Source organism: Tiliqua scincoides, chromosome 6, assembly GCF_035046505.1.
Source record: "Tiliqua scincoides isolate rTilSci1 chromosome 6, rTilSci1.hap2, whole genome shotgun sequence".
NCBI classification, from domain to species: domain Eukaryota; kingdom Metazoa; phylum Chordata; class Lepidosauria; order Squamata; family Scincidae; genus Tiliqua; species Tiliqua scincoides.
Window position 1 is genome coordinate 38,141,763 of NC_089826.1, and position 144,179 is coordinate 38,285,941.

Here is a 144,179-nt window from a genome sequence, read left to right on the forward strand (position 1 = left end):
GGTCCCGATCCACAGTTTGAGAAACACTGCTTTACAGGCATAAGTCTATCCAAATACAGAGGAGGAACAAGATCTTGTCCATGTAACCACAGAACAGAGAACTCTTAGCTCACTCCTAGCAAATCTCAGAGCCGTCCCTAGAAGGGTGCAGGCAGATTGCAGGCCCCGGGGAACTCCCCACACGGGGAACTAGTGTGGGACTCCTTGTGAAAGTGCCACTGCCCCTACTGCCCTACCCAAGAGACAGCTCTTGTGGCAATTCCCATACTCCACTACACTCCGGAAGCACTACATCACTGGTTTCAGGAGCAATTCTTTGTGAGGAAACATCTATGCCACCATGAGCTTAAATTCTGCCTTCAAAAACACCCAGAACCCACTGTGGTAGAGGACAAAAAAGAAACTATTTAACCAGTCAGTTGAAATGATACTGAAGGTTTCTGACAGAAACAGCAACTGGAAACTGTACTGAAGATGTTAACCATTATCGGCTAGTAAACATGGATGTGAGGAAGGCCAGGGGAAAAAAAATGAAGAAATATTACTAGGTTCCCTGACCCATATCAGCTGAACATGAATTGTTGTTTGGAAAATCTATTAAATGTGGCACATAGTTATTTATAGCAAAACCAGTTCAAACGGAGTTGCAGTAATCAATTCCTACAATAGCAGACTCATAAATCAAAACAGCAGCCGACGCCATGATACAAATCAGGGCTATGTTTTGTTAATGAAGAGAATGGAGTTTCTACAAAATAGGATGTTAATGTAAAATCCATAATTAAGTTTACTTCCCAGACCACTGTTACTGGAATGAGAACCCTTGATCTTGTTCAAAGGATGCAAAAAATGGGACGCAATGCAACTCATCTTTATATTGGGTCTTATTCCCATGCATAGTGCCCTGTTTGGGTTTAATTCCAGACACGGCAGCAATGTTTAGATTCATTGGGGTGGGCCCAGTTTCCACAGCATGGATTCCAACCAGGAAAGAACTGACCGAGGGCCCAATCCTATCCAATTTTCCAGCACCGGTACAGCCACAGTGCAACCCTGAGGTAAGGGAACAAATATTCCCACATGTTAAGGAGGCCTCTGTGACTGCATCCCCAACACAGGATGCAGTGCATGCCCCACTGGCACAGCTGCACCGGCACTGAGAATTGGATAGGATTGGGCCCTAAATCTGTTTCCTGGTACTTCCCTAAGGTGGGGGGAGGGAGATTGCCATTGGGGGTTTCTGTGAAGCTTTGCTCTACCAACCAAGACTCTCTGAAGGTCTTCATAGCCAATTATTTTATCAACAACCTAACAAAGATATTTTTATAGCAGATTCAGAGTTCACTGCCTTTTAATTAGTTTGGGATAAATTGTTGTTGGTCTCTGATGCCTTTGTGCACATTCCTCTGCATGGTGTACTAGTGACAATACACAGAAGACTGGCGGTAGTCCATTATTTGGCATGGTAGTGCATTATTTGGTATCAGGGTGATGGGATCAGCACACAGAGATGCAACTGTAACATGCTTTGAGCTGTCAGAAGCATCTCTTATGTTTGAAAGCAGCTGAGAATATGGAGCTAAAAAAGGGGGTGTATTCACAGGAAAATGTAATCAGGAAACACACAATGTGGTGATTTTCAACATGTGAAAAATGATTACATAAACCTCTCTCCATATTGTCCACAACTGTGTTATAAAACAAGTTCCCATTGAAACAACGCAGCAGTGTCCTCAATGATCTTAAACCATCCCGTGCGATCTTGACAAAGCTGTGTGATGGCTGGTAAACCACATTTTGCAAATTTCAAGTTCTTTAGGATGTTATCAAGCCATCTTTTCTTTTGTCTTCCTCTTGGTCTTTTTCCAGTCACTTGTACATTAACTTCACGAGGAAACCATTTTCTCCCCTCCAACATATTCCGTTCTGCTATGGAAAGAAATTTTATAACACATTAGAGGATTTTGTTTTATTTTTGACGGTTGGCAGTTGTGCTTCTGAAATATCCATACAATCTAGAAGAAGAGGCACTTTAATGCAAAGACATATGTTAGGTTCCCTAATAGCATTTCTCCTTTCCCTACAGAAATTGTTTTTATTGATTCAGAATCTTTGCAAGCTTAGTATTCATAAAAGAGGCCAAATGGCTAGTCTTGAAGAGTAAAGATCTGCACTCAGGTGCATAACATATTTAGTGCAGGCTAGACAAGGTAATAATTCCCAGTACTATCCTCCCCCATGCACCTTAAACCTTTTCTTGTACAATAGGTAAGGAGCCAGTGAGATTTAACGCAAAATCACCGAAAGGTATTCTGAATGTTGCTCCAGGCTGCTCCCCACCCCCACAGTTGTTGAAATAATTTCTTAACAAATAAATTAGAAGAAATCTTTTCTTGTGCCATCTTGTTTGTTATAGGATATACCCACACTCAGGCCCATTTTGCTCTTGCCCATAGTTTCACTATGGTTGGCAACCTTCAGTCTCGAAAGACTATGGTATAAGCCTACAGCACCCAGTATTCCCAGGCGGTCTCCCATCCAAGTACTAACCAGGCCTGACCCTGCTTAGCTTCCAAGATCAGATGAGATCGGGCATGTGCAGGGTAACAGTTGCTGCTTCACTGATCTAATTCAGAGTGGACCTATGGCACTATGAGAGGAAGCTTCAACACACACACACACACACACACACACACACACAGGGCCTCTGAGAGGAATTTTATCAGGGGGTGCAAAGTTTCTTTTGGGCCTCTTCCCAAAGTGGGAGGGGGGAAAAACTGGGCAGGGAGAAGGTAGTGACAGCCAGAATAGGTCTACCAGGCCCAGGTCTTCGGAGCCCAGGTCTACCAGGCTTCCCAATGCAAACCCCAGGTCTACCTGCCTATGCAGGATTGGCAACTAGATACGATAATACAGAAAATGAAACACTAGTCCTAAGTCTCTCTAAAAAATTTTAAATATAGGAAATCATTGCAGAAAATTAGCGTCATCCTATTTAGGCTTGCAATAGAATGGAAAGCATCCTGTGTGCACCAATACTTACTTCTGCAGCAGCTGTAGTCCCACAGCTGTGTTCCTGAGCTCCTGTTCACTCCTTCATGGTAAGCAGATCCACAAGCCAAAGAGCTACTGTAGCAGGCCAATTTTCTTCCAATGTAACACCAGGAAGCTAGGCATTCCTGGGCCCCATGTGCATAGCTTGCAATAGTAGCTGCCACCTCATGCCTGCAGTAGCATCCTCAATATTCTGTGTGGTCAGCGAGTCTGGGTGACATGGAAAAATGAAAGATCCCAGGAAATTTCTGGGCCCCCTTTTTGACCTTGGGCCCTGGTACAAATTACCCCCTTTACCCCCCTCTCATGGGCCAAATAGTTAAATCTTACTGTATCTACTTTGGCCTTTGAATAGAGCTAAGAAAAGGAAGAAAACTGGTTATGGCCCAAATCCTAACCAACTTTCCAGCACTGGCATAGCGGTGCCAATGGGATGTGTGTGGCATCCTGCAGTTGGGTGGTACTCACAGAGGCCTCCTCGAAGTAAGGGAATGCTCGTTCCTTTACCTCGGAGCTGCAAGTGCTCCGTCAGCACAGACTGTCACAAACGTGCCGTAAAGCACACTGTGACAGTGTTGGAATTAGTAGCGCTGGTGGAAAGGCCTGCGCCTTCCCATCAGCACCAGTGCAGGACACAGTGCATGCCAGAGCAGGTAAGCTCAGTGCTGAGCAGTGGAGATATGGGGGAAGGGCAAGTGAGGGCAGGGAAGAGTGGAAGGTGGGGGAGGGGCACAGGTGGGCCGATTGGGTCCCAGGAGGGGATGGGATCAGTGGCACTGGTGTGCGCCATATCCTGTCCCGCTTTCTGGCCCACATCCACCAACACAGATCCACTCAAACATGCACCCACAATTTAGCACCCCCTATGCTATTTTAATGAGGGGGAAAAAGTTCAATTGAAAACAAATGGACATTTTTTGTCAATAAAAAATCATGGTGGGTGAACACAAGCAGGATTGGAACCACAGCAGGGACAAAGTCTTAACACCCCTTTACCATCTCCCCAGTTTTATGCCATTTTAGATGTCACCCCCAGTGCTATTTGTTTAAGACATTTCTGCACAATGTTGCATATACACAACAGGAAACAAATGTATCCACCTGTGGGTTGGGCAGAAATGGGTTAAAAAAAAAAAACAAACAAATGGACCAGCACACACTTTCAATGGTATGGGTGTTTAGGCATTAAGTATTTGAGGATTGAGTCTAGAAACTCCTATATATTACCTGTGTTAATCAGCTTCTGATTTTATTCATTTTAACTTGAACAATGAAAGGTAAAAAAATAAAATAAAACAAGCACCAGATGGTTGTTAGACACCATTTGGAAAAAAAAAAATCACAGGTTTTGTACAAATAAACCATCTGCAATTTGTCACAATACGAAACAATATTTTAAAAAAAGATTAATAGCATCTTATAAAGGATAAAATTCAGTTTATCCTTTGACATGTTCCATGTACCCATTTGTGTGAAGTGGAGGAGTGAGTAGTTATTCTTGAGATGGAATAATTAAGAAAGAAAGAAAAAAAAAACTTTTATTCCAAGCACAATAAAATATTGTGCAAGGGTATTTCAGAAAACAGCGATTTTTAGCATATGGCGTGGACAGACATTTTTCCATTACTTTCTGAAACGTCATATCTAGCGATGAAGCTTATAAGCGGCTCTGTATTCTCAGAGGAATCCACACAGATGAGGGAAAGAGGAAAATCATTTGCTCTTCCACGTTTATCATTCTGCATTTTCCCAAATGATCTGGAAGGTTTCAGGTGGTAGAATATCCAAAATACAATTGGCTTGGAAAACATTACCAGTTCCTCACCCATCCTTAATTACAGCTTTGCTGTTGCCTTTTTCCTTAATACAAAATGCAACATACTTTATGGATGGCTACATGGAGCTTGTGGTGGAGTAATCTGAATTTGATCGATAACATCACATTGCACCAGCTTCTCTTTTCTGTGTATGTAAATGCCTGTGCCTTCAGCAATTTCTCCAAATTCCAATTGGTCAAGTATCCAAAGACAAAGATGCAGAAAATGTCCAACACCATAATTCCTGTTCCAGCCACTCTATTAGAATTTATAGCCGCACAATGTTTCAAGTATTTAATTCTGGAGCAGGCATCAATGCCAGCAATCAAACAGCAATATAATAAATCCTAACTGCATATTTATTATACAGTTATATGTCTAGGAAATGGGTCTAGATAGGGTCAGAGAGAATGATTCATCCATCTGTATTATCCAGTCCATTCGTAGATTAGAAATTGCAAAGGCTATTACCACTGATAGAGCCAAGGTGGTGTAAACCCCTGCTAATTGGTTAAGAGGCACTTTTTCACGTGGGTGCTCCTTTTTTAGCAGGGGGAGAGTAACTGGCCCACCTCACCCCAGCACTGTCTGTTCTAGTGGCTGTCTGCTGGTATTCATTTGCATCTTTTTAGATTGTGAGCCCTTTTGGGACAGGGAGCCATTTAGTTATTTGATTTTTCTCTGTAAATCGCTTTGTGAACTTTTAGTTGAAAAGCAGTATATAAATACTGTTAATATATAAATACTGTTAATAATAGTGGTTTTGGAGGTGGACTTAGATCTGGAAGATTTAGGTTTGAATCCCCCCTCATGGACCGGTCACTTTCTCTCAGCCTCACCTACCTCACAGGGTTGTTGTGAGGACAAAAGGAGGGGAGCAGCTGTGTACACCGCCCTGAGTTCTTTGGAGAAACAGCAGTATAAAAATGTGAATAAATAAATAAAAATATTTCATTACAGTACCTATATGTACTTAAGATAAATGTTCACTATGTTCTTGTTCCCCTACAGAGGTCTCCATGCAGATTCCAATCAGTTGCTTATTAAGATAAATTCTTTTAAATATTCTTGTGTTATCTAAGGTTTGTAAACACATGTGCTCTAAATCACATGCACACACTTGTGAGGTATCACAAGCCATACTGTTTATTGGCACATAAGCAGTTAAAAAAGAGGCAGACATCAAGTGTAACTGAATTGAGGTTTATTGGGGATTAATTGCAGTATTAGAGGTGCGGAAACGCAATAGGAGTCCAAGTGAAAACAACAGAGAAAATGAATAGAGAAAACATTTAGAGAAAATAGAGAAAACATTTTCAATAGTACAGGCAGATGCTTTATAGAAAACCATGTTTTCATTACCAACTAGCACTGAGAGAAAAGAGGTGGGAAGGGGAGACATGCTTGCAGACATACTCTGCAAGGAGAGACAGAGAAGAGCACCATGCTCTGAAACTGACAAGACTGGCCTTGCTACTGAGAGGGGAAATACATGAAATCCCCCTTCTTCAACCCTGGAGAGAGGGAGGCAAATACTAAGGAGGAGAGTATCCGATGGAGATGAGTCTGTTCACATAGCATCCAAAGGAAGGATAAATTTCAGAGATTCTTAGGGAAGCCTTGGTGTGTAGTTGTGGTGACGGAAAGGGAGGCATAAATCAAAACCACAGAGACATGGTTGGGGGTAACTTCTGGAAGAATCATTAGGATATATGGGAAGAAAAAGCAAGATGACTTGCCTCTTTGGAAGACTCAATGGCTATCATCCATGGCTTGTTAACAAAGCTACTCTCTTGTGCAGGAGAAAATGCTTTCTTCAGTTTGGCCATCTTGTGCAAACTATCCATGCTACCTACCACTGCAGATTAATGCTATTCTCACATGAATCTGCAATTTGGGAAACATGAATCAGTAAACACAGCACACTGTCCCCACCACTAGTTTAATGTACACCATTCCGATACTGCTGCTGAAATCAGAAGCCCCAGTCTTGTTTATGTCAATTGAATTATCTCTGCCAAATTGACAATATCAGAACTTATTTATCTGGCAATTTTATGATGGAGGTGTAAAACCAAAGGCAGGCAGAGATCAGCTTCAGTTTTAAAAAATGCACTTATTTTATACATTTCTGAGCTGGAACATGTAACATAATCACTACATCAAACATATCCCATTTTACATTAAACAAATTTGGCACATGTTAGCATACAGAGGTATGACATATTTTACAGGAGTAAAATGTTTCTTATAAAGATTCATTCTTGCTTTATTTGCAAATGGCAAAAACCCAAGACTCGGTGTGGAATACCACACATGCACCAAGGCTGTGTAGGCCCTTTGCCACTGCAGCCCCAGCATACTTCAAAAAGCTATTCTTCAGACTCAGGCATCCTTCAGAGTAGTGTTTGATTGATGCAACATGAGGGATGCATCACTAATATACAGGTAGAAGGGGAAATTGGCAACTCATCTGTGCATACATGAAGTATCTTAGAAACGTGCAAAGAACAAAACTGGATTGTGGCCTATAATAGTAAGAACCGAGAAAGTTTAGCAGCAGTAAGAGTACTAAAAGATTAGGAAAAAGAAAAGGGGTTGATGGAAATTTTCCCCAAAACATTTTTCTAAAGGGAGAAGCAATGGGATCAAATCTTAAACAATGTCAAGAAACCTGATCTAGGTCCCAATCCTATTCAACTCTCCAGCACTGGTGCAGCCACAATGCACTCTAAGGTAAGGGAACAAATGTTTCCTTACCTTGAGGAGGCCTTTGTGACTGCCTCTCCACCAAATCATGCAGCACATGCCCAATTAGCCCCTGCAAACTGGGTAAGAGGCACTTTCTTCAAATGGGTGCTCCTCTTTTTAGCAGGGGGAGAGCAACTGGCCCACCTCACCCCTGCAGTGTCTATTCTAGTGGCTGTCTGCTGGTGTTCTTTTGCATCTTTTTAGATTGTGAGCCCTTTTGGGACAGGGAGCCATTAGTTTGATTTTTCTCTGTAAACTGTTTTGTGAACTTTTTTGTTGAAAAGCGGTATATAAACACTGTTAATAATAATTAATAATAATAATTGGCATGGCTACACTGGCACTGGAAAATTGGATACAATTGGGCCCCTAAGCATGTATATACGTGAACAAGGTTGAAAATGACAGTTTGTGTATACATCTAGGATGTTCAGCAAAAGGCTACGCATTGTTTGGTAATTGTTCACTTGTTCAATGGTTGTTCAATTGTTCGGAAACTCAAATGTGCATAGTATTTTACAGTCCCTATGTCACACACTCGCAGCAAACCTGCGAGAATGTTTACTTTTATTCCCATTTTATGGATTGATAACTCAGACAGAGTTGCAGTGATCTGCTCATGGGCCAGTTCAGTGCTCTGACAAATGAATCAGACACACTACTATGCTATGTGCAACTGTTAACATTAAAATATCCTGCAGCAGTTTTAATACTACCATGTGCAACAGCTCACAGATAGAAGGATGTATTAAAAAACAGTACCAGCATATTTATGAACCTCCCTGTCATATTCCTCTCCACCATGACCTCTTCTCTGCCAATGTCAGGCAGTAAACGGATTCTGCATGTAATACAGTGTTCATAAAGGCAACAGTAGTTCAGATGGGTCCACCCAGGGAGCCACTTTATAGGTAACCTTTATTATCTAGAGACAACTTTAAAATAGTCTCCATGTGATGACTTTGCATGTGGCATCTGTCTTCACCTTCTAGTAAGTCATTGTGTGCAGCTTCACATAGCAGCGCTAACATGGAAGTAGAGATCACCCACACAATGAGAAACTAGAATGTAACAGTAACACCTATTTAATAAAATAAGAAAAAAAAACTTCAACAGGGCCACTGCCCCCATTACCTTGCAATTTGCTGATCATATCCACTGCTCCAGTTCACCACTCCCCACTCCTCAACACCTCTTCTTCTTGTCTGTTCACCTTTTCAAATCCAGGGAATGGGAGGAAAAGGAGAAATGATGAAAGGAGAGTGGGTGGCCAGATGGAGGCAGGTGGCCTTCCCCTTGCCAATGCATCCCCCTGAGGCAACTTAACCAAGCCAGCCCTCAACAAAATGGTGCTAGACAGGCCAGCCTTGGACAAAATGACTCCTGAAATTCCCAAAGAGAATGTGAAAATCACAAACAAGGCCAACGACACTCAACTGAATTGGCAAACTCTCTGATATGACTACACACCTCCAGTGCATTGCTTTTAATAACTAGTGGATTAACCCCCAACTAAATACGTTACCCCTGTTTTCCCACAGAAACATAACGCATTCGTCTTACAGGTACAACACAGGCCATGCAATTCAGTCACAGTATATATTGAAACATCACATTGCAATACTGTCAGTTTGACACTTAATAAGAATTCTCTTTTCTCTGGAAATTGTTGTTTCCTTGAAACATTTAAAAGAGCATTTTTAGTGCTATTCCACTTATCTGCCTGTTTCAGAATTTATTGTTCTATACATATGCACTGTTTCAGCATGATATCATAATTAGCAAGCCAAGCTTGCTACTGGCAACTTTTCTGCAGTGTATTTTGGAATCCCATTAGACAATATAATGGCTGAGAGCAGGTAGTCATTGGTTGCTAAAGCTTCTTACCCGCACACCCCCATGAGCTCCCACTGAAGAAAAGAGCAGAAAAACAAAAACGATGTGAATTTCTAAAACACGACGTTTCCATCCCTGAGGTTATAATCTTTAAATCAGAAATGTGAGACAGGAATCTCACACTCGCATTTAACAGGAGAAGTTTTTAACTCAGCTTTCCAGAAAATTCCATCTTGGCCATTTGCTTCTCTAAACCCGAGGAGCCTACTGCAATTTTGCAAGGATGGGGTCTTAAGCACTATCCTGGACTATGTTTGACTGCTTTCAGATGAGCCTGTAATTATACCTGCATGTGGCAGGAGCCACATTAACTCATTAAGGCTGCAAGCCTAACCACTCTTTCCTGATAGTAAGCCCCATTAAACAAAATAGGACTTTGAGCAGACCTGGTTAGGATTGTGCCCTAAATTACTCTTTGTAGATCCGGCTTAATCCCTCTCAACAAAATTGGAAACTAACTGCCTGTCTGTTATAAAACTGTGCGGCTTTCCCCATGAGACAGAATACTTGTTACAGTGGTTCATCACAATGTAGTACACCAGCCATTCAAACACCTTTCAGCCATATCGTTCTATGTGTTACTAAAAATATGTGAAGCAAACAAGGCAATATCTGCTGGCTCTGTCCGCATCCCCTCATGGTTAGTGTCAGATCTGAAAAGAAAGCCAACATGCATAAAGCTGTATGCATTGTAGGCTATCCACAGACTCACCTATGTGCATACAGGTGTACATACATAGGTTCTTTTTTCCAGTGTACCGCTGAATACATGGTTGGTGAGTAGAGTCGGTGGACAGATCAGCATTATGGTAGGGCCATCATGTATGTATTTGCAATAATCATGGAGGAGCATGCATGAACAAGGCTTCAGAAGATAAAGAAACACTGCCTTTCAAGGAACTATATTGCATGACTCTTTAAGCAGAAGTTTCACTGTCAGGCTGTCTAGTTCGGAACAGCATGAAACTGACAAAGCCCTAACCATCTTAGTGACAGTAAATGGAAAGTCTTCATAAAGACAACCTTATCTTGCATCTACTTTGCTTGGTAAGTATGCAAATGCTCAAAGAGAACTCAGAACTCAATGCTATTGATCAGTATAGTCAAACCTATAACTCAGTTTTAAAAAAATAATTTTGCTTAAATCCCACTTGAATTCAATGGAATTATATACCCTAGTTTAATTAGTTTGTGAATTGTATTTATAGAGAGTAAATTACTTTTTAGTAACCAAAATTTAAAATAGTTTATGCTATTTTACGTTTATATCAACCACATTTGAAAACCACAATGTAGTTTTGAGGAGATGTGATCTACATTACCAAAAGCATTAATTGCTATGAACAAATAGTGGAAAAAATGCCTATAAAAATATTCTATATATTTACAGAAATATAGTGTGAAAGTTCTGCTCCATTTTTCTCTATTATAGTGTGTTATAATTCAAAATGTCTTCATTCAAATACTGTTTTATATTCATCTATATGAACACCAAGTACAGGTCGAGAATCCTTTATCCAGAATGCACCAGAAGTGTTTCAGATTTAATTTTTTTAAAATTTGGAATATTGTGTAAGGTTGTAGTTTTGCAGTGTGCATCTCCCTTGGAAGGAAGCTCTATTGATGTCCGCAAGGCTTACTGCTAAGAAGTGGCATCCAGGTATGTAACTCTTTACTATCCACCATCCACCTTTCAGCTGCCTTTTGAGTTCCTGAAGCACACTAGATCTCTCCCTTCCCCCTAGAACAGTGCATGCCACCCTTCTGCCTCTTCATTAGACTGACACCATGTCCTGAGGCACTGTTTTGCTCCTCCGGGTGCCAGAAAGTGAGCTCCACTTGGCCTGGGGGACACTGAAGTGAGAATGGCCCCAGCACGATGGTAAAGTTTCAGATTTTGGAAAAGGGATATTCAACCTGTATTTAGAATTGTTTTTTATTTGTTTTTCAACTCTATACTCAGCCTGTTTATTGCATTCAGGCATATTATGAATGTGGGTATGAGGAAGCAGAAAGAGAATTTGAATTAATCATATAGCATACCTGGAAAAATGTTTCTACACCTATAGCACCAGTTCAGATATTACAATGAGCAATGGTTTGTTATTACAAGAATGAGCCGTGGGGAGACTTGGGCCAACTCTCCTATCACTGATCACATGGAATATGCTTCGCTAGCATGTTTCACTCAACTTGTGAAAAGCCCCTCTGTGTAAGACCACAGTGAGTCATTACATTGGATGACAGAGACTGACCAAGCTTTGATTCATTAGTTCTTCCCATCCTGATTGATGTAAGCATTTGTAATAGACCGGGCAACATTAAGGCCTAAAAAATGTTACAAATATCTGCATTTTTCTTGAGCTACAGTCCTGCATGCAGAATTTAAACAGGTTTGTACTCATTAAGTCTTAATTAGAGGCATACATGTATTAGAAAATGGGCCTGTTATAAAGTAGGAGGCAATTTAAAATAGAAGATGATAAAGTGAACTTTACGTGCTGAATCCTAGTTCTGCTTAGCACCATTTGGGCTGTCTCAGAATCCTGCCACTCAGCTGTGTTTCTCCTGACCAGGCACTGAGACTGCAAGTAAGCCCATTTGGAAGACATATGGCTAGAGGGTAAAGCTCAGGGACAGAAGCAGTGGATGATCAAAGCATTTGTTATCACTTTCCACCCAACCAAATGAAATAACTTCTCCCAGTCCTGCTTTACATCTGTGTGGTCCAACTGACCTTCAAGCAGCCTAATCCTGTACGGGTCTACCCAGAACTAGTTTCCACTGTATCCCATGGGAACTTCTCCCAGGAAAGTGTGCAAAAGATTGTAGCTGCAGGGCCCAAACCTATTGAACATTCCAGTGTTCATGCAGCCGTGCCAATGGGACATGTGGTGGTGGGGGGGACATTCACAGAGGCCTCCTCAAGGTAAGGCCTCTTTCCCTACTTTACAGCTGCGTCAGCACTGGAATGTTGGATAGGATTGGGCCCTTCAGCTACAATCTTATAAGACATGAGTTCTGCCAACTTCACATCTAGTTAGGACTGTAGGAAATGCCAGAGCTGGCATCAGAATTTCACATCATCAGGCACCTGCTAAGGGCCCAGAGCTTTCGGATCACTGCTGATCCCTGTCTATGTAGCCTTTGTGCAGTGGTAGCAGAGTGACTCTCTCAACCATGAGAGTCAATCTGTCACTGCCTTCTAAACTACTCAGCCAAGATAAGCCACACCGCAAACCTTATAGAGGCTTACCCACATATGAAGATATCCATGCAGTTTGCCAATGCCTCCCAAACCAGGAGTTGACATTTCCAAAAGAGCAACTCACTTGAGATACTAAATCCATCATTATGGCTTCCATCATTTAAAAAAAAAAAATTAAAATAGCTGTTGAGGCAGTATAGGACAGATCATGACTGAGGCACACAGGAAGGGTGTTTTTAACCCTCTCCGTAGGAGCTGGAGTTCTCAAACAAATTTCTCCACTCTGAGGGCCCAATCCTATCCAATTTTCCAGCACCAGTGCAGCAGCAATGCAGCCCCAAGGTAAGAGAACAAATGGTCAAATACCTTAAGGGAATGTGACCACTGCCCCACCAAAAGATGAAGTGCGTGCCCCATTGGAACAGCTGCACTAGCACTGGAAAATTGGATAAGACTGGGCCCTGAATCTGCTATTAGACCTCGGGATGAAAGCTCTTCTTTGCATATTGTCTAGCACTATCCAAATTCAAGGTTTGTTTTACATGCAATGTTGTTTACTCCCTGGGCTTTGTGCAGCTCCACAAGCTCTTCTTGTTTAATAATACAGTAGGTGCCCCATTAATATAGCTTTGTATTATGAATATGATGATAGGAAATATTTCTGCAATGGAATTATTAATTAGAATAATAAGTCACCCAAGCACCTTTCTAAAAGTCACCCTCTTACTTTACGAATTATTCACCGCATGCAAATACACAAACATACAATTAATGAAGGAGGCAATTTCTCTAAAGAAACAGAGCCTGCAAAGGCTCCACTAATCCTAGTAAAAATGTAGCGATGCCTAAAACAGTTTCTCTTATTGTTGGGCTTCAAACTCCAAAAAACAATCAAACAAAAAACCTGGGATAAAAGAAGAAACTCAACGGAAGTCTGTCAACTTCATAAGTAGAGTGTCAAATTGAATAACTGCCAATTTCACATTAATATTAATATTACTATATGCAAAAAAGAGTTTAAAACAGTGTTTATTTTTCCCTGAACATCAAATCAGGAGAAAGGTAAACATATTAAATAGAAAACAGTTACGAAGGACCTGCTAGAAAACATGGAGAAGCCACTGGCTTTTGTCATCTGGAGAATGCATTTCTTAAATATGGTGGTCATAGAAGAAGCCATCTATCCCTTCACCGCAAACACATTCCAAGTATTTAACTATGTGCCAGTTAGACATGGTGGTGGTGGTGAACACCGATTTCTTTTTGCATGCCTGCCCCATTCAGATGTTAAGCAGAGACTGAAGATCTAAGTAACAGTAGGAGCACATGGGGGAAAGATGCTGAAATCTTCCATGTTCTCCACCATAGCTCCCCTTATCTGTGGTGGAAAGAGCTATCACAGGATGTTTTGCTCATACAACAGAAGGGTTAGGGGAATGGCAAGCAATGATCGGTTTGGACACAAAAGGGGGGAGGGTCCCAAACATAGAAATGAATATAGATATAGTACAGCTGAGCCCACAACTGGAAAGAATGAATTCCACTAACCCAGAGACTTTTCAGTCCACCAAAATGGCATAAGTGGTGGCCAACAATCCAGTTTCTCATAACAATCCAGTGTATCTGATGTAATCACAGGGCAGGCCCACTGCCAAGACCCCAGTGGTGCTGCCATTTCAGGTGGCAGGTAGGCAGCCAATCTACCACCTCTGCCAGCCTTTGCCACCTGCACCCACCTGCCTCAGACAGGATGCTACTGTAGTGATGTCAGGTTTGGTTACTCTCTGCGGTTCCTTAGCTATGTGCAAAGGTAAATGGAGTGCTCATGTTCTATTTAGAAGTGGTTGTCAATGCAACAGGATGGAAGAGGATGAAGTGAAGTCGTATTAGTGAATTGGCTACTCCTGCCTTTTTCCAGGTCTAGCAAAAAGAATACAAGTCTTCCCTTCTATTATTTCTAGCTAATTTGAACATTTTAAAAAACAAATAGTCTTATATACAGTACTACAATTTTTAAAAATCATCAATATCCAAAGCTGGATCCCTAGTTTGATACAATATCACAAAGAGAACCTCATATCACAAGGACTCTATTCTCATAAAAGCAGATGGACTTTGTTCCGCAAAGGTCATGTACCTTCCTTCAAGACCGTGGCCTGTTTCTTACAGGAGCAGATACCCATGCATACAAATGTTCGAAACCATAAAACAGTTCCATCTGCAGTTCGTTATTAGGTATAAATGTAAAATTTGTGTAATGACTCCTAGCTTCCTCCGATAGTAACCACTCTTTTCCTTGACTGATGAAGAATCTGGATGCTTGGTCCACACAGCTTTTTCCAGCTATCGAAGTTCATGTTCTGGAAGTCTCCTCTGCTGGAACAACTTCCAAGATTATTTGCAACATTAAAGTTGTCTTGTCTATAAAAGGAGAAACATATAACAGAGTTTTTGAAAACTTCTGTGAAGTGACCTCCTAGAAAAATAACTCAATATGCCCATAATAATTTGATAGAATGCAACACATATAAAATACAGTGTGGAGAAAGAACTGCTTGGAAATGTCAGGCCCTGGGGCACAGCTTTCAAATCAAATGCTGATTCACTAGCACCTGCAACATATTGTTGCCTAAATAGGTCTATGCACAGGAAGGATAACACTGTGACACAAAAATGGTTTATGCTGAATTTTAAATGTTACACAAATGAGGGACTGATCCCAACAACAATCTTAGACTTTTTGTATCATCAAAACTTTTTTTAGTTACCTTAAACTTTGTGTTTTTATCTATCCTATTGCCAAATGCATTGAACTATTGATGCTATGCCACAAATAGCAACATTTTTGAAATTCTCACACCAATATCAATAACGAAATATTGCAATTTCGGTTAAACAAGAAATTGTTCAAATTTTGTTACATGGTGACTATGGCTACGCCAATACAGTCCTGTCATTATCCATTGAAAATTATTAAATGGTCTCATGGACCGTAACAATTTTAACCTTTCTAAAAGCCCTGTCCTAACAGGGCCTTCTGCTGATGGAACTGAGTGGAAGGCCTGGGCTGCAGGTGCTGCAGCAACCGAAACAGCGCATGTCCCAGGGCCATCAGTGCAAATGGTTTCCAGCCTTGAGCATGCACCTATGGAGCACCTGGTCCCCACTGGAGCTGGTAAGTCAGCAGAGGGGTAAGTCAGCAGCAACCCAGACAGGGCAGGGTTCAGGGTCAGCCGGGGACATTCCAAGGGCAGGCTGGGGGCAGCAGCAGCAGCTCCACTGATATCCAATGACCCCATTCTAGGGGCCACTCAGACCTATACCAGCCAAAAGGTAGGCCCATTGGGGACCATGGTGCAGCTGAGTATTATTATTATTAACAGTATTTATATATCGCTTTTCAACAAAAAGTTCACAAAGCGGTTTACAGAGAAAAATCAAATAACTAATGGCAAGTAGGTAAGTGAAAAATTATTTTACTTACCTCTCTGCCATATTATGGTCCCCAGCCAGCCCACAGAATGTAGCAGAGCTCAGATCAATGCCACTGCATGCAATGTGTCAGCCAAGGATAGGATTGGACCACTTGTGAATGTATACCTCCTGCCATGCCCCAAATCTGGTGTATTGTGTCAAAATAAAATGGTGGCCACCACAAAGGAGCTGCCCACAGGACCTCCACTGCTCACCATTGCCATGGGTGGTAGCAGTTTTATAATTACAAACAGGGGAGGGAGGAAAGTTCCAAAGCAAATGAGAACAAAATGGGGGGGAAACAGGATTCAGTCTGCCCTTCATTGATCCGCTCACTCAAGCAGGAAGCAGGAAGCTCCTTACTGTGGTCCTCACACAGTTTTTGCAAACCTGGAAGTATGGCACTTTTAGTTTTACTTACATGAACAGCACACATGAAACAGCTTCCTTCATTTCATTAGATGAAACCCAAAGTGCTCCACTTTGGGGTTTGCAATAACTATGCACTGAACAGAATAAGAGCTTTTTTGCCCCAGGTGCCACAGCAGAGGTGGCAGGTGTTGCTGCCACTGTGCACTCCTCTACTGTTAAACCCAAAAAGCAGTACCTGTTAAGATTATCTAAGTTTGTAATGCACAACTGTCTCATTTATAAATACTTGGATTTTCTCCTGCCTGAGAATTTCCACAGGGTTTGAACAATCAGCTGCATTATCACAACCAGCAGAAATCAGGCCTCTCCAATAAGTGTCTAAAAGGGAGCATTTTCTTTCTGCTTGAGTAAAATGGTTCAATACTGGCATCCTGTGGCCACACAGAAACATGAAGCTATGATACAAACTCTTTGGAAATCCTCCTGACTGCCAAGTGAAAGATGGTGTCTTCTGCCTTTCTCCCAATATGAGAAAAAGACGTTACTACAGACATCAATTTTAATAGAAGGATTATTCCTACATTATGCGTTTTTATCTTTTCTTTATACCAGTGCTTTAAGAAAACTGTTACTCTGCAAAATAATAGAAAGATAGCAACCAACATTTCATTTTTGTCATGGTTATTAAAATCTTAAGGGGGATAGGCTCTTAACCTTGGTTTTGCACTGAGTAGCAAAACCATTCACAACTTGTAGTGCTCACTTCAGTAGGAACTATTTTGAAGCAGAGTATTATTCTGTACTACTATAATTGTGGAATTCTCTATCCTGTGAGCACTAATATGCTCTTTTATGTAATTAATGAATTTTTTAAAAGATTTTTTAAAGATGTTTTAAGTAGACCTGGAAGCAGAGAGATAGAAAAAAGCCCCATTTTAACTATTTTCTGCTCTTCCAAAACTATAGCTTCCCCATAACCTATTGCAAGACACTTCCACTACTTTTTGAGTAGGGAGAGGTGAATAGTCAGGAAAGGAAGGGGACCATCATTTATTTTAACGAACAGAAAAGTTAATACATTTAGGGTGCAAGCCATACCCCTTATGTCAGTGCTTTCCAGCAGTGACATAAGGGCAATGCAGCTCTGAGGTAAGGGAACAAACAATCTCTTTCTTGTGAGTGATACCCAACTGCAGGATGCACCACATGTCCCATTGGCACCGCTATGCCAGTGCTGGAAAGTACTAACATAAGGGGTTAGGATTGCGCCCTAAAAGAAAGACCTCTTGGCTTTCCGAATGGACCTACTATACAAATAAACTATACAAATAAACAAACAAAAGAAGCAACAACTCCCTATCAATGTTCACTTACCTTTGAGTCGTCTAAACCACCTTGGCTTCTTGTCCCATATGATAAAGAGGTAGTAGGCTGGAACCCCAGTCAGTGTTATTGCAAAGCCAATGCCTGTACTGACAGGATCAGCATAAAGTGACAGTGCAACCATGAAGAGGCAGGTGAAGGAAAACAGGGCAGGAATAAAGAGTGGCACCTGGAACATGCACAAAAAGACATTATTGCAACAGCCACTGGTATTTAATGTTCAATGACTACATGCAATTGGATAGTACATATCAGTATACTAAATGCAATCAAGGGAAGCAAATTAAGGCCCAAATCCTAACCAACTTTCCAGCACTGGCATAGCGGTGCCAATGGGACGTGTGCTGCATCCTGCAGTTGGGTAATACTCATGAAGGCCTCCTCAAAGTAAGGGAATGTTTGTTCCCTTACCTTGGAGCTGCATTGCCCTTATGTCAGTGCTGGAAAGTGGGTTAGGATTGTGCCCTAAATGCATTTATGCAACAGGTATCCCATGAGCTACTTCACTGCCCTCTCAAACAAACACTATACTGCTACAAAACAGCCTGTGGTAAAAATCCTTTAATAACTTTCCCTAGTTTTTGCTTATTTTTCTCTAGTTATGGGCACATCCAACCCCTCAGAAGCTTCTGAGATATCGCAGCATCTGCTGAGACATCTTTTCTGCAGTTCCTCTTGTCCATTTCAAATGCAGCATCGTTACAGAAAGGTCAGCTGCCCCAGGCAAGTTATGTGCTTAAATAAAGGGAAAATGCCCAGGTGGTCCTAACTCAGCCAATCAAATTACTCTGGGACATCAGCAACCTAGTTTAAGGTTGCATACATGTTGCCTCTGGTTCATCACTGATGTGCCATGCTTGGCCTATAATGAAGGACTCATACCAACTTCTCATAGGAATGCAGGACCCATATCTCCTATGTATCTCCTAGACTGTGTGAGTGAGAAAGGGACAGGGAATAACATCCAGTAATTTTAGTCCAGGGACTTTATTCATTATCCACATTTCTTTTAAGCTGTGCGGCAATCTTTTGCAAAGATGTTTTGGGCCTGCTTTATTTCTGATGTGAGTCTTGTTTTTTGATCTTCTGCACCCCGTCACCATACATTTTACTTTGTGTAGTTCATTAGTCCTTTTAATAAACTCACTTTCATTGTACTTGATTAACTGCTTCATCTTGGTTCCTAGGGAGTGGTGGTACATGCTTCCCCAGTTTGCTCAGTTCTTGCTGCTCTTGGTTTTTGAACAAGTGGGAATTTTCTGGATTTTTGGAATCCATTTTCAGTTCAAGGAAAGGTGGTTTCCAAGGTAGATTCTGTCTTTACTTCTCAGCCTCAATACTGGTAGCATAGATCTACCTAATCCCTAGATTCCACCAGACCAGTGTTTCTCAAACTGTGGGTTGGGACCCACTTGGTGGGTTGCAAGGCCATTTCAGGTGGACCCCCATTCATTTCAATATTTTATTTTTAATATATTAGACTTGATGCTACCATGAATGTGACTGCATTTGGAAAAAATGTTACAGATTTGTACTTTTAACAGGCTGCTATGGATATGCTTTTAACAATGATAGTAAATGGGGCTTACATTTGGGTAAATGTGGGTAAGATTGCAGCCTAGGATTGTTAAAAATTTTCCTGCTTGATGATGTCAGTTCCAGTAATGGCATCACTTCCAGTGGGTCCTAACAGATTCTCATTCTAAAAAGTGGGTCCTGGTGCTAGAGAGCCATTGCCCCAGACCAATCAGGGAGAGACAGAATGGGAAAGCAAGGGTAAAAGGACTGTGGCTAACCACTAAGTATTGTGATTGTTTTGCCTTTCACCCTCACTTCCCATGCATGTCTTCTTCCATAACAGAGCCTTTAAACCAAAAGCCCTGTAAAGGCATTCAATAATATTAAGTCCCTTTCCCAGGTCATTATTAAATTAGAAGATAGAAGCAACTGTGGCAAAGATAGTTTCTTTGATAATTGCCTATTGGAATCAATGTTACAATGGAGTAAGGCATCCAAGTTTCTGGTTACCTTCTAAAACAATTGAGTATGTATTGATTCCTGCACCCCCAGGTACAATAAATAATCTGACAGACTGCCAAATGAAACACCGTTTTGGTCATGGGTAGAGGTGCCTGATAGTATTATGTAACCATCATTTACTTGGATAAATTGATAGAAAACCAGCAATGTGGGATTAACAGTTTTTGCTTTCAGGAGGGATGTTTTGTTTATGTCACTTTTTAAGGAAAATCTATTGATGCTGCTAGGTGACTTAGGGCACAATCCTATCCAATTTTCCAGTGCCGGTGCAGCCATGCCAATGGGGCGTGCATTACATCCTTTGGTGGGGAGGCAGTCACAGAGGCCTCCTCAAGGTAAGGGAACATTTGTTCCCTTATCTCAGGGCTGCATTACGGCTGCACCAGTGCTCAAAAGTTGGATAGGATTGGGTCATTAATGAGTGCAGTAGAAAGATGGTTTGGAGCACTCCAAGGCTGCAATCCTATATGCACTTTCCTGGGAGTATGCAACAATGAATACATTGGAACTTCTAAATAGACATGCACAGGATTGTGCTGTAAATGTTATACTGACTATTGTTCTACTTTATTTGTCCAGGGCATAATCCTAAACTCATCCTTCCATTCAGGTAAGTGCTACTTAGATCAGTGGAGCTTGCTTGAATGGAAGGGTGGATCTAGGAACTTCTACAAAACAGTTGTGATTCAGAACAGTAATTAACTCACACAAATACCCTTCCTGCTGGGTTTAATCAGTAGCACTGCTCCCTGCAATAAGAACCACTTTTTCATTGTTGTAAGTTTTTAAAAGTGTCTGCTACAGGGGTATGCTGAATCTAGAAATTGCAGAAAATAAACTTGGGGTGCAGTCCTTTGGGCGATGCAAGTCCCTTGCACTGGCCCAAGAGTGTTGCAAAAGTGCTTTTGCACCACTCAAGCACTTTTGCACCACTCTGAGGGAAGATAGGCCAATACATGGAAGTGCGCTGGTCTCCCTGCACCAATGCGAGCCCCGGGCCCTGTAAGTATACATCGACCAAGCTCGACTGGCACAGGGGTCTAAGGGGAGTGCGGGGAGGGCAGGGGGAGACATTTTGGGGCAGGAGAAGGGAGAGCAGTGGGTGTTCCCAGGGGTGGGTGAGCAGGGAGTGAGAGGCGGGGCCAGGATCCGGCAGTTATGTTGGATCCTGACCCCATTTCCCAGGTAGCCCAAGGCAGTCCTGGGCTGCTCGGATTTGTGCCGCCTCCTGAGGTGGCGCAGATCCAAGTAGACCCATTTGGGCTGCTGTGGCTCTTCCCAGAGTTTCTCCTTGTATCAGGTTGACCCATGAGCAGCCTGAAACTTGTGCTAGATACAGCGCAGGCCCGCCAGCCTGCCTGTTCCAGGGCAAGTTAGGACTGTGCTGCCCATGTACTTGTGGGTCTAGTAAACATGGACTTGACTGTGGGTACTATAGCATATTTTGCCCACTTAGATCTACCTTATGTTGTAGGTTCCTTTTCAATGGATTTGCTTTTACATGGATACAAAGTTTTGTTGGTCTCTATAGACAAACAGGTATGTTTATAATTTGTTTTTAAATAGAGGTCTTCAAAAGGAATACATTAAAATACTCCAACCTATCAAATTTGTTGTACGGTTTTGATACATGAGGAACTATGAGAATGTAAATTTCCACTGGTGAAATACTGGTTTTAAAAAGTCAACATTATTATAGATATACCATTAAGCCCTTTGGAAATTTGCTTGGGCTACGTAAATCCAAAAAGGGGGGAGCACATGTAGACAACAGCTTGTACAGTTTTGGCATAAGAATCTGTTACATACTACAGAAGCATAATATAAATCCCCTCTCTTTGTGCTATCAAACAATCAAGGCCAATGTCAACAACAAACAATTAACAACAAAATCCAAGCAAACTACCAAAAACTCCAATACAGAACGTTCAAATTCTAAAAATTAGCAACAAAAAGGAAGAGCATAAAACCATCATTTATCAAATGCACAAGAGGGAAAAAAAGGTTTCAGCAGTGCCTGCAGGATAGTGGAGTTGGCAGTGAATTCCAGTGGCATGTGAACTAACGCGCCACAGGCGTTTGCCCTGCCCCCACACGAGGCACAGGAGGGGCCAGCCCCGCAGCCTATTGGCTGGGGGCTAATTGGATTGGGGCCACATGCAGGCTGCACGGGGGAGCCCGTTCAGTCAGGACAAGGCAGCGATCCTCCACCCGCCCACCCTTTGGCAATCCGAGACTAGCTGGTCGCCAACTGGGGCCGGGTAGGAATTTTTTGCCATCAGCCTAACTGGCACGTTGGTTGGTGGTTTTTTTGCCTACCCCAGACTGTGGAGTTGGGGCGGAGTTGGGGTTTCCATAGGTCTTGTTGATCACTTTAGGCAGGTGTTGTGCGGGTTTTGGGTAGGTAAGGTCATCTCGGTGTACACCGCAGGGTGGCAAGGGCCAGGTGCTCCACACTTGTTCATGCTGGCATTCCCGGCTGGGTGACACAGGCTGGATGAACCTTGGCCTGGTGGCAAAGGCGCATCACGGGTTTGCTCGGGTGGCCTGAGCTAGCCTGCTACCCTGGCCCTTCGGGGTGACAATGAAGGGGGCAGCAGGCTTGTACTGACGCTGCCCAGAATCGGGTGTGGTCGCCCAAATTGTTATAGGGGGAAGTAGACGGGCAGCTCCGTTTCCCCCATGTAGAACCCGCATGACTTATTTGTTAGGCCCTGTTGCAATCTTAAGTGTATTTAAATAGTTAGTAAAGTAGCCCTTTGTACCATATGCCCTTGCCTGTGTCTTTATTGGGGGGTACTGGGTAATGAATATTTCTGAGGAAGGTGCTCCACAAGGAAGACACCACCACTGAAAAAGCCTGATCACCACCCACTTAATTTCTTAGAACAAGACTAGAGAAGATGGTCCTACAGAATGAACAAGATTGCACGGGAGAAGGCTCCGTGGTGTTTGGGATGCCATGTAAGTGAATTAAATGATGTTCTAAATGGGATCTTCATGGGAAGGAACAAACCAAACAATGCTACACTACTTGATCAATGACAACCAAATGTACATGAGAATTTGAGCTAATGAAAATGCTCAACGAGAAGCATTACCAGTGGCAAAATTTTACTTCTATCAGTGAGGTTTCATTTATTACCTGTTTATTGCAATGCTTTTAAACTATCCTTAATACTGATATTAAATTTTTGCCAAAGGAATCCGTTTTCCATTACAAGGAAGCCAAAAGGTGCTCTTTTACCTTAAAAATATAGGGCAGGAAAGAGTGGAGGTGTAAACATTGGAGAAATGTATTTAATGTAATCAGTCACATTCTGAAGCTTACCTTGAAAGGACGAGGCATATCAGGGCGTTTATATCGGAGATAAATCATACCAGTGACTGCCAATCCTATAAAAAGCCACCTGGCAAAACTGAGGAAGTTCAAGAGGCTGTTGAGATTACCAATGAAGAGCATGACTATGGTCAGAGGATACTGCAAAAGAAATGAGCAGCATGATGATCTTATCATTTCAATTATTATTGCTTATTATACCGCCTTATATTTATCCCATGGCTTCTCTTGCCATAGCTCTTTAGCTACTGTATGAACATCATGTCTCTGGATTGCAGTTTTCACTGAATGCAGGAATGAAACTAGACCACGCTAGACCTTAATGTATATTAAGGAGAAATGATTTAGAACAGAGTGACCAACTAGCAGCTCACAGACACTGTCTGGTATGATTTTTCAAAATTAAAACAATAATCTTTGTCTAGTCTTCGGGGTAGTAGAGAAAAGCAAATTAGTCCTGATATTTTATTAATATTTAAGATGGTGAAACTTGCAAAAGACTTTAACAAACATGAAATCTGATTTCAAATTAAGCTTGAGAAGCTGGAAAGAAAGCTATTTAATTTCTAATCTCTTTCTGTCCCAGCCAACCTGAGATGTTTGATCTCCCCTATCCAATGGTTCTTTCTGCACATAGGTGTGCTATATGCATACTGGATCTTCCAAAGATTTATCTGTCTTTGGGGACACTGTGCAACTGTTAGCCTAAGAAATCTCACAGCAATACATAAATATCGTTCCTTGACATTTCTGAGGCTCAGACACCAAGGTCTTCCATTATTGCCAAGCTTTCTGCATGCAAGATTTTTTGTCTGCACTAAACAACATACAGAGAAACTTAAAAAATAGCTCTGCCTACTAAGGTACCAGTAGTAGGGGTATTTTTGTGGTGTGGGATAATAGAGCATTCTCAGACACAGTCCTGTAAACTGTATATGGATCACACTATAAAAGTTTGCTGGTGTCATTTCACTTCAACAGGACCGGAAGAAATATATGTTCCAAACCTAAACAGGTTTATTTGAGAGTAACAGCCAGTGCAATCCTACAAATGACTATTCAGGAGTAAGTATTGTTGTATTAAGTGGAACTTACTCTCAGATAAATGTGCATAGGATAGCTGTAGTCCAGTCCTGTGCTTCCCAGCACCCAAGGCTGCAGTGGCACCAAAAATATCTACCACTTCATCCCATGGGCCTGGGAAGCAGTGCTGGGGCAACTCGGGGTAAGGGAGCTTACACTTACGCTTATGCTCCCTTACCCGTGTAAAGGCCAGCGGCTCCGATGGGTTACCTCAGATCTGTGCCCACTATTGAGCGGGTGCAGATTCAAGGATACCCATATCGGGCCTCTTGGGCTGTGAGGGGGGTTAGGATACGGTAGCAGGGCCTGCCACCATCTCTGCCTCCCCTCCTGTTCCATGCCTTCTCCCTGCCATGCCCCTCCCCTGCCCCGGAATGCCTCCCCCACACCCAGACTTATCAGTCCGCCACCCAGTGATCATATAGAGCACTGGGCAGCAGTCATAGCTCCTCTGCCATGCACTAGCTCAGTGTGGGCTCACGCCGAGCCTGCACCAGCCTTATGGCACGTTTGCAATACTGCATGCAGGCACTGGGCTGGCGCGGGCCCATTAGGACTGGGCCCTAAATCACATTGATTCTAGCAGTACTTCCAAGTAAGTTTGTTGAGGGTTGTTGGCTTGGATTCTCCAAATCATAAATGAAGAAAATGAAGAAAAAGCAAAGAAATTCAAAAACAACAATTATTTTATAGTCCTATAATCATTGCCCTGAAGAGGGTGGTAATGCTCTATCATCTGTTACAGTTGTTTTCATTTTTCTCTGCCAGGCACTTGTAATGAGACTTTAGGGTCTTCTCAGATCACACACCAGTGTGTAGCCTTCATGAAGAATGTTATGACTTTGCATCCCTATCTAGGAAGATTCATTCCATTGAGAGGGACTTAACTAATCATTCTCTTTCAACCTTTCATAAAAGCGTAATGAGGTGTGATTTAGGTGCCAGCCTTGGAGAGTTAAACACCACTAACAGCGAGTCAGAGGAGGAGTCTCTAGAATAGATCACTGCTGTAATTGCTCCCCACCCCTTCTGCAAACACAGCCAACCCATGAAATGGAAATAAATAACTGAGATTTGAGAAGTATTTAAAGTTGTATCTGAATCCTCCAGTGGAGGCTGGTGCTATGCAGCCTTGCACAGGGACATTTGTTTGTATAATTTACCAAAACAATGACAGCTGGTAGAGGAGTGTGCTTGCGGACGTGAATCATGGAGAGAATTTCCGGAAGGTGACCCTCGCGGGATGCAACGTAGAACATCCTGGTGGGAAAATAAATTTGGACAGCTTGTAAAGACACTCATTACCAAGATGAATGGAAGCAACTCGCCAGAGATGTAGAACACATTCAAAGTTATCCTCAGCAGGACTGTTTGTTCCTATTTAAGACAAGCAGCAGAAGTTCTGATTGGAAGCAAGATGAGAAAACCAATACAGAAGCCAAGAAAACAAGACTTTTAATATGGGTCTTCAGCCTCCATCTTCCGTCTTCAGAAATAAGCAATGCTCAACATATGTTCTTTCATGTCTATGAAACAATCATAACTGAGGCATTGTACACAGTGGGAACAAGCCACCAAGAACTTCTGTTTAAGCCCCACAGGAAATGAACAAGACTTCTGCAACAACACAGCTCTGTCACTGTCCAGCTTCCATTTCATTTGCCACTGGATTATGTTAATTTTTATTTATAAGATATCAAAGTCAAGGGGACAGAATGTGCAAAACTCTCTGCCTATTTATGCCATTATTAACTAATCCCTGCACATGCCTGATCTTGTCTGATCTTGGAAGCTAAGCAGGGTCAGGCCTGGTTAGTACTTGGATGGGAGACCGCTTGGGAATACCAGGTGCTGTAGGCTTATACCATAGTCTTTCGAGACTGAAGGTTGCCAACCAGTGATTTGGCCCCTTTGAACAAATGAGTCTTCATTGGCTTTACCCTTATCCAGTGATTTATGATTACATTGACTCACTTATGGTTACACTGACTCACCTGGAGATAGCAAAGATGCCACCATTCATAGATCCAAAGCAGGAAAGTGCAACAAAAATTGGGACCGCTAAGGAAAAACTTCCCAGTAAACGTTCAGCGAAAGTCTGGTGAAAAAGAAGGAAACAGAATGGGTGGCAAGAATAACCATCTACATAATCATTATACTGGATACAATACTCTACATTACCCAGTAAGGAGATTTAATCTGTGAGCTGGTATCCCTTGCCACTTTTATATAACTGTGAATCATCACAAAAATTAATGTCTTTCATATTATAGAATCGTGTTCTATAGGATTTATTCTACACATTTATGGGATCAATCCTCTTTTCAACCATGATCAAGAAACTTTACTCTCCGGTATCATATATTCATGACTTACCACTGCCACTGCCTTGGAGCTGAGCAGATCCTCAGGGCTGATTGTTGTAAAATAGGCCACGTTTGTCAACACGTAGCCAACTGTGACAATAACCATTGAAGTGCAAATGGCAAGTGGAACATTTCTGAAAGACAGAATGAAATTTACTATTATCCATCTGCACTCTAAAACTGAAACAATCTGGATAGGAAAGACATTTGATTTATGTCACTGAGCTCCCATCATGAATGGCACTTTTGTATACTGAGAAAGTCTTGATACAAAACACTTTATTGTCTGCATATATCAAGCATTTTAAGGTGATCTGAGCTTATTTCTAACTGATAAAAGACATTTTAACTGTGTAAATCAAATAGGAGACAACTTCTGCTTCAACTATTCTTGCAAAGACAACAGCTAATACCAGCTGTTGCTCCCCCACCCCAATTGGATTAGGAATTTCAAGCAGTGGTCATACTGTTGTTGCTTTTTTTTAATACTAGGGAAGAACATGGACATCCAGATTTATTTTAAATACTTTTCCAACTACACTTTGTTTCTAACAGCCCATTCCTCACTAAATTCCTGTACATTAATGCAGTGGCGCTGGCATGGGCTATGCTGCATCCCATGGGAGAATTTCAGCTGCCAGAGGTTTCCTTGGAGCAAGGAGACATTCGTCTCCTTGTACCAGGGTAAGCCCCAGAAGCTGCTATTGGTCAGCATAGGATCTACAGATAACGTGCCTATGGAACATGACAAGTGTGCAGTATAAACTATTTTGAGAAGAGACCCAAAGGTCCAACCCAGCTAGTTTCAGATGGTACTCAAAAGTCCCATGTCAATAATATCTGAGATTCACATTTACATTTTGGTACTGGCTGAAAGCATTAATTTATGAGAACTCTGAAATAAAAAATCAGTCATGATTTCTGTACTAGGCAGCCCACCATGACAGCATGGAGAGACTGCTTAGACAATCCTATCAATTTTTAGTTCTAAGGCAGTGGTAGAGGAGGCAATGCTGCCCATTCCTCCACCAGTCCTTTTACCCACATTTCCCTCCCTCAACTTCCTACAGCAAGTAAAGCACTAGTTTTACCCAAGAGCAGAGAAGAAGAGAGAGTAAAGGGACAGGAAGAGGAACACGAAATGAAACACAGGATATCCTGTGGCCTCTCCAGTGCCTTGGCACCATGAAAGAGGTCAGGGTCATTTCTGAAATGAGGCCCTTCAGCCACAGCCAAGAGGATCTCAAACAGCAATCACAAAGACACAGAACTATTATAGAGTTCTTAAACCGTTTTTGGTGGGGGACAGTAACCACATGTTTACCAAGGAATCAAAGTTTTATGATGTCTGAGACTAATAAATTCACTAACAAAGTGGAGGTCACTGGCCTACGTACATCAGTCACCCCAAGCAAGAGCAAGAAAGATATCTTAACATCATCTTCAATGCAAATACTATCCCCTGACTCATTGTATTTGGGGGAAAAAAATCATGAGCTGAATGACCCTAAATTCAGAAAATCTCTTTCATTTGCTAGGTGGCATTTCATGTTTGGTCTCTCTTGACTTTAGGCAAGCCACATTCTCAGACCCTTGATCTAAGGCTCTCTGCTCTGCATTTACAGCACTGATCAACCTTTAGAGTAAGACACTACGGGGCACTACTGGTACATATCTTTATACTATTGCCTCTAAAAATAAAAGTGAAGTTCTAAACCAACCAAAGCGCTCACAGACCTGTGTGTATTTGGCACGCAGAGTCCTGGGCTCATTATGCTGAACAGTTCTAACCCCTGCTGACAGCACAAAAACATAACTAGTCAGCAAGTGCCATCCATTACTCTGCTGAAAGTCTGGGACTCTCCATGTTCCCAGAAGCCTTGAGCAGAATAAGAGGTTTTGTGACCGCTGAGGTCTGAATGCTTTAATGCAAAAGCAGTGCTTCATCTGCTTTTCCCCCCCTCCCAACACAATCAGACCCTTAGGGGGCTGCAGTCCATTAGCATGCACCACCAGCAAGTGTTACTTGTTAGCTGGCAGCTTGCAGTGACAAACTTAGACAAGAAAAAAAGAGAGAGAAACAAAGAACTCCAAGCTTCATGATTTAAAGGATGAACTATCCAATCCTTATTCATTTTCAGCTGAAGAACTACATGTTCTTTTCAATCACTGTGCAATGCATTATCTCGCATTTCAGCTTGTGTGCTAAAATGTCGTCCAGTACCTTTAAAAAAGATACCATTAAACTGCCTCTAAGCTGTATTGGGTCTTCTACAAGTAAAATACCATGGCACGTGTCCATCCTATATACCAGTTCCTACTGCCATATAAGCTGAATTGCCTACTAATTACTTACCATTACTAATTGCAGAAAATCTCATTAACCAATTACTGATAAATATCTTTCTGGAAATGGAAAAAGAACTGCACTTACAGGAGGAAGGACCCTACTCCTTTAGAGGATTGTGAATTTACTAACATGAAAAAGGCACACATTTTGTCTAAAACAACACAAAATCAAAAGTGGGGGGAGAGGGAGAAGAAAGCCAAAAAGCTTCAGGAATGTAAACGGCCTATTCTTGCAGAGGGTAGATAGTCGAGAAACACTGAAACAGCAGGAATTTCACAGTAAGCGCAAACCAGAGAAAGTTGAGTGTCATAGGTCCCATTGATCTTGGTAAGTAGCTATAACGTTCATTGATTTCAAATAGGGCTGAAGGAGGTTGAACTTTATCTGGATTGCACTGTGAGGCTATAGCCCAGGCTTGCTAATTCCACAGGGTGGAATGGTGGCAGTTCCACCAATAGACTTGGAAAGCCAAATAAGCAACAACAACAAAAATCACTGATATTCTCACAAAGCATCATATGAAAAGGTCATGGGAGCTGAGAATGGTAGGCAACCAAAACTGAATCGTATGGTCAATGCCTATGAAATTTCAACAAACGCTGTGCACTGGCTTTAGGGGTTTGCTGCACAACCTACCACCAGCATGTCAGATATTAATCAAAGAAATATGTTGCGGAGAAAGTAAGGAGAACAAGGAGATCAGGGGATGAGAAAATCAACTGCAGTAAAGTCAGGTTATGAACATCCCCAAAGGTCTGCAGTTCATATCCCAACCTAAGCAATCTTTACAGCCACACAAGGATTTGGAACAAAGGCGACTCAAGACTGGAAATTACACTTACACAGTTATCGTTTTCAATGGAGTTTACAAGGAACTGAGTATATTGCGTCCATATTCCTTAATGCTTTCATACGTCACATAGTAACAACAAGGACAAATAAAGTAAAATAAACTGAGCTTCCTACTCTTGTGTGGCTGCTGTAACATTCAAAATAAAACTGCAATGTGCGATGAGCAAGCTAGTACCATGCAGTAGCTTGCACACCTCCCTATTGCAGTTTGCTTCTCCAGTGTTACTGCAATGACATTACACAATGTTACAGCTAGTATGCCAAATCCTGCAGGGTTCTATTTAGTGCTCATTTTCACCAGGCCAGTCTAGCCAAAGGAACGATCTTTTCAAAAGCATTTCATAAAACCATGCAATAAATAGTCCGCTTCTTCCTTCTCCCCCCATAAATTTACTTGTCCAAGGTAAAATGCAGTGAATGAAAACAACAGGATGCTTTTTGCAACGTCGATTAAGTGCTGCAAAGCAGAAAATACTGAAAATACTAATTAAATATGCATAAAGCACTATTATTTGTTCAACTCCTCGTATGTAAATATGCTCTGAGCACACAGTATCTTTTACACTGACACCCCCCCCCCCCAAAGAACCATTTTATTTAAACTTATCTAGCAGGGAAAACTTATCTAGGGGGAAAACCCACACGTGCTGGCTGCTAATCACTTGAGGGTAACGGTGCTGGCCATCTACCACTCCCAGACCCCTTGGATATGGCATCCTGGCTCAAGCGACACCCAATCTGAGATAACTTATCCCAGAAAACCCTGAAGGGTTGAGGCCCATCACTGACCCACACAGGCAAAGCCTTGAGTTGAACTTTGCTTCAATCAGCCAGGGGTCTCATCAGCCAGTCTCACCAACCTGGAAAAGTGTTCTCAGAGTGGTCCTGGCTCACCCCCTGCCTAAACCAGAGATGTGTAAACCAAAGATACACCAACCCCATTCCTGACTGCCCTGCCAGCATGCCACCTGCCTAAACCAGAGATGTGTGGTAGGAGGCATCATCTTAGAAGAGGCGTTTCTTATGTGTAGAAGAAGGCAGAATATCTGTTTTAAGATGGTGCTTGGTTGACAATTCATATAACTATTTTGTATTTTGTATGCAGTTCATGTGCAGTTCATGTCATGCACATTGGGGCAAAAAATCAAAACTTCACATATAGGCTGATGGGTTCTGAGCTGTCTGTGACAGATCAGGAGAGAGATCTTGGGGTGGTGGTGGACAGGTCGATGAAAGTGTCGACCCAATGTGCGGCGGCAGTGAAGAAGGCCAATTCTATGCTTGGGATCATTAGGAAAGGTATTGAGAACAAAACGGCTAATATTATAATGCCGCTGTACAAATCTATGGTAAGGCCACACCTGGAGTATTGTGCCCAGTTCTGGTCGCCGCATCTCAAAAAAGACAGTGGAAATGGAAAAGGTGCAAAAGAGAGCGACTAAGATGATTATGGGGCTGGGGCACCTTCCTTATGAGGAAAGGCTATGGCATTTGGGCCTCTTCAGCCTAGAAAAGAGGCAACTCAGGGGGGACATGATTGAGACATGCAAAATTATTCAGGGGATGGACAGAGTGGATAGAGAGATGCTCTTTACACTCTCATATAACACCATAACCAGGGGACATCCGCTAAACTTGAGTGTTGGGACAGTTAGAAGAGACAAAAGAAAATATTTCTTTACTCAACGTGTGGTTGGTCTGTGGAACTCCTTGTCACAGGATGTGGTGATGGCGTCTGGCTTGGACGCCTGTAAAAGGGGATTGGACAAGTTTCTGGAGGAAAAATCCATTACGGGTTACAAGCCAAGATGTACATGTACAACCTCCTGATTTTAGAAATGGGCTATGTCAGAAGGCTGTGAGATACAGGAAGCTGGACTAGATGGGCATATGGCCTGATCCAGTGGGGCTGTTCTTATGTTCTTATGTTCATATAATTACTTGCATTAAAAACTTCTAAAAGTTCTGCTCCCTGATTAATTAGGTTATTCTTTACATCAATCCAATTTTCACTCATTGATCCGATTAATCAATTGATCCCTATTATTGATCCCCAAGTATGAACTGTGCAGTAAAATTAGATCTTATTGTTACCTTAGCAAATGAGGGCATATTCACATGATACTTTACCCTGAGTCAGTCCCAAGCAACAGTGCTAATGCTGAGCTTGCATCCTATCTCCTGTATTCTCTTCTGGATTAATTTCCCTAATCATGGGTGGGCAGGAGCATTCATCTGAATCACTCCTCCCACATAAAGGAGCCATTCAGACAAATTGTCCTCTCAAGTGATCAATCAAAGTAACAGGGAAGCAAGAGAAGGGCCAGGAGATGCATGCAGCCGGGGCTTGCACATCCATTATTGTATGGGGCTGGTTTGGGGATAATATACATTAAGACCTTGGTATCCACTGATTTGACTCACCACTGATACCAAGGTCCACCTTTAAATGCCTTGTAACAAGGAAAAAAAGCACCAAAATCCAATTTCCTACCTGTTAAACCACACTGGTTACAAGCTTCTCTGGGTTAAAGAATTTCATTCTTTATGAATGAATGAAAAGAATTTCATTCCATTATGAGATACATTATTCATTAGATTCAATTATTCACCCCATCTAGTGGCTGAATGCTGTATAGTATCTATACCAATGCATTCTGGGGCGACAACAGAAGAGGAAGAAACCTGGAAGTGGGTCATGAAAGCTATTTTTCCACTGATTTGGAATCCACTGATTTTTTTTATCCACTGTCGTTCTGGAAAGGAACCCCAGTGGATAAAGAGGCATAACCTGTATAATCCAGATCAACTCAGTATATAATTCAGACAAGAAAGAAATTGTTAACTTTCATTGCTTATGTAAGGCAATGGCCCCATACCCATCAAGCACGAGGATTTTCATTTCTGTTTTTACATTAAGCAGGTTTGGGCTGATTACCCACTAAAAATTATTGAATCAGTCTAGCATGTCAAAATAAAACAAACCCAAAATAAATTAGCTCAGTGTCATTTGAGTTCTGCAGTAATGGCCAGAAGTTAATGTCACAGCTGAGTAAACCTTAATCAGCAAGCGTCTTAAGCTCTTTCACACAGCTAAAAGGACAGTAAATGAAGTCAGATTTCTATATTCCATAGTTCTCAACCGTTTACAACTTCACTGTGTCAAGAATTGACCATCAAAGTCATTTCAAACTTTTTCTACAAATTTCAGCTGGAAAATAAGGGGATGGCATCTTGACATATGCTTCTGCTGTTGGAAAAGCTCTCCACAAATGAAGGCTTCCTCCATGGATGGAGGGTGTATTCTGTTTCCACAAGACCCTCTTTCGCAGGTGGAACGCTCTTTCCAATCACAGAGCAAACATGTTTTCACTGACAGAGCGCTCATCAGAAAGTCATCATAGAGACATACAGCTAAAGTTATCTCAAGGAGTTTGTGGTGTCCACATACCCCTTTTGACTTTCTTGGGCCCTTTACAGATTAAAGGGCTGCAGTAGGAGACTTCTTCAGTATATTTCCATTGCTTGGTAGAAGCTTCTGAAAAGCGCTGCTTATCTGATTGTTATCCCTTAATTGGGCTCACCCTCAAAGTCTCCTGCAGCCCCCATCTCTTGTTCCTCCCCCTCCCTGCCCCAGTTTCATCCTCTCCCCTTCCCCTACCATCTGACCTTCCTCAGAGGGCAACATGTACGCAAAGGCTTAGGGTGCCATTGGAAAGCACTTTACAGCTGCTTTTCAGCAGCTGCTGCCAGCAGAACACGAGTTCCACTGGTGGCTTCAGCCACAGGACTGGGCCGTGAGTGGCTTAGCAAGGTGCAGGACAGCAGCTCTCAGGACCAAATCCTATCCAAATTTCCAGCACTAGTGCAGCCTGCACAATGGGCAATGCGCTGCATCCTGTGGTGGTGGGGAAATCACAGAGGCCTCCTGCAGATAAGGGAATGTTTGTTCCCTTTCCTTGGAGCTGCATTGCTGCAGCACAGGCACTGGAAAGTTGGATAGGATTGGGCCCTTGTTTATGACAGCTGCAGCACAGGCTGAAGAGCTGTCAGCAGATGATGGTACAGCTTGGCTGCAGTCCTGAAACACTCACTTCCAAGTTCCAATGGGCATTGCTCTCAACTAAATTAATAACAACCTGACCCTTTGTGCTCCTTTTGTGTTCACAGCTGTGAAGCATGAGATTGGGTGACAGAGCTATGATCCTTAAGCTTAATTGGAAGAATATTCTACACAAATCAATACAAGTTGTTTCCATGTTATGTTTTTAGGAGATGGGTCCCGGTTTAACAGTTACAGTCTGGTAGCTCTAATCTAAAGATGCTGCTAGGACTTGGAGCATATCAAGATTTGGTGGAAATAAAAGATTACATGAGAGCCTTCTACAGATGAGCTCTTCATGCATTCACTGATTATGCCTTCTGACACACCACCCAAAAGCCCACACAGCTTCCTGAGCATATGAAAGAAACCTCTGTCCATTATAGCTGTTTGCTTGTAGAGTGACCTTTTAGGTGTTCAGCTGAATATGAGGGCAGTATGGCCAGTGGGTACATTAATGTTGGGGGCAAGGTCTGTTGCCCCCTGCAAACATTCCCTAAGCAGTGGTTCCCAAACTGTGAGCCATGGTTTCCCAAGGAGCCATGAAAACCAGACAAGGGAGCTGCAGAATCCCTTGCAAAACCCACTGCCCTACACAATGTACACTTTTAGCACCGGGACCCACTCTTTAGAATGAGAATCTGTCATGACCCACCAGAAGTGATGTCATGACCAGAAGTGACATCACCAAGCAGGAAAATTTTTAACAATCCTCGGCTCCAATCCTACCCACACTTACTCAGGAGTAAGCCCCATTGACTAACATTGTTAAAAGCATATTCAGAGTAGCCTGTTCAAAGTACAGATCTGTAACATTTCCCCCAATGCAGTCACATGCCATGGTAGCATCAAGTCTAATATATTAAAAATTGAATATTAAAATGAATGGGAACCAACCTGAAATTGGTTCACGACCCACCTACTGGATTCCAACCCAAAGTGTGAGAAACAGTGATGAGAAGATTGTAGCCCTAATGGGGAGCTGTGGCCAATGGCCCAGTAGATCAAGGGAGCTGCCAGTCAAAAATGTCCACTGTCCAAAACCATTGTCCTAAACTCATGGAGGGGTCATTTGAAGCTCTTTTTAACACATGCTTTATTGGCTGCATGCAGAATAGCATTTTACATGGCTAATGCTACAGAAAAGGTTATACGGCTTTCTGTTGATCTAAACTTTCTTCTTCCACATTCTTTAAAAGGGAGTATTATTATAATATAAGCAGTTACAGTAGATACTACACCTGCGACCGCGTTCTCTTGACTCTCAAGAAGTCTCCTTGCTTCTCACCTTTTGTAACAGATTAAATGAAACATGAAGGACAATGAGCCACCCTCCAGGATAATCTAGCATAAACAAACTAGTCGAGAAGGCACGTACTGTGCATTTTCAAAACTTATTTTCCAATGCTGCCGACCCTTTACACACAAATGAAATGCTAATGTATACATATTCAATAATTTCCAGTCTAGTATCCTGAGGCCATAACTTATTATTGTGTTGGTTATTATAACAGTGTGAGAAGAAAAATATTCCACTTTTCCTTCAGTGACTGTCAATATGTTTCATTCCCAGCATCAGTGAGTTTTGAACTACAATGGATATTTATGGCCTCGAAGGTGCCAATCTGTCACTGAATGAAACCTGTTTTACCTTTTGCTTTAGCCTTTTTGGACTATACAAAGAGCACTGATGTTGCCCAATCGACTATTACCGACTGCGTGTGTCACTCTCTCTAGAGTTCCCAGTTGTGTGTGTTGGGGGGGGGGGAACACAACTCTACATAGTTGTATGCTGGTTGGATCTGTGCACATGTAAAGTTGAACCTGTGGCAGCTAAGCATGGCTGATCTCCCTCTCCCAGGTGATCAATAGATCCCCCCCCCCCAAAAAAAAAATATGGTTTTGTGTAATGGAAGGTCTTGGGAAACATTTTAGGGTCACAGTCAATTCACAGAGAGTGTTGGACAGGCCTGTTGGTTCTTAGCATACCTCCATGAGAACTGAGACTTCACCCTTGAAGACACCAGAAATTCCCAGACCACACATCATTTATGGGGGGAGGGGCACTGGCGTCGCTAGAGGGGGGCGGCACACTAAGTTTTGCAGGCAGCCTCCCTGCAGCATGCAAGCGGCTCCTCCCCTCCCCTTTGGAGCCATGTGGGCGGGGGAGGCGAATGGCTCCCCAAGGGGAGGGGGAGAAGCCACTTGCACACTGCAGGGAGGCTCTCTGCAAAACTTAGTGCGCTGCCCCCCTCTAGCAATGCCAGTGGGGGGGATGCCACTAGTACTGAGCAAGCTATCTTTCAAGTAAGCTTGGGGACAGGTAGCAGTATTGTGAAACACCTTTGCATGAAATCAGAGAGAGAGAGCGAGAGAGCGAGAGAGAGAGAGCGAGAGAGCGCTAGTACTAGTTAGAGTAGATAACCTGGGGCTAGATAGATTGATAGGCTGACTCAGGCAATGTCATATGCTCAAATGCTCACATATAGCTTGCCACCATCACTGATCCTTTTAATCAAGAAACCCCCAATAAGCTCCCTAAGGAACACCAGAATTTTCCAGAACACTACTGGCCTAGAGCAGAGTCTCTCAACCAGTGGTATGGGTACCACCAGTGGTTCCAGAGGTGGTGTCTGATGGAACTTGCGGGACCCCCAGACCCCTGCTGCCCAACAGTGAGACCAGGAATGCAATAGCACGAACAGTGGTAAGAGGTTCCAAAGCATGTTTGAAAAAGCTCTCCTGTCCACCCTGAGTCTCTTACTGGTGTTTATCATGTTGCATCTGGTCTCCCAACCCAGAAGTAACTGGCAATTATGTGATCGTCAGTTACTTCCAGTGGTACTTCCAATAGGTGGACGGTGTGAAGTGGTACAGTAGAGGACAAACAAACACTGGCCTACAGCAAGCTGGTATAAATGTTTAATGCCCACAATTATATGACCACTGAAAAAATAGCTTATGATCGTCTACATAATACACACTTACACGTGTACACACATAATACACGGAATACACACTTCCTCTAGCAAGAGGTTCTATAACGGAATATTCTATGAGGATATTCCAACTGGTACACTGGCTCATTGGCTTATGGGAGTGTCCTGCAGCAAGCTGGTATTTTGCACCTTGAAGGAAAGGTAAAGCATTGAAAGCTAGAAGTGAAAATGGGATTGAAAATGTAAACTTTTGTCTGTTCAGCATACCAGGGGATATTTTTCATAGCGGTTTTCCAATCAAGGAGACAATGAAGCATCAGTATTAATTTTTCTACCCTTTATGGTTAGAGAATTGAAGTCACTTAGAATCAACATTTTGGCTTCAGTGGCATAAGGAATGCATTACAAGGCAAGGCTGGAAATAAAACCACATATTAAGGGGAAAATCTATAATGGCAGCTTTCCAAATCATTTCCTAAAGATGCATTTAAAAAATCCATAACATTCATATAATTAATCCAAGCTGGATTAATAAACTGTAGCTCTTCTACAGTGACATGTATTCATGCAAACATTTCCCAAGTCTTAAAAGTACGGTGGCACAATCACAAAAAAAGAAAAGGTGAAAGAAAGAATGAACAGAGGGAGAAATATTTCATTGCACTAGATTCTCATGTGAATTTGGAATGATGAAATCTCTGAGCACCTGATTTATGAGCAAGAATTACAGTGCCCTCAGCCAAAATCATTTTAGTAGGGAAAAGGCAAAAAATAGAAACTTACTGAAGTTTAATATCAAACTTACCGGCAGTCTCATATGAACAGCACTAGGCAATGAACTGGCATTCACTCATGTGGACCTTAGAGGTAGAAATAAGGGCATGAGAGCTAGGGAAAGAACAGATTGGGTCTCACAGCACTGGAAAGCAGAGCCAAGAGAGACTGAATGCCGCATATCAATAATATCACCGCCAGGAGGAAGATGGGAGAACACAGGAAGGGAGGATGATCTCATTTAGAAATAAACGAGCCTGTCAGATTTCAATTCCTTGACACTGTAATTATTGCAACACTTTGACTGCAGATGAGCCAGTGACACCGGCAGTTTTGCAGGTCTGTTTTACTGAGAACATCTGCTTTAAACGCGTGCAAAGAGCAAAACCCCAACTCCAGCAAAGTAACAGACAATGTGGTCAAGCTACTTATTCTGAAAATGAACTACAGACAGAGCTTTGTTTACTAGAGTGAGGAAGAGGGTAACCTGCATCTGAGTCCCCTTCTTAAAGGATAGCATCACTGCCCTTTTGATGGCTCCAAAGAACACTGGCCCGGGTTCATAGAGAAAAAATGAAAACAAGTTCTGATTTGTTACATTATTTGAAATTTACAGCCCAATTCTATCCAACAGCAGTGGCTCCAAATGGCTACCACCAGATCCTGTGCTGGATTCGAGCAGACTGGAGGTCTTCTTAGAGGAAGGAGACATTCATCCTCTTACCCAGAGTAAAGCCCCAGCCTGCTCAATGGGACTTTGGGTCAGTATCAGCTGTTTCATGGTGCAGAGAAGCCCCAGGCTGGCCTTTCAAGCCTGACAAGAAGGTAGGATTTGACAGAGGAGGCCTCTGTCGGTCCCATCAGGCCTCTCTCTCCCCCCACCTTCCAGACTCATTCTGCTCTCCCTCACCCAGAAACACTTTCCCCACCTTCTCGCCACTATCCTGACACAACTCAGTGTACCTTAGCTCTGGTGGCGGCTGGGACTCTGCCTGCAACATCAGTGGGGCGGTGCAGGCCTCCCCACCAGTGCCGCTTACTCATCAGGTGGCACAAACATGCCATAAGGCATGTTTGCAATACTCAGCACTGGTGCTGAGGTGCCATTTGATTGGTCTGCTCATCCTTATGGAGATACTTTCACAAAGACAGGAATCATAACAGGGCAATTTGATGCTGTAAACTGAATCGAAATCATATCACGCAAGGATGAACAGAGCTTCTTCTGTATAAAGCGAACCCTAAGTTCAGATAATGGTCTCTGCATAAAACAAGGCTATGAACAGGCATGAAAAAATGCATAAAAGAGTACAGTACAAAGTAAGGTGATGTCTGTCTGTTTGCTTTATAAAAAGTTTCACACACTTTGAAATGACTGGTTTTGCACCCGAAAGCTGAATGTCGCTAAAAGTCTACAGTCGGCTACCGGAAACAACAGACTCCATGGAAACAGAAATACCATTTACCAAGAAAAGGCAGTTGCAGTGAAGGCATCTCAAATGAGAAAAATAGCACCCAGCAATGCCTAGAATGGCATTTTATTAGTTAGCATTAGAAGAAGTCTCAAATGAAATTAAAATAAGATTTCTCTACATCACTGCATTGCAGAAAAGAAGTCCATCCCACAAAAAATAAGACTAGGAGTATAAGACAGTTCAGACACTTTTTAAAAAAAAAAGAAAATAGAATATGGTCAATCTTTTAGTTAAAGAACCTGGAACAAGATTTTGCCAGAAACATTCAAATGGTTTTACAACATATCCCAACTCCAAAATTCCAAATATATCCTTCAACACGTTCAGGCAAAACATGATACATAATGAAGCGATATCTCAGATTGCTGAGAGGACTACAAACTGAGGACTACTGGAATACTATTTAAAGGGGTTTCCAGCTTTATATTTTAGTTCCTTTGCTTCTGGTGTTTTGCAGGTCACTAGAAAGTTCTAGTCCTTCACTAGCAAGTTCTAGTCTTTACACCCATTTCAGATGTCTTAGGGCCCAATTCTAAACAATTTTCAAGCACCGGTGCAGCCACAATGCAGCCCCGAGGTAAAGGAATAATAATAATAATAACTCAGTATTTATATACCACCTTTCTGGTCATCAGATTACTCCTCTGACTTTATTCAAGGCGGTTTACATAGGTAGGCGTTTCTAAATCCCTCAAGGGGATTTTTACAATCATAGACGTTCTCTCTTTCAAGAACCAACAACATTTCAGAATGGATCTTCCTGGTTTGGTCTCACTTCTGGCCTCCAGTTCTCCCACACAGGCTGGCAAGCAGCTCCATCTCTCACATGGAGGGTAGCCAAGACGCTTCTTGCTCACACCAAGAGCAGGTGGAATCACTAAGCTCGGCTTGTCAGCTGCTTCAAGGTCTCACCATTCTCATCCGTTCAGGGAGCTGCAGGTGTCCTTGAACTGGCGACCTTCTGATGTTCGGGCTAATGGAGGCTCTACCCTCTAGACCAGACCTCCTGCCAAATGTTCCCATACCTTGAAGAGGCCTCTGTGACTGCTTCCCCCACCACAGGATGTAGTGCACGCCCCATTGGCACGGCTGCACCAGCACTGGAAAATGGTTTAGGATTGGACCCTTAGTTGTGAACAGTGTCTGTGTGATGGAAGGAACAAGAGGACACTGGAAAGTCCCACCTACAAAGCAATATACACCTAGACCTGCAACCACTCTGCACAGGGAGAGGTCCTCCTTATGATGAAAAATGCTGGAACCCCAGCAGAGGGCAGAGCTTGCCAACACATGAATACTCCTCCCCATTGCATTAACCATTAGATATTGATTTTCTCTGTAAACCGCTTTGTGAACTTTTTGTTGAAAAGCGGTATATAAATACTGTTGTTGTTGTTGTTGTTAACACTCTCTATGCTTATAATGTCTGAAAAGCACTTATTCCTGCTCAGTCGCATCCTTAAGATGTCAGTGTGTCTCCAGTGTATCTTTGAGCTTACACTGGCCCAAAGATAGCCTGCTGGCTTTGAAGCCTGTCTGCTGACTGAAGTGCCACAGAAGCTGGTGGAATGTTGTCAAAATTCCCTGTCAGCATAGGTTGGACATCACTTAGAAACCAGCACAACTCTGCCATGGAAGAGGCCAAAATAGGGAGGAAATCAGGGTGTGATGTCAGAGTGACATGGGAGGGATGAAGAGAAGTCAATGCAGTAGTGTAGCAAGCAGGGGAGGCGGTCTGCCCCAGATGCCAGACCAGAAGAGGGTGCCACATGAAGCTCAGCCAAGATGGCAGCAGCCACACCACTCTGAGCCCAGCTGCTGGCATTGCAGAGCAGATTTAAAGAAAAGCACCTTGGGCCAAGCTGGGCAAGCTCATAAGGACCAAAGATTGCCAGTGAAGGGTGACAAAGAAGCTTCAAAGAATTGAAAAAAATTGCAACTTCTGCCATCTCTCTTCTCCTTCCACTTCCTAATGCCACAGCATAGGACACAGTCTTCATCTGGCAGCTAATCACAGCACAGCAACCCCAATATTAAAACCCATTCCAGAGAAACTACTCCTGAGATGAAACGATGCATGGCCTGATAGACCTCTCTAGTCTATCAAAGGAGAACTTTGGTAATGGGAACCCTGGTGAAAGGGCAAATGGTGCACAAAGGGTGCACTCTGCACAAACCCCAGTGCCTCACAACTTATGACAGGATTTAATTCTTAGCTTCTCAGAATTCTCATTGCAGGTATTCTGCTCTGAAAGTCTCCACACACAAACAAAACCCAAGTGGAACCTCTGCCTCTCCACCGAATAGGAGAAGGACAATGCATCCCAAATGGGTAAGCAAAGGTGGGAGAATCCCACGCTGCATCTTTCATGTCCCTTAACCCCCCCCCCTTCTGACCGTTCAGGATTATCAGTGTGTCTCCTATCAATGTTTGCTGCCTAACCATCCCTTCCTTTTGCAAAAGCTAAGAGCAAGGTGTAACTGCTCCTTTTTGGTGAATGCCAGGGCTCCAACCACCATTGGTACTGCTACACATAGTCATGTGAACTTTTTTTGTCTGTGTGATATTAGCACAGTGTCCAAATAGAATTCAGCTGTAAATAATACAGAGAGAGAGAGAGAGAGAGAGAGAGAGAGAGAGAGAGAGAGAGAGCTCCATCAGTTAGCTCTAAGAGCAGGATTTCCATTTTTTTTTATTCTGAAGAGGGCACTTCAAAATTTTCCATATATACGCGGATCTCTTGCAACAGAAACATTACAACAGTGGTTCTCAAACTGATGGGTAGCGACCACTAGCTTGAGAACCACTACCCCTTTCCCTTTCAGTGGCGGGGCAGGGGGAAAGCAGTGATGCAATCCCCCACTGCATCGCGCCACTGCAGGGACAGAGGGGCTTTGCTTAAATATAACGTACCTACTGTGGGGTGCGGGAACCCCTGTAGAGTGCTTTGCAGAGTTCCCCACAGCTTGTATAAAGTGAAAGTTGTAATTGCAACCCATTTCCAGGTTGCGAACATGAAACCGGATGTGGGTTGTGACTGCGAGGAGCCCTGCAGAGCATGCCGTGGGGTTCCCAGCACCCCCCCCCAGGATCCCCACAGGAAATAAGTTATGTTTAAACAAAACCCCTCTGCCCCCACAGTGGTGTGATCTTGGGGATCGCATCACTGCCAATTTCCCCGCCCCCTCAAAAACTTATGTCAGGAGTTTTACTCCCGAGAAGTTTGAGTACCACTGCATTACAGATTAGACAGTAGTGGTTATTGGCCTTTTTATAAAAGCTGAAATCATAACAAAAACAGTAGAGAACATTATCTGTTATAAACAGTTCAGTGGTTGACAAGCTTGCACAAATTTCTCTGCAGCATTTCTCTGAATGTCTGCTGCATTAGCCAAGATCTGATTTTGGCAGTCAAGTCTGCCACCTAGAGTTCATCAGCCTGAGATAACATATACTAGAAGCATAGTCAAAACTGAAGTTTCTATGGCAAACATGACTGAACTGGATTTTTGGTAAAGCTGACCATCATTTCAAAATAGGGCTAGTGGGCCACGAGAAATTGAAGGCTACAAACTCTCCATCCCAGAACTTAACACATTACCTGCTCTCTCAATCAGATCATGATAACATGTAGGGCATTTTTCATCAGAGCATAACTTTATTTCTCTAAAATCAGTGTTCTTCAGTTTGTGAGGTCATGATCCACAGCTGGCTCACAGGTGGGTTATACCAACACCACTATGTTCTTATGGTTATTGTTATTCTAAAGTACTGATAGAAAGCGAGCGAGCATGAGGGCAAGAAAGGGAGTGTAAGGAAGAAAGTGAGGGGAAGAGGATAAAGAAATATAGATAGGAATAGCAAGGAGCAGGAGGATAAAGGACAGATATAGTAAAAGCAAACAATTAAATTCTGAAAGTTGGAGTTACAGGTAGTGCACACCTGAGAGGTTGTGCTCTAAATAGCCAAAACAGCTTTCTTAATATTTACATCAGTCATTTATATTATCGTCTTGTTCCAAGTTACTTCCTGACCATTCCTATTGATGCACAACTTTATAATGATCCCTAATCCTGAGGTCATACCTTCACAGCTACAAGTAATGACTCACAAGTAATTATAACAATAAAACAGAAACCAATATTAACTGAGTTACAGGACATGAACATGATAGTTCCCTGAAAGATGGTACTGCATTGAGTTTTTGTGTTTTTTTTTTAACTCTAACAGTTAAACAGATGAACAGGATGAAGAACAGGAATGAAGAACAGGATGAAGAGAACTTCTTTTTGGGAAAAGGAAGGGGAGCACATTTTTCTCACATCACAAATATGGTAAGCAGATGCCTAGAAGACAGATCTCTGTACCTTTAACAGTTGATTATAAGAGAGAATTTTATTTCAGCAGGTGCAGCCGCTCTCAGAACCATATCGTAAACGACACCTGACAGATTTCCCTTCTCTGTACATCAAAAGTGCAGGAGGCGGGACTTCCTTTGCAGCTGGCCGACCTACTCTCTTCTACAACAGGTGTCTTAAAATCAACAAAATCACAATGAAGTATTTGAGCCAATATGCTAAACTTATGAATATGTCCAAGATGATAAAGATGGATAAGTCATACATTTGCTACAGACAGGTCTTCTTGCTTCTCATCTTTAGTCTATAAACAATGAAAAAGATGCAAGTGGGTGGTGAGGTTTATTTCAATCTCATATTCTTCCAGATTGCAAACATAACTTCCCTAGAAGTTAACCATATACTAGATAACCATACACTTTTAAAATCAACCATTGGATATTACTGGAAAACCATCTTATCTACCATTTCTTCTTTCCAATAGTAGGATTTTTCACAGACCACTTCTCTACATTCTCCCTGGCATTCTAAATTCACACACATATCCAAGGACGTTTCCCCAAAAGAGCCCAGGTTTATCACAATCTCTCACCTCAAATTACTCCTAATTCAATTTAGAGATATATTCCAAATCTTCTGAATGCTCTGCATCTTCCTATTAGGGAATTCTGCACTTCTAAATGGTTACTGACAACCTAGGGCATTTGGTTCAAATGCCACACAAGAAATTCACAAGGGATTCTCCAGCTTATTATCAAGAATAAGAAAGGTTCCAAGGGAGTTTCACAACAGTCAAGGTAAAAACGATTTATCTGCAATTGTCTGAGCACAGCTGACAGAGAAATTTAGCCTTCAGTGTTTATGAGAGAGAGATCAGCATGGCCATGGGCTTTCAGGTGATAAAATATGAATCCACCTGCAGAAAACTAGGTGCTGCAGTGTAAAACCTAACCATGCAAGTAACACTGAACTTCTTCCAATAAGGATATTCTCAAAATCCAGGACAATTTCTTTTCTCTGAAGTGTAACTTAAAAACATAATGAGGTACACAATCTATGTCAAACTGGGCAGCATTTCTTCCAACGGAACTAATTAGGAATACAGATACAGTACATAGAAACTTTCAAGATTTAAGTGGTCATTGAATTGTGCATTTCACAATCTCCCTTCCTCAAATGTTACATGGAACAGAAAAAGTTTCTGCCCTTTCCTTGAAAAGTGGTGGAGGGCACAACCGCAGGTTGGATAGCAGCTCCAGGTATATGCTACTGACATCACTCTGCAAGTGTGCCTTTGTACTATCCAAGTGTGCCTCAGTGTACAACTGAGTGAGGTGCTTCCTGCATTCGCCACTATCTTATTAAAGGTAAGTGTGGGAATTTTGCTCCCCCAGCTCCCCACAGTCTAGATTTTTCTTGCCCCACTCTCAACTGAACAGGAGCTGGGTCTGGCAATTGGGCAGGTCTTATCTGTGAAGAAAGATGATATTTGGTATGCCATAGCTCCACCATGTGCCCTAATAGATGACAGTTTATGGATGAAGGCTCTTTCTGATAGGAAAATGCATTTAAATAAGAGTAAGCTCAGTTGCTACGGTATGATTCGCCATCTTGCAGTGTGTTATTTATTTGCAAATAGGTGTATACTTTTTTTTCATTTACTAGCTAGGGAAAGGAAGGGAGGAATGGATCCTTTAAAGTAGTAAGCAGATTTTATTCATGGCTAGAAATCTATAAAGCTTTTGGACTTTAGATCTTGAAACTGGACATGTTAGTCACACTTCTTAAACTGTGATTAATCAAACTGGGTGACTTGCAAAAGTTAATGTTGTAGGGATGTTAACTGACACAATGCAAGCTGGTTGAGGGGTATGTGGTATTGTCCCACCCTGCTTTCAAATGCACAAGGCTTTTTACACACCAGCTTGGACTGGCTGCAAAGGTTGCTTGTACTTCTCAGAGGGTATCCAAGCACCATGATGGTTTTCACTGTATGGGATTAGCAATTCATTTTGGACCCAGAGTAAACTTTTTGTTCTTCCACCTAATTGCCCATGGTGTGTGTGTGGGGGGGGGGGGGAAGATGCATTTCACTAATTTCATACTATACTTCCAAAAGTGTGTTAGGGATCTAGCAGATTCGGTTGCAGCTAGCACTGGTAAGGAGTAAGAAAAAGCTAGGGACTACCCTATGGGGATTCAGGGGTGAGGAGAAGGTGAGATTACAGTCTCTCATGGCTGTATTATAAGGATATAGTCATTATTTTACTTCTGAATTTTTCTGCTTGATGCAAGGTGTGCAGGAGATGCACACTGAACACATTTGCTTGGTGCTGGGACCTGCCTGGAGGGCAAAGGGCCTAAGCGTTGCCATGACTATTAGTATGGAGGCTGGGAAGAGATCACAGATTCTCAGACCAAGAAGACCACATTCTCTGACCTTACTTTGGAACCATGTATAACACCATGCCAAATTCAATGCTCCAGATCTGAACAAAGTTGTTTACTGCTTAAATGTTACTGTAGTTTTTATGCCCCCAGAATGGAAATGATCCTTCCCTGGGAAGTCCAACTAATCTGCCTACCCCCCTCCTGTTCTGCCCCTTCCCTTTGTAAGGAGTTCCTCTCTCCTCCTCTACTTTCCTTAGGGTGCCATCATATATGCATGTTGGTGGTAGAATCCCCATATAAATCCTGTATACATTAAAGGAGTGAGTGTGCTAACATACTGAGTCCTAGTTCAAACCCCTTGTTTTGGTATTTGAACACTTCTCTAACAAACTTTGATGCACCTTAACTTTGCTTCCACCATTTTCCATCACTGCATTACCCAGATGGGGCATACACATTGACCTAGGATCTCTGCACACAACTGCTTCGTCCCTCCCACGAGCATGTGTTTTCTTTAAAAAAAACCACTGCTGGTAACAGGAGAGTAGTCAGGTCATGTGGCTGCATCTGTATTCACATCCTCAAAGGCTGTTTGGCTTGTGTTGACGAAATTGAGATAAGGCTTGCTTGTCCAAAGGCAGTAAGGGGAGCGGGGCATTACACTGCTGGAATGCTGCACTGGCAAAGAAGTGAATTCACCCAGAGATAGGAGCAAAAGGATGGCAGCATCTTGGAGCATCCTCTCCTTCACCGTGGGAGTGGAGCTGTTGGTAGTTAGGAAATCATGCTGCAAATGATAACTTCAATAAAGCTGTGACCCATTTCAACCCAATTTATTGCCTTGTGTCTTTTTCAGGTGTGGGAGCAACGTAATGGTAGCTTTCAGAATGGTTATATACATGTGTGTATGCATGCATGCTGACAGCTTTAGCCTTTGTGGGTAATAATATCCTCCTTTAATCAACTAAATAGCTCCTCTGCAATGTTCACGCAGCCCACAGTTCAGAGTAAGGGTGGACTGAAGACTAGCTCTGTGACATGACACCCTGAATAGTCAATTCAATTCAAATAGTTGAATTGACAACCTAGTCATCCATTTGCAATGGTTTTTCAGTGAACAATTTTCTTGGATGCACCAGTTCTGCTGTCAGGAATTTTTTTTTTTTTAAATAAATGGATGGCTACTGTGTGTTTAAATTTTAATGCGAACTTGAAAATTATCTAAATACTTCAAATAAGTACACCCTGAGGAAAGGTGGACTCTTCTCAGATTCAAGTGGACACCCACTGCAGTGCTAAATGGAACACAGCAAGTTTATTCCTTGTAATATGCAGTATTTATATCTGTGGTGGTGGGGGGGGAAGGGATTATTTGCTGCACTATTCATTTGGCTGTCCCACTGAGGACAGTTTGTGAAGATAAAATTCTCCCCTGAGCAGTGGTGTACCTAGGGGTGCCGGCACCCTGGGCAACCCCCAGTTTTCCACCCCCACCCATACCCCTTGCCCCCACCTTTCCCGCCCCCCACCCCTTTCCCATGACCCGGAAATAATTGCAGTGACATCATCGTCACCGCAATAACTTCTGTGCGGCTACCTCCTCCATTCCCTCTTTGGAAAAAAGGGGCAACAAAGGAGGCAGCTGAGGTCCCGACGGAGCCTTACGCACCGCTTGTAAGTGACACAGAGGTCTCCATTGGAGTGGCTTGGGGCTACTGGAAGCCTGTCTGTCTGGGGCGCTGCTTCCAGCAGCCCCAGACAGCTCCAAAGGAGACCTCCATGAAGACTCCGTTGGGGCCCAGGAAGCCTAGAGCATCAGTGCGCCGCCCTCTCACTTCTGGAGGCCTCTCCGGAAGAAGCAATATTGCAGGAGTGCCCAGGCTAGAGCATCAGCGCTGATGCTCTAGGCCGCCCTCTCGCTTCCAGAGGCCTCTCCGAAGGAAGCGAAAGGGCAGGGGCGCCTGGGCTAGAGCATCAGCGCTGACACTCTAGGCCACCCTCATGCCTCCAGAGGCCTTTCCCGAGGAAGCGAGAGGGTAGTGGTGCCCGGGTTATAGTGTCAGCACGACAGGAGTCGTGCTGACGCTCTAGGGCAGTGGTTCTCAGATGTTTAGCACCAGGACTCACTTTTTTAGAATGAGAATCTGTCAGGACCCACCGGAAGTGATCTTATGACCAGAAGTGATATCATAAAGCAGGAAAATTTTTAACAATCCTAGGCTGCAGTCCTGCCCAAATTTACCCAGGAATAAGTCCCATTTACTATCATTGTTAAAAGCATATACATAGTGCTCCTGAGCTTCTGAAGGATTGCAAATATTGGTCAGACTTACAACATGTGAATCCTTTTCCTTGCCAGTAGCAACAAGGAGTTCAGCCAGAAAGTGGCCTCTTTTGTTCTAGCTGTGGGCAAAGACAGACAAAACTTTGTGGCTACACATCCACTTCACTGTGATTTGGATGAATTAAAGCTGCAGAATGTGATTCCTCTGGAATACAGTTTGGACAGTGTTAATCGCATACTGTTACCAGATACAGTAGTTTTAAATTTTGTATGCGCTTGTTATCACTGAAAATAATAAATCTGGACTGAACTGACTAGTCACACAGCCATTCTTCAGGCTGGGTAGGGACTGGCACTATGACACAGCAATCAAGATAGGCATTACCACTCAGCCGTTGTAACTGATAGCTGTACAGAAGCGAACTGTCTGCTAAAGAGAGTCTACCCTCCTGTAATTTTTACATTAAAATACAGAGACAATGCTGTTGAAGCTGCAAACAGAAGGTGAGGAAGTCATCTGATTTTAAAGTGCTTTTCAGCTCTTTTCTCAGAAAACCAATTCAAAAGAAAATCAGATAGGTTTTTCAGAAAGTATACTCCAGTGGTGGAGATTAATAATGCCTTAAAGCTGCAACTGAAGATAATTTCCATTTCCCATGATATGACATTACAGCAAATGACTCTCTGCATGGACATGTTTCCCAACAAGCCCAGAAAAAGAAAGCTGAAAAAGGAAGAAGCAAAACGGAAACAAAGTACACTGAGGGTGGAAAAATCTGTCATTGCTACAAATATTCTAATATAAGCTAATAGCTATTGCTATGAGGCAGGTCTGCTCAAATTGTGATGCACCAAGTCGAATGCAGTCCATCACATTCAATCCAGGGCCTACCAAGTGCTTGACAAATACGTTCACTTCTTGAAATCTCCGACAACCTGAGGCACTCGTGTACCTAGGGGAGGTCAAGGGGGCAAATGCCCCAGGGCACCATGCCTGCAAGGGTTCTGCTGCCCTCCTCATCACCCTGCTGCCTTCCTCACCCTGGCCAGAGGCCTTCGGTGCGCTGGAGAGGCCATGTGTAGCCTCTGCATCCTTCAAAGGCCCTCAGAGGGGCCTTCTGAGGCATCTGGAGGCCTTTGAAGCACACTTCCAGATTTCAGGAGAAATCTGGAAGTGATGTTTAAGGTCCTTAGGAGGGCTTTTAAGGGCTGCAGAATGCCACGCCCCCCCCCAACAAGTTGAATGTGCCCCCCACCAGGTGCCTTCTGAGGGACAAAGGAGGCCATGCACAGTCTCTGCCACCCTCTGAAGGTCTTCTAAAGGTCTTAAACCATCATTTCCAGTTTTCGTCCGAAAACCATATGTGTGCATTAAAGGCCCTCTGTTGGCCTCAAAAGGCTTTCAGGAGCTGCAGAGGCCATGCACAGTATCCTCCAGCCCTCAGAAGGCCTCCCCATGTGGGGGGAGGGGGTCATTCAACTCATTGGGAGAGGCAGCATGCTGTGGTCCTGACCCTGAACAGCATAGGGGCCAGGATTTCTAGTGACCTGAGGATTAGCAAGCCCCCCAGCCAGCAGGCACGGATGCTTGACCTGCATTCAGTTTGTTCAGTATGTTGCACAGGCCTGTTTTAAGAAATATCTGTCTTGCCTTTCACTCATAGCCCTGGGAAAGCCTGTGATCCAAGTCCACTTAGCTGGTACACTGTTTGTGAATATTAGGCTGGGGATAGCCATGCCCTCAATATGGTCAGGGCACATTGTGGGGGTTGTTCCCAGGCAAGCGGGCCCACACCACTGAAGAGTGGTTCCCACATAGCCAGAGCACCATATGAAGGTGCACTTTTTATAATCATTAGATGCTTACACAGCAGGAGGCAAAGTTACTAGCTTATGTGGACCACAATGGACAGATGTGCCTTGTACACATATCTGTTTCCCTTCAAATTGTCAGGCAGGCACCCTAAACAGATGCACTCTGGTCTAGTGAGGAAAGCAAAAACTTTTCAAACTCCCACACCCACCCAAACACACAACTTTTCCCCCTCATGTTGGTTTCCTTGTTTTCAAATGCTAATTGCCCCATCAAGCCTGCCCATCTGGTTTACACAATCTGCTGTAATTACTGTTGCTGCTGCCATTGGCGATAAGCTGTTACCACTTCCATCTGTTTGCTAGCATAACTACCACTGGTTCCTTCTACCTCCATTGTGCAAGTAGTACCCAAAGATTGAAACACAAAAGCTGAAGTTTTTAAAAAGGCACACTATTTTTCTTATATCATCTAAAAATTATTACAGCATTTTGAATCCCAGATTGTCCTATGCTTTGTGTCAGATGATCTACAAGAGAAATTCTGCTATACTGACATAATTTCAAATTCTTTTGAAAATTTCAGGGAACAATACTGTACTATCTGTTTTTTAAAACCCATCTCCTTCTACCCACTAAAAGGCCAGTTAACATTCATAAGCCAACATGCCGAACAAGTTTATTAGTAATTATTCAATGTGAATGTTCCACCATTATACAGTCCAAATATTATTCTTTATAAAATCAAGGCAGTTTTTCATACCAGCATCAAATTAGGTAGGCATAACCTGTGTGCAGCAGCACCAAAAGGGAGACCGCTGTATTGAACAGCCCTGCAGAGGCTGCTGGAGGTCTCCGGAAGGGGACTTTTGTTCCCGTCCACCAAGGAAAGCCCCAAGTCCCGCAATGGGGCTTCTCAGGTCTGTGACAGCTATTTTACCGGCACAGGCAAGAGAACCTCCATTTCAGGCTTTTCAACCCAACATGAAGGATAGGATCCTGCCTCACCCCCCCACCCCAGAATGCCTCCCCCTCCCCCTGAAAACACACAGCACTGCCCAACTGTGCAACTTATCATCAGTTGTTCCCATGGCATCCTCCATCCAGCACTGGGATCAGCACCAGCGTTCCCTACTTCAAGGGTGCTGTAAACATGTTTTATAGCACATTTATGACACCCAGCACCAGTGCTATAGTTCTTAACCTTAGAAATAGCAACTGTTCTGTGGCCACCCAGAGGGTATTAGCTGAGCAGGAAGTTGAACCTGGGTCTCCTGATTCCTAGTCACATCCATTCACTGTGTATATTGCAAGAGCTTTGGAAACTTGCACCTATCAAATTTCTGCTTGGACACATACTCACACCTAGCCCAATGTAGAGTCGAAAGACAAAGGGAAGCACAGGTATTGGGAGCCTAATTCGTAATCAAGCATAGTAGGCAAGATTCTACAAAGTCTTTACTGCTTACATGGTGCAGAACTTGAGGTGGGAGCCTTAGGTTTTTGTTCCTTTTGTAGCATGCGCAATAATTGTAAATGCCTCAACTCTCAAACTGGAGGTTTTCCAATTATGAATAAAGTTCTAAAGATAGGTGGCTGTAGAGGAAATGCAAACAGATCCTTAATGTTAGCTTCCTGTTAGCCTCTTCCTTATAAACTGCTTTTATTGCCGTGCACTTTTAAATGGTTACTGTTTTAACTTGTCTTGTTTTAAACAGCTTTTGTTTCAATATGTATTATCACTTTAAATGCTGTGAGCTTTCCTGGTGGCTGCTGTGGGGCAGACGGGTAGGATAAAAATATCCAAAATAAATATATAAATCAGTATTGCTAGTGAGCAGCCACCAATCAATTTGCTGGGCAAAAAACATGCATGAATTCTGTTTGAAAACAAATACTTTCATGTTAGCATATCAGTCTCCTAAAAATGCACACACTGAACTTCAATGTGCGCAACTAAAAAGTTTGCAATCGTTAATACTAGTCGTGTAATTTATTTAGGAAATACCAAAATAATCTGTGTATTTTGTTGTGTAAAGTTTTACAGTCTAAAATTCCTTGATACCTTGTGGTTTAGAAAACACTGCAGTCTTTAACAACATAGACCACTTCTTTAGGTTTCAAGTGTCAAGGAGGTAGAACAAGGTTTCATGTGAAAACAGTTGCATTAACCATTATGCTTATCATGGTGTAGAGTAGATTCCCAGTTTAACTGAACCCTCTGTTCTAGTGTTCTCTGTTCCTATTCAACTCCCTATGCATTAATAACACAAGAAGGTTAGCACACCTTGTGCTGAGTCTGCAATAGGTTAAATAGATAGGCAAGTCCTAGAGTAATCACAACCTCCATGCATGCGAACTGTGTAGAGTCAGAGCATGTTGGATGCATGTCTTATTACAGGATGTCATGTAGATACAGCCTAATGCTGCTTTTAGAGTATATTGTTTGCCTGCCATAGGACAATCCCATATCTTCACAGATTTCAAATAATTGTTCTTTTGCGTATTTAGTGTAGTTTAATACAGTATAGAGATCATACTCCCTCCAAAATGCTACATAAAACCATGTGCACTGCAGTCTCAATGACAAGATCATAACATCTGGAAATGGGACTTCTCTGGAAGCTGGCAAAATTGTAGAGGTTTTCAGACACCAAATTCTGCCTTACTATTGTGAAAAATGAAACCATCAAATTTTCTGATTCACCTACAAACCTACATCACATTTTTTTTACCAATGCACAGAAGAAGAAAGAGTGCTTTTGTAGTCTAGTTCTTTGTTGTGCTTAACATTCAGGTACTTAGAACACTTCTGTGTGCACCTCTTATATTTAGCAGGATATATCCAGCCCAGAATTCATCTCCGTATCCTTTGCTGGTGTCTTCCTTATGCTTCTTTTAGATTGTGAGCCCTTTTTTGAAACAGGAATCCATTTTCTCACTCCTTCTGATATGTGTAATGGAAGATCAGAAGATCATCAGGTGGATGATGTGGTGTTGACAGTGATTCCATGTTTTGACAGCTGTTTGAGAGCTCTGGGAAGGGCAGGGCTGGCTCCACAGCTGTAATCTATCAAGGCCAATGGAGACTCTGATGGACACCTGAGCTTCATTTGACCTTGATGGGACTTTGAATGGACATGGACTGAAGAGATGGCTCACCTGAGCCTAATTTGGACTTAACAAGGGGCTAACAAGGTAGCTCACAGGTGAGCTGCACTTTGGATTATGAGACATCCAAGGATAAAAGGCAGCTTCAGAAAGAGACAGAACTACCCTGACCCAGAGGGAACCTGACCAGACAGAGCTACCTGACCCAGACCTATGGGAGAAGGGGACTGCCAGGACTTGGCTGTAGGACACAGAAGAGAGGACTGCCAGGACTCTGCTGGAGAGGACACAGATGAGAGACTCTGCTGCAGAAGACTGAACTGAGAAGACTGGACTGTGCTTTTGAGACTGGATTGGACTTGGACTTGGACTTGGACTTGGACTGGAAGCTTCAGACTTTTACCCACTGAATTAAGTAGAGTTTTGGGGAGGGAAAGCTTCTGGACAACAGGACTTGCAGGGAGTGTACATGTTTGTAGCAATAAATTCTTGTTAATTGCTCAACTGATGAGTTCTGTTCATTTCTTTGCATACCACAGCTGTTGTTCTTGGAAAAGGAGGGAGTTAATTAGCCAGAAAGTGGGCATTAGAAGGGAGTTGGAATATTTGGACAGTACAAATTGGCATAGTTGGCAGGATAGGGAAAATTGGGATGGGACAGTATGTAAACTGCTTTGTAAACTTTTTGTTGAAAAACAGTATACAATTAGTCTTCTATACAAAAACAGTATACAATTAGTCTTGTTATCAATTATTATGATTAACAACAGGAAGAGGACATGTAAAAATTAAGGGTTATAGGGATGAAACTGAACTTTAAGCACATCACTGACCCTGGTGTATTTGCTTTTTCTAATGTAAAGTGCATGCACAGGAGGGCCCAATGCTGTGGTGGAGAATAGCAGGGCTTTCACAGTGCAACTATTTGCATGTTTACTCAGAAGTAAGTCTACTGGGTTTCAAGGTGTGCACAGTATTACACCCTAAGCCTACCTTGTGGGGGGAGGCCTCCATTCATGCTGTCTGCTCAGAAAAAAAGAAAAAAAAAAACTATCACTGCTGCCAGTGGAAGCTTCTCTTCAGTGCAATTAGCATATGTGGGGGCCAAATCTAGATGGGTGAAGATACTTTAAAGCTCTCCCCACTTGCCACCACATTACTGAGCCAGATCAGGCCCTCCTGCGCATGCTATTTACATGAGATAAAAACTAGCATGCCACTGACACCACTGAAGTTATGCCTAGTTCAGCTGCATGACAGTCACTTATTAGGCAGGCAGCCAAATCCTAACCCGCACTGGAACAGGAGGCCAGCTGACCTTCCCCATATCCAACATGGGTTGAGGCCTAATGCAGTTCAACCAGGGGCAAGGAGAATGTATTCCCCATTCCTCAGGTAATGCTACAGCATCCCCAATGGGTTATTTGGATCTGCACCACCTCAAGAGGTAGCACAGATCCAAGCAGACTGGAGCTGCGCCGGGTTGCCTGGGACCTGGGTTAGAATCTAGCACAAGTGCCAGAGCCTGACCCTCCCCACTTACCACCCCTGGTCCCACCCCCACTCAGGTTAAGTTCCTGAAAACCCTAGCAGATTGCGAATCATTCACTGCAGATGGTGAACCATCCATCCAATTGGATCAATGGGGTTGGGGGAGGGGTAGCTTACCTGCCAGAAGTAAAGACAAGATCCAGAGACGACCAGCACCCATGGTAGTCGAGACCTTCAAAATGGTACCTGAAACTAGCACAGAACCCATTAAAATGGCCACGGGAAGTTTCCCACAGTCATTTTAAAAGGCCCTGTGTTACTCGTGGCCACCATTTTGAAGCACCCTGCAGCCTTCCGAAGGTCAGCAGAGACCATAGATAGCTGTGAACACCCCACGAATGGTGTGATGTATCAGTCCTGCTGCTCATACATAAGTGAATTCAATGGTAGCAAGTTTGTGGGTAGCAGAAACTGATTGTATCTGACAAATTCTCCAGAGGAATCAACAAAGGGCTATAACTTATATAAGAACAGTAGAAGAGAAGCAAACACTCATTTAAACACTGACCAGTCGCAGAAGTCTGTGTCATGTTTACAATATCCAAACCTGACCCTAAACTACCACAGAACATGAACAGCCTTCTGCGAGGGCCAAGCCAGAAGACCCATTCTGCATGATGTTCCTTTGCAACATCAGACCTTTGATTCAGGCTAAAATCCTATCCACACATTCCTGGGAGTAAATCCCATTGACTATAATGTGACTTACTTCTGAGTAGGCATGCATAGGCTTGGGCTCTCAGCTCAATATTGTCTACACTGACTGGCAGGGGCTATCCAGGCTTGAAAGCAAGATCTTTCCCAAGCCTACCTGGAGATGTCAGGGATTGAACACAGGACCGAATGCATGCCAAGCATGTACCCTCCCCTTGAGCTACAGACACATTCTTGGGTTATCACCTAAACAAGTGTGCTCCCACGTTTGTACTGTTGCAGAAGCAGTTGCAGCAGAGGGTCACCTCCTCTGAGTAGAACAGAAAGGGAAAAATACAAATAGAAAGGCACAAGAATAATAGGCAGCATATCTCCCTCCCTTCGGACAATCTCATTCTAACACACACAGACTAGCATCACTTAAGGAAAGAGTTCCATTTTGGGCTCTAGAAATGAACCTGTGAGAGAGCACAGGGATCCAGGGGTAGTCAGTATATTCAGGCAAACTCATACCTCCTAGGCTGCTCCATTCCCACCTCCACTCAATTAAGCGATGACAAGGATACAAGAAGATATCAAAGAGGTTAGAATGTACTGCAGTAGTACTACTGTGAACCCTACTGGTAAACTCAGTTTGCCCTGTCACTACAGGTCAAATTTTCTAAAGACGACACAATTAAACTTCTCAGGGTGTCAACTCCCCAAACATGAAGATCTGCTACCATTCAGGCCCCCAAAGTAAAGGTTGCTTCTAAAAATGTTGAACACCCAACAGCTCACATTCTGTCACTGACCACTTTTCAAGAGGGCTGATGCAGTTGCGCTAACTGTCTTTGGAAAGCTAGACCCATCAGACTTGATATTTAAAGCATCATATGAGTTATTGATTCAACCAGGAGTGGTAATGCATCATGCAGTCTGCCCATACTTAAAGGGCTGGAATCCACCAACATCATGGAAGTACATTGACATTTGGGAAGCTGTTTGCCTCATTTATCTGTGTCTGTATCACCTTCCTTAAGTCTGGAAAAATCTCCAGTATTACACTTCTCCTCATTTCTCATTGACTCAAGATGTTGTGACTTTCAGCCATTAATTAATATAAATTGGAAGCAGACAGTGTATTAATTAAATATGACACTCAGATTATATAAACCCAATATTAAAAAACCACAAAGTTTATTCAAGCCGTTCCGATAACCCTGCTTTCCAAAATGACTGATGATATCAAGCCCTGCAACTTGTTCTAAGTCTGCTGTCTTGGCTCTGAAGAACAGAAGGAATAAATGAAGTGAAAAAAACACTGGAAAAGTCTAATAGACAAACTGACTAATCTCAGACCCCAAGGTCATACCAAAGCAATTCATTCTCGATATTCCAACAGGCACTAGAAATGATTTATCAATCTGAAAGTAGGCTTACAAACACTATACATCTCAATAATACATTATTTGCTCGGTGAAACTTTTTCAACAATGATAGATTGCCTGCATGGCCCCAAACTTACTTAACAAATGGAGACAGAACATCCGCAAATTTTCAAAACGCCCATTTCATGTTTAAACAAGGAATAACTCTCCGTACACATCTGCTGTCAAGGCTCGACAATATCAAAGGCGCTTCTGAGAACATGTTTCCGGAGGTTTGAGCTATTCTGAGTACCAAAGAATTTTGCCTTTGGGTCTTCCTACACTTTCATCCTTTCATGTCAACAACATTGGAGGCTAGTCCCAATACTAAATATCTGGAATACTTCTGTTTCATGTTACCCAGATTTATACATTTGTTTGAAAAATTTCTGCAAAAATGGATGTCAGGTATTAATAAAGTTGATCATTTTATCATGCAGTGTTGGCGTACTTAATTTTTTATTGAATAGCATTGTTTTCACTTACTCCATTAAATTATTTCATAATTACAGGTATTGATTCCTCATTTCCTTATCTTAGGCTTTTTCAGACAAGTCATAGATTGGCTAGTCCATGTCACACCTGCTATGAGAAATTAGCAAATGCCAATGTACCAAAGCAGCATATTCAACCACTGACAATCTAAATTTTCAGCTCGGACATATTTACAAAGAAGTAAGTCCTACTAAAAGTAAATGGCACTAGCTCTCAAGCAAGTATGCATTGGATTAAAAATAATAAGACTACTTCTGGATAAACAGTCATAGAATTGCACTGTAACAGCCCAATCCTATGCATGTCTACTCAGAAGTCAGTCCTACTGAGTTTAAGGGGACCTAGTCCCAGATAAGTGTGTATACAGGAGTGCAGCAAAAGTCTTTCATTAAATCTCAAATATACTCAGATTTAATGTGTGAATTCAAAGTAGTCAATATTTTCACTAGTGTTCCCAAAAAGAAATGCACACAGTGTCTTCAGATATGAAGGGCCTATTTGGGTATTATTCTGAAATCACATTTAGAATCTGAAGTACAGTATTTCTGCCATACACTTCCCTTGATGGTTTTACAGCGCAAAAGAAAGATCCAGCAACAGTTTCAACTCTGCTGCCCATAAACCAAAAGAGATGGTCTCTCTTGCATATTTCTTGTAACATAGTTAAGACTAAGATCTAAAATATAAGCTTGTCAAATAGGATTGGTTTGACAGTATCTTTAAAAAAGGTTTCTTCATGCAAACGCACCTGTATTTGGATGTATACAGGGCTGATAATGCAAAGATACAGCATTAAATCTTTGTCCAGTCATGGATTTAAAAGTTGATCCCCACAACTATCTGTCAGGTTCCTTTTGCAATAGGAAAACAAAACAAAAACCACACAAAACTTTTTCAAGTACTGTTCCAAGTCAAATAAGAACCATGGACTACAGCAGACTTAAAAAAGCTGTAAAAATATTTGTCAAAAAATGTCAATAGAGCCCTTTGACAAATTTCTTGATTTCCCATATCTGTATGCCAGTGGCTCCCAAACTGTTTAGTACCAGGACCCACATTTAAAAATTATACTCATAAGAACATAAGAAGAGCCCCGCTGGATCAGGCCATAGGCCCATCCAGTTCAGCTTCCAATATCTCACAGTGGCCCACTCCCTTGCATCTGGCATTTTGACATAGCCCATTTCTAAAATCAGAAGCTTGCACATACCCATTAAGGCTTGTAACCCATAATGGATTTTTCCTCCAGAAACTTCTCCAATCCCCTTTAAAAGGCATCTAGGCCAGATGCCATCACCACATGCTGTGGCAAGGAGTTACACAGACCAACCATATTCAATCAGGACCCGTCTAGCTTTCAAAGACTTAAAAAAAAATCCCTTTACTAGCCACTCCAGCCTTTGTTTTTATCCTTTTTACTATGGTGGGGAGGGCTGCCTTCTGGAGCATTTATGGAGCTGTGTGTTCATTGATTTGGGGCCATTCTGGTGGCTTTGTGATCACCTTCGCCTGGCCTTCAATAATAGTCAAGGCACAGTCAAGGTACATTCACCTGTTCGGGACTAAATATGCACATTTGGCTCAGCTTCACTTTCCACAGGCCCAATACATTTTCTTTATCAGCTCGGCAACAAGAGAAGGAACCTCTTCCTTCTCAAGAAGTTTTGGAGGGCTGTGTTCATCTGATCAGGTCCATTGTGGTGGCATTGCACTTTCCTCAGCCTGCACTTTGAAGTGGACCAAGGCACATTCCATTCATGATGATGATGACCAGATCCCAAAGGATCTCCTCTTTGAAGAACTAGAGCAGGGAAAGTGCCTCATAGGCAGACCACAACTGTGATATAAGGATATCTGCAAGAGGGATCTGAAGGCCTTAGGAATGGACTTCAGTAGATGGGAAACCTTGGCTTCTGAGAGTCTCGCTTGGAGACAGGCTGTGCAGCATGGCCTCTCCCAGTTTGAAGAGACACTTGCCCAACAGACTGAGGCAAAAAGGCAAAGAAGGAAGGCCTGTAGCCAGGGAGACAGACCAGGGACAGAATATATTTGCTCTCAGTGTGGAAGGGATTGTCAATCCCGAATCGGCCTTTCCAGTCACACTAGACGCTGTTCCAGAATGATCATTCAGAGCGCAACACCATAGTCTTTCAAGACTGAAGGATGCCAACAACAAAGCACGTTCACCTACTTGTGAGTAAATGCACACATGCGGCTCTGTTTCATTTTCCATGGCTCAATACATTTTCCTTGTCAGCCATCAGCTAGTCAGTTTTGTGACACACAAAAATTGCGTTATGACCCACTCGTGAGTCACAACCCACAGTTTGAGAACTGCTGCCCTATGCCATAGAGTGATTTACTATTTCTAGGTGCAATAATCTGTGTTCACCACACCATTCTTTTCAGGCACACTTTCACCCTGCATATTGCAGGTTAATTATCACTGTTTGAGCATGAACTGATTATAGGAATGCCAGCTGCAAGTTATTCTACATGGTAAAGTGCACCTGGAAACATACAACTGTGACTGATTTTGAAGCAAAACATTTACTTTGGCACAGCACAAGACAGAAGAAATCATTACATACGCCCTTCTTCCAGGCAGTAATTTGCATCTACAGCTCTTTAAAAATAATTACAAATTACACATCTGGAAGAATTACAAACCCAATCCTGTTCATGGCAATAGGAACAATTCTCAGTTTAAATTCCTCTGTACAAAGAATTTCTGTAGCAACCTGTACAATGTTACCTACAGTCAAATAAAGCAGCCCCAGCAAAGCAAACAAGATTATACAACTACATGCTTGTAAATGCCTGTGGCTGTGAGCCCTTGAACCTGCCAGGTCAAATAGTCAAGCTGTCCACCTCCTGTTGATCAACAGTGGTCTCATCCAAAAATGAATCAAGCAAAAAAAAAGTCTGCCTTTGATTTTAAAGGGTGCTGGAGCAAAGCTGTTATCTGACCAAGCTCCTTTTTACCATTTGGGTTAGGCCAGGGGTCTCCAAACCCTGTTCCGCAGTCCACATCTGGCCCTCTGGATGATTTTATTTGGCCCTTATGGTTCCCCAGCCTCTTGGGGCTAAAAATAGCTCCAGAAATGCACTTCCAGGTATATTCCTCATTCAATCACAAGACGTAAAAAATGTAATGCAATATAATGGAAAGAAATTATTCCATTACACTGCATTACATTCAGCACCTCTAGTAGTGCCGTCTGCTTCCCTCCTCCTTCCACCTCCACCCCCTTGTTGTATTCAATCAAACATTCAAGCACATTGTTGTTGGCAACCTTCAGTCTCGAAAGACTATGGTATCGCGCTCTGAATGGTGGTTCTGGAACAGCGTCTAGTGTGGCTGAAAAGGCCACACTAAAGCACATTGGTTTTCCATGTATTTATTATTAATTTGTCTTCTAGCCCTTGACACCGTGCTAGATATATGATGCAGCCCTCATGACAAAAAGTTTGGAGACCTCTGGGTTAGGCAAACACTTCGTTTTGCTCTGTAACTAGAAAAAATACCCAGCTAGTTAGTTACAGAGTTCCTGCCAGAATTTCTTAGACTCCATCTCCACATCAGTGGATGTAGGAACTGAATTAAAAACCAATAACCACTGTTTGGTTTAACTGGTTCTATTTCAAGGCTCTATAATGAAACCAACATCTGATTTACTGCCAGCACAAATGCTCTGGTTTGCATTGCAGGAATAATCTGGAATAGTTTGATTATATTCTAATAGTTATTAAATAATCTTGGGGAATTTCTCTAATGCATTTCTACCTCATGTGGAGAATGCATTCTCAAATGCAGAATTAAACACTGTGGCTTCCATGTTATTTTCCCTGTAACAGTATTATGAGCAGGAATAATGATTATAGTATACTTGAATGGCTTTCCTACAAGAGAGAAACAGCAATTTACATGTGTAGCTAACCTTCTTGCTAAAATGTGAGCTGGTCTACTGGCCCACCCTCTACATGCCCCCCCCAGACCCCTGCGCTAGCCTGGGAAGGCCGGTGCAAACTTACCAAGCCTGGGGCCCGCATTGGTACAAGGAGGCTGGCGTGCATCCTTGTGCCAACCTCCCCAACTCACAAGTCCCGGGTCGGCACATGGGACTTGCACCGGCCCAAGGGCACTTTAGGATTGCGCCCTTAAAGATCAAACATCATTTCCTTGCAAACTTTTAGAATATGATGCAATCACTTTAAAGCAAATGTAAAAAGTTGAAAAATTATATTTAAAAAATATCCCAAATCGGTATAAGTATTTTAGAATGCTAGCCTATGCATGTTTATTCAGAAATAAGTCCCACTGCATTGAACAGGATTTAATCCCAGGTAAATTTGCATAGGGAGGTAGCCTTAATGTAACACAAGTTACATGCTATCTTGCTTGGGAAAGATGAGAATCAAGACATGAACACGTGCCCCTAGGCAAATTTCTCAGTTTGTCTTCTGCTGAGCCTGATGTTTCTTCTAAACTATAATCCTTTTAAAAGTTTCAAAGGGAGCTTCTGAACACTCTTGCCAATGATGTTACTGCTCCTGCTGTAGGAGATATCCCATAGCTCTACTCTCCCCCACCCAGCCTCAATTAAACCCCTTCTCTTTTACGCATGTGGTCCTTTGGCTGCTGCAAACTCTGGCTGACTTATGACACCACCAGTCCTCCCAACTGGTAGCAGCTGTTTTTGCTCTACGAATACGGCAGTGCCCTGCTTATACCAAATGGACCATCTGGCTCCTCTGCCATTAACAGAAGCTGCAGTTCTGCAAGTCATCGCAGACCAAGACAATGTGTACTGAGCGGTGGCACATACAATTTCAGTCAGGGCCAAACTGCAGTCTGAATACACTTTCAGCTATATAGGAACTGGTATCTTTTCCCAGGAGGGGAAAAGCAGTAGAAATTCTAAGCAGAAACACCTTCTGAAGGAAATAGTGGAGCAGCATCACTCCCACATCAGTCCTCCACTCAGGATTGCAGGCTCCAATGGCTATTGTTCATTACAAAATTGAAATACACAGGAGCAACAGTTAACACAATTTGGTGTGATGTATGGTTGGTCTTTTGAGAACCTGTTTTTCACAAGCAGAAAGCTGACATGGGCTAAGCCTCAGACATAGTTTGTGGACTCCAAAGTAACTGAGAGTGCAATCCTAACTTGCCCTTGGGCCAGTGCGCCAGCCCAGGAGGGTTGCAGACATGCCATAAAGCACGTTTGCACCTCCTTGAGTCAACTGGGCTGGGGCAAGGAAGCACACCAGCCCACAGAGACTGAATCCAGCCTCTGCCCCAGTAGGTCAGGGAGGCTTGCATCGGCGGAGCTTGGTTGATGTAAGGGTCTGGGTGAGGAAGAGGTAGTTCTGGGGCACGGGAAGGGCAGGGGCGGGCAATCACGGGGCAGGCGGGTGGTGGGAGACAGGGCTGGGACCCAGCAGATATGCTGGATCCTAGAATCCGTTCCTGAGCACCTCCAGAGGTGGCACAAGTTCGAGGAGACCCATTGGGGCTGCGGTGGTTTACCCAGGAGTAAGGGGAAGAGTTTCCCCTTGCCTCCAGCTGAGCCACTTTGGGCCCCTATCTTGAACTGGATACAGCATAGGCCTCCTGGCCTGCCTGTTCCAGTGCAAGATAGGATTGCGCTGACAGGGACACAGTGCTGGTAGCCCATGACCTCTGCCTGTATTAGAGGGTGGGCTTGCCCAGGCGAAGGAGTATGCTAAGTCCTCCTAGGGCCCCACCAGTCTGCTCATGTCTGCATACGTGGTTGTCAATCAGGTTCTCCCAGTGGCCCTCTAAAAACCCCGGGAGTGTATTGGTCCCTGGAGAGGGGCAGGAGGAGGAAATGCCATGGGCACATCATCATCATCATTCTGGGCACATCATGAGAGCCCAGGGAATGGGGAAAAAGGAGTTTCTAGGAGTTTACAAAGCATGAATGAGGCAGGGAGAGGCAATTCAGAGCCTTCCCTCCCTTCCCAGGACTTACAAACAGCCCAGTGTGCACTTTCCATGCTTCAGCCACTTCTGTTTACAATGAGCAGGATCAGTGTGTGCTCATTCACATGCCCACAGAAGCTAAATTTGGGGGGAGAGATTCAGGCAGCATGGGGGTAAGCGCAGTCCCTGATCTCATCTAATTCAGCTGTATATTTTCCAAGAAAGCATATCCATTCTTCTCTGCCTAAGTAGCTCTTGGTGCAACCTGCAATCTGATTGTACCTAGCTAATCCAATTAAAGGCCCAATCCTATCTAATTTTCTACCACTGGTGCAGCTGCAATGTAGCGCCCGGGTAAGGGAACAGACCTCCCCTTACTTTGAAGGCTCTTCTGTGACTGCCCCTCCACTGTAGGATGCAGCTCATGTCCTGTTGGCATGGCTGCATCGGCGCTGGAAAGTTGGATAGGATTTGGGCGCTAAGCCTGCAAAACAGGTCATGAATCTCATCTCAAGACTCTCATGAACTGCAGGTGAACCAGGTGAATCCTGGTGAACTCTCTACTTTGTGATATTTTACTTGGTCCTAAAGAAAGGATAGGGTTCATTTCAAAGTACATGCTTTAAAGGTGTTGCATGAGTCACCTTTTAATAGAAGGACCAAGGGTTCATGGTGTTGTTAGGGGAGATTATCACTGGGCTAAATTGAGAACCTTATGCATGCCCCATCTCAATTGTGTGTAACCAGTGTTCCCTTTAAGCTGTGAGGTCGTGCAGTTCAAAGCTATGGGAAGCTGAGCTCTGCGCAGCTTGGAGCTTGGCATTCCTAAAAGTCCACCCATGATGTATGACATAATTGCTGTGTGTCCTGAAATACCACGGGGCTCCAACAGGGCACCTGAAGGGATCCACACACTGGTGCAGACCCCTTAGAAGGGTTATTCTTGTAATGCCTTTGATTTAGACTGTTTTATTTTTTATGTACCCCTTTGATACAGAAATAGAAACGTTTGTACATTTGTTCCAAAGAGACTGGAGAAACTGTACAAATGAGCTCGCCTTAACTTAAGACAAACACATTTTCATTCAGCAAAAAAATCCTATATAAATGAAAGCTTGCATATACCTATGCATACCAATCCCATTATAAATCAGAACCTTGCCTATCACGTGTTTCTTATTTTCTTAGAGGAGCTGTTTTTAGAGTATTGATATACGTGATTGTGGGCCCAATCCAATCCAACTTTTCAGCACCAGTGTAGCTGCAATGCAGCTCCAAGGTAAGGGAACACGTGTCCACTTACCTTGAGGAGCCCTTTGTGACTGCATCTCCACCACAGGATGCAGCACTTGCCTCATTGGCATGGTTGCACCAGCACTGGAGAATTGGATAGGATTGGGCCCTATTAGATTGCTATACAAGCTTGAAATTGAAATGCAAGCTAATAGAAATGAGCAATTTCTGGTCACCACATCTCAAAAAGGATATACTGGAAATGGAAAAGGTCAAGAAGAGAACAACCAAAATGATTACTGGGCTGCAGCACCTCCTTTACGAGTAAAGGGTACAGCATATAGGGCTCTTCAGTCTAGAAAAGAGGCGCCTGAAGGGGGTCATGATTGAGACATACAAAATCATGCAGGGGATGAAGTGGATAGGGGGATGTTCTTTTCTCTCTCACACCACACCAGAACCAAGCGACATCCACTAAAATTGAGAGTTGGAAGAGTTAGGACAGACAAAATATTTCTTTACCCAGCATGTAATTAGTCTGTGGAACCACTTGCCACAGGATGCGGTGATGGCATCTGGCCTGGATGCCTTTAAAAGGCAATTGGACAAATTTCTGGAGGAAAAGTCACAGGTTACAAGCCATGACGGGTATGTGCAACCCCTCATTTTACAAGTAGGCCCCCTCAGAATGCCCAACATGAGGGAGGGCACCAGGATGCGGGTCTCCAGTTGTCTTGTGTGCTCCCTGGGGCATTCGGTGGGCCACTGTGAAATACAGGAGGCTAGACTAGATGGAATTTTGGCCTGATCCAGCCAGGCTTTTCTTATGTTCTTGTACTAAAAACAAATTAAACAAAAACCAGCCCAGATGGGTGTACATGTTCACCTACTCTGTAACAGCCAGATGAAGGTTAGCTATGTTAGAAAAGTCCAATTTAAATGTGGTGCGGCAGCATGGAAATCAGTTATCTTTCTAGAGGCGCATAATGAGAGTTGACCACTCTTGACAGCACAATCCTACGGTCCATTTACAACAACTGGAGGGCCAGAGGCGTCCAATTCCACTCTGCTGGTATTAGCAAGCTGCCAGCATAACAGGATTAACTCTGCCCAGTTTGATTTAAACATGTCAAGCAAACACAGAACCCATTTCCCATGCAGGTGCGGTCCCATTCAAAGACGTGCTTACTGTATGAACCGGGCGGTTTGTGTCAGGGTTAACACAAGAGTGGCACATCCTCCCAGGCCACAGGCCACTGCCATGCACTAACATCACATGTGAGTATCCTAGTGGAAATAAACAGTCTTTTAAACAAGGCAGAAACGACATGGCAGACGAAGATCGGTAAGTTTCTGCCGCATGGCCTTGTCGTCTTTAAATTAGCCTTAGTGTGGCGAGATAACGTTATGATTGAGCTGCCCTATACACAGTGTATAATTAGCCGCTTGAATCAATATTTAAACAGTCAAAAACCTGTCACATAATGTTGCATTCAGAGCCTGATCCTCCCTCAGGGACATGTCAGTGACGTCCACTGAACAGTTCCATGGGGAATTACTCATATGCTGAAGGGGAGAATCAGAGCCCTGGAGAGCTGCTTTCTTTTTCCCTTTCTGTGCACAGGGAAGCTGCACACCTACTCAGGTCAACCCGAGTCAAAAATAGCAAAACTTCAAGCAACAACACATTCAAATAGCTATTGAATCTGCAGGGGGAAAGCAACCTGACCAGCATGCAAGATCATTTGAATAGAGAATGGAATATTTTTTTCTCCTGCAACAGCAAGAATTTGTATAATTTTTTTTTTTAAAAGCTGGGTTGGAAGGGGAGAGGAAGAGAAAGTACTTGCCTTTCAGGGTTCTCCACTTCTTCAGTAACAAAATTGAGGTAAAACCTACAAAAAAAAAAAAGATTAAAACATCATATTAGTTTTATATACAGCATTCACAAAACTGTAGGGAAATAGGCTGGTCTAAGAAAGAAAAATCCACTCTTTCAAAATAGTTCTTTAGGGCCAACAGGCACAGTGTCAAGCATTCAAGTCTTCCAGTCCTTCAGCAGAGAGGTGAAAAGCCAGTAACAGACCTGTCATTAACTGAAAGGGGCAAATGCCCTGGGCGCAGAGCCCCATGCACCTCTAGGACCACGCAGAAGCCTTACTGAGGCTCCCCATGCGGTCAAAAACTGTGCTTCCGGTTTGCCGGAAACACAGTTTAAAACTGCAGGTTCCCCGGTTCCTCCTGGAATCATCCGAGGTTTGTTTCATTGCGGTGAGTGGAGGGAGATTTGCGCGCGGGGGGGGGTGGCATCTCGTGGGGGGCACCACTGCAGACCTTTGTTCCAGGCATGGGGCTGGGGATGCCCGCCACTGTGGTAAGCAAAAGGACTTGGGGGGAGGGCCAAAGGGAAGGGGGAAATCTGGTAAAGCAAGCATTGAGGTTGCAATCCTACGCACACTTGCCTGAGAATAAGCCCCAACAAAGGCAATAGGACTTACTTTTGAGTAGACAAACTGAGCTGGTTTGTGCTTTGAGTTAAGTTGCAGGGTTTTTTGAGGGGGAGGGGGCTTTCTTTGTTCAAGTAGCCCTATATGTGTACTGAAAGCCATCTCACACTTTTCAGATGTTGTTCCAAGTCTGCCAGCCCTAAACTGCAGCCATAAATTCCCATCTTTGGGTTTACAAACCTCAGGCAGTTGGGGCTCCTACAATCAGCCCTCTCTTCCCCATCTTTGTGCTTATTGTGTAACTGATTAACAGATTAACAGATTTCACAGATTAACAGATTTCACTGTTGAAGATTGCTTTAGTGATCCTTTTAATTGTTTAGTTGTTGTTACTACTACTATTATTAATACTTATACGGGTCCAGCCTATTTATACACGGATTTTTTATACACAGATTTGACTCAACACGAATGGCCCCTGCAAATGAGAAAGAATGTGCTGATCCCTGGAGAAGGGGAAAAATGCAGCCCTTTAAAATCAGTTTTAAAAACTGAACAGTCCTTTAACAACAGCCTCCTTAATGAGAGAGAGAGAGAGGGTAGCAGGCTAACAATCCATCAATCCTTCTCTCTCCTTTGGACCCCTCCCTTCCCCCAGCACAAAGAAATGTGATCATTTTGCATTGGTGAAGGGAGGGGCTGAGTGAAGTGCTGATGGATTGTCTTCTTAATGACTCGTATCTTAGTCAAAAGGTCAGCAAGGCTGTTTTTCAATCACTGGAGCAAAGAAACTTTGTTTTTTAAATTGATTTGCTATAGTGTGTTTTTTTTATCCACCTGAGTGCTTGGAACGAATAATTAGTCTCAACCTGTATACTGATTTTCAACAAAAAGTAGTTCACAAAGCAGGTTACATTGCTAAATGAATAAATGAATGGTTCATTCAGATCATTCAGTTATCTACTGAATGGACCAAACCAGCTGCCCCAGAAAGTCTCTTGACTTGAAAAGCTCAGGCCAATAAATTATATTCAGTGCAGCTTTGAGGTTTACTCTCCTTTTGTATTTGAACTGGTACCTTCCCTTCTTTGATTCTGTGGTTTAACTTAAAGTTTGTTTGTTTAAAAAATTTAAACCTGCCAAAGCAAATGCCCAGGGCAGCTTAGGAATGTTTAAGGGCAACAGTTTGGCTGGACTTACAATGAAATCCTATGCATGTAAATGGGGCAGAAGTAAGCCCATTTAGTTTAATGGAACTTGCTCTTAGGTAAGCATGTATAGTAGTGTTCCCAAACTGGGACATCGCAACACCTCAGCCAGGGAGAAAAGGACACTACCACCCTTAAGGGGCGTGGTGATGTTATGACTGCAGCAAGGGCACATCTGGGATCACACCACCACTGTGCAAAAGGGGGGTTTTCTCACTTACTGGGAGGTTGCTATGGCTCTCCAGAGAGGGGGGGGGGAATCTACAGACCTTCTGCAGGCGTCCCCGCACCTCAGAATAGATCCCTGCAGCAACTGCGACCCAGTATTGTTGTGGAACCAGAAGTGGGTCATGGTCACTGCAGAGAGCTGTTCTGAGGCACAAGGAGGTCTGCAGGGGGGGGCTATGGACCCCTCACACCCTTTGGAGGGCCATAGCGACCAGTAAGTGAGAAAACCCCACTTTTTGTGTGGCGGCATGATCCCGGAAGCACCATCACCACAGTGTTGTTGTCGTCTCCCTGCAACTACTTAGAGAGTCCGACCACCTCCCATACAAATATCCCACCTATATAGGATTACATCCATAATGGTGTACTGCACATAAAGATCAAACAGCCTGTCAACATAATCTAACTCATTCACCACTTACCAGCCTGAATAGGCATACATTCCTGCATAAAAAGCCAGGGGCAATCCTTTCACAATGGCTGCATTCCCCACAAATGCATCTTTAAAGTGCTGAGTTTCACCTGAAATGCAGAGATTTTTTTTTTATTTAATTCATACCAATTATTAATGATGTTAGTAAGCACAATGTAAGCATAAATATCTACAGACTGGGATAATCCATTTCCAAAAAAGAGTTCCAAGTCAACAGCAAACTTTTTAGAAAAAGATGACATCAAATAAATATATCAGAAGATACTAATATCTGACTGATGCCCAATTTTCTCCTCTCATTCTTGTCACCTGGTTGTGCCTTCCAGTGACTCCACAGAGCTAATAAAGAAGGAATAAATACCAAAACACTGAATACAAAGATGGTATATTCAATAAACAAAGGTCAAGAGTAATCATTAGGATAACCCCCTTCCTTCCTATTCCTGTTGTATATACAGTACCATACTGACTGTTGAACTTGGACCATGAGCATCAGAATTCAAATCTCTGAAGCTCATTGGATGACCTTGGGTTGATCCCTACCTCACAGTCTAACCTACCTCACAGGATTGTTGTGAGGATATAAGGAGGAGGAAGAGTCAGATACACTGTCCCAAGCACCTTGGAGGAAGGTTGGCATATAAAGGTGAATGAATAAAATAAATACCAGTAGGATTTTTCTAAGGAACTATATTTTTTGAATGCAAGCTAATAGTTCAATCGGGTCTCACAAATCACATGATTTGCAGTGACAGCAACCACAAGGTATAAAGGAAAGCTTCTATAACCATCACAACACACATGTAAGGGTAAACATTTTGGAATAAGTACCCAGGAGGTGCCCCCCCCACACACACACACACAAGAATAGGCTGTATTTGCCACCAGCTGGTCAAAATATTTACCCTCCAGCCCTCATTTCCTCTAAAGATCGTTTTGAAAACAGTTCTTGCTAATTTTAACTAAAGCTAGCAGGGAAACGTACTGACAAAACAATTCTTTCCCTACGGGCACATGTACATTCATATCTCAAGAATGCACAATATTGCTGCTTTCATACATTCAGAAGTTGCAATAAAAGAAACATAGGTTTGTTTAGAACTATATCCAGCATAACAAAATTGTCAGGAAAATTTGCCATGGGGATTGCTCCATCACTGCGGACGCATTATTTGATATTCTAGCAATGTTCCCCAAGCAAAGGTATATTGCTGTCCCTGCTACTAACATACTGTGCAAAAAAACACGTATATAGGAAAGAGGCTATTCAAGGAATGGCCATATCTGTGATTTTCAGAGAAATGTTAAGATTGCTAATTTTACTACTTTTCTAACCATCCTCATTCTGCTTCCATCTGTTTCCATAAGACGATACGTTATCATTCAAACTAGTCCCAGGATCCAGTCCTATCCAACTTTCTTGAGCAGATGCAGTACTGCCAATGGGGTATGTGCTGCATCCTGCGGTCAGGTGGGGGTGCAGGCACAGCGGCCTCCTCAAGGTAGAGGAACATTTGTTCCCTTACCTTGGTGCTGCATTGTGGCTGCTTTAGCACTGGAAAGTTGGATAGGATTGAGACCCCGAACACTAAAGGATGCACATGCTCACTTATCATCTTGGCCCCTCCATTCCTGTCCAAGGGAATTTAGGGCTCTTCCTGTAATCACATGGGGAGGGTGGAGAATGACATTCGGTTTAAACTGGCCCTCTTCGTGCACTGCTGGCTTTGTGCACTGCTAGCTGCGGTTTCTTGGCACTGCTAAGAAACAGACATGACTAGCCTTAAGGATGCTAATTCAAAATACTTTAAATGTAATGAGTAGCTTGACCGAGAAAGAGAAAGAGAGCGATTTAAATTTAATGTAAAGAATAGACCTTCTCTGAGGAGTTCAGATTGGGATCATGAGGAATCCCATTTTTCAGCTGAAAAATTGCAATTTGGGGCAGGACAAAGAACAGCTGAGGATGAGATTTTTAATGGGGAAATGATGCAAGTGAAAGAGAAATTCCCACACCAAGCAAGCCACAGTTCCAATACTATCAGTCCTTTTCTCCCTCATGGCACCTTTTGTGAACAGAGATGTGGCCTTAAACATTCTTATTACACACTTGTAATAAACTATGTAGTTTGGCCTTAAGTATGCACATAAACACACGCCCCCACATCCATGGAATGCAACAGAACTATGTGCTTAGGGTTCTGCTACCACGAGTGGTCGCAAGTCCCGCTTCCAAAGTGTTTACCCTTCCAATACATTTTGTGCAGAGCAGAGCAATTAATTGGCCCTTCGCTTAAAAATTATGGATCCAACCTAAATGTGCTCTCATCAGCAGGTTGCTGCAAATGTAAGTTGTTCTGAGCCTAGTTCAATTTCCAGTTAGTAACATGACAGTGTGGAGCTTAAGTTGAACAAGCAGAGACTAATTAAGAGATTTTGCAGGAGTAAGCACTATTTGATAGGGGCAAGGGTGGGAAGGGGGAGATAAAAGCACTTAAAATAGCATTTACTTTTCAGTTCATACCTTTAATTAGCTGCATAACTCCAGGGACTATAATTATCAAAATTGCTACAAGCTTGCAAAATGTTAGAAAAATCTGGATGCGGGCACTCCAGCTGACACTCATGCTATTCAGGACCATCACAATTGCTGGAAGGAGAAAAAACAGAGAGCGCATTTAAGGGAAAATGCAGTTTGTCCATTCAAAACACCATAACCTCCATCAAGGGAGAGCTTCCCCCACCACAGATCCTGGGCACTTGCATGAGACCCAAAATAGTCCTTTTATGCATTTCCTTTGCTAGCTTCCTGGCAACTCACCTTTTTTTTGCTGTCCCACTCTCCTCACCATGCCTTTCCTAAAAGAGTTTCTCTCTCTCTCCCCTCCATTGTTCCAGACATAAATCTCTTTGCCAGCGTTCAACAGAAGATATTAAAGTTTCCCCCGTACTGACAGAATTGCTAGGCATTGATAATTGATGGACTGGTATAACTCTGCCTTTGAACAGAAAATTAATTTCACAACCCCATTCACTGGTGATCTTTGTTTGATTTAACCGTAGATTTGCATGTCACATGAAAAATTAAAGCCTGAATAACATAATCAAAGCTTCAGATCCTCACAGTTATGGCCCTACAAAACATTGCCCTTAAGCTCAATATGTGCATTAATTCCCTCCTGCTGCTCCTAAACCTCAGTATCCTCCTAAAGGTTGTCTGATGTTTCCCCTGAAGTAATGCCTTCTGTAGGGAATTGGTATTAGTAGGGATAGATATAAGTAGCCTTCCAGCAGTCCCCACACTTGAAGTTCCACCATTTAAGGACTGTAGCAGATGCTAATCAAGGACAAAATGAAGATTGTGGGAGGACTGATATTATTATAATGGAGTTCATACACCATATGTACAGTGGTCTCAGTCATATGAGGAGAGTCCCTGCACTTAGAGTTGTACGCAGGAGCTTTCTACATACATTCAAACATGTTTGGGGGCTGGGTGTAGGGCTGGTCCATCACAAGGCAGTTGCCTATGGCAGCAGGTTGATGGGGTGCCACTTTTCCTCAGCCTTCTGCTCCCTGGATAGCAAAAGAGGCAGACAGAGCAGAAGAGAAGAGAAGGCTAGAGCATCCTCTCATTCACACTTCATGCCCCTCTTCCTTTTGGAATCCAGGGAGCAGAAGGTTGAGAAGCAGCAGCCCAAAGAAAAGGGGACAGCATTTGGTGCACCATATTAGGCATCAGGGGAGTCTTGGGCTAGCCCTAGCTGGGGAAAAAATTTGGTGCCATATGTACCCACAACCAGATGCACTGATTTTGTCCTAGGCAATTTCTGGAAAGGACAATAGCAGAGGTTCCAAAACTCAACAAGACAAGGGAACCTCCCTAAATGCTTACGGTAGGGGGCAACAGCAGCAATAGTGGTTCCAGTATTGTGGCACCACCACAAAGAAAATGGATTTTTGAACATACCTGGGGATTGCTATGGCCCTCTGCAGGCTTCCTCACACTTCAGAACTGTTTAGTGAAGCAATTGTGACCCACTACCAGTTTTCGTTGTGAAAACAACAACTTTTCCCTCTGGCCGAGGCGTCATGACACCCCAATATGGGAAATGCTGGACTACTGTATTGTCTGGTCCACATGCAGCAAGCAAGTCAAAAGCTCCAATCCTATCCAACTTTCCAGTGCTGATGCCAATGGAGCTGCATCCTGGGGGGGGGGGGGCGGGACAGACAGTCTCAGAAGTCTTCTCAAGGTAAGGGAACATGAGTTCCCTTATCTCAGGGCTGCATTGATGCTGGAAAGTTGGATAGTATAGGGCCCAAAAAAGGGCTATTCTCTACGTTAGAAACATATATCAGTTTCATACTAGTGGAGTTGCAAGAGCTTCCTCTGCTGAGACCTGGAAAGTTAAACCATTGTTTGATGAGAGGGCTGATAATTACTTATTAGAGTTCCCTGCCCTTCTCTATAATTCCAAGGATTCCTTGGTGATAGGGACTGACTGTTAAACGAGACTTTCACGTACAGCTTGTTATCAAGATAAGAGTAAGTGGAGTCCCAGTCTTTGTACAGACAACCAAAATGATTTTTGTACTGCTATGCAAACATCTTGCAAAGTATCGTTTTTTCCCAGAACATGCAGATTATTTCCCATATCAGAATACAGCAACATGTGAACATGTTCCTTTGCACAGTCTGAATATACACTCTAAGAAAGACATCAACTCATTGACACATTGAAAACTTGGGATGACACACATATGCAAAATGGCTAGCCTGTAAGGGAGAAAATATATACATAAAATGAGTAACAGAATCTATAAATAGAATGCAGTGCTTTATGAATGACCAAAGATAGAAAATAATGCATATTTTCTTGCTACCAGGACTATTCTTTTCCTCTGTCACTGTTTCTATGTGGAGAAAACACCGGTGTAACAAGGGAGAGGGGGAAACCATCACACAAGACTATTTCATTTTTCAATTTAAAGCCCAAATGGCAAAATCAAAAGTTCGGAGATTAGCATACATAAATTCCTTGCATTTATGTCCTGGTTAGGTGTCAAATCTAGAATCCCAAAAGTAAGAGAGTGTAAATCTAAACTTTAAAAATATTAGCACAGAACTACATACTGCCTTTATCTCATTTTGTAGATTATACATTTTAAATCACGTTTATATGCAAGCCAGGCAATCCTTCATGGTCATCTCCCTCTGTACTGTTAAGCAGGTGCCAGTACATGATTCTCCTTATTCATCGCATCAGCTAGCCTTTCTATTAGCCTTCCCAGCACAAGGATGAATTAACCTAGGACTAATTTACTGCCCAATCCTATTCAATATGGGTTCAGTGGGGCCTCTGGGCCCATGCTGTATCTAGCACTGAAACTGAGCATGCTGGAGGTCTCCTCGGGGTAAGAGAACATTTGTTCCCTTACCCTACGTAGAGCCCCAGCCTGCTCAATGGGGCTACTCGGAGCTGTGCCAGCAAATAAGCAAACATCTTCCTAAGTAGAGCTCAACTACTCAGACCTGAACATCATTGTGCAATTCAGAGATGAATGGCGACCTGAACGTCTTTGCTTCCATGAGAATTTATCAGCCACAACATTTTTATAAATGTTGCATAATATAGAGACCTGTCTTGCAGAAAGAGGTATAAGATTTTTCCATTAGATAACAGCTCATGAGCATCTTAGCTCTGTGAATGACAAAAATTCACACAGCATCCAGTGGCCTGACTAGCCCAATGAATGATTCATAAAGCACACTTCTTAAATGAGTCATGCTTATTTCAATGACAAATCCAGCCCCATTCTGCACGGGCACAGTTTATCAGCATTAAAAGCCAAGTGTCACTACAAGCACTACCATGTTCATACCAGTTGTGAGACTGACAGCCTTTTTGTTGTGGCTGTTCTGGTGTGGCTTTAGTTTCGACATGCAGAAGGAGGAAAAAGTAAAGACTCAATTTCTTATTACAATACACAGGTTCACTTTCGTAGCTAGGTCTGTGTGGTCAGCCACCTGAGCCGTTTGCTCAATCGTCTTAATGTTTAATGGTAGCTTTCCTGCTAGGAAAAGCAGGTATCATGAAAAAGATCTCTGGATGAGAAAGATATGTTGAGTTACTCAGGTTCAGCCCAAGTCCTTTCACCGCCTGGGTCCCACCTTGAATGCCACTGGCCCCCCCCCCCTGCAATTTTTTGGTGCATAAAGCTCACTCACCACCACCCTGATGTCTCTGTCATCCACCACCCATTCCCTACCATCTGCAATGGTGCTTCACGTGCCATCACTACAGGCCATGCCATGCCATGCTCTACTTCCACCTTCTCCCATTTCCTTTTGCCAATCATCACCCCTTTTCAAATGGTGTGGAGGGGTGGTCAGCTAGGATGAAAAGGACCATATGAACGCACTACAGGGGGGGGCAGCAACGGCAGATAAAAGGGAGTAGGGGACAAGGAGGAAGGGCTAGGAAATATTCTACCACTCCACAAAAGTGTCATTTGGGGCCCACCACAGCCTTTTGGAGGATTGCCCAAGGGTTATAGCCATCAGTCCAATATTAAAAGAGTTATATCTTGCCTTTTCCTCTGAATAAATGGAGCGCTCAAAGTAGAAAACAGAAAGGAATATTACAGAAGTAGCAGCAGTACTAACTTCTTACCAATATCTAACACTGGCACAAGACAGAACAGAAAGAATCCATTTATAAAGCAGTCTGTCATTTAAAGTATACAAGAAAAAGGAAAAGGGGGGCGCAAATGAGTAAATTCTCCATTTAGAGATCTGTGAATAGCCAGGCCAAAGAAAATAGACATTGGCTTAAGATTAGACATGTAGGACCCAATCCTATCCAAAATTTCTTGCCCCAGAGTAGCTGCAATGCAGCTGTGAGGTAAGGGAATAAATGTTCCCTTACCTTGAGGAGGCCTCGTGACTGCCTCCCCACTGCAGGATGCAGAGCACACCCCATTCGCACAGCTTGCATCAGCTCTGGAAATTTGGATAGGACTGGGCCCTCGGGTGTACAAGTAGAAGCTTCTCCTCATGCCCAGATGGAGATATTTCTAACCTAGATCTAGAAATCTCTAGATCACCTACAAAATCTTGACCAGTGTCCCAACTCATTGCTCCACTCTGAAAGCAAAGCAATGTGATGCACTTTTCTAAGGCAAAAAAAGACAGCTGGACCAATATTTGTCACATCACAAAGTGCAGCGGTTGACAAACTTTCTAATCGCAGTGAGCTTAAAATTCAAGAGTCCTTGGTATTTTTGCTTTCTAGCTTAGATTTAGGAAGGCAATCAGATCACAAAACTCTGCTTTGTTTTAATTTGCTTGGCAACAGAGGAAGAGGAGAGTGTTTCAACATTTCTGCTTGGGCCATGTTCCAGTGTTGGGGAAAACCCTGCGTGGCTTGACTCGACTCGAGTCATCGAGTCAACATCCCCTGCAACTCAACTTGAAAAACAGTTCTAATGGGGTCACTTTCTGAGACTCCGAGTCACCCTTTAGTGACTCTAATGGACCCAAGTCGAGACTCCCCCCCTTTAAAAAGCTAACTGTGGGGAAAATGGGGCTGCTGCCAAAGGGTGTGTGTGCCACAGCTCTCTTTGAACACTCCCCTGCTGTCCCTGCCCATCTGTAAACAGGGCAGGAGGGGTGGGAGGAACTGTGAGAGAACCAGGACAGAAGCATCAAGAGAGAGGAGGGTAACAAGCAGCAGCTGGGAGGCTTATCAGGACAACCCAATTCTTGCAGGTCTATTCAGAAGTAGTCCCACTTTAGCCTGTCATTCAGTGAGGGTTGTTCCCCCAAGTAACAAGGGCAAAAGAGTTATCTTCCACCTCCCTGGGCTTTTGCAGCCAATTGTAAGGCAAGTACCCCCTTGGGCTCCTACTCCTGCTCTCCCTCAGCCAATGAAAATATACAAATGCCCATCCTTTGTCCAATGATCATAGGTTCCTTCCTTCCTATCTGAGATGGGGGGGGCAAGAGCTCACTCCTGTCCCCTCACCTCCTTCCTGATTCATTGTGTCTTCCGGCTGGAACTCCTTGTTGCTTGCCATAGGAATGCTGCCCCACAAGGTTTTCTACATGGCAAACAGTAAGTAGGCAGCCCCAGGCACAGGCAGACTTGAGTTAGCACGGGTGGAGATGAGTGCTGAGTCAGGGGGGCTCTGACTGGAGTATTCTTCAGAGTCTTCCACACACACAACTCATAAATCGTGGAGTCACCCAAAATCACGCATTTTCGCGACTTGAGTCCAAGTCACTGACTCGAGTTCCCAACACTGCCATGTTCTGAATCATGGTCCTCTCCAAAGCTGCTGTTAGCCCCATGAAGGAAAATACAGGTGAGACCAATACCTGGAAACAAGACTCCAGGCAATGCTTGCTACCTTCTGCTCTCTCTCTCTCTCTCTCTCTCTCTCTCTCTCTCTCTCTCTCTCTCTCATTTTAAGATTGTGAACCCTCTGGAATATGGAGCCTTTTTTTCCTAACTATCTTGCTACATAAACGGCTTAGTGAAATTTGGCTGAAGAATAGCATATAAATAGTGTTAAATTAATAACAGATGAATGCAACAGATAAATGTATGGGAGCCCAGCTATCTTAATATATAGTTCCCTGCATCACCCAGTCACTCTGCAGTTCCAGAGAAGAATTCCAGGGTAGTTCAAGTGTACTAGAGTATGCCTGTCATTGCTACCATTTAACTTACTAGGTTTTTCATTTATTTCCATTCCCATTCCCTAGCTTAGCCATAGAGAGAACCCTCTGTCCCTACTTCAAGTTTAGGTAAATGTGGCTGTGTTGTTACCTAAGAGACTTGGCAGGTCTCTCTTACATGTGTGCCAAGGGTGGGGCTGATATATTACCATCATAGGCCACAGGGCTTAAGGTGTTTTTAGTTCTCCAAGGGCAAATTGCTTCCCCTGCAGTTTGTAGCATGCCCAATTTCCTTGGATCACCCCCAGTTCACCTCCCTCACCCATGTCTTTCATTGTCTCTCCTGACAGCTTACTCTCAAAAGATGTTCTAAAAAAACTCTAGTTTCACTGAAGCAGAGATTCTTCCTATTTGCCCAGCACAGCCTCCCTTTTGGTCTTCAAGGCAATAATTTGCAGTTCATTCCGTAATCCTTCTGTAGGAGTCAGTATTTGGGGAGAACCACCCCCCACTCCTGAAATAGTGATCATTTCTTTTTAATTACGGTATAAAATACTGGCACTATCTCAAGGATTTCCTGTTAGATTAATGATGAGACCCCATTCAAATTATTCACCGATTGGGCTCAAATTGCAGACACAGAAAAATATGTATATTGGGATTTCCTGCCCCCAGTTTCAGTTCTGTCTCAGAGGGCTTGCCATTTTCAAGCATCCGTTTTACTGCGATCGGCCCATGAAATATTTAGGTGTCAACCTCTAAAACTCATAACCTTAATTTAATTACTTGGATAGAGCTTGGAGTTTTAACATAATTAAGAGAGAAAGAAATGCAGTCAGGTATTGATTCTTTCCCTGTTTTTCCCCTGGTGGAGAAGAACATCTGCAGATAACTTGTTTGTTTGGGAAGCTAGAAGTTCAAGGTCAATACAACCGAAGAAAATGTCAAATGAGTGTGTTTGCTTGCTCAACTGGAAATGTCTTGCATCACTGGTTTTTGATATCTTTAATTTTCTAATATCTGGACTGGTGGTTTGTTTCAAATACCCGTTTATATTACAGCATTTTAGTAGTATAGTGACTTCTATAACCAATATGCTTAGCTGGGCAGCAAGTGAAAAACGGAAGAAAGAGAATCTGTGCATTTGTCCTTTTCCTAACCTGATGTTCAGGTTCAAATGCCATGCAGAGCCAGGACAGAATCCTAGCTTTTGTATATCATCTCCTAGCCTTGAGCACAAATGTTCCCTCTCCCTCTTCATGCATGATTATTCTTCCTATTCGAGATCAGAAAAAGCCAAAATCTACCCTGACTTCCAAACTGGATGATCTAACCAAAGTTCTAAAATAAACCAACCGGCAGCCCAAACCTAAGCTGCGCTGGCACAGCCAGGCCGTGTCGCCTGCACTGCATCCAAAGCAACTTAGGCGGTGACAGGAGGTAACCTCAGGGCAAGGATATATTTTTCATTTTACCCCAAATAAAGCCCCAGCCATCCTTATGGGGCGTCTCAGATCAGCATCAGCTATATAGCTGGTGCAAAGCCGGAAAGTCCTTGTAGGGCTGCCTGGCCTAGAAGTGGATGATAGGATGTAGCATGTACTGCCACCGCCAATCCTACCCCACCCACCCCCCTTCTTAGACCTGCTCTTCTCCTGTTCTGCCCTTATATAATATGGTTCCTACAGTGGGCTTCCCTTAAAAAGAAGCCCACTCTCAATGATGGCAAGCGCTCATGCACTCTCCATGATACAGGCACTGCAAACATTAATATTTCAGTCTTGACTGGAGTCAGTTACAGTCATCTTTTTCATATTCAGCTCCACAACTACATCAAGTCTCTGCATAATTACCGAGGCTGGAGTCAGGCATTTAATTGCATAGAAGAGAAGAGAAATGTGTGAGACTCAGAGGAAACATTGAGTACCAGTCAGTTCCCACACTTGACCAACAAACCACAGATTATGAGAGGTGCCTAAAGCCACTGAAAATTCAGGATCCATAATCTACAAGTGATAGAGGTGATCCCCAAGTACAAGTGACTGAGTAGCAGCATAAGCAGATCTTAATATGAGGGTCGCCCAGAAAGTAATGCACCACATTTTTTTTCTCAGCCTACAGTAATGGTACGAATGCGAAACTTTAGATATACATTATTTGAATTTTCAGGAGTGCGCACACAAATTTTTGGTTTCTTCAGACAGATAGCATAGCTGCAGCAGTGTTTCGAAAGTGTTACAAGTAGCGTGTCGTCATTGAATTCTCACTGCGGAGAAAGAAACTGTTGGGAACATTCACAAACGTTTGTGTACAGTTTATGGAGAATCTGCAGTCGACAGAAGTACGGTTAGTCGCTGGGCACAGAGGGTGAGGCCATTAGAAGGCAGTTCGGCAGAGCTCCAAGATTTGCAGCGTTCGGGGCGGCCATCCACGGCTGTCACACCTGACAAGACGCAGCTTGCTGATGTGCTCATTCGCGAGGACCGACACATAACGACTAGGCAGTTGGCGCTGAAGCTGTCAATCAGCAAAGGAAGTGTGGATGCAATCATCCGTGCTCTTGATTACTCAAAAGTGTGTGCACGATGGGTTCCGCGCTATCTTACGGTGGACCACAAATCTCTCAGAAAAAACATTTATTCTGAGTTGCTGAAACGTTTTGAAGATTAGGGGGAAGCGTTCTTGTCCAGGATTGTGACAGGTGATGAAACCTGGCTTCACCATTTTGAGCCCGAAACAAAACAACAGTCGATGGAATGGCGTCATCCTCAATCTCCACAGAAGAAAAAATTCAAAGCAACTGCTTCCGCCGGTAAGGTCATGATCACTGTGTTTTGGGACTGTGAGGGCGTCATACTCATTGATGTGACGCCAAGAGGCAGCACCATTAATTCTGAAGCTTATGTGAAGACATTAACCAAACTCAAGAAGTGCTTCCAGCGACTTCGGTGCCATAACAACCCAGGTGAATGTTTGATTCAACATGATAACACTCGGCCTCACACAAGTTTGAGGACTTCGGAACACATCACTAAACAGGGTTGGACTGTGTTACCCCATCCACCCTACAGCCCTGACCTAGCTCCCTCAGACTTCCACTTATTTGGGCCATTAAAGGATGCCATTCGCAGAAGACATTTTGAGGATGACAAAGAGGTGATTCACACAGTGCAGAAATGGTTTCGTGACCAGAACAAGGAGTGGTACCGACAGGGCATACATGCCCTTGTGTCTCGCTGCAGGAAGGCCATAGAACTGGACGGAGATTATGTGGAAAAATAGGGAGTGTAGAAGAAACATCATTCTTTCTTGTGTGTAAGTTTCATTGTGTTCAATAAATAATTGTTGAAGAAAAAAAATGTGGTGCATTACTTTCTGGGCGACCCTCATATCATGCTTACACAAGAAACCATATTAACATGGGTCCTGGAATCTAGTGTCCCCCAAGTGCACCAGATGCTATAAGATGACTACTTATTTCACTTTACACCAGTGTCTCTCAACCAATGGTATGGGTATCACCAATGGTACTTGAAGCGGTGTCTGGTGGTACGCACAGAATCCCTGGACATCTGCTGCTCAGCAGCGAGACCAGCAACACAATATGACAAACAGTAGTAGGAGGCTTGGCTCAGCAGGCAGAGCTGCAAAGCATGCTTTTCCGCACTCAAAAAAACCCTCCCATCCACCCTGAGCCTCGTACTGGTGTTTTTCGTATTGCATCTGGCCTCCCAACCTGGAAGTAACTGGTGATGATGTCATCATCAGTTACATCTCGTGGTACTTAAATAGGTGGACTATTCTAAGTGGTACAGCGTAAGACAAATGTTAAGAAATGCTGTTTTAAAGTAATAGGGGAGGTTAGGAACAGGGTGATGTGGCTCCAGTTTCTTCAACAATTCTTTAACACCCTACTTTCCTTGGCCAGCAAAGGACTTAGCTTCTCCCCATTAGATTTCATCATTCAGGATCCATTCCACAGCTGGCTACCTATCCTTCCTCTCTAGCAGTCCAATTCAATGGGCCACTGCAAAACATGAAATGCCACAGAGCACAGCCTGGCCACTGCCGTGTATGGTGAGTGCAGGGGCCAGGTGACAGCGGCCACCACAGGAGCCCCAGAGCCAGTACATTGGAGCAAACGGCAGGCAATGAGCAGGGGGGGTGAGCAGAATGGGGCAAGGAATGGGAATAGCAGGGCATATTTTGAGACAGGAATGGGATGTGTTGCAGACAGGAAGTGGCAGTTATTGGTAGCTGTGGCTCCACAGATATCCTATCATAAGAACATAAGAACCACCACACTGGATCAGGCCATAGGCCCATCTAGTCCAGCTTCCTGTATCTCATAGCGGCCTACCAAATGCCCCAGGGAGCACACCAGATCACAAGAGACCTCATCCTGGTGCCCTCCATTGCATCTGGCATTCTGACATAGCCCACCTCCAAAATCAGGAGGTTGCGCACACACATCATGGCTTGTACCCCGTAATGGATTTTTCCTCCAGAAACTTGTCCAATCCCCTTTTAAAGGCGCCCAGGCCAGTCGCCATCACCACATCCTGTGGCAAGGAGTTCCACAGACCAACCACATGCTGAGTAAAGAAATATTTTCTTTTGTCTGTTCTAACTCTCCCAACACTCAATTTTAGTGGATGTCCCCTGGTTCTGGTGTTATGTATCCCCCTTCCTAGCCTTGATTCACTTATCTGGGTCCACTTGGACTTATGCCAGCAGAACCGCTTTTACAGGTCTGAATAGACCCACTGGGGTAGTGGAAGCTTGCCCTGGGTTGAGGGATCAAATGTTCCCTTACCCCAATGAGGCCTCCAGGATTTTGAACAAGGGATGCAGCACATGCCCTGCTGGTGTGGCTGCATTGACACTGGGGGAGTTAGTTTGGATTGGCCTGCCCACACCTAAAACTAGCTTATAGACCGAACAAGGCACAGCATCCCACAGTTCGGTTTCTGACTCAGTCGCAGAATCAGAAACTTGTGATCACCAACTACTAGCTTACCAACCAGCAACTAGACAACTACTAGCTTAACACAATGTATACTTCCTTTTTTCCTGTCTTTGTAAGATTGTCCAGGCATCATGTGCTAAATATCTCGCACCCTGAACCATGAAAAGTTTCCTCTTCCCTGCATCATTAATATGCATCATCAACATCAGCATCAGTATCATCATCATCAGCCCTTCTTCAATAAGAAGGAGGAAGTCTGGGTACTTCATTCTAGCAAAAAAGTCACTGGAAGTTGAGAAATGAATCTTCTCAGTCAGGAAGACACATGAACCACAAGCTCCAATGACAGGACTTCTCCATCTGGGTCGAATCCTATCCAACTTTCCATTATTTGTTGTATTTATATTTCTGCTTTACTTTACCTGACCAAGCCTTTTTATCACCAATGTGCAAACTTCACTCAGCTTCAACCAGATCCTGTCAGTGAACTACTTAACCACTACAGCTCCTGAAACCCTCCCAGTGTGCAGGGATGTGTGACTGTCATGGAAACCAGTGGTACAGGATCCTCATCACAACCTCCCTATATGGCTTGACACACATAAATTCACCAACCTATGAGGTATCTATAGGAATAATTCAGTTAGATTACATTTAAGTTGCATTAAATTGGTCATCAAGCATAGTAGTTCATATGATTGCATCAAGGGAACTCATGGAATGCAGAATTTATTCTACTTTTCTCTTGCTTTAGCCTCTGCCTTTCCCTTAAAAGTCAATACTTACTGATTCCCACAGCTGTAATAAGTTTAATGGCAACATCTGGGATTTCACACTGCATAAAAAATGGCTCCAGAATGTAGCGTCCAAATGCCAGGGATATCACTGCTGTGGCAGCAGGGCTATAGTAGAGATTGAAAAAAAGAAAAGCAAAATGGTCATGTTACAAATGAATGTGGAGGCTATTTATACAGTTCTACTTGAAGTCTGCGGCTTATCAAATACATTGTATATGACAAATGGCCCGCTGGCCTTTATACGTAAAAGATAGATTCTCAAACAGCCGACAGCTTAACATGATGCAGAAATGTTAATAACATAAAAAATACAAAGACATTCAAAATGCCCAACCATTTATTCCTTCAGGGTGGCTGAACAGTGAAGTCAGACACTATCCTAATTACTGATGGCCTAGGGCTGGTTGGTTTGTAACAGCAAAGAAAATCATTTTCCTAAACCAGAGCTCCAAGCTGTAGCTTGTGTTAGTGTCTTATTAAAACATAGAGCCCTATCTTATCCAACTATCTAGTGCTGATGCAGCTGTGCCAATGGGGAATATGCCAATGGAGGTGTTCCTGGCTGGGAGGAAGACAGGTGGCACACGTTCCCGTGGGAGGTGAGCAGGAGTTGGGGCCAAGATCTGGCACTTATGGTGGATCCTAACCCTGGTCCCGGACAGCCTGAAGCAGTCCCAGGTTGCTCTGTTTACGCCACCTCCTGAGATGGCACAGATTCAAGTAGCCCCACTGGGACTGCAGTGGCTCTTCCTGGGGTAAGGGAAAAAGTTTCCCCTTGCCCCTAGCTGAGCAAGGCTGCCTGAATCTTGCGCTGGATACTGCCTGTTCCAGTGCAGGTTAGGATTGGGCTACCCATCTCTTAAGCTAGCATTGGTTGAAGAAGGGATGGGATGCTGCCAGCATGGAAGTGTTTCATTGGATATTGCTATTCTGACAAGATTGCAGCTTCTCCGCCATGAGTATGAAAATTGCAAATCGCAGACTGTCGGGGCCCCTCCCAGATGCCCTGACCCCCGACTTACCCGGGAGCAGGCACCCCATGCCCAGGGTGGGGAGGCTTCACTGCCCTCGAAGGGGGCAAAGCAGGTTGGCTCACCTCAACCAGCCAGAGGGAGCTGGCAGGGCATACAAGGAACACTACAGGAAACAAGCCAGGAGCAGGAAGGGCCTTTTCTGCCCCACCTGGAGGAAGGGGAGGGGCCAAAGGGGGCAGGCTTGCTTCATAAAACAGGGAGGCCAGGGATGAGAGGCAGTCAGTGTGAAGCAGGGAGCTGTGAGGTCAACAGCTCCTGCTCCTAGGCCAGGTTTGGCAGCTCTGCTAGGGAGGAGGACAAGGATGCTGGAAACCCCTCCCCCTCCAGCCAATCTGAGGCCTCCCTGGGGAGGAACAAGCCTGTTCCAGGCCCCTCCAGGGGAAGGCCCCTACACAGACTTTTTAAAAACATATTTTTCATAAGCAAAGTGAATCTGAACAGGAAGTTGCAACTTTCTAAGGCTTCTGTTCCTAGGAACTGCATAATAGCCTGTGCTATACCATTAGTCCACTAGCTCAGATGTCTTCAACCCAGAAATGGGTCACAACCCTGACCTCAAGTGAGTCACAGCAGGGCTGCAGCTCCCATTTTTCTTTCTTTTCTTTCTTTCTTTTTCTTTTTTGAAGCTCAGGCCTGCATCATAGCCAGGGTTATAAGTCCTAGTTGAGATATATCTCAAAGTGGATTTAAAGAGGTTGCTTTGGCCAAGACCCCCTTGGAGGGAGGGGTTGTCTCCCAATAACCTGTTTGCTTTCCCCTCGGCCTTGCCTTGGCTCATTTCACTTTCCCCATCTCCCCCTTTGCCTTTCAAAATCGTTTCTCTGCTCTCTCTAGCTGGTCCTGCATAGAGATGGATGAGCTGCTTCATGTTTGCCTCTATGTAATTGAAAATATGATCCAATCTTTCCCCCCACTGCCACCAAAAAATCAGGTTATTTATTCTGAGTTATTTTGAGATTTGGTAAATACTTTTGCCAATCCCTCAAGCATCCTTCCCAGAGGATGTTTCCACTTCCTCCCCCCCCCCCCATTACTTCATCTAGTGGACCTGAGGGGCTCCTTTCTCCCCACTTGTTACTCTGGATGCAGCATGGCAAGCTGAACATGTGCTGCACAAGGGCTTTTTTTACCTTCCCTCCAAAAAGGAAGGAACGTGAAGAGGCTGGTGGGAAGTATAGCCTTTGCAAAGGCTATTGCAGGAGAAGCAGCCCATCAGTTCCTTTCTCCTTTCTGCTTTCTGTTTTTGAGGGAAAGAGAATAAACCTCCATGCAGCGCATTTGAATTGTGCCATCCTGCAGCCACAGCAAGAAGGGACCAAGAATGCAGCCACCATCCACTTCACTTGGGGTCAGTTAAATGTGTGTTTGGGGAGGGGGTAGGAGGATGGTCGGGAGGACTGACACCAGAAACTGAAAATGGGACTTTCCACATGCAAAGTACGAGCTCTACCACTGAACTACATTCCCTCTCCACAGCGCTCCTGTGGTTTTTCTCAATTCATAACATTTTCTTACTTCTTGTGTGGGTCAAAGTCACCAGACCTTTCTGAATCCTGGAAATCTCTCAACTAAAGCAATTTATTTGTGTCAAAAGCTGCAAAAACAGCAAACAAGTTGCTGCCTGCTATTAAGGGAATTCAAGAACAGAAAATGGCTCAACCCAGGCTATCTTGCGAAAACAATTCAGGATTTAGAGAACTCTACTGATGTCCTTGAGATTTCACTTCCCCACCCAATCCCATCCTTGTCATCTACTGCCACATACACCCGCTATTTTAGCTTCCTCTCAGCTCCTGTCCATCATTAGTCAATCACAGTCATACACTGCAACAGCTGAGAAGGAGGCAATAACTGTTTGGGACTAGATAACTCAAGAACAGTTTGCTGAAGGACGCTGCTGCAGGATCACCTATAACTGCAGCAGTGCATCTAATGGTCCCCAGCATCCAGGGCATGGTCGCTGTGACACCACTCTGGATTCTGAGAAGGAGAAGAGAAGAAGGAGGAGGAGGAGGAGGAGGAGGAGGAGAAAGAGGTTCTGAGAAGGAGGAGGAGCTGGATGCAGCTGCTTCGCCATCTGGCTGCTTCCCCCATTCCTTTTCCTGTGGCAGCTCTACCTTGAAGGGGTTTGGGGCAAGCTTCCACAAGAGAAGGGGCAGCAGCCAGATTGCAAAGTGGCTGCTGCCATTACCTCCTCCTTCTCTAGAGAACCTGAAAGTCATGGAGAAGGAGGTACTGATGGAGGAAAAAAATTGTGCCCCCCCCTTGGCATTGTACCTGGGGCAGGTACCCTTCAGGCTCTGCCCCTGTTACACCTCTGCCTACCTGGCACTGTAGATTAGCAACAGAGACCCTGCATTCCAACACTGAGCAAGACAGGCCTTCTTGGCGGTAGCGCCATGGCATACCTCTCCCCATGGAGATCCTTTCCCTCACCCCATTTCTTTTTGCTTTCAAACATCTTTAAGACATTTTGTTTCAGCGACATTCTGTTTCCCTATTTATGAGCTTTACAATGAGCCGCCATTTTAAACAAAGCAACCTGCAGCCCTATTTAATATTTTGCTCTATTTGTATGCAATGCTTCTGTTTAGGAGAACACATTTGCATTTATTTTTACTTCCATTGTATTGTCACTTTATTTTAAAATATTGGTAAAGCAGGGTTAAAAATAATATTTTTATTATATTTAAATTAAATTATTTAAATTATTAAATACATATGATGTATTTGCACATCATATGTAAGTCTCTGATAATTAATTCCACTCTTTAAAAATACAGCTATATAAGAGGAGAATAGCTGCACAAGTTAGCTTCTAGAGGAAATCTACAGTTTATACAACAGTTCAGCAGAGAGATCAATTTTGACAGCTAAACATCTGAACAAGTAGGTCTCCCAAGACACATGTTAAACATTAATGATTCAGAAAACATTTTTCCCTTGTCCTTATGCAATTTCTTTTAGGGGTGGGGTTTAATAATCAGTTCTGTGCTCTGACAAAGTTGTGGGGGAAGTGACGCATTTGAAAGAAATATCAAGCGCATAGTGACTGAGCACAACTGTGGTTTTTTACCCAGCCCATTCATTGTTACAGCAAGTTACGCATGTGTATGTAGCAATACTATATGTTCAACTGAATGAGCTGTCAGGGTTGGGGGAAAAGAGGAAATGAGAAGGCTTTTTTCACTTGGGTGAATTACCTTCAGTAACGTGATCTCATCAGACACAGAAGTAAGGTAAATAAAACAAGAGTCTAAGCTACCCACACACAAACTGATTAGCTATCCAGCCACTTAAACTGTATTTGTTTGCTTCAGTGTGATAGCTTTTTAGAACATCAGTGGCATACTAAAACACAGTAACTCCCACAACTGAACATTTTATATTTGGCTAGCACTGCAAATTACATTTTGCAGTGTTACAAATGTGCAGCTAAGATTTTAAGAATGAAATATTTCTGAGAAGGGGGGTGGACATGACTCTATAGTTGCGCTGAACCTGTTTAGCCAGCTATACTTCTTTTTCCACACAGGAAATAAAAGGGTAGAGGAAGCATAATAGATCACCCAAGGCAACAGAATATAATTCCAGTAATACACAGATTTCCACATTATACTAGAGAGAAGCCACTAGTGAAGTTTAGCATTCTTTAGCAGACCTACATGAACAGGCTAGGATCAGGGTTGCCCTTCAATCATCTTTAACTTTGGTATAAAGTTTGGTGTAATCTTTGATTTGTTATTCCCACCTACAGCCTCACAACCCATCCACACAGCTTTCACAGTTGGGTCAGTTGCCAGACCCAAGCCCTGGGAATCACCAAATCAAAACACACATCTCGGTTTCAGAGCCCAACAGGGCCTAGGAGAGGGGGGTAAAGGGGGTAATTTGTACCCAGGCCCAGGGTCCAAAGGGGGGCCCAGGTGCCAGAGGAGGGGGCCCAGAAATTTCCTGGGATGTTATGTTTTCCTATCTACTCAGACTTGTTGCCTGTATGGGATGCTGGCGACTCAATGCCACATGGGTTAGTAGACCTGGGCTCCAAAGACTTTTCCAGCTGTCTTTACCCTCCCCCTACCCTGTTTCGCCCTTCCCTGCCCCTATTCTGCTTGCCCGTCACCACCCTCCCCGGCTCTGTTTCACCCCTCCCTCTTTGCAAAGGGGCCCAAAAGAAACTTTGTACCCCCTGATAAAATTCCTCTCAGAAACCCTGGGGCTCAATCCTAAAGGTCCTCAGTGCTGGCCCTGAGTGTTGTAAACCTACTATAAAGCTGGACTTTGTAGTATAAAGTTTATACTATAAACCTACTGTCATCTGGAGCAAAGGAAGAGTTTCGGGCAGCAGTAACTTCTTTTGGGACAGGGGGAGGCATTCTTTGGCAGGGGAAGAGCGGGGTGGGGAGAAGAACTGGGGCAGGAGGGGTGTGAGACTGGAGGAGCCCTTCTCTGCCATATTCTATCCTCCATGTCAGGCTGCAAAGCCCAACACGGTGGCTCTCAAGTCTGTGCCAGCAAAATAGCTGGGGCATACTTGAGAAGCCCCATTGTGGGGCTTGGGGCTCTCCCCGGGGGAAGGGGTTGAAAGTCCCCTTCCACTGCGGAGACCTTTGGCAGCCCTGGTGGTGCCGCTGGATGCAGCAGTAGCCATTTTGGCGCCACTGCATTCAGTGGCAGCGGGGATAAGATTAGGCTGCACACTGCATCTATGGGGGGAGGGGCAGTTAGCTCAGGAGAAGTAAGTAAAAAAAAAATTACATGCCAATAGGCCACCTGGCCTCAGTTGAGTCTCCTTGGACTTATGCCACTCTTTTGCTATCATAAGTCCAAGGAAACTCCTGGGGGCAGGTCCTGATCAGGGAGGGGTGATAAGATCTCAGTGTACACCACTGCCACATCATCCCCCTTCCACCCCCACCCAGCCCATTCCAGATCCTGAAACACCCACAATTCTCCCCCAGACCTCCCCTGCCACTGAATTACCTGCTCTGGCAGTAGTTTGGCGGCCTGCCGCCGCTGGCACAAGACATTTCAGCTCCTGCACCATTGGTAGCAAGCCATTTGCTGTCAGAATAGCTCATGTGACTGTGAGTCCAGACTTACACTGATGGACTGCAAGATCCATCAGGATAAGTTCCTGATAGGATAAGGATAAGGCCCTGATTGGGCTGTATGTTGCATTTTAGGATTAATTTTTTTAAGACCCTAGAATGTAAAAACTTGCTAAGCAGGAGCAGAGCTTAAGAAGCAACAGGGACTTGACTATGTCTGCCCACTCATATTTAAATGTGTTCTTTGTCTTTAAAAGTCTATCAAGATAAGGTTTTAGATTCTTTTTTTTAAATGTAAGCAGAGTTTACTTACCGTATGATGAGAAATTCCACCCAGACTCTTACGAAAGCAGGAAGTGGGCCAAAGGCTTCCAGGATGTATATATAATGCCCACCAGATTTCTTGATACTTGTTCCTAATTCAGCATAACAGAGAGCACCTATAAAATATAATTAATATCATTGTGTGAAACTTTGTAAGTCAATTACTTTTGGGGGGGGGGCTGGCTTACAGTTTATTTCTTTGCTTTTATATCACACTTCCTCCAAGGAGCTCAGGGCAGCATTCATACCGCAGATACTCGCCTATAAGTCGACCCCACAGGTAAGCCAAGGTCAGGCTTTGAGCCAACAATCACGGAATTTTCTATGACCCTCAGATAAGTCGGGGGTTAAACTTAGGGGGTGTCTGACTATAGTTTTGTTTGATTTTACCCCAGGCCAGATCCTGAAAAATAACTTACCACTAATTGTTACCTAAGAACTGTAGTCTCTAATTTATTAAAAACATAGTAAAAGATCATAAGATACATTTTTATTCTTTTTAAATTCTGGTCTTCACCACCTTTTTGTAAACAGAGTAAGTGCACTGTAAACTACATACCAGTAAAACAGTGGTTCCCAACCTGGTATTCACGTACTCCCAGGGACACTCAACAAGACCTTTAGGGGTAATTGAAAAAGAATGAAATAATGAAATAATGGCAGAAAAAGGCAGGCCATGCTCCAGAATGCCTTGGAAGGACCAGCAAGGCAGAAAGGGAGGTAGCTAGTTGGCTGTGAAAGCCCCACCAATAGCTAGTTTTTGGTCATCAATTCATCTATGAACCAGTGATTGAAAACCATCACAGTAAAAAAGCTGAAACATAATATGAAAAGTGATCAATCACCCAGAATTTCTCAGCACACTTCTGGTGCAAAAGAGTGCAAAGGCAGAGTCTTCTTCAAACAGATAAAAAGAGAAAATATGTGATGAGTACATGAAGTCTCGGCTTTCATATGGAGAAGATGAAGGCTTGTATTATTAATTACAAACATTTTGCTAATATGAAGGGTACAATTTATGGAAATGGGCTGCCAAGGGATATGCAAGTGAAAAAGGTTGGGAACCACTGCAGGAGATCAATGAATCAAATCCACCTTTAAGGTGGACATGAGGAGAACCATGAATCAAAGATACCTTTAAGGTGTCTAGTGTGTTAAGCCAGAAGCTCAACATACAATCTCAACACGATGAGAAAGGTCCTTTAAATTAAATGAAAAAGTTGTTTTACAATAGACTCACTAATGCAGGAGAGGGCAGCCAGCAGACAGTGATTCAATCATTCTCTCTCCAGGCACTTAGAACAGCTTCACTCCAAGGCAAGTGACCCCTCCCTTCCCCCTGAACACATGAAAGAATGCAAAGTGGAAGTGATTATCACCTCCTCTTTTCATTCTTTCCCCGCACTGCCCGGCGAAGAAAGGGGTCGCTACATCAGAGTGAAGTCTTTCTAAGCGTCTGGAGAGACATTGATTGATTGATTGATTGATTGATTGATTGATTGATTGATTGATTGATTGATGCCTCTGTCCTGCATTACAAAGGTCAGCAAGGCTGTTTTAAAATCACAGAGTAAAGGGACTGTTTTTTAAATGAATTTCCTTTAACGCGATTTTTGGCATCCACATGGGTTCTGGGAACAGAACCCTCATGGATACCAAGACTTAACCTGTATATGTAAGAATTACACAGCAAACTCTATTATTAAAAAAATTAGAATTCTGTTTCTGGATCTCCTCTAGCAGAGTCTATGATGGAGAAAACAGAAGGATGGACAGTTCGAAGGCACTGACAATCACGCTGTAGCCACAACTGTACATCAGGGCACCCTGTACTAGCCAAATTCTTTTTTAGGATAATTTAACACAAAGTGTAAATGTGAAAAGTTACACATTTCACAAGATTGCTTTTACCCCGTTATTTCAATCACCTAACTTGTACATGTTGAAGCTAATTCCTGCCAATTAGTCAGAGAGGCAATTTTTCTAGAGGTACTTCTCTTATAATTAGTAGGGAGGAGCAACTGTCCTTCACTCTAGCAATGTCTTCTCCAGTGGCTTTTTGCTAGTGTCTCTTCTGTATCTTTTTAGATTGTGAGCCCTTTGGGGACAGGGAACCGTTTCTTCACTTATTTGCTATGAAAACCATTCTGTGAACTTTTGTTGTTACTGAAACAAGACATTTAAATAAATAAGAAATTCATAAGAAATTCAATTAGAAAGTAGCATGGAATGGAAACAAAGTCCGTGTTTTGTACTGCGAGTGAGGCTATTATTAGATGTGAAGCTGACCCTTCAAATGTTCCTGTAGATTATTGTTGGCTCAAGAACAATGCATTCAGCTTCTGATCAAAATCCATTTTAACTTCGTCCAGCTGTATGTTTGGCGAGGGCGGTTGAAGCCTTGTCTCTGATCTTAAGTGCATGCTGAATTTACCCAGGGCACCATTCGTGAGCTGCACAAAAGTTTGATTCCTAATTCTAGGAAATAAGTAGTTTGGGCTAATAGCTCTGCAGGTCAATAGCCATGTAGAGTTTCAGCTTCTTTGAGATTAATTTATTAAGGTCATCAATGAGTCTTTTGTTTGACAGATTGAAGGCTAAAGAATATGCCAGTCTGAATGTGATGCTTTGTGTTCTCTTATAGTCGAGCAATATTGAAGGAAACGTCAAAAGGGGTTTTTTTTTTAAAGCAATACAATTTTGAAAATTAAAAACTTCATCAGGTCAGCTATTAAAATTGGCTCCTAAGGATTAATGTGAAAGGTCAAGAGCCAATTTTAATATCAGGGCTCAGCCTTGGAACCACAGATATAATAATAAAGATAATACTTCCCCTAAGCATGAATAAAGTACCTTGCCCTCCACAGAGTCCTCACACAGTCCTGTACATACTTATCAGGGGATAAGTCCAACTAACTCAATGGAACTTTCTTCTTAGTAGACATGCACAGGATTGCACTGTTAGTGTCAAATGTATGGGTAGTATGCAGTGCTTGGATTAAAGGAGAGAGAGACGATTGGGAACCATTAATTGAAAGCCCCATTCCTGAGTCCTCATCAGATATTAGCCAAATCATTTCCACATCCTGCAGGCTTTTACGTAAAAACAGGAACTAATGAGGGCATCGCAAAAGGTATGTTGGCCAGACCCCCTTTGGGACCCGATTCTTCAAGCACTGATTTCAAGTCAGCATCCACTAATTCCACACAGTCCTAAAGCCTCAGAATCTTTTTTTTTCCATCCCTCTGAAACCTCCCAGACCAATTCCCCTCTTCTTGCCAACAATAGCTCAACGGAAGTAAATACAAAGTGGAATCAAACCAATGGGGAACCGAATCAAACTTAGGTATCTACATTTCACAGGTGCTCAAACTCAGTAGCTCATATCCCCAGCTGCCTGTGCTCTCCAAGCCTGCTGTAACCTGTTCTCAGAGCTACAGCAGAAAGCCAATATATAAACGGCAAACTGTATGATGCAATCAAGGAGATTCCTCTCTCATGCTCCTTCGGGGAGTCTCATAAGGAATGCCGTTTATCCAAAAAATCCTAAGAAGACTGTTAAGCAGAGTTTTGCGGGACAATCTGTACAGCTTACAGTTCTTGCCAAGCAGTAAAAAAATAAACTCCCCAATACTGGAGTGCTATTAGTTCAGTGTCTCAAACCAGACTTTTGATATCCAGTATCAAACATAAAAAAAAATCCACAGACTTGACCCCCTCCCCAGGATCAATTATAAACTTTCACAAACTTACCAAAAAGCGAAATGATGCCACACACAGTCCAGACAATCAAGGACATTCCCACACTCCCCGTGTTTTGGAGGATTGGTTTGGGAGAGATGAAGATTCCTGCTCCAATGATTGTGCCAATTATAATGGAGACCCCTCTCAGGAAAGTGACCTTTTTCTTCAGCACCACTCTGTCTTCCTCGGCTGCCTCTGCGCTGCCCTTAGAGGGCAGGCTGCCATTAGATTGCCCCTGCAGGTAGCTGCCATTAGAAATTGTTGAGGCAGGAGGCTTCCTAAACATGCTTCAGAGCTGCCAACACACTCCAAGGAAGAAATTTTTTAAAGTCTCTTGCAGGCAGTTCAGGGCTTTCGTTCCTCGCTCTGCCTTTGTCTGGCTAATTGCTTTTACACTCACACACACATTCACTGCCTATAGCCTTTCAACCCACTTGTGCCAACAGGTACAGAACTCCTCAGGTGTCTTTTCGTTTTCACAGCTATCTAAATATCACTCAGGAACACCTGCCCTTTCACACGGCTGCCTTGGTGCTGGCTCAATCACTGGAAGCCCGTCCGGCTTCTGCATGGTTTTGTATATAACCTCCTGTCATACTAAGTTATACTGGCTGAATGATGATGCAAATTCTCTAGGTTTGCATCAGCCATTGACAAAGGCTCCCAGCCATGACTCAGCACTTTTCTTCTCCACAGTAGCAGGATGTTGCACAAGTAACCTGTGAGCAACTTTTCTCAAACAAAGGACTCCTGTCCAATCAGCAGTTAACAAGTGACTATCGCACACTCCCACATATTTAAAGCAGCTCCTAGGGAGAAACAAATGTCTATGTTTTAAAACACCGATTCATGCAGCTTGTAAAGGGAACAGCACGGATCAAAGATAATCTGTCATTTTTGGTTTCTATCCAAGTTGTTTGTTTGTTTTTTTTACCCTAACTCTCAAAAGCTAAGGTTATGAACAATCTTTTTGGGGATGTTTACTTGTTTTGTTGGAAGCTAAAGCAATATTTTACAAAAAATAGTCCTCATATATTTACATAAATGAGTGCAAGTCAACCATAGTGCTAACCCAGGTTGCCTAGCAACTCAGCCAATTCAGACAAATGGTGTCTCTTCCGCCTATCGTTTGATAATTCTTGCATGTATTTTGTTTCTGTGGGAGGGGTGTTAGCTTTTTTAGGAGATTCTTCAGGAGGAAAATATTCCTTCACAGGGGTCAAAATGATTGTTGTAGTTATTATTATTATTAATTATTAACAGTATTTATATACCGCTTTTCAACTAAAAGTTCACAAAGCGGTTTACAGAGAAAAATCAAATAACTAAATGGTGTAAATAGTTACATGTACACCTTGTGCAGCTGTCAGAGTGGGGCAGAAGGAAGTGGATCTCATTTTCATGTTGCTGTCATGCTTTCCAAATACTGATTGTTGCACTCTCTACCCTTTGGTTTGCTGCCTCGTAGAAGTGAGTTGGGGTACTTCCAAACTGGGTGTTTAGAACAGGATGATCACACATTGTTCACACTTTTTTTAATGGTTTCTTCACACAATGCCAGTGTACTGTGGTTAATAAACACATTTATTAGCAGGGAAAATACCATATTGTGGATTGTTGTTTGTGCTATGATGCCGTCTTCTAAGGACATGCCCAGCTTCAACAGATCTCAAGGTGGGGGGGGTCACTCTGCTATGTCCCCCAGACCTGCTCTATCTACTGCCAGTGGAAGGAACACTGCATAATGTGGTGCAGTGGTTCCCAAACTGTGGGTCTAACCCCCCCCCCAGTGGGTCATTACCCAACGTTGGTTCATGAAACTGACAGGGTAGATTAGGCTATGTGCATCAAAGGGTTAAACAAGTTGCTACTTGTGGGGGGGGGGAGCACTGCTGCCCAATCACCATTATAGCCACTCTCCTTTGCATTCATAAATCAGGTAGCAGCCTCCAGGGTCTCTACAAAGTTTGAGAATCACTGCTTGTCCAGATGTGTCACAAGCCTCAGACAACAGTGCAATGAATTTTTTATATACTTTTACATAATAAAGCATAGAAATCACAATCCAACACAGAGCCCCACTTCTTATGTTTTAAAGGTGCCATGTGATCACCTGCAAGAACCCACAGGGCTACTGGCAGGCTTGAGGATCAAAGGGAACTGCATGGAGATGCTGATTATGTGGGCCTGTCCATTCACATCCCACCAATGGTATAATCACTGCTGTTATGTGAATGGCAGAACTTATATCAACAGTCTCTATGTGGAGGTGTTGCATCATATAACACCAGGCTGTGAACCCTCCAACAGCCTTGCATGCTTCCTCAGAAGATTTCATGGGGACTAAAATGCACAGGTTCATACATATCAATTGTGTTTAAACACAATGGTTTTAATAGATGTGAGCCCAGCTCTATACTGGATTGTGTCACAATGTTTGAGCATTTTGAACTTCCTCATAGAATTTCCCACAGTCTAGGCACTGCACGCTAAAGCCAGAAGGAAAAAAAAAAACCCCAGCTGTTGATCTTCAAAACTCCTGGATGCCAAGAAAAATATGTTAATCTCATTTTTTCCTGATACAATTATGGCACAATTAGACAAGATAGTGGGAGATCTCTGATTGGATTGATCTACTGACACTGTTTTAAACATGGTTTAACTACTAATTCTACTACCTAAAAAGTCATTTAATGGCTGATTACATTTTAGAAGAAGAATTGGAATGACCTTTGTAACTACTTCAAAAGAGTTAAGTAGTTTCAACTAGTTTTTACAACTATTTCCATATCCCTGTGTGATGAAATGGAAAACCGTTTCAAAAATTGGTTAAATAGGTCAAGCAAAATAAATTTACTAGCGTTTAAGGACACAAGACATGTCCAGAGAGCAGTCTTTTAGAATCTGCTTTCCTGGATATCTGAATCTTATAAAGTCAAACTAGATAACTTAATGAAAAGCCGAGACATCACCGTGCCAACAAATGTCCATATAGTCAAAGTTATGGTTTTCGCAGTTGTAATGTATGGCTGTGAAAGCTAGACCATAAGAAGGGCTGAATGCCGAATAGATATTTTCAAATTATTGTGTTGGAGAATACTTTTGAGAGTCCCTTGTACTGCTAGGAGATCAAATCCTACAGGAAATCAACCCTGACTGTTCATTGGAAGGACAGATGCTGAAGATGAAGCTTAAATACTTTGGTCATCTCATGAGATGGAAGGACTCTTTAGAAAAGACCCTGATGCTGGGAAAAACTGAAGGCAAAAGGAGAAGGGGATGGCAGAGGATATGATGGTTAGATAGTGTCACAGAGGCAATGAACATGAATTTAGACAAACTCCAGAAGTTAATGGTAGACAGGGGAGCCTGGTGTGTTGTGGTCCATGGGGTCACAAAGAGTCGGACACAACTTAATGTCTGAACAACAACAGTCAAAGTAGACCTGTAAGTGGCAAACGCCATACAGGCCTTCCCAACCCTCTGGAGTAACAGTTCTCTGGGCCAAAGTGAACTGCTAGAATACTCTGGATGTAACTGAGGCCCTTAGAATGCCACACACCATTACCATACATTCTGTAGTACGGATCTTTTGTAGGAATCTTCCCATGTTCCAATTTCCTGATCAGTTTTACCTGTTAACCAACTTTTGGGGGGCAAAAGGGACAAGATAATCAGATTTAGATAGGGGAGCTGGGGACATCCACAGCCTGAAAATAGGGTGAATTGCTGCAAATACCAAAACCAAAATTATACAGAGGGAGGTCCAAGCACAGGACTTCAGAAGATAATCTCAACAATTGAACAGATTTATATGGGTGGAAGCAATTCTTAAAATACTGTGATCCCAAGTTGATAAACATCATGCTGGGGAGGATCACAGATATCAAGACTATGCTAGAATCTACATGAGAAGCCTTTAGGTGAAGGTTCTGGTCCTCACTCAGGTCTCCAGTTGCTTATTATTGGCCTAAGAAATGAGACCAAGTGTGTTCATTTGTATCTAGAAATCAGACAAATCAAACTCAGACTGAATTTACATACATTTAATTTCCTGTGTTTTTGTGTTGTGTCATTTGCAATATATTTCATCACTGATGCTGCTGTTTGTGAACTCCATGAGTAATATATCCTAAAAAGCAGGTATAACGAGCTCCTTTGTTTAGTAGTGTGTTCTTTAAATATTTGCATGTATGTAATATAAAGATTTTCCTTGCTTCCAGTCTGCTTCTGAAGAGCTAGTCATCGTTACTGGATGAAGGGCAACCAGGAACAATGCCATAAGTGTTGATCTGTAAAGTAGAACAAAATGGTTCCCCAAAATATCAACCTGCAACACAGTCAGGAAGGTCTAGCAATATAGCAAACTATATGAAAATGTGCAGTTCAGCACTGAGAGGGAGACTTGACAGGCTTTTCTCATGGCTTTGTTAGTGCTGTAATCCTAAATCGGAAGTGGAAAAGAAAGCATGACTCTGTGCAAGGGGTGCAAGCTAGCAGAGTGGTTGTAGACTCTGCCACTATGCGACTCTCTTGGGAGATGGAAAGCAATCAAAGGGTTTTGTTTTATTTTTAAAGTTCATTGTTTATTATTATATATTATTTATTGCCTGTCAGGATCATCCGGGGACACCAAGTGCTAATCATTAAAAAAGTAGGTAATATATCTACTGCATTTAGGCTGATGTTTGCTTCTCAGAATATCTCTTTCTACAGGTATGTCTTATTTCTGCCAAAGAAATAGCAGGGCCTGAAGAAGTCATCATCATAAGGCCATAACTTAATTGTGCTGGCATAGTATTTAAATTGCCACAATCATAAAGCATAATGCCAATTGGCTATGTCTCTGCCTTGATGTACCATTAAAGGTAGAGAGAAAAGGGAGATATCAGTGGAACTGTAAAGGAATTATGCATCTAAATTGCAACACAGGAATGAAAAACACACTCAACACACAAGCTACTGCAGTTGCACAAACTGAAATTCCTACAACGTCGGATTCTCAAACTGGTGATTTTCTGACCCACCAAAGGATTTTCCCTGAATCCCCACCTCATACTTTGGGATGCACAATGAGCAAGCCCGACTTCATGGAAGTCACCATCTCAGAACTAGCAGGAATGCCTAGGCACTGTTCCATGCACATGTGACTTTGTGCAAAAGAACACAGGTTACCATCATTTTGGATGTGGCCATGCATCTGTTGTTCAGCTGCCACAGATATGGAGCTTGGTCAAGTACAGGGCCAACTACAGATTTGACGGAGCTGGAATGAGGGGATGTATGAACCTGTAATCATTTTGTATATATTTTTATTAGAATTTGTAGTAATTAAAAACACTAAGGGGGAAAACACAAAGACACAAAATAGAGGGGAGGAAAGGGGGAGACACATGAAGAAATAGTCACAGCTTCCTTCCTTTCTGCCTGAGGGGAAAGAAAGGTTGGGGTTAGACAAAGGAAGGATAAAGGAGGAGGGTGAATCAACAAAAGCCCAGACACACCTAATCAACACAGGAGGACTAAACCTTAAGTCAGGAGCCAGCCAGGAGGAAGCCTATCAATGCAAATAGATAGTGAAGTTAGACAATTAAATCTGCTTCCTGAATGATGAGATCAAAGCATGGTGATTTGTAGTTAAGGATGAGTGTTATGTTTTAACTTTATATGTTATGTATAACAACACATGTGCTCTGGAGATGGAGGTATAAAAGTAACCCCTTCTGAGATGCACGGGATACAAGTTTTTTTGGCAGGCTTGTATCCTTTATTGCGCAATAAAGATTTTCACTTTTTCCAGCCACTGGTTCTTTTCTTTTCCCTTGAGGGGGCTTCCCTCACGCCGGGCTCTGTCTTTGCTGCTCGGGACACCGAGCAGTCCCTGTTCTCACAGCAGGGCCATTGGCAAGGAGACCTCTAATGGGCCTCTCCTGTCTGAGTGGAACCCTCCCATGGTAGCACACAGACATTTTATTGTCATTAGGCTGGCAGCAGCAAAAACAGAGTTCTAACTGGTGGCTGCCATGTGACATGCCCCCCAATACCTTAGAACACTGTTGCTGCTGCTGTTAGACATTGAGATGAAAGTTATCAACATCTGCCAACATAATAAGGGAAAGGGGACCCATATTGTTGGTGGCTGAAAAGTGCTGATTAGGCCTAGTTCTCCCCAGGGGTTCAGGGCAAGGATCGGAAGTGGACCCTCCAGAACAGGCATATCAAACTTAAGGCCTGCAGGCTGAATGTGGCCCCTGGAAGCAATTTATCTGGCCCCCGTTATAATTGGGTTCTCCTAGTGTGATAATTGGGCTCTCTCGTATCTTGAAAATATGAACATTTTCTTTTCTGTCATTTGCAGCTAATGAGTTTCTATGTGAGAACAAAGTACTTATTTCTGGCCATCACTGGCTTAATGATGTCACTTCTGGCCCTCAGCAGGCACCATGAATGCTAACTTCATCCCTCTGTATGAAACAAGTTTGATAGCCCTGCTCTAAGCCAAGGGTGCCCAAACCCCGGCCCTGGGGCCACTTGCGGCCCTCAAGGACTCCCAATCCGGCCCTCGGGGAGCCTCAGGTCTCCAATGAGCCTCTGGCCCTCCGGAGACTTGCTGGAGCCTGTGCTGGCCCACTGAAACTGCTCTCAGTGTGACGGCCAACTTTTCGGCCTCTTGCGTGAGCTGTGGGACAAGCGCTCCCTCCACTGCTTGATATTTCATGCCTGTGATGCAGCAGCGGCAGCAAAGGAAAGACTGGTCTTGCTTTGTGCAAGGCCTTTTATAGGCCTTGAGTTATTGCAAGACCTTCATTCGTTCATATAAGTTCCATCTCTAATATATTCATCTATGTAAATTTATTCAAATTTGAAATGTAAATTATTCTTTTTTTCCCCAGCCCCCAACACAGTGTCAGAGATATGACGTGGCCCTCCTGCCAAAAAGTTTGAACACCCCTGCTCTAGACTGAGCAATGAGCCCTCCGCAACTGCCCAAAGATGCCTTATGCCAATGCTGGCCCTGGTCAGTTCATTTGAATAAGTGCAAATAAAATTTGAATGGATCTCAGATCACAGAAGGGGCCAATCCCCAAAACACCTAATAGTGGCTTGATACTGTTCTTGATGTTAGGGTGTAAGTGCATGAGAACACTTTAAAGGAACTGCATAAAAACAAATAGACATTGAGGAAGAATGTGAATGAGTGACAGAAACTTATGCTTTTCCTCTCTGTTCACAAATATATATGGGAAGAAGCAATGGAAATGCTCTGAGCAAGTAACTTCATCCATGTGCAGGTTAATGGGAAAAATGTAACATGACATTTGTCAGGGTTCAAATTGGTTCCTCTAAAGGAAGGGAGTAATAATCTCAGGGTTCTCAATAAGATCCAAACAAAAGGGAACATGAAACACAGGATTTATTAGGATCCAATTAACAATTAAAAACTTTAATATGAATTCAATATGCAGGTAACAAAAGCACTACAAAATAAAGGAGGCTCCTGAACCTGCAGGACTCTCCCTCAGGCAAAACCCTTTTATGAACTTGCCAAGAAAAGCTGCAAAGAAAAGATTAAAAACCTAACGCAGTCAGAAATAGTTTCACTCACAGTTCCCAGCTACTCCTCTTCCAAATCCCATCCAACCAAGAAGGCAACAAAGTTCCCTTCTCCACAGGGTTTTATTCTCTATACTAATAAGACCAGTTCTTCCCAACTAATAAGACCAGTTCTTCCCAACTACTCTAATACCAATGGAAGGAAAGGAAAGACCTACATGAAACAATAGTTTCATGATAACAATGATCTTTAAGTTGTGGTGTTACATATGGTGCAACTCTGCAGCTGGATTACTAGCATTAAACCACAGTAAGGCGATAGAAAGCCAGCCCTGCCCCACTATCTTCCCAAGCAGATTTTCAGATATTTCCAAAACAACTACATCATCCAGAAACAAGTAAGCCTGCATTTAATTATAAGATTATGCAAAAACAAAAAAAAAACACAGATACACAGAATTAATAAACAGAATTTGTTTTACTTGTTGACCTGTTTTGGAGGTTCACACTTGCCAGTTCTTTAGTATGATGTCAACTTCCATAGAGAGAAGCTTTAAGTTTCCTGCAATACTGAGGGCCAAACTACATGTTACACAGAACACATGTGTTAGCTTGTTGTTGTGTTTTCCCTTTAAAAAAATTACACTGGAAGTGCATGAAACAAGAAACATGGCATTGGAGTGCTACCATTTTGCTCTCACCATTGTTCTGATTCTGATAGTTCCCTCCCTCCATCACCACTTACAACAGAAATTAGTTATACCTAAATTCCATTGATTTTGGCAGGATTTGACAATTTTTCTCTGGATTGGGGTGTTATCCAGAGAGAGATCCTAAGTTTGAAAGACAAACATTCACAACTCATGAAGGAGTACATTGATTGCATCGCAAACCTCCACATGTTGTTCAAGTCTTGCAAACTGAGTTTATTCACGAACAAGCTATATGCACATAGTATTTCTATATACAACCTACAGTCTAAAAAAATTCAGGGTAAAGATCATGCAGACATAGTTTGTGTGCATATAACTTGAAGGCACATAGAGTCCGTTCATAGACACAATCAACATATGCAAATTGGGGTAAAACATGGGGACAGAAAGATTGATCATACACACGCTTGCGTATACAGTTTTACACTAAACTTTTTCATCCAATGATTTTGCATCCTGGGTGGTTAATGAATGGCAAAGAACATGAAAAGTTAAAACCAAACATAGTTTGGAAGTTACTGGGAACAATTTTCCTAAGCAATTTTACTAATAATTTTCCTAAATTTTGCCGAGCAGGGATCAAACATTTCACAATTATGCATTTCTCAAGCACATACAATGAAATATCATATTTAACTCAAGTATCTTTCCAAAAACCTGAGAAAATAAAATTTCATAATATATAGTTCACCTGCAAGTGGTACGGGTCAGGGATGGGAACTCAAGTCAGGTGACTCGAGTCTGAGTCGTGAAAATCTGCATTTTTTGCTGACTTCTGTATACTTGAGTCAGGTGCGTGGAAGACTCGACAAAACACTCGAGTCAAGGGCTCCTGACTCGGCATCCAGTCCCCACGCATGCAGACTCGAGCCTGCTTTTGTGGCGTGAGAAACCTCGTGGGGCCATCATTCACACCAGACGAGCAGCAGGGAAGTTCTAACTAGGAGGGAAGTGTTAATGTTTGCTTTTGCTCGCAGGAGAGCGGCAGGCAGGAGCTCACTCTCTTGCCCATCTCTGAAGGAACCAGTGGTCACTGGGCAAAGGATGGGTGGTCCTGTTTGTTTCTTTGGATGATGGAAGGCAGGAGGAAGAGCCCAAGGGGGTTCTTGCCTTGAAATTAGCTGGAGAAGCCCAGGGGGAAAAGGAGGTAGGGAAGCGGGGGGGGGGGGTTCATAACAGTCATGCTTTCCAATCGGATGGCTGCTGTGAGCTCCATTATTACTTGAGGGGGGGAAGCCCCATTGAATGACCGACTGAAGTGGGACTACTTCTGAGTACAGCTGCAAAGGATTGGGCCATCCTGGTAAGCCTCCCAGCTGCTGCTCATGACCCTGCTCCCTCTTGCAGCTTCAGTCCCCTCTCTCAAGCAGTCCTTCCCACCCCCTCCTGCACTGTTTACAGATGGGACGGGGACAGCAGGAGAGTCGTTAAAGAGAATTCCAGCACACACATACTGCAGCAGCAGCTCCATTCCCCCCCCCCCCGCACCTGACAGGTGTACCAAAAAGACTCATTACTCAAGTCCTTTCCAGCCACACAAAAACATTCCAGGTGACTCAGAAAGTGCCCCTGTTAGGACTCATTTTCAACACCAGTCCTGGAGGCAGAGACTCATGACTCGATTCAAGTCAAGCCGTGGCTGGATTTGCCTGCCCCTGCTACAGGTAGATTACCCCTTAACCAAACATGTGAAATTGGAACTATTCTGAAAACCAGACATTTTTGTCAAAGACTTGTTTTCTATAGTGTGAACACTAGAAGGTCTTGTGCTCATTCCTGCGTGTCTGTGGGGTGTACCTGTATAGACTTTGTTGAAAAATGTCAAAGAGGTCAGCAGACACCCCTATGGGTACCAGTAAAAAGAGCAAGAGGAAGCATTTCTCATTATATTTATGCAGTTTTTCCAAAATTCAGATACCTTCCCATCCCAAACTGTCTGGATAACGGATTACTCAACATGCAATGGGAAAACTCTAATTTGCCCTCTTGAATTTGTAATTGTGTGAGGAAAAAGGGGGCACAAAATTTTAGAACATTGTTTAAACAGAAAACATATTTTTCAGCAAAATATGACTTGAGTGTCAGTACCACTGAACATGAATCTGTGAGATGTCACAGAAATACAGTATAGCTTCTCAAGTTACAAGGCCTCATATCCTAAATATTAAAACAACTTTTCTCTGTAAGCATTAGAACTAGAAACACTTAGCATTTCTACCAAACTAGCATTAGAAATGTAAGCATTTCAGTTCAATATAAAATATATGTTTTATGTGCATAAGTGAGAAACAAAAATGGCATCACAGAAGGTATAACCATCAATGAGGCACATGAGGAATTGATCTAAACATATAATTTCCTGTCACTCAGTCAATTTAGTTATATGGAAATATATACTTAATCTTTTCGGGAGTTGCCTTTTTAAGAAACCTGTCCTGAGAAAGCTTCTCATTAGGAAACTATAAGACATGCAAATAATAGCACTTCGAAAGCCTGCAGGAAGATCAGATAAAACAAGGACTTATTAACTAGAAAGACTATACCAGACTAGATAAACTAGATAGATAGGGTACTTCAAATGCTCATAAATAAATGGCAGGCCCATACTAGAATGTATTGCTTGGCATTTGGTGGGTGTGGTCAGGACTCTTATAGCTCTGGTAAGATGCAAAGTAGCTCAAATTAGGATGCTTTAAGATATTATACTGAAAGCTCCAAGCTGTTCTCAAGGCAGGTTCAAGGAATCCCTAGAGCCCTGTATTTCATCATCCTACTTTTTTTTTCTCTGCCATATTTGTGTTGTTAGTAGTAATAAATGTGTGTGTGTGTGATAAATGGCTGCCAGTGTACTACCGTGTACCACAGTGGCACCTTATAGAAGCCATCTTATGTATATTATGCACATTGTCTGAATATAAATGGCAGCAAACAGCAAGGAGTGACAGCGACGCAACAAAACGTTGAGTGCTTGCATTTCTAGTTGTGTTGTTCTGGGGTAAATATGATGGAAACTCCCCTTCCTCTTAAATTCCAAAACACCATGATAAAGAATGACTCTCATGCATGGCCACATGGATAAGCCAGTCCCTCGCAAGCCACTGAGTACAAATGAGGGTGCAATCCTAACCCCTTATGTTAGTGCCTTCCAGCACTGACATAAAGGCAAGGCAGCTCTGAGGTAAGGGAGCAAACATTCCCTTATTTTGAGGAGGCCTCTGTGAGTGACACCCAACTGCAGGATGCAGCACATGTCCCATTGGCACCGCTATGCCAGTGCTGGAGAGCACTGACATAAGGGGTTAGGATTGCACCCTGATAGTCCAAGTAACCGATTACAGCCATGCAAGATGAAATACTTTGTTTGGCATTTCCAGAACTTTATTTCATTTCCTAAAAGAGGAGAAAACATAAATTTTTCCACATTCTTACATGGTAAATCTGTAAAGCAAAGTGGATAGCATCTTACTACCATATCAGAAAAAAGCATCATATTTCAAACCAATGCACTTATTTAGGCTGCAGTTTTCATACTTTAAAACTGAGCTGCCTACTTTCAGTTGCTTTCAGTTGTTGGGCTCAAATGCAGCATAAAGCAATAAACTCTGGAGAAAAATAACACTCATGTCCATGTTCCAGGCCAGTCAGTTCACCTGAGTGAGACTTTCCTTATGAGTTGTCTATAATGGAAGCACCATCTGAAGGCCTGGCATCATCATGACACAGTCTCATGCGGCCATCACATCAGGTCTCACAATTACTTTATAGGGCTCTGCTCACAGAACCAATATTTTTCTCATGATTTATTTAAGAGATCTCTCAATGGCAGCTGAAGTAGGCCGGGGGTGGGGGGAGAGAACCTGGGGAAAGAAATCGACCGAAGTAGCTCTATATACAACTGAATATAGAATAGAAATTCTCATTCCTTTCGCCATTTAACTTTAGAGTAGGAAAACTCTAGAAAATATAGGGTGGAGAGCATAAAGAAATAGCCTGACAATTTCTAAAGCTAAACACATTATGTGAAAATAATTTATATGATTTCACATATTGTTACATTGTTCCATGTAATGTCTGTGGCCCAAAGCCTTAAATTCCCTTTTAAGAGCAGAAAAAGATAAGACCTGCTGAATTAGGCCAAAGGCCCATCTAAGTCCCACATCCTGCTTGCCATACTGGCCACACAGATGCCCCAGGGAAGCCCACAAGTAGGAGATAATGGCTCCTTCTTCATTGGTAGGTGACAATCATTGCTCACTTGCAAGTACTACCTCTGAACCTGGAGACAGCATGTGTCCATTGTAATTAGCAGCCATTTATCTAATCACTGAATTTATCTCCACAGATTTGTTCTAAAGGCATCAAAAAGTTAATAGAGACAATCACTATATTGCATAACAGTGGTTCCCAAACTGTGAGCTGTGGCCTCCAGCGGAGCTGCAGAAACTAGCCAGGGGAGCTACAGAATCTTTGTGAAAACCCACCATCTATACAATATATAGAACTGCAGTCCCAATGGGGAGCAGCAGCCAGTGGCCCAGGTAGGTCAAGGGAGCCACCAGTCAAAAAAGTTTGGGTACCATTGCTGTATACAGTTGCCTGGTGATTTTTTTTTCTCTTTTCACATTATGCTTTTGATCATTTGCATGGTTTGATCATTGCATGGTTTGCCATACACAAGAAGCATGCTCCATTTCCACATCAGTGGTTCATGTGATCTGTGTGTGCCACCGGTCTCTTGTCTGATCATGCTACAATCAGGTAGCATGATCTTGAATTCCTTCTGGAGTTTCCAGAACAGCCTCTCTTACAGAATCTAGGTATTGCATCTCTATGATAGTTTCTTAAAATCCTGGAGCTTCCTTTAGCTGACTATGTAGTGAAGGCAAGGACACCATTTTGGAAAAAAGGACAGAGACTAAGGAGATGCCTAGAGCACTACCCCCTAAATTATAAACAATTCATCTTGGAATATATTAAAGCAGAAGAATCATGAATAATATGCCTTAGTCATTCACAAGGCTAGCCTTAAATGTAAGTGGTTGTTATATCCAGTGAAAAAAGAACATTATGGTGGTGCAAGCACAGAAAGGGAAAAGAAGAGAGGGAGAAGAATGTAGGGAATTTGGAAGGGGAATGAGGGACAGAACCAGGGATTTTGCAAGAGCAAAAGACAAGAGGTGGAGAGAGAAAGGAAAATTGAGCAATATTTTCCCACACAGCAAAAGACTATTACTGAATTGCAGTTCCCTATAGCCTGAACCAAGGGCTACAGACAGGGAGTGAACCCCTTGGCTTGCCCTGAAGTCAACACTTCCTTGCAGCAAGAGGGCTAACCTCCCTCTGGACAAACTTTCCTAAACAGCATGGCAGGAGCTCAAAGGGGAGCGTTCACCCTGGGCATCCCAGTTGTCTCAGTAGCTGTAGTGATGTTTGGGGAGTCGGTGCTGACTAGAAGCTAGGAGCTGATTTCAGGCCTCCTCCCTAAAATGGTGAAAAATAGATCAGCAGTCCTAGACACACACACACACACAGCACTCCCACCAAGGAAGGACACATAGAGAGCACTAAGCATGTTGCCAATTTGACTGCTCACAAGACAGGGAAGATAATGTGGGTTTTGTGGGTTGATGGTGAGGCTGCACTATGGACCACAGTTTCCCACTACTGTATTTCTCTGCTGATTCATGTGCACTGTGTTTCAAGAGATGCTGGGGTAGAATGCCAAGCCCGAGTGGTTGTACTGTGCAAGAGCAGGGTATAAGGCTAAAAAGGACTTCAAAGAAAGCCAAGAGGCTAGGATGTTGCGTTGGCTGACTCAAGGAGGGACACAGGGCAAGACAGCCACGTGGAGGGTGCAGGGCAAGGCAGCCCAAAAAGCATGGCTGTTCAGCCTGCTCTGGTACAGCAGCTTTCGTTTGCCCTAAAGGATGAGAGGAGAAAAGGGAAATGGGTGGTTACCAATTCTGAGTGCTGGCTTAGCACAGTGGTTCCTGGGAAGATGCTGCATTAGGATGCTTCACACAGCATTGACAGGTCAAATGAAAAACAACAAAAGCAGTAAGGCAGACAGACAAGTGAAAGACAAAAGACCTAAGGTCTTCTGCTTTCTATACTTTTTTCTTCTGATTAAATCCTGTGGGATCTTTTGTGGGCTGAGCAAATCAAGGCGCCTTCTTTTGTGGCTTGATGGCCCTTGATTGTTCATATCTGGCCCTAGAGGATGCCGCGATTGTTTTGCACCATAGGAAGAACAGCAAAGAACTTGCGACATCCTCTGCAAGCTGGTTGTTTCATTAGCATGGGTTCCCTGATTGATTTTGGCAATGCAGTTGGTGAGCTATGGTTGCAGGCGCTGCTTTTCTGTCAGTAATGACTTTGTTTACTTCAAGTCAGGAAGCTCCCAGGATGTGGCTTTTGTTCACAGGGTCAAACATGCCGGGCATGCTTGAGGAACTTTCCAAGGATGAAGGGTCAGGCAAGTCTTCTTCCAAGCTAGCTTGATAGAGTGAGGAGGAGCGATTGCTCTGACAAATCCGAAGTGTGGCCTTCTTCTAGATCTGTGGGATCTGAGGTGATTTGCATCAGTCCAGTTGCAAAGTCACAACATTGGCCTGGATTATGCTCTCTTGACAGTCACCCAGTGCCACAGAAATGTGTATTCACGAGTGTCAAATGAAGTGCCCCAATTCCAATGAAGGAAATAAAAGAGTTGTGATGCAACAAGTAGTGAATGCCCCAGATTAAGTATACCGCATGATCCTCCTTTTGCCAGTCGTAAGTCTCAAGTCAGTTGCATTGCTTGGCCCCTGATTCTCCCATTGTGAGAGAAGGGGAAGCACTTTTTTCTATCCACTATATCCATACCCTGAATAATTTTATAAGCCTCCATCAACCCATATTCACTTCTATGAGTGAAAATATAAAAGTTTAAGTGTAGCCACAGAGCATTTCCATCTGCGTATGGATGCAGATGAGAAGCCTGTGCATATAGAATCATGGTGTCAGTTAGAACCATGGTGTCATTCACACCCTCTAATTTACCATTACTGAAATGATTTAGTTAAATTAAGCTTCCAGGTTATGTCCAACACTTAGGAAAACTACAGGTTGATTATTTTCTCTGGAACATTTCATTGTTCTTTTTTATTTCAGGTTCTCTATGTGCCAATATTAACTAATTAAGGAAAAACACAGGTGGGTATATCACTTTCTGGTAATGAATTCATTTATGAATGAGTTGTTTAAAAATTCTGTGGAAGATCATAACTTCAGAAGATCATAATTGTGAGATCCCTCAGCTAAATATTGTTCAGAAATTGAACTACACAGATGTCAAGAACTACTTTGAAAAGTTCTTGAAGGGTATTAGTGACCAAGCTCACTTTGTTCTACAGCTGAATCTGTTGAAAGGCTTTTCTGGCATAGGCATCTGTATAATTATCAAGAGGATGAACATGAACAACAGCCTAACAAAAGTCAGAGATCTTTTTTTTCCCCCTCTTTTTGCTTGAGATCTTGCCATATATTCTTCCAGGGAAATGAATTTCCTTCCTTTGTGAGTAAGCTATAAAGGAGTCTAATTTGTTTTAGAGCACAATCCTAACCAAATTATCAGCAATGTGGTAAGGGCAATGAAGCTCTGAGGTAAGGAAACCAACATTCCCTTACCTTAAGGAGGCCTCCCTGACTGCCCTCCAACTGCATGTTGCAGCACATGTCCCATGGGCACAGTTGTGTCAGTGCTGAAAAGTTAGTTAGGATTTTGACCTTAATAAAATATAACTGTATAAAATTTGAGAGTATGTACTGTATGATACAGAAATTCTGAATGAAGACAGGATTCCACTCTTAAAAACATATCTGTTCATTAACCCTAATGTTCTACATGTCTCTTATCACCAGGATTAACTCAAGACTTTGCAGCATTTGAGACTGTCCTCCTTACCCAGTGGTGCCTAAGTGCCTCTGCCACTGCTCCTCCAACTCCCTGACACTCTAGCCCTGGGGTCGGCAACCTGCCACTCTGCAGCCGCAAGCGGCTCTTTCAGCCGTCTGCTGCGGCTCCGTGTGGGGCCAACCCGTCCCAGGGGGGAGGGGCTCACCCCTCCCGCGACGCAGCCACCGCTCACCAGCCCAAGCACACACGCGCAGCTCCCACGCCTCCTGCAGCTGCGCCCCATAGGAGAGGACGCGAACGGCTGGCACGCCCGCACATGCAGCCGTGCTGAGAAGTAGCCCAGCTGCCTGCCCCACACCTCAAGTGCTGAGCTTCCAGCCAACACAGGTGAGGCCAGATCAGAGAGGGACGGCGCGGGCGGGAGGAAGAGGAGGGCGCCGGAGCAGCTCCTGCCCAAAGAGACCGCACTGCCACCGAGGGCGAGCCCCCCCCGCCGCACATTCCCGCAGCACCAGCCGCCGGCCCATGTAGCGGAGGGTGCGTAAACGAACAGGGTTCGAACACCCTGATGACCCCCTTCCCACAAGCAGCCCTGACCCCACGGAGCCAAGGCAAAAGCAAGCAATTGAGTGCAGCTGCTCTGTCCTCCTCCCAAGCTTAGAGCACAATCCTGTGCTTGTCTCCTCAGAAGTAAGTCCCATTGTGCTTACTCCCAGGAAAGTGTGCACAGGATTACAGCCTTCAAGCTCCCCACTTAGCATTCCCCCCCATCACTCACTCACACTCTCACTGCCCCATTTCCTTCACTTGGAAACTTGAAAGGGGTTTGGAGACCCCTGCACCAGATGGTATTCTGTATATGTTTGTATACCGTATGTGTAACATACTGTATATGTAGCACCAAAGCATATTTCATGGTTGGGAAGTAATCACTGTTAGTATGCCTTTTATTTTATGCAGTTTTGAACTCTTAGCTTGTTTGTTCAGGAGCACCTTTGTGAACAGTGCTAAGTAGTACTAAGTGGTCTTGTTCAGAGGTAGTGTTGTGTGGAAAGGCATTTACAGAAGTACAGAAGTAAATGACAGTAAAGAATGACAGTACCTTCACAAGCAGTTCACCTGTGCACAATCTAAAACAGTTGTTCTCCAACTGTGAGTCTGGACCTGATTTTTAGTGGGACCTATAAGAGGGGAGCGTATTATATAACTGTGACCTACAAGAGGGGAGTATATTATATAACTGGGACCTATAAGAGGGGAGCGCAAACTATATATGCAGTGTTATCTTCATTTTAGATGTCAAAAGGGTTTTGTGGCTCCCGAGGTTTTCTTTTTTCCAGAAAACGGGTCTAAATGGCTCTTTGAGTGTTTAAGGTTGCCAATCCCTGCTCTAGCCTATGACTTTCTCTCCTCCCCACTTTTTCTTCCTGGTATTCTCCTCTTCCTTTTCAAATCCAAGGAGTGGGAGAAGGCAGCTGAAGTCAGGTGCTGCCAGCCAACCTGCCATGTGAGTTGAGCATACCAGCTTGTATAGTCACATTTTTCCATTATTAATTATTAAACCTTATTAGCATCATTACTAAACAGAAAAGCCTAGATTGGCACTCAGTAAATTGAGGGGCAGCCCAATTCTACACTGCGCTGACAACGCACATCCACATGGCCTCCACTGTATCCAGCGCAGGTTTGGAGCAGGCTGGAGACCTCCTCAGGGTTAGGGAATATTTTTCCCCTTACGGTAAGTGACACACAGCCTGCCCTTTGAGGCTACTCAGATCTGTGCCTGCTAAATAGCAGTCTCATGCAAAGCCAGGAGGCCCAGGGCAGTAGTTATAATACATCAGAGGCCTGCTCTGTCAATACCACCACCCCAGGCCCACCCACCCCTGTTCTACCCTCCCCATGCCCAGAAACACCCACTCTGTTTCTCCAAACCATCCTTCCCCTGCCCTTCCATTGCCCAGCACGTTCTTTACCTCCACCAGCAGCCATCGCTGCGGATGCAGCATTGGCATGCGGTGTAGTCTTTTTCTTTTCCACCAGCGCTGCTTGCTCTCTGGGTGGTGCAAATGTGCTTTATGCTGTGCAGGTGAAGAGGTAAATTAGGATTGCGCTCCAAAATAAATAGCTATTAACATTTCATGTGCAAGCAACATGCTAGACACTCTTCTACTGTGCATGTAGAAAGGGAACAGCTTCTCCCTTTTTGAAAAAGGGAGTGTTATAGCCTAATGCTTCTATTTTTCCCAGTTCTTTTACTTTAATGTATGCTTAAGATACATATTTTAAAACATTGTTCTATTACTGAACATGTTTAAATGTGTCTTTTAATTCCATTAGTTGAGTGAGGTCAATGTGAGCTGTTCAATACAAGAGAGAATACTTAAATGGAACCTAGGAGAGAATATTAATGGTCCATTATAATTACTACATAATATTATTCTCAAGCTGAGATATAACCCAGGGTAAATGAGACCCAAAGGTGTACAAGACCATTCCAGAAGCTTTTGTAACGTTTATGTATGTTGAAACTCCTTCTGCAGTACCATTTGAAAACAAGCTTTCATTTACCACATCAATTAAAGCCTACAAAAGACACTGACTTATCAGAAATAGGAACATTCAACTAGGCCAGTAATATACTGCTGGAATATTACTTGAGTACCCCATAAACAACCCACAGGCACACATCCAGCATTTCATTCCAGCAGTGGTATCTCCTCTTATGAAATATTTCTGTAACCAGTCCACTGTGATAATCCACAAAAAACATTTGTTCTGTTCTTTTTGTTGCTAACGTTAGCTCAGGGGTGTCCAAAACCTGGCCCAGGGCCCAAATCTAGCCCTCCAGAGGATTTTATCCAGCCTGCAAGGTCTCCCAGAGTTTCAGAGTTAAAAACAGTTCAAAAGATAAACTTCTGGGTTTTCCAGTATAGGTATACGTATACCACATTCAGCCACTAGAGGTGCTGAATGTAAATGCAATGGAATGGAAAGAAATTATTTCATCACATGGCATTACATTCAGCTCCTCTAGCGGCTGAATGAGAAATATACCAATGCTTGGAGACCTGGAATACAAACATAAATTAAAGTTAATATCTACGTTAAACTTGTGCAGAACAGATACTGAGACAAAAGAAAATTTGTGATTTGCGTCATAGTTTGTTTGATGCTTTTTCAAAATTCATTCCCCCTCTCCCTGCGCAAGTCCATTTTGCCCTCTGCTCCCCACCTCCTTCTATCCCCACCCACTTATTGTAGTCAATCACACTCTCAGCACATCAGTTCTCCATGTATGCATTATTTATTTATTTTCCGGCCCTCAACACCGTGTCAGATATATGATGTGGCCCTCATGCCAAAAAGTTTGGAGACCACTGCTTTATCTGAACAGCCCAGGCAGCAATTACTCTACCAACAGCCCTAGGCCAATGCTTGCACTGCCCATCCTGAAGATGAAACAGAATGAGAATTCTGGGCTCAGTGCATGGATTCTGTGTCTGTAATAACGGAATAGAATTTCAGCCTCTTCATTTATAATATTGAGGTGATGGAAGAAACCATGCAACTGATGAGACTGTACCTTTTATCTAGACCACTGTGTCCTGGGCAACTCTGTCCTAGTCAAATGCTTCCCAATATTAGACATTTGCATCTGTTCCTCTTGCAGCCTGGACATTTGTGTACCAATATATGTATATTAATATTAAATGTATTATTTTACATGAAAAGGTAGGGTTAGGGTTATGACTGGGATAAGAGGTTTAAGATATATAACATGGGGTTTGTTGCCCAGTTATAGTGGATGCAAATGACCAGGACACAAAAAAAACCAGACACAAATGTCCGGGAATACCAATCATTGGGATGTGTTCAACCAAGACACAATCATCCAGGATGCAAATATCCTAGAACCCTTTTATTTAAAAGGTAAAGGCATGGGAGAACCACATATCATCAATCAATCACAGTACAATGGTAGGAATTCTTCTGGAACATGGATGCTATTCCATCTCTAGATGAAACTGAACTGCAACACACACATTTTCAAGTTAGTGGGAATATAATGTCATTCTTTCTCCTAATCATTTGAATTTTCATAGCTACCAAAATGTTGCCTGGGAAAAACAACAACTTTGATTACTGAATAATTTTTTCATGGCAAAGTTTCCTTGCAAAGCTAGTAACAAAGATAACTCGTCATTACCACGCATTCCCCAAATAAATATAGCCAACAACCGGTATGGAATTCAAATTGGGCCACTTTATTGAATAGAACACATTGCAACAGGGCAGCAAAAGGGGTAAGAACCCCAAGCACGGGGGATCTACATGGGGGAAACAGTCCTAGCCGTCTTCATCCCCCAATCTCATAGGGTGTCCACCCAACTCCAGGCGTAACTCAATTGTTATTAAGCCCGCGTTTCAAGAACCCCAAGAACGCAGAACCCCAAGCACGGGGTTCTACGTGGGGGAAACGGTCCTAGCCGTCTTCGTCCCCCAATCTCATAGGGTGTCCACCTGACTCCAGGCGTAACTCAATTGTTATTAAACCCGCCTTTCAACGTTGCCTGAAGTGGGTAAGTCAGCCGAACTGCTATGCCCTCAAGTCACCCCTGCAAGGCCCCCAAGTTCGGACAAGGGGCTAGCCAGCCTGCCTCCTTGAGCCGGTCAGGCATCATGGAAGCGGTTCTGGTTCACCCCCTGTCCTTGCTGACTTAGATTGGACACCGAGAAGGTCTTCTGCCTACCCACCCCGCACTTCTACCACCAGTGACCAGGGTGTTAAATGCCTATATCATAACCCAACCCGCTCCACAGCCAGTCTGAGGTAGGCGAAAAAACCACCATCATAGGGCCAATTTAGATGGTGATTAAAAATTCCTACCCAGCCCTCATAGAGCGACCAACTATTCCCAGACTAGCTACAGGGTGGGCGGGCAGGGGTCACTTGCCAGGAACTGACTGAGCTCCTATCAGCGCATGTGCGCTGGAGGAGCTCTCCCGTCCCACCCCCCTAACAGCCAGCCAGCCAATCAGCTGGCAGCAACTTCCCTGTTGCCAGCTGTCAGGGGGAAAGCCGGGAAATCTCTGCTGGAGGCGCGCCAGCAGTCTTTCACACAGTTCATCCCTTGTTGCACTTGCCCGTGACATCAGCAAGTGTGAAGATGTTGCACCTTATGTTCCAAGATCCAGGCACTTCTGCCTGGATCCTGGCAATTCCGCTGGGTAAACACGTGTTCCTCTGGTAGGCACTGGCGGATAGTATTGGGCTGTAAAAATTGGCAAAAGAACGCTATGTAAAGTGTTAAACTACTACTTCTCTCTACCATCACCGAGTCTTAAATTAGAAAGTCCCCAAGGGACTGAGCACCCATGCATACAATTGATTTAAATATTCATGCCTTTATTTAAAGCACCTCACATCAGCCAGTTAAAGAGCCCAGGGAATCCAGAGGAGAGAGATGAAGTCCTATCATGGGTTTAGAATCTGAAGAGGCCAATTTTAAGCAAAGACAATGCTAAGCAGTAATGTGCCCAGGGGAAATATGGGAGTGTGGCTCACTCTCTTTATTAATGATTTAAGAAAAGGACACTCATATTCAAATTCAACTAGCACAGTTTGCTTATTACCCCCAAACTAGTATAGTTTATAAAGGAGTCCCAGTGGAACTGTGAATGCACTGAGAGGTGGTAAAAATAGCACCAGGAAAAGTCTATATAAGCAAAATGCAGAGACAACAGACCAAAGTTATAAACTGCAAGTTGTCATGACTCTTGTATAACATGTACTGTAAAAAGTAATGGATGAGAGAACCTTTCCATTAATGGTATGGTGCAAAGCCAGGCATATCCTACTTCTTGCCCACAGTGCAGCCCATTCGAACAAATCCAGTTAGACAAGTTCTCTGAATGCGATGTGGCCTCTCCAATGAGATATGGACAACTGCCAAAAGGGGTGTAGTATCTCCTGGAACCTTGCCCATTTGTTTCACGCCCTCCAGGTTCTCCCACTCTACCCCATTCCTGTGTGTTAATGAAAGCAGTGTAAGTAGTGTAACAGAATATCCAACATGTCAGGGCACTGTGGCAGAAGTCAGATGGTTGGATCTGCACATGAGAAGAGTGCACAGCACATACATATAACTCTGCAGGGTTAACATGTGCACCCAGTACACTGCAGTGTTAACATGGACAGTAAGGTGGAAGAGGAGATGGCTCCTGGGCCAGTTCCCATATGTGTTTACTACTACTACTTAATGAAAGAAAATAAATGTCCTGTTTTATTGTTATAGAGGAGGCAAATCTGAGATACAATTCCTGCACATAGAGCCATGCTGCTTATAGTGACACAGCAACAACATTAACAGCTCCTCATTTCTTTTCCTGAAGCAAAGCAATATGAATGCTGGCATTCCATGCTTTTGACTAAGAAGTCTTTAGCACATTTCTTTAGGCACCCATTTTCTTGCTAGTGCATGACCTCATGTCACCTAGCCAATAGTTCTCATAGCCCCAGGAAATGCCATTGTGTGATAATATGGAATGTAAGTGCAATGCAGACAGCTGACGCCAGCAGCAATCTCATCAAAGCTAAATAATAATAAAAGGTCTTCTAATCCACTACACAGTTCACACAAGCCATAAACTAATTTTTTTTTTTCCACCATACAGAGATGTATTCTCAAAGAAGCAGACCACAATCCATCATAAATGTTGATATGGTTAAACCCCATTTAAACTCAGTGAGTTTAAAGAATGCCAAATTTTGTGCTGGATTAGATTGTGGCCACAATACTGGGCAAAATCCATGGAAATAAAGAATCCCATCATTACATTAAGGCACAGAGCACTGAAAAACAAAATTTAAAAAAAAAACTGTTCTTAATTCATTCTTTAGTTAAAAACACCAAAAACACCCAAACAAAAATACATCCAATTTAAAACACCCCAAAATATAATTTTTTCTATTTTTATTTCGATAAACAGAAGCGATGAATTTGAACCAGGGAAGTTGTACTTTGCAGCTCCGTCGCTTATGGCCCAATCCTAACCAGGATTGGGCTGGTGGGCAGAGGCATTTACTGCAGTGGAACACAGGTCCACTCTTATGGAATGGTTTTTGGTTTTTGAAACACACAGGGTGCTTCTGACAGCCATTTTAGGAGCAAATAGCAACAGCATGGACGGTCTGTTGCCAGACTGAAAGATAAATCTGAGCGGGAGATGGAATGGGGAGGGGAGCGGCAGATAGAGGAGAAGACAGGTGTGCGGAGGGGTGGATTACGGCAGGGAAAGAAGCAGTATTGATGGACATACCTACAACCACACTGATTGCTGCTGCTGCTCCTTTCCCCTCCACTGTCACTATCTTGGCTGGGCCTCACATTGCAGCCCCTTCCAACCTGGCACCTGGGACAGCCCACCTCCTACCCCTTGCTTGCTGTGCCACTGATGGGGACCACAGCCGCAACATGCCCTTCCTGACTTCCGCCTGCTCTGTGGAAATTCTGATTAAAGTTGTACAAGCATAGGTTTTGGGGGGACCTTTTGCTGAATGTACAGAAGTCGGGCAGAACCTGCCTCCACAGTTCCCCTGCCTTGCATCCTGTGTATACTCTTTGTGGTGTGAACTAGGCAAATATATGTGAGCAGAAAGCCAAAGACGACACTCCATTCAGTATTTTCACCTGTGTTCCGTGTAACGAGTAGCTCCATTCTCAGCCTAAAAGGTTGTGGCCTGCAGTTGCTCAAACTGAAGTCTGGCCCTCTGAGCAGATAAACCAGATTTAATCAGCACTGTATTTGTTATGTATGCGGAAAATTAAAAACAAAACTAAACGCTGATCCCAGGGCAACAAGAAGAGAAAGTGTGTAGTTCAGTTACTAACATGGATGCAATAATTATGTTTTTATCATTAAACCTGAATATTAAACCTCATACATATTCAGCTTGTTTCCCCATAAATAAAAATTCCATGTACTTTTGCTCCAAGGTCTCTACATAATGAATGAATTTTTCAAGGAGTCAAAAAATCAGTCTGTTAATTAGGTAACTGTTAAAATGAAAAATATGGACCTGGTCTGAGATTTTCTTCTTGATCATTCTATAATTAAGCTTGACCATGTTTTGTGAGTGTATATACTGAGAATGTATTCCTTTTTTAATCATTTATGGGAGGTTACTTTAGGAAAATATTGCGATGTGCGAGGTCGTCAAGTTGCTACAAATGGCAGCGCTGACAGCAAGCATTGCTATGTGAACAGTGGAAAACAAGGAAGAGAAGCATAGGTAGAATAATGGGTGACTGCAGCAGGCGCACTTGGATGAAATGTCTGCGGGGGGGGGGAGTGGCTCAAAAACTCTGAACCTGCTTTGTGAAAAGGTCTAGTTTAAAAGAGAAAGGCAGCTGGTGAACCTGGAGCTTGGTTTAGTATAACTGCAGATGGGGCAAATGTCCCCAATCAAGTTTGGAATAGGGCATCAAAACAGAGGGCCCAATCCTATTCTCTCAGACAGCCTGCGCAATGCACGGATGCTGATGCAGGCTTTGCTGTATCCCATGGGTCAGCTGGGAACCAAGCCAGCAGGAGGAAGTAAGTAAAGACTTTTTTTACTTACCTCTTCTGCTGCTCTATGGGTCCAATAGGCCTACTCAGATCTATGGCTGATGGCATAAATCAGTGAGGCCAAAGGGGGCATGTCAAGCCGAGGATGGAAGCTCCAGATCTCATGGATGCTGCAGCCCATCAAGATCCACCCCCAACCATATCCAGCTTGGCCTGATCCCCACCCCGATCCACCTTTGCTGCCACCTTATCTGCATAGGTGGGGTGGTCTGCATTGCACTGCTGTGGGTGTATGGCCCCCCAGCCTTTGCACCAGTGGAAGATGCAAATTGTTATCTTCTGAGTCAAACTGGACCCTGTTGCATACAATGTAGCCAGATGCAAGGGAGGGCACCAGGATGCAGGTCTCTTGTGATCTGGTGTGCTCCCTGGGGCATTTGGTGGGCCGCTGTGAGATACAGGAAGCTGGACTAGATGGGCCTATGGCCTGATCCAGTGGGGCTGTTCTTATGTTCTAATGTTATGAGGAGCATGACAGGTTCTGATACCTTCCCTAGCTCCTTTCTCCTGAGCTCCACACTCACATCCCAGCCTCCCTCCTTCCCAACTCCTTCCCCTTTCCTCCCAACGCCTTTCTTCCCTGCCTTACTGCAAAATGATGGGTGTCATGAGATGGTCCCAGAGCATGTACAGCCACTTTGCTGACCAAACCTCACACACTCCTTTGCACTCCTTGACGCTAGCCAGGGATAAGGTCTGGTCAGTGCCTGGATGGAAGACCATCTGAAAGCACTAAGTATGCCACCTTGACTTCAACTGTGAAAGAAAGACACGATATAAGGGTGCAATCCTTACCCCTTATGTCAGTGCTTTCCAGCACTGACATAAGGGCAATGAAACTCCAAGGTAAGGGAACAACTATTCTCTTACATTGAGGAGGCCTAAGCGGTTAGGATTGCGCCCTAAGTGTAATAAATGTTTCTAGGAAAATGACATGTGTCAGTGTTTCTGGCTCACAGGCAGCCATAAATCAGGCAGATGTAGAGAGAAGGAAGAACCTCTCACTCTTCCTCCGTTCAACTACAGTCAGAGCAATAAAGTAAGTATAGAGGTAAGTGAGTAAGAAGGGATGCAGATGGAAACTCTGTATATTTAGAGGCTGTAACACTCCCTTCCTATTAAAGATGATCATTATAAATCAATGAGATTTGTATTTCTGGACTAGGAAATATTCATTTTGATGACATGACCAAACCAACAGAACACCCCTCTTCCTTTACACATCAGCCTTTACCTATGCATCAGTTTAAAGGGGATCCCCACGGTGAATTTCCCACCACCCTGCCACATCACGTAACATTGTTCACAGCATGAAACAAGTAGGAGCATGAATCATGTAGTGAGCTGCTCTGCATGTGGCTCTAGTCACGTGATTCTTTGGATCCTGGTGGCTGCTTTGTTCCAGTGTTGTTTCACCAGGGAAATTCTAACTGCATCAATTAGGTACTGAGATTCTTTTCCAAAGAATCACAAGTCTCACATTTCCCAGTATTTCCACTTTATAATGGCTTCAGTAATGAGATTCAGGAACACTACACAAATGTTGGAGCACCTATCAATTTGTGTGAAGCAATGCTGGAGTGGAAATAATTGAAAGCATGGTATCTATCTCTTGTCACTCTCTCCCAAGAGATGTGAGAGAATCTTAGATACAGAAAAATGTTATTTTTGCATGACTTTGGCCAAAAATGTGTGCACAACTTCAAACATCTCATTTTGAGACTATAGCCCTTGGAGAATTGTTGACCCATTTATCTGACAACCAACGTCTAAAGCCAGCATTGTTTATTACAAATAAATAACAAAAGCCCACATTTCTGCATAGCAATTGATCTTACACTTTTCATAAAACACTGTATCTTTCATTTTTAACAGTTACTAGATTACTGCTAGATTCTAACAGGAACTGTGTCTGATCTAATTTAGTTGTTTTTTAGTTGAACTGCATTATGCAAACTTTTCAATGACAGCATAGGACCTAGTCAAATGTGCAGAAATGTGGTAAAGTTCTTACTAGACTGCAGCATGCTAGACCAGCTTTTCTCAGTGTTTGTCCTCCACCATACCACTTCACATGGTCCATGTTTTGGTAGTACCACTGGAAGTAACTGATGATGACATCAACACCAGTTCCTTCGGGGTTGGAAGGCCAGATGCAACAAATACCAGTAAGAGACTCAGGTTGGATCAGAGGGCTTTTGTGAGCACAGAAAAACATGCTTTGGATTTCTGTCCACCAAGCCAGGTCTCCTACCACTGTTTGTCTTGTGGCGTTGCTGGTCTCCCTGCCAAGCAAAAGGGGTCCAGGGGTCCCATGTATACCACGACCTCAAGTACCACCAGTGTACCACAGGTTGAGAAACACTGCGCTAAACTGAAGGGGGACTTTATGCTTGAATGACAGAAAGAAAACCTCCTTCTAATATGCAGTAATCCATCATGTTGTTTAGTTTGTGTTATTTGGGGCAGGAGGTGTGGTCTGATGGTTGAGCTGCTGTACTGCCTGAATAGCTAAGGAAGAACAATCATGATCTCATTTCTGGATGGGAGACGGATGCCTGGCTGATAAGCTGCTGTTACCCATTGTGGCAGAACAGAGTCACTGCTGAGTTGATGAGCCACCACTGAGAGTGTGGGGGAGTGTGTGAGAAGGTTGGCAGGCAGAGAACAGCCTTGAGGACCCGTCTAGATTTGATGTATGGCTACCTCTGAAGCTTGATGGCACACAACCAAAAGAGATAATCCACACAGTGAAGGCAACAACTGATGACTGAGGGTTCTGTGAGTCTTTCTACAGAACATATTGTAAAACCCCATTGAAAAATGGTGGTTAACCTGCCTATGTAAACCACCTTGAAAGCTATTTTAAAAGAGGAAGGTGGTGTATAAATACTTATGTATGTATTTGTGATATTATTGGTACTTATAGCAGTCTTCAGCCAGGCAGGCTCTCAAGCGGCTTGCAGTAAGTCATATAATGCATAAACACAATACTGCATCTATAAAACAATTAAAAAACAGAGAATAGTCAATCCTTTGGAAAGGAAAGTGCAGATATGCCGTGTCTGGAGAAAGAAAAGCCTGAAGGAAATATAGGTGGAGAATGAGTTTTGAGGAAAGGTTATTAAGGGTCAAACTAGATGTTAGGAGACAGCCATGTATTTGTTAAATACAAGATTTCCCTCTGTACCTAAAAGGTGGGTAGGGGGGTCTGCTGATAATTCTATAAGAAGCGTGTGGGAGAAAACCTATCCACTTTCTCCATCTTGCCTTGCTCTGTTCCAGTTTTTGGGCAGTTTTTCTTCAGCCAGGCTAGAAGCCAGAAGTGAACCAGCAGGGAGAAAACTTGTTGAAAGCTGACTAGTGCAATGACATAAAGGGATGAGTTTAACTTCCCAATTCCATAGACTTGATACTCCCAAATGTCTTTTTTGACCTGACACATGAAGGGAATAATCGGAGAGTGAGCTCTAAAATCGCCCCAGAGCACTTGAGTCAGGAGAGGGTTCTGTTATGCTGAGGGCAATGTGGACAGTGGTTGAAAGCAGGAAGCTGATCAATTAATGTATGGTGGAGACAGAGAAGCCACACGGAAAGTACAGCTGGGAGTATGTGCCTTAGGCAGGAAGGAAGGGAGGGAAAGATAGGGTTTTGGAAGGCTGTGAACTAGAGAGCTGCAGCAGATTCTCTGGCTGCTTAGGTAAACCTGTCAGCCCATCCACCCTCACATGCACATTAATCCTCTGCCTCCTTGTGTAGCTGCTCAGCAGCTGGTTGACAGGTGGCAAAATCTGAACAGGACCTTACTGCTGTTCCTATTACGCTACCTCTACTATTTGCTATTGGGTTCTATCCTTTTCTTCACTGCTTCCTCATTCTTCTCCTCCCACACTCAGTTAAAACAAGCGGAGGAGGAAAGATTGCAAGCAAAGAGGATGGGGGATTTTCAGCCACAGAGTTTGGGCACAGTGTTGCCACCTATAGGATCGGGCTGGCTAATGTAGTGTCTTGTTGCTGGCAAGAACAGCATAAGTGAGCAAGATGGGAGAGAATTCTAAATCAGGGGTGTCAAACGCATTTCATACAAAGGGCCAAACAGCATTCATGATGCCTGCTGAGGGCCAGAAGTTATGTTATTAGGCAAGAAGTGATGTCATTAAACAGGTCATAACCAAAAATAAGCACTTTTTTCTCACTTAGGAACTCATTAGCCGCAAATGACAAAAGGGAAAATACTCAAACCTTGACATATTGCAAGATATGGGAAAGCCCAATTTTCATGGGAGCTACTCTTTCAGTAGTAATATCTTAGCACTGCTCAGCACCTGAAGGCTTCAACAGGCTTCAAAGGCCGCATCCGGCCGCCATGCCTTATGTTTGACATCCCTGCTCTAAATCTATCACTTTCTCAAATTTGCATCCTGAAATGACATGCTTTACCCTGCTGCAGAGTAGGACCACTTCTGAATGCAGATCAATTTGCATGCCATCTAGCCATAATACTACATAATTGCTAGTATGGTGGAGAAATGGAGGAGAGAGAAAAAACAGCACAAAAGTTATGGGAACAGAACACAATCAGATGGAAACATGGAAAAGTGTGAATCAGAACTTCACTTTTGGTCAAGAAGTTATGGAAACTGCAACACAAGTATCTATAGCCATATTTCTGCTTAAGATAAGCACATGAAAGACTTCAAAGCAGACTCAAGGGAAGCATTAGGAAAAGTGTAGCGCTCCAAATTCTCCTATTATTATCCTGCTCTTGATTCTAAGTGAACTGGCAGCAGCCTTCAAAGAAACCACTGATGGTCATCAGCCAATACATTTAAACATCCATTAGAAAGAATAAATTTAAACATTCAGTGATGCTTACCATGTGCCATAAACCACATACTAGTTGTCAAGCCTGAACCGTTGTCTGGAGAAAAAGGCTGGTTCATTAGCTGAATTCTCACCACCAGCCCAGCTTGCTTCTGTTTTGCTCTTTCTACTACTGGATTTACAGGATTTTTCTTCATTTGAAATTTCAGTTCAAGTCAGAGCTACGACCCTGCTCAGCATCTCAAGAATCTGCCTGTAGCCTTAATTATACTCACCTTTGTGTTCTCTGCTCTTTGCTGAGCGATAGTAGCTATAAATTATCAAGGGTGGGGGGAAAATCAACAGCATTTTTAAAGGTCACCAAAACAGGTTACAAGTGTGTCCACTGACATTTTCCTCCAGGAAAAGTCAGAGCAGAGACTTTTGCTCTGAGCAAAGCAGAGAAAAACATGGCTGACTAACAAGACAGAAAGCAGGGGGAAAACGTTAACGTGGGACGTAACATTGGCTGTTAATAATGCAAGGGGGGAAAGGATTTTGTGGACAAGTAATGAAAAGAAACAATGCCAGGAAAAGTGAAAGACACAAGGGTCATGCAAGAAATGACCACATAATGCTCAGAAAGAAATTATTATACTACAGAAGATTCAACGCTATTGGTTAAATATCAGGCCACTGTCTTGTAGCTTCCAGAATTGCAACCACTGGGTATCAAGAGAAGAAACCCTGATTCATATAGACAGTATAGTTGTCCCACATCTTATGCATGATCAGTTCTTAGGAATTTAAGTATACATGCTCACCCCACGCCCAAAAAAGTTTGAGAAAACCATTTAAATAGTGCAGGTGATTCTGCGCCTGCAACTCAATGCACTCTGTCATGCCCTGGAGCAAGCCTGAAACGGGAAGATGAAGCTCCTGTTCCCTCAGTTGCCAGTTGTATCTCTCTCATATTGTGCTTTTAGTTTTTAAAGAGACGGTATGTATTTCATGGCCAGATATTATATAGTGCAGTGTTTCCCAGCCTGTGGATTGGTTGTCCACCCACCGGTGGATCACAAGTCGATTTTTGGTGGGTCGTGAGACATTAAAAAAAAAAAAGACTTTGCAAGCACTCTTGCCCAGTTTGCAGAATAAAATTATTAGCCGGTATGAGGTAAATCTTCATACCCCTAAATTAAAATGTATTTTCTAATTTTCTCTAGTAATTAGCATGCTGTAGATCACATGCTAACCCAGTTTCAGCCTTTTGTCTGGCCTGGAAGTCCCTATCTGCACATCTGACACTTTGGTTCAGCTTTCTGGGTATTCTGGGATGACTGTATAAGTTTGGGGAAACGGTCCTTGAACTTCATTTCTAGGGAGAGTCTTGCAAATATCTACACACACAATATATGTAAGGTCTCTTGCAGCTTTGGGAGCACAGGACCCCAATTATTATTAAGTATTTATTAATTCATTAAACTATATATTTTTAATATATAATACATAAAATACTATTTATAGATATTTTTTTTTAATCTAGTGGGTCACAAAAGACTGTCGATTTCAAAAGTGGGTCCCAGAGCTAAAACGTTTGGGAACCACCGGTATGGTGTTTTTGGCCATAGACTAACACAGTGTCTTTCTTCAGATGAGTTCTTCTGTTTCCCCTATCCTATATGAGTGCCCCTAAGTGTGAGAGAAAGGTGGGGTATAAATTCTTTAAATAAACAAATAAATAAATAAATTTCAGTAGACTAGGTTTCTATTGCTCATTCCTGGTGAAGACGACCATTTCTGATTGTGCCACACCTTGAGAAATGCTTGAAAAATGATTAGCTGCTTCTCATTTATTCATAAGACCTGTGCTGCGATTTTCCTATTTGGATAGGATTGAATTGCCAATTAAATCGGTGAGGGGAAGTCAGGGCCCTTAGTTCTGAGTAGACATACATAGGCTTGCATCATAACTCTGTTTTAAAAGAATGTAATATTTGTGACTTACCTGAAGGCATCCTTTTTAAACTTTTTTATTCACTTTTCAATACAGTTGAACATATCAGTTGCACAACCAATCCCAATAAAACTCTTTTACTCCCACCACCTCCCTCCACTTATCAAGAGGTTCCTCCTACCTTCCTTCTCAGCTCTACCAAACCAACAGCCCAATCCTCTGGGCACCTTCTGCTGAGGGACCTGTCAAAAGAAGACGTTGCAGCTGCCCATAAGGCAGGGTGTCCATACCTCAGGTGCCAATAACTCAGGGACCCATTGTATACATTGGTTAAATATATTGATACCTCCTTGTGCATGCATATACGTATCACAGGCTAGTTGGCAACCGTCAGTCTCGAAAGACTATGGTATCGCGCTCTGAATGGTGGTTCGGGAACAGCATCTAGTGTGGCTGAAAAGGCCAATTCGGGAGTGACAATCCCTTCCACACTGGGAGCAAGTGCAGTCTGTCCCTGGTCTGTTTCCCTGGCTATGGGCCTTCCTTCTTTGCCTCTTAGCCTCAGACTGTTGACCAAGTGTCTCTTCAAACTGGGAAAGGCCATGCTGCACAGCCTGCCTCCCAGCGGGCCACTCAGAGGCCAGGGTTTCCCACCTGTTGAGGTCCACTCCTAAGGCCTTCAGATCCCTCTTGCAGATGTCCTTGTATCGCAGCTGTGGTCTACCTGTAGGGCGCTTTCCTTGCACGAGTTCTCCATAGAGGAGATCCTTTGGGATCCAGCCATCATCCATTCTCACAACATGACCAAGCCAACGCAGGCGTCTCTGTTTCAGCAGTGCATACATGCTAGGGATTCCAGCACGTTCCAGGACTGTGTTGTTTGGAACTTTGTCCTGCCAGGTGATGCCGAGGATGCATCGGAGGCAGCGCATGTGAAAAGCGTTCAGTTTCCTCTCCTGTTGTGAGCGAAGAGTCCATGACTCGCTGCAGTACAGAAGTGTACTCAGGACGCAAGCTCTGTAGACCTGGATCTTGGTATGTTCCGTCAGCTTCTTGTTGGACCAGACTCTCTTTGTGAGTCTGGAAAACGTGGTAGCTGCTTTACCGTATCACAGGATATACGTATCACAGGATGCTGCTTTATAATGAGCTATCACCAGCCCATTCACTGATGGTGCATTGGGTGCCACCACTACAGCTGATATTCATGCTTCAGGAATCAACCTCATGTAGGTAAACCCCCTGATGACTGTGGACCCTTAACTAGGGCCCAATGTTGTCAGTCAGTCCCTAATGCCCAATCTAGCTCAGCATTGTTCCTTTTAACTGGCAGTAGCTCTCCAAGATTTCCAACCAGCATTTTTTCCTTGCCATACTTGGAGAAATTTGGGAATGCAGATCATGCAATGCAAGCAGCGGATCGGGACTTTGTTTGGCACAACCAGGAACACAAAGTCTCCTCCCCTGAAAGGGGATTGGAGGGGGGCTGGGAGCTGGGTGGGCCCAGAGGGTTCTTAGGGCATCAGCGCCCAGCCCTCTTCCTCCTTTGCTCATGGGCAAGGTGCTGACACCCACCCGCCCGTTCCTAGAGCAGTCTGAGTTTTACTGGTCACCGTTTGGGGCCAGGTAGGAACTTGGGACCTTATGTAGGCAAAGCATGCACGCTCCCACTAAGCTAGATCAAATGACCACAGATATACATAGATATTCCCTTCACACTTTGTGACATCCACTCCGGCAAATCCCAGTCAACATGCAGCAGGCATTTTGCCTGCATAAAATATAAATCTGTTGTCATTCTTTCTGAATAACTAAGAGTTACCTGGTACTTCTTAAATGGCAAAGTCCTTTTGTGCTGCTTAGCTAAATTTAGTAGTCAGTCACCAAAGCAATGAACTATTGCCAATGTCAAAGCTTGGGTATTTCATGGCTTTCATTTCATGGGAATTTCAAGCAATTCATGGCTTGGGTATTTTGCTATTTGCCATTTTTATGCAGCATGATGAATATTTAACATGGTGGAAATCAAATATTGATTTCAGCATAAGCAACACAACAGCAGCAAACTAGAAAAGTGCTAATTTTGCCATGTGTCGTTCATTCCTTCTGTGCCCCCTTTTATCCTCATGGATGCCCATCAAAAACCAAAACACAACCCAGTTCGGCAAAGCTGCAGCCTTTAAGCTCCATGGCCCAAACGTGAGAGGGCACAAAGGCGCCTTCCCCTGCGTCACAAGCACACATCTGTGTAAACTAATTTGAGCCATTGTTCTATGGAAGGAATAAAGGGGGAGGATGGAGATGAATGGGAGAGAAGTCTGGTTCACATGGCAGGGATCCATAGGGCTTCACAGGAAGGGGCAGGCCAGGTCATGAATAGTCTTGGTTCCCATTCAAACACTCCCTGCTATTAGCATTAAGCCTCCATCTGGACTGCAGTAAAATGGAACCGGCACCAGCAGTTGCTAAACTTCCAACAGCATCAGGAGTGACTGAAGGCAGCCTGACAAGATAACTGATGGCTTTGCAGCAAGCAATGCTGCTACATGCTCCATCAGTCTGATCCTGAAATCATTCAAGTGAAAATTAACTTCCTCTCATCTGGTCACTAGAAGAGAGAGAGAGAGAGAGAGAGAGAGAGAGAGAAAGAGAGAGAGATGCCATGTAGGAAAACAACCACATCATTAATGAGAATAATTTTGGATGGGGAAGAGGTTGCAGGTTCAACAGAAATCAATGATTATTAAAGGACAGAGATTCACCCTTTGGCAAAAGGGAAAGGATGCACTGTGTATGTTATCCAAATATATAAGATGCAGAGACAAAAACAAAAAAGCTGGAACAGAAGGATAGAGTTCCCTGAAGACTCCTTTCCCAGCAGCAACGAGCTAAAGGATGAACAGTTCTGAGCATTTACCTAGTAATTGTGTGTATTCTCCATGGGTGGCAGGAGCCAGGCCCCGAGCAAGGTCTGCACCAGACAACTGACAGATTGTCTCTGCAAGAGAAGCAAATGATGGCCTTATCAGAGATGTCCAGGCACTGAACAAATTCAATCTTCCTGACACATCCCTCCATACCATACCTCCACCTGCTGACATCCCTGTTGAAAGCATGGCAGCTGACACCAGAGGTCTAAGAAACTAAATACAAAGGAGTTGAAGGACCGATGCCTTTCTCCACATAAGCATCATCACACAGCATCTACTGTTAATTCTAAGAGTTGGGTAGAATTGTGCATTCAGAACTGTGCTCACAGAACGACTATGTATAAATAAGAATGAATACATAAAAAAGACTTTACATGTTATAGAAGACAGAGTGGCTATGTTGCTTCAAGAAAGAGCAACAGCCATGTGCCACCTTAAAGTCTAATTTAATTAAGGTTTACTAACTTAGGGCCCAATCCTATCCAACTTTCCAGCTCCGGTGCAGCTACAATGCAGCCCCAAGGTAAGGGAACAAATGTTTCCATACCTTGAGGAGGCCTCTGGGACTGCCTCCCCACCACAGGATGCAGTGCATGCCCCATTGGCATAGCTGCACCGGCACTGAAAAATTGGATAGGATTGGGCCCTTCATGTTGTATGAGCTTGTATAGGCAAGAGCTTATTATGTTAGAAATAGAAAGGGCAGAGAAAATACTGGTTGTTATACATACATATAAGTGCTGGTGACCTTTTCCCTGGGGGTAGGAGCCACTTAACTAAATGTTCTCACTTTGACTGTCTTAGGGTCCAAACCTAGCTCAGCCACAGCCATGTGGAACAAAACAGCCAACACTGTATCCTGTGGGGCCAGGGAAGCAGCCAGAGGTCTCCTTGGGCCTTACCCCATGTGGAGCACCAGGAGCCCTGATGGGTTTCCTTGGAGCTGCACCAGCTGGCATAGAACCAAGGAGACCCATGTCAGGTTCCGAGGCACAGGAGGGGGGATAGGATTCAGCTGCAGCCTCTGCTACCATCCCTGCTCCCCTTTCAGGCCTAACCCACCCTTGCCCACCCTCCACCAATTCAGTTTCACTCCTTCCCTGCATTCCCCTGACCTCCCCAACCTGAAATGCCTCCCCACTGCCTGGCGGAAAACTTACCACAATGTGCTCCCACTAACCATTGGAGCAGTGCAGAGACCCAAACTGACCCAGGCACTGGCCTCTCCACTGGCACTGTTCAGCTCCCAGCCGCCTCAATGTGCCTTACAATACATTTGCAACAGCTGTTGCCAGGGCAGCACACAGGCTGCCAGCCCTGTCCCGGTGTTGGATCAGGCTACGACTATCTCACTTTGACCATCATCGTCTCTAGCACTGGAACAAGGAGGTACCCTAGATTTCCATGTTACATATTTGTAAGATAAATGTGTTGATTGAGGCTATTAGACTGTAAGCGCAAGTCCTCCCATAAAAATTCTGCTCTTATTTAATATTCCTTTCCTCTCATTCGTTTGTTCAACAGAGGAGCAGCTCCCCTACCATACCCAACTAGGAAGTGTTAGACACTTCCTATCTAATAGTACCAGCACCCTTAAAATGCACCAAGAAAGCAGGCTACAGAATGATGTGGACAGCAACACGTTTCTGCACTTTGTGAAGAGTCACAAGGTTACCTAATGCCCAGGTTTTCTGAAATGCCCCCCAACCAGGTTGCCATGTTTCTGGCAAGGACAGAGAAATGGAGAACAAGAGTGCTGCAGCTGAAAGCAATCCAGCTGCTTAAAATGTAGCAATAGTGACACTGTAGTATTATTTTAAGAGACAGATGTGATCACGCAAGCCTCTTTTGTCCACAAAAACACAAAAATTATTATAAAAAACTCCAGCTTTCTCGAAATGTAGTGTCAGTAAGACACACTTGTCAAACCATGGAGTGCATTTTTTTCTATGGATAAATGCTGCAAAAACATAATTGCAACTCAGTCTGAAATCAATTAGCTGAAGCACAAGCTCACAAGTACAAGATCACAGCCTAATGAGCTTACAATTTAATGGGCTTCTATAAAAATTAAAGGTATAGAATTTAGTCTCAGAATAAAGAGCTCAAGGAAAAGATGAAGAGCATAACCTGGTTTCTATTCAGTAGTTATCACAAAGATAAAGTGTATACCAGATTTCAGAAATAAAACATTGCTATTCCTTAAAATCATGCCATGTTACTAAACCTAATGGGGGAAAAACTAGAAAAAATTCCCTATCCACTTGTGGGAAGCAAATTCAACCAGATAACTCTAATATCTTGTGATTCTGATATCTAATATATTGTGATTCTGATGTATAGTACAAGTGGGACCTCCATATCTGTGGATTCTGCATCTGCAAATCTGGCTCTACACGGAACCCCTGGATCCACATGCAGCCAGACTTGGCCCCACCTGAGCCCTCCAGAAGCAACCAGAGCTCTACTCCAGTCACCTCTGGAGGGCTTTCTAGAAGTAGCGCATGTCTGGGCCTCAGAATGCCTTATATGGCCTAAATTATCACTTCTGGTTTCCCTTGGGAAACCAGAAGTCACATTTTTCAGCCAGAAACGGCCATTCTGAAACCCGCAGAGGCAGCAGGCGGACACTTCAGAAAGCCCTCTGGAGGTGACCAGAGTAGAACTCTGGTTGCCTCTGGAGGGCTTAAAGGGGCTGATCGCATATTTGTTTATCTGCAAAATTTGGCATCCATGGAGGGGTCTAAGAACGGATCCCCTGTATATACTGAGGCCCCACCTGTAGATGTCCACATGCAAACTCTGAGTACCACACTACATGTGATATTAGAGACTGATCTCTCCCTTTCTCTCTCTCTCTCTCTGTATGTGTGTGTGTGTTGAGAATGTTTTGTTTGGCCCTCCCATTTTCAAACAAAACAATAGCAGCAGGAGGTGCATTTTCTCTACCAGATAAGAGGTCATCTTATCTACCAGATGATCAGTTCATTCCAGGAAGAAGGAAGGGAGAACAATATAAAAGTCCCCTTTTCTTCTTCTCGGTTCCCATTTGTACAACACCATACTGCTAAATCATGCTTCCTTGTTTCTTAGAAGACGTGTAAGGTTTTTCCCACCAAAGTATTTTTTAAGACTAATGTTTTTACAGTTTTGGAATTCTTTGCCTTCAAGCATAAACCTCACATCCAGTTACTACTTTTATGGTTTTCTGAGTTTCATAGAGCTGGCCAGGCTGCTTGACATCTGGCTGTTAATCAAGGTCATGGCCCAAATGTTCATAGTGGCCACCTTCTTTCAAAACTAATAAGACACAATGATGGGTAATAATGCAACACATGAAAAACGCAGCACTCTGCCACTATACATTTTATACAGCCACAATTTTGGCAGGTGCATCACTGTTTTAACAGCCATAGAAAGTGATGAGTCTCCATTAATCTTTACTTTAAGGTTTACGACTCCGAAAATTTTAATCGAAGTTTAAATGAACTGTTAACATTTATCACCATCATTGTTCTGCAACCCATGACTCTAAAGGATTACATCACAGTTGTCATGAAAGGGGGGGGGGGACTTTTAGCAACCACCCACTGATCCAGGGCAATGATGAGTGACAAGTGCTCAACCCCCCACTCTTCCAATCAGTTTGGATGTTCAGCTTGGTGGAACAAGACTTAGTAGATCTAGTCTGCTGCCATCAGTTCAAGAGATCCAGTTCCCAGAGGGGTTCCCTGGACAAAACCCCTCCCCAAGAATGCTAATTAGAGTTGTTAAAATGCCCTCACTCTGACAGTAGTACCTGCAGAGTGGGGAATCCTAGAACACAACAGAGGTTTTACACAAAAAGGTTTTATTACCAGTTAAGAAAAAACAATGTAAACAAGTTTGGTATCTCACAAATAGAAGTCCCCTGAATGGTACCAGCTCTGCAGGGAAGCCTCACATGTGCAAGTCCTGCAGGACTCTAGACCAGGGGTTTCAAACTCATTTCATACAGGGGGCCAAATAGCATTCATGATGTCTGCTGAGGGCCGGAGGTGATGTCATTACACAGGAAGTGATGTCATTAAACAGGTCAAAACCAGAAATAAACACTCTGTTCTCATGTAGGAACTCATAGGCTGCTAATGACAGGAGAGAAAATACAGAAATCTTGATCGTATTTCAAGATATGGGAGAGCCCAATTATCATACTGGCCATCCTTTCAGGAGGGCAGGAGGTCTGGTCTAGAGGGTAGAGCCTCCATTTGCCTGAAGATTAACATCCACAAGGTCGCCAGTTCGAGGCCACCGGCACCGTGCGACCTTGAAGCAGCTGGCAAGCTGCAGCTGAGCTGCTCCATCTGCTCGGAGCGTGGGAGGATGGAGGCCAGAATGTTAAACCAGATCGGAGTGTAACAGCTTGAATGTGGTGGTTCTTGAAAGAGAGAACCTTCTTTCAATTTGTAAAAATCCCTGCGTGGATTTAATAAGCCTGCCTGTGTAAACCGCCTTGAATAAAGTCTTGAATAAAGACCAAGAAAGGCGGTATATAAATACTGTATATTATTATTATATTATATTTTCAGCAGTGTCACCTCAGCATTGCTCTGGAGCTGAGAGTCCAATGGCCAGATAAAAAGCTCCTGGGGGCCACATCCAGCCCCTGAGCCTTATGTTTGACACCCCTGCTCTAGACCAAGAACCTGGATCCCAACTTGACCTAGCCTGAACTGAGGTAGCCAAGAGCTCCCAACATCTGGAGGGGAAGGACAGACCAACATAAACATAAGCTAATGGTCACTGGCTATTACTTGATCCCTTTCTATGTCCTTGGGGTTCACTCCAGCAGCCTTTCACTCTGATCCCCAGAGCGTGGGCTCTCCCTGTCTTGTTCACTAAGAAGGAAACAAGAAAGAGAGAGTTTCCTAAGGCCTGGTGACCTTTTCTTTAGCACCCACCAGCTCTTTGATTGGCTGCCTCCTTGTAACATGAAACACCCCAGAATTTTGAAGGAAAATGGTGACCCACCAGACATGCTAAGGACCCTCCCAAGATCCACCAGGTTGGTTGGGACCCACCAGAAATGCTCAGGACCCACCCAAAACCCACCAGGTGGGTCAGGACCCAACAGAAATCCTCATGACCCACCTGGGACCCACCAGGTAGGTTGGAATCCACCAGAAATGCTCAGGACCCGCCCGAGACCCACCAGGTTGGTCAGGACGCACTGGAAATGTTCAGGACCCACTGAAAACCCAGCAGGTGGGTCAGAAGTCACAAGAAGTGAGCATTTCAGGTGGTTTCTGATGTACCTGTTGAGTCTTGGGCGGGTTTTGAGCATGTCAGTTGGGTCTTGATCCACCTGAGGGGTTTTGCGTGGGTTCTGCACATGAATCAATTTCTTTGTTGAATCCATTTCGCAGAAGCTTTTTTTCTGGTCGTCAGGCTCTCAGTGGCTAAGCAATGCTGTGATGTTACTGCTATAATGGCAGTCCACATGAAAATTGGCTCTTCTATATCTTGAATAATGACATCACTTTCTGCCTAATGACATTACTTCCGGCATTACAGCAGGCATCATGAATGCTGTTTTGTCCTTGGTATGAAACGTGTTTGACACCCCTGGACTAGAGTACTCTCTGCCATCAGTCAGATTATAGGCCTTGGGAGTGTGCACCCTGTGCCTCTCAGCCTGAAACCACAGCCAGGGAAAGATCAACCTGACCTCCACCATTAGTCAAAGAATGGAGCAGCTCAAAGAGCTTGCCTCCCACTCCCTGCCTGAAAAAGAACTCTGTTCCAATGACTAGTTGCCCATTCTTTATATAGTGGTTGTAAGCCACTTGGAGGATCATTGTGATAGAGTAAAATGGAATATAAATATATCGGTAAATGTGGAAATAATGTGACTACTTCTTAATCACTTAGTACAATGGTGATAGCCCAGGATTTCTTCTAGAGTGGGTTCCAAGGCCAGAAAAGCTCCAACAGTGCCATGTATGTTAAAGAACATCAGTCCAGTATTCTGTCTCTAGCTAAAAACCAGAGTATTGCGCTTATCAGCATATACACTAAGAAAACCAGAGAGCAAAAATTACTAGATCTATATAATTCATTTGTCCTAAAAGAAATTAAGACAATTTCACAGCCACCTTGTGAGAAAACATTGTCTTGCAATCAATGTCTCCTGCTTTGAAATCAATGACTATTTCTTGTAGACACAACAGGCTATTACCCCATAATGATGTTCTTCCATTTAAATCAAAAAAATTTTTCCACAAAACATATAACAGGTATCTGGAGGAGGAAGTTACCAGAACATATTGATATAAGCTGGGGGGAAAACCCTAACATTTCCATTATTTATAATCACCCCAAGAAACTACTTAACTGGTAAAGGATAAGTTTCCTGTACTACTTTTATCTACTATGAGTCACTTCTAAGCAGTGACTTGCTTGAGTTAAATTTTTTTTTCCCTTCAGGTTCAATACAAATTTACTACTAAGTGCTTGTCAGATAGGAGCCATTGGCAGCCAAGGACAGCCCATCCATGAAGCCAACTGAAGCGGTCACCTGTTGGGGGGCAACCATCTCTGTTCACAACTTGCCTCAACTCTCTAAATTGGAAAAGGAAGACGAGAACAGAGAGGAAACATGGCCTGGGAATCAAGAGGTTCCTGGCTTGTGTTTCCATTCTTTATATTGTAGTTGTAAGCCACTTGGAGGATCACTGTGATAGAGTAAAATGGAATATAAATATTGCTGTGGTTAAGACTGCTGTGCTAGAACATTGGGAAGTGGGAGAAGCAGAGGCTGGCACATCAATGGGTATGGCGGGCAGCATTTGGCATGCTTCCTCAAGTATTAGGGAGTCTTGGGCCAGCCTTGTAGACAGGAATCAGAAGGCAATGGCTAGTGTTCAGTAGCCAGGAGTTGGGCTCTGAATCAAGCCAAAACTAGAGAATAAACCAGAACCAAAGAATAAATCAGGAGCCAGAGTCTGTAACCAAGCAAAACTTCAATCTACACAGGATGCCATATAATCCTATGGGGATGTTGAGATGACGGTAAGTATTTGCAGGGGCAGACAAACACCTTTATCCATACGCCTTTACTCATACTAGATCTCTTCCACAATTGCAACGCACTTTCAGGTTGCAATCACAAAATCGGACATGGGTCACAAACACCAAAGAGAGCGGCGGTTTGGAGCAGCTGGGAGGCCCACACAGGGGGCTGCAAGTCCCCTGCACCCTCCAGATGGCCAGCGCTACCCCCCCAGGTATGTTTTAATGCCCCTTGATCATGGCGCAATCACAGTGGTGCCATCACTGCACACCTTTCTGAGTCATTCCTCCTAAGGGGAAATGGCCTTCTTCCAGTTCTCCTGGTGGGTCATGTGGGTTCTCCTGATGGGTCTCCTGGTGGGCCTAGTTCTTTGAGACCATCAACAGGCATATGGACAAAGGCATTCCAGTTGATATTGTGTACTTGGACTTTCAAAAGGATTCTTGAATAAATTTGAGTAAAGGGACAGATCATTTTATGGATTGTAACTGGTTAACGAAAGAAAGAAAGAAAGAAAGAAAGAAAGAAAGAAAGAAAGAAAGAAAGAAAGAAAGAAAGAAAGAAAGAAAGAAAGAAAGAAAGAAATGTGCAATTTTCACAGTAGAAGGGTGTACTAAGTGGGGTAAAGAATGAGGTGGCCAAGTTTGCAGATGGCACAATACTATTCAAGGTGGTAAAAGAAAACAAACACACACAAAAAAGCAAATTGTGAAATGCTCCAAAAGGACCTCTCTAAAACAGATGAATGGGCAACCAAATGGCAAGTGCTATTCCGTGTCAATCAATGTAAGTGATGTAAGTAAGTAAACTTACTTACTCCAACTTACTATATATACTAATGGGGTCTGAGCTATCAGTGATGATCCAGGAAAGAGATCTTGAGTTCCTGATCTTGAGTTCCTGATGGATAACTCAAAGAAAATATTGACCCAGTGTACGTCAACTATGAAGAAGGCAAATCTCTTACTAGACATCTTTAGGAAAGGAATTAAAGCAGCTAATACCATATTGCCTCTGTACAAATGTATGGTGCAGTCACTTTTGGAATACTGTATACAGTTCCGATTGTGAACCTTAAGAAGAAAATGAAATGCTCCGGGTCCAAGTGTATACTTTTCATCTTCACAGCTGCATAAACTATCTAGCATTTTAATCCTGTTCCAGGCCTGTGGCTCTCTCCCTATTCAGCACAGCAAGCTAATTCATCACAACTTATCTATAGAACTTTTGGAAGTATTTTATTGACCCTTGAGCTGGGATACATGTACCCCCTGTGTTTTCCTTGTGACGATTCATGTCAGTCTCTCTCCTGAGAGTTGAAGTGAAGAGTGTGGCCTTAGATAAATATTTGACCACATTAAAAATGCATGTGTAGAACCCTCCTGCAATGTGACTTCTGACTTGCTTTTCAAAAGACTTTTCAAAAGACACCTGTGGGGGTCTGTTCTTTGCTTATCATGTGCCTATACAGCATACAGAATACTAAACAGTATTTATCAGCTAACAGATAACACATAATCCCTACGGGTCAAGTGGTCTCATGGCTTCATCTCATGGTTTTCCCCTTGTTGGCAATGGTTGTCTCAGAGTTCTTTGAGACAAGGATCAATACAGGTTCTCTTTTTCTCTCGCCACCTGGAATGGCTCCGAAGGGGAGGGAGAAGGGTGGCCCGCATGGCACATTCAGGTACCTGCAAAAATTTAGTGCTGCAATGGGGCTTCTTAAAACTGCACCAGCTAGTTTGCTGGTGCACACTTGAGAGCCTTCTGGCCTGACATGGAATTCAAGATCCAGCAGAGCTGGTCCCACCCTCTCCCACGTGGGTTCCTTGCTCTGCCCAGGAACGCCTTCCCCACCCCAAAGCCCTCACAGCTACCTAGAGCTCTTAGCTAGCTCTTGGCAGTGTCCTGTCGGTGCTGGGCTCATGCCAACTGGTCCTGGGCCGGTACCAGTGCCAACTCTGTGCAGAGTGTCGCAGAAGTGTCTTATGGCATCCCAGCACAGGAGTTCAGCACCAGCACTGGCCCAGTTTAGAATTGGGCCCTAAATCATCAAAATGCTCCCCAGTTTCCCCTCCTGCAAATGAGGCAGAGAGAAGATGGTGGCTGTTCAGATAATCCCTAAACCCACTGTTGTGCATTTCCATAGTTTCAGGACAATTGCATGAGTAGGCATCTCTGTGGAATGCCTATGTCACACGTTAAGTCATTATGTGAATACTGTTGCTGTTTGGGTACCTGTATGAACTACTATGCCACAGACCTAGAGCATAAAAGGGATGTAAATTCCTTTTAGTTTAGAAAGGTACAACAGCATGGACAAATCTTTGTGCTTAAGAGGCAAACAGATCTTCTGCACAACTCAGCATATCTAAGAGGAAGACATAACAAGATGGGAGAGAACAGCTTGCCAAAATGACAGTGACTCCAACTTTGAAAGAGACAACAATGGATTAAAAGGTCAACCAGTTTCATTGTTGAAGTCAACATAAATCTCTTGAAGATGCTAATTCTAATGTATGTGAAGTCAGCATCTTGTATTTAGAATAATTGCTTTTGTTACAGATGCAGCATAATGGTTTCCAAATGACACCAGTTTCAACATTCCTTGCCACTAGAGCTATCACTGTAAGCAAACATGGCATTTCAGAAATGCACTTTCTTCTAGGGCCTTAATAGACTTTGAGGTGCATTCCTACTGACGACAGCAACTTTTCACATAGAGCAGATGCTTCAAACCAATGGCCAACTTTAACTAGGACAATTCAGCAAAAAAAAAAAAAAATCAAGCTAATCTAACTGAAGTTTGTCCCAAATGAAATACCTGTGTAGTGGCTCACGTCTGGGGCTTTTGCCTTATCGAACCTAATGGTAGGTCACAACTGAGTACTTATACCTTTGGATTCAGTTATTTATGCTTAGTTGGGCCACACCATCCATGAGGCTGCTTAAAGTGGCAAACTGGTAGGAACACGTCTCCTGCTTGTGTCCACCTACTTCTGCTGCTCCCCTCCTCCTGCTCTCTGTATTCAAAAAGGAAGAGGAGAATGGAGCAGAAGAAATGTGGTAGACTCAAGCAGCCATTCTCAATCTTTTTTTTCTTTTTTCTTTTTTGGCTGTGGCCCCTTAGGAGCTCTTCTCAGGTTCCAGGGCCCCCCTTTCATACAATGATAAAACACAAACAGATAAACATAAAATCATGCACATATAGTTTTCAGTCTGTTCTCCCCTTCAAAGTGCCAGGGGGCCATGTGGCTCCCATCAAGAATGGTTGGGCTAGAGCATCACTGTCCCTATCCTTCTGTGGTCTTCTGCACTGCCATCAAGTGTAAGTTCTTTTTTAAGGTTGCCTCCAAGAAAGCAGCCCTCTATCTCAGGACATCCTTACTTTAAGAGCCAGTCACATCACCTGTGGTATAAAGGGATTGGCTATTATACATGTGGCAGGAAAACATAACAAAACAAAAATCCCTCAGAAATCAAAGTAGATAAAGAACAGGAACTGTTTTTTACTAGACATTCTGGAAAAAGGTTTCAATAAGTAATAAGTCTGAAAATGATAACTAATTTTTTGATAGACACATTCAACAGAGAGCAGATAATATAAGTGCATTGCCAGCACCATGCTGTTGAAATTTCTGAGGCAAAGACTTGCACTGTGCCCCCCAATAGTGTCCCCTGCTTGTTCTCTGATAGAACAGAGTGCCCATTGGGCACTACCATTGCCATGTATCACTCCAGGCCTGGTGGGCCCTCTGATGGATGTAGGACATTGACCAGCACTTCACCTGGCCAACCATCTGCATAAGCGTGTCCTGAGCATTTGACAAATGTGTGTTTGCTCAAGATCCATAGCAAGTTAGAAGTCATATTATACTATAGTTTTGCATAATTTTCTACAGAAAACCTTAGAAAAATACTATATGAAGCCAATACGAGCTATATATGAACCAATATGAGTATATGAAACCAAGCTTGGCATCTAGCTGGACTAAATTTTCAGAAGATTCCATCTTCAAATGTTAACTTTCAGTATAATTCTATGCATGTCTACTGAGAAGCAAATCTCACTGAGTTCAATGGAACTCATTCCCAACTAAGGATTGCAGTCTAAGGTCTGCAATCAATCCCCTGCTAAACCTTCTAAGCACTCTGATCCTGCTAGGCCAAAGCATGCAGGACTGCCCACAGAGCATGCACTGCATGCTATGGAGGGGGGAACCTGACAGCTCAAGAGAGGTAAGTAAAGAAGCTTTTTACTTGCCTCTTCATAGAATGCTGGTCTCCAGTGGGTCTTCTTGAACCTACGCCAACTCTCTTGCTGGCATAAGGCCAAGAAGATTCCTTGGGATGGATTCAGGTCCAGAAGGGAGGGGATAAAATCCTGGCACATATAACTATAGCCAGTGCTTTTTTTGTAAAAAATAAAAAAAATTTTAAAAAAGTGCAGGAACTCACAACTTATTAATCTTTTATTTATTTTTAAACCATTTTTAATTGGAGAAATAAGTAATAAGATACAACTAGATGTAGTCAATAACTACACACACACACACACACACACACACACACACACACGTCCATCCCGTGTGAGCTCCCTGATAGCAAAAGCACTCCTGCCATAGCTGGAGTGAAACATAAAGGGGTGCGAGAGACCTGGCAGGGATCAGGTCTGCCCCCATCACCCACTGGAAGTGTCTGCCTTGGACCTTTCAGGCTCTCAATCTCTTGTGCTGAGATAGGGAGGGCTCCAAATACAGGATCCCCCCAATAGTCTTCGATGATTATGTGCGTGCATCTATCTCTTACAGGACTCTTCAGGGAGGAGGGTTCAGAATGCCTGCCCTGGCTGGTAACTGCTGCTGTAGCTCCTGGAGTGAGCCCCCTGCTGGAGGCTGTGGGTTAAGTCCTACCTGGGACTTAAAAAAAAAAAGGCCAAAAAAAAGCCTGCCTGGGACTGAACTTTGAGGGGTTTTGCAGCCTCAACTGGTCCCCGTTTTGGCAACTGGCAACCAACCTTTATATTTTGCAGCCATGGAGCACCTCCCCACCTAAAAAAAGAAGAAAAAAAATTATTCCTCATGGGGATTTGAACCCCCAACCTCTGGTTCCACAGACCAGCACTTTAGCAATTGAGCCATAGGAGCTCTTAGATTCAAAGTGTTTGGAACTAATACTTGAGGTGCTGATGGTCACCAGCTATGTTCAAGACCTTATATATTAGTTCTGAGCACTTTCACTACAGGAGTTCCTATAGCCCAATTGAGAGGGTGTTGGGCTGTGGAGCACAAGGTCAGAGGTTTGAATCCTGCCTTACCCAGCAGTGCAAAAAACACTTTTGACTACAGGAGTTCCTATAGCCCAATGGAGAGAGTGCTGGGCTGTGGAGCATAGGGTCTGAATCCCGCCCTAGCCAGTGCAAAAAAAAAAAAAGGTGAAAAAGGTGCTGGAATGCCGTTCCGGTGTGTTCCACCTGACTATAGCTATCTCCCCCCTCCTGCCTTCTCCCACCCTGGCCTGGATCCCCCTCATCCATAATCTCCTCCATGGACCACCCCTAACCCATGGTCTGCCCAAGATCCTCCCCCAATCTTCCCCCACTGCCATCAAATTACAAGCTATGATGGAGGACAGAAGATATTCAGTGGCCACCATCACCTGCACGAGGCCTCTAGCCATTTGCCCTGGCAGCCATGGACCACTGAATGGAGGAGTGGCTTTCCTGTCATCATCCCAAGGCTTTTGCTGACGGCCCAAGAGACCCATCAACATAAGGCCCTGATAGGATTGGGCTGTCAACCAATTAATTGCTCGAGCATAGATTAGGACAGGGGTTCTCAACTGGTGGTACGCCAGGCGGTGTTGGGTGGTACATGCAGCACCCACTGCCCAGCAGTGAGACCACAACAGGAGCTTCCAACGGCAATAGGAAGTTCAAGCCAGCGGACAGAGTTCTAGTGTGTGGTTTTCGAGCACAAGAAAAAAATCGCTCACCTACCCTGAGCCTCTTACTGACCTTGGAAGCTCCTGTTGCGGTCTCCAAATCTAGAAGTAACTGGGAATCACATTATCACCAGTTAATTCCAGTGGTACCTCCAAGGACAGCACTGTGGCAAGTGGTATGTTGGGGGAGCAGTACTGAGAAATGCTGGATTAGGACACTCAGAACTAGCCAATCCTTTCCAGCAACAGAACTCCCTCTTTTTTTCCAAACAGGAATACAGAAAAAAAGAGCTTTCTGAGTGTGCAGAAGCTTCCTAGACTGCAAAGAGCTCCCTGGGAATATGGTGGCTCTTTCCACTAAATAATGAGAAAAAATCTCCAAGTCTTGAGGAATAGATTAGAGCAAATACCCCGGGGTATGAAGTCTGTCAAAAGAACCTGCTGTGATCGTATTGGGATTCTCTAATAGTGAGGATTTTAAATGGAGCATATAATCAGTTAGAGCAGCTCAGAAAAAATGACGAAAAACTGCTTTGACCCCTAAAGTAAAGAAGAAGAAAAAATGAAAACAAATATATTAAAATATTTCACACAGGCAAACCTTACTGCTGTAAACCTTTGTGTGATTAAAAAAAAAAAATGAAACTTAATGAGGTCCTACCCAGAGACAGGCTGAAGAATGTGAGAAAATTCAGGTTTGCCATTGCAGCTGGAAATTATGTTAAAATAACCACTGCAGTTTTACATCCAAAATATAGGGTTTCTTTAATGAGGCCCTTTAAAATGTCAGCTATCTCCTGTTGGAATTTCATTAGCTTTTCCTGGACATATACACAGAGTTACCACCTTGTCTTTCATTGGTGCTTGACTCTACCGGGACTCTGACCAAGCAGATGCCAAGCCGGTATAATTGTAGTACTGCAGCCCCTCAGGTTTCAGGCTTGCCAACTCTTAACTGAAGCTATTAGTATAGATTTTTTTTTCCAACAGGACATAATGTCACTTAGGCCCCAATCCTATCCAACTTTCCAGCACCAATGCAGGAACAATGAAGCCACAAGGTAAAGGAACAAACATTCCCTTCCCTTGGCCTCCATGACTGCATCCCACCACCACCACAGGATGCGGCACATGCCCTGCACAGCTGCATTATTGCTAGAATGTTGGATAGATTTTGCCCTGAGCCATAGAAGTCAAGGAGTTCAATGACCAGCCCTTTTAAGCCATTTCTGTCCAACGTTACACATACGAACGTTGAAATGAACGTTGGTCCCCTCGTATGAAACAGGGACCAAATGTGTACACCTGTGGGCTGGGCAAAAACCAGTTAAAATCTTCCAGATTGTTTTCAATAGTCACTGGGAGTTTGCTGCAAACTCCAGTAGGCTTCCGGTCAACCAAGGAGGATTCACAACCTTAGTCTAGGTTACCCACTTCCTATTGTTGATGATTTCATGATCATAAAACACACAGTGGTGTTGTGCACTTTGGGGGCACCAGCGCAGATGGCTGGAGGCCCTGCGTGTTTGGTGGTAGATGTCAGATGCCATGCTGGAGCAGATAGTGGAAGGGGCAGTTCAGAAGAAGATCAAGGCAGGGAGTGGACTGAACCAGGAGGCAGTACGAGGGTGGAAGGGGATGGATCTCAGCGGCAAACATGTACACCAGATCGTATTCCCCTTTCCTGGTCCAGACTCACCCCGCCTTCTACTCGGACTTACACTAGCATAAAGCTGGCATGGGGCCAAGGAGACCAATTGACAACTAGGTAGCCTACTGGGTGGTAAGTAAAGTTACTTCTTGTGAGCCATATGATCATTCTCTCCCCCCCCCCCCAAAATTCCATGCAATACATGTTCCACTGTATGGCAGCTGTATGGTGGAAGATGGTGGGGGATAGGATTGGGCTCTTAATGTACTGTTGTTAGGTTGCCCAGCAAATAATAAGATATACACAAGAAAAAGGGAGGAGCCTTTAATTTGGCAGGGGAAACAAAATACCAGGGTCGTCTCTGTGAAGCCCTCATCGCTTACTTTCAACTGTGAACAAAAGAGGTGTCCCAGAGAGTTTGCGTAATCCTATATTGAATATTAGCATATGGGAATTATTCCTAACACTATAAACTATGAAATATTTTTTTCAATATGGAGAGTGTTATTTTTTCCATTTTTTAAAAAAATGTTCCATTGAGAGTCAGCCAAAATAAAAAATCAAATTTGGAAAAGTCAGCAAGTCTGCAAAGAAGGCACATGAAAGACAAGAGTAACAAAGTTTTAACAGGTCTCTGAGGCTGAACAATTTGTTCTCTCCAGGATATTTCTCTGTGGAAGTCCAGCTCATGTTACGAGTGACAGAACACCCACAGAGCAAGTAATAAGTGTGCCTAAAATCAATCAAAAGCAATTATTTTACAGCAACTATATTTTCTATTATATTTTCCAAAGTTTACAGCATTTTATTAGATATGTTGTTGGTATAAAGTTGTTTTACACAGCACGTTGATCACGCAAACACGTCTGGCACTTTCATATCTCCATTATTATTTTGTCCATGCTTCTCATTGCTTTGATACTCAAGTGGCACTCTTCCTCTGGGCTAGGAGCAAATCCAGGAGTTGAGGATTGTTAATCCCTTCCAAAAAATCTGTATCATGCCAGATATTTTGCAACATGTTTGTCATAAAATATCCTCCATTTTTATTTTATGTCAATAAAATACAAAGAGGGAGAAAAGAAAGAACTACCAATAGCTATAACTGAAGGACTTTATTTAAGGACATAAGAAAAGCCCTGCTGCATGAGATCATACCTATCGAGTCCAGCATTCTGTTTCCCGTAACAGCCCATTGGGCTGTCTAGGGGAAGTTCTCAAGGAGGAGAGAAAGATCAAGTTTTCTCATGCTACTGCTCCCCTAAAACTGGTACCCAGAGGAAGCACATAGTCATCGTGACTAGTAGCCATTGATGGACCTGTCTCCATGATTCTCTAATCCTCTTTTAAAGCCATCCAAACGAGTGGCCATCACCACATCTTGTAGCAACATGTTCCACAAACTAATGATGCATTGAGTGAAAAGTACCTTGTTTTATCAGTCTTACATTTTCCACCAGTCATTGGATGATCCCTGGTTCCTCCATTAGGAGAGAAGGAGCAAAACTTATCACGCTGCACTCTCTCCACACCATGCATAATTTTATAAGTCTCGGACACAGGCTCTGCTGCATGCTATGGGCCAGCTGTGGGGAC

The 144,179-nt window shown here is 43.4% G+C and overlaps 1 protein-coding gene and 1 pseudogene across 1 annotated transcript; both read right to left on the bottom strand.

Moving 5' to 3' along the window:
- Positions 1-2,501: 2,501 nt before the first annotated feature.
- On the bottom strand, positions 2,502-2,618 carry LOC136656626 (5S ribosomal RNA; annotated as a pseudogene).
- A 12,461-nt stretch (positions 2,619-15,079) lies between these two features.
- SLC7A11 (solute carrier family 7 member 11) lies at positions 15,080-93,736 on the bottom strand. The gene is made up of 12 exons (XM_066631812.1): positions 93,460-93,736; positions 89,695-89,821; positions 83,286-83,401; positions 71,369-71,494; positions 68,834-68,933; positions 66,379-66,423; positions 26,795-26,918; positions 26,413-26,516; positions 25,582-25,678; positions 23,327-23,476; positions 17,947-18,124; positions 15,080-15,147 (listed from the first exon to the last, which is right to left on the bottom strand). The coding sequence occupies exons 1-12, from the start codon at positions 93,734-93,736 to the stop codon at positions 15,080-15,082; spliced, it is 1,512 nt and encodes a 503-aa protein (XP_066487909.1).
- Positions 93,737-144,179: the final 50,443 nt, after the last annotated feature.

Excerpts from the sequence above, each read along its gene's own strand:
- SLC7A11 (XM_066631812.1), bottom strand. The coding sequence starts at position 93,736 with ATGTTTAGGAAGCCTCCTGCCTCAACAATTTCTAATGGCAGCTACCTG. Across the intron at positions 68,934-71,368 it reads AGTTATGCAGCTAATTAAAG|GTGAAACTCAGCACTTTAAA; the intron begins GTATGAACTGAA and ends TCTGCATTTCAG. Across the intron at positions 15,148-17,946 it reads GTGGTTTAGACGACTCAAAG|ACAAGACAACTTTAATGTTG; the intron begins GTAAGTGAACAT and ends CTCCTTTTATAG.